Source organism: Palaemon carinicauda, chromosome 38, assembly GCF_036898095.1.
Source record: "Palaemon carinicauda isolate YSFRI2023 chromosome 38, ASM3689809v2, whole genome shotgun sequence".
NCBI classification, from domain to species: domain Eukaryota; kingdom Metazoa; phylum Arthropoda; class Malacostraca; order Decapoda; family Palaemonidae; genus Palaemon; species Palaemon carinicauda.
In genome coordinates this window covers 48,836,899-48,981,077 of record NC_090762.1, presented here as the reverse complement: position 1 = coordinate 48,981,077, position 144,179 = coordinate 48,836,899, and the positions used below count along the sequence as shown (strand labels likewise).

At 42.5% G+C, this 144,179-nt stretch overlaps 2 protein-coding genes across 5 annotated transcripts in view; one reads left to right on the top strand and one right to left on the bottom strand.

Moving 5' to 3' along the window:
• Nucleotides 1–3,886, top strand: part of LOC137630609 (cap-specific mRNA (nucleoside-2'-O-)-methyltransferase 2-like) — a 353,518-nt gene extending 349,632 nt beyond the window's left edge. For all 4 annotated transcript variants that reach the window (XM_068362204.1, XM_068362201.1, XM_068362202.1 and 1 more), the window contains one exon: nt 2,023–3,886. In XM_068362204.1, coding sequence (XP_068218305.1) covers nt 2,023–3,657 — 1,635 coding nt within the window. In that variant the 3' untranslated portion in view covers nt 3,658–3,886. The remainder of the gene's footprint in view (nt 1–2,022) is intronic.
• Nucleotides 3,887–36,216: 32,330 nt separating this feature from the next.
• LOC137630607 (DNA excision repair protein ERCC-6-like) lies at nt 36,217–126,360 on the bottom strand. Its single transcript, XM_068362199.1, has 14 exons — nt 126,173–126,360; nt 110,478–110,777; nt 80,844–80,973; nt 78,251–78,396; nt 70,258–70,598; nt 68,525–69,694; nt 67,899–68,074; nt 67,310–67,455; nt 58,176–58,292; nt 56,318–56,413; nt 54,124–54,222; nt 52,782–52,960; nt 52,208–52,429; nt 36,217–38,380 (listed from the first exon to the last, which is right to left on the bottom strand). Exons 2-14 carry the CDS (start codon nt 110,766–110,768, stop codon nt 36,358–36,360), a joined length of 5,136 nt encoding a protein of 1,711 aa, XP_068218300.1. The 5' UTR covers nt 110,769–110,777; nt 126,173–126,360; the 3' UTR covers nt 36,217–36,357.
• Nucleotides 126,361–144,179: the final 17,819 nt, after the last annotated feature.

The following is a 144,179-nucleotide window of genomic DNA, read 5'->3' as shown; positions in this document are numbered from 1 at the left end:
TTGGTCAGTACAACTTCTACCTTTATCTAAATCCTGCTTGTTCATCTCTCAGCTTTTCATCCATCTTTCTCTCTAGTCTCTTTAGAATAAACATACTAGATATTTTCATGACAACTGATGGAACTGTGATGCCTGTGTAATTATTGCAATCAGTCAGGTCTCCTTTTTTTTGCTATTTTCACCTACACTCCTAACTCCCATTCATCAGGCTTTTCCTCTTCATGCCACTTTCTACAAAATAATCTTGTAAATATTCTGGGAGTCTTGTCATTTTCGGCCAATATCACCTCAACATTTATTCCATTGTATCAAGGGGCTTTCCATCTCTTGAGATTTTAGCGATGGTTTCGATTTAAACACACAGAATTCATTCATGGGCACATCAAGGTCTTCCTCAGCTTCATGTATGTCAGTCCAATTATTCCCTTCATATTTCTTATTCATGACCTCACTAAAGTGTTCCATCCAATGTTGCCTTTCTTCATGTTCTGTTATAACTCATCTCTCTCTCTCTTTTTGATGGGTATATGCTTCTTCTTCTTTGCCCCTTTAGAGATTTCATTAATAATTCTATGAGCAATCCTTATACCATAGCCACTCCTAAATTCTTAGTTTTGTCAGCCTCTTCTGCTTTCCGGTCTAATTATTCTCTCCAGTCATTCCTGGTTTTTCTTTATACCTCACTATCATTACTGAAATACTTAACATGCTCTAGGTTGTAATTTTCATTACTTCCACAAAAACTTTCAACAATCAATTTACTGTGTCGTCTTTTTATAGAATCCCAAGCATCATTCAATATCTATGGCTTTCTCCTTGTAACTGCATAACCCAAAACCTCACTACCAACTGACTGATATATGTTCTTAATATCACACCATTCTTTATTAATTGTCTACAAATCGATTCCCACATTCAATAGCAAATGTTTCTCTATACTCGTCTTCTAGAAGCTTAGTTGTATCAAATCTAGGTATTTTATCTACATTTTTTGGGTACTTTCCGTTTTAATTTTATTGTGGCAATAAGGAGCTGGTGATCACTACCAATATCTGCACCTCTATAACTTCTTATATTTCTCAAAGTCCTCCTCCTCTCTTTATTAATGGCTATTTGATCTATCTGATTTTTGTAATTGCCACATGGTGAAGTCCATGTATTTTTTTGGGGGCATTTCCTCCACTCCCAAAGTTCCTGTTCCTTCACCTTCTTGCTCATTCTCTTATATAAATGTTGGCAAATATGGATTGCTAAGATGTACCGCCTAGCACGGTAAATGTTAATAAAAAATAAATATTGGGACTTGTACCATGCCGAGGTTGAATACTCCTAAACATGATTGAGACAAAATTCCTTAAAAATGGCCAAGAAATTTTAAACACACTAATTTGACCTCATATTGATTCAAACACCTCTTACATTAATTCAGCTTCTAAAAAAAATCATGAAATTGACTTCCAAGGACTTCAAAATCAGTCCATTAGTTCTTAACAAGTGCTACATAATGGTTATTCGAGGTATCTGCAGTGGCCATCTGGGCAATATACTAATAGAAATGCACAGCCTGATTTTGATATTATCACCCAGAAATCGTATCCACAGTTCATGTGGATCACAAAAATATATAAACTTCTATTATTTTGTTAAGGGGTTCAGCTGTAAGTTGGACTTTTCTTCATGACTAGAATCTTTCTTATTGCTTCTGTTCATAAGAATTCCTAAATGTTTTTTGCTTAGACTTTCCTTGGGGATTTTCATTGATCTTGGGAAGTCTCATTGAATTTACTGTACTATTTCATTTAAATAGCAGTAAATTGAGATTATATGAAATAGTTTGATGTTGGCTAATTATACTGGAAATATATTTCATCCTTCTGCTTTTTCTTTGATGGTTACAGCCCATTGGACTTTATTCTTCTCATAATCAAATGGCAGAAGTCCTTATGGGCTACATTAGTCTGCATTTTGTATAGCTTGTTTATTTTAATTATATTTAGTGTATTTTTTTTTTTTATATTTCAGTGGCAGTGGTTAGCCAGCACTGTCAACCCATATTACGAAGGATCCCCTTCCGAGCTGTGTGTGGTTGATGACAAATTAATTAATCTCACTATGCACAATTGGACATTTGGAGAAAACAACACAGGAGACTTGATGGAAAAGGAGAATTTGGAAGAGCTTATCCACCGTGCTAACTACATGGGCCCTATACAACTTGTTACTGCTGATGGTAGTGTAGATTGTCAAGCTTCGCCTGGAGAGCAAGAAAAAGATACTCATAACCTTCACCTTTGTGAAGTTGTAGCTGCTTTGTCATTATTAGTAGTTGGAGGGTCTTTTGTTATCAAGAAATTTACGATGTTTGAAAGCGAGACTGTGAATCTTATGTATTTCTTGTGCTGTACTTTCGAGGAAATTCATGTTTTTAAGCCAGGAACAAGCAAAGAAGGTAATTCTGAAGTGTACGTGGTGTGTCTAAAGTATTTGGGGAAAGATGTGTGTTGTGATCATTTACAAAGACTCCATGATTGTTATGGGAAGTTTGATGAAGAATTCAGTATGTTTGACATTAAAGACCTACCACAGGATTTTATGATGCAGCTGAAAAAATGCTCGGAATTATTTAAATTTCATCAGATTAAAACTATTACAAAGAATATTTCCATGTTTGAAAAATTGACTGAAAAAGATGAACAATATCTTAAATTGTTGAAGTTCAAAGCAAATGAAATTTTTTTTGAAAGGAATTACTGTGTGCGCATTAGTAAAGAACGATTGCTGACACAAAATAAAGTTGGCAAAGGAAGATACCTTTTGGAAACTGACTTGAAAAAATCAGTTACAAGTTGCTTTGTTAGGTCCAAGAATTCCCTTGAGAAGTTAAACTTTGCAAAGAAGTATATTGAAGAATACATTGATGAGTTTGCCACCAAAACGTGGGTTATGGAAATTACTCATGAAGATAGCTATAAGAAGTCAAAATTTCCAGAAGTTGACCTTGAAGATGTTGACATTGATGTTGTAAGAGGCAAACCTTATACAAGGATAAAGGCCTCCAAATTTTGCTCGCAGAAAGTTCTGGAGTGCTTCAGAGTCTCTTTTGATTTATGGGAGAACCTGGAAAGTAGACCTAATCTTATCATGGATGAATCTCTACTAGAGTTGGTCGCCAAAGAAAATCCAGATGCAATAGTCCTAAGAAGTGAAGTTTCACATGATCCAACTTATGATCTTGGAGCCCTGTTGGATGCCCTGCATTTGATAAGAGAGAGGAAACTAGTGGTAAAAAGTAGTGTCGTTCTGTTCAACGTGACACTACTTTCTCGTCTTCAGTGTGGACTCCTTTACCTTTTGAGGGGCGTTTTCAAAACTGTACTAGTGTACACTTCTCATAAATTTGGTGAAAAAGCTCCTGTTATCCTTCTAGATAACTTCAAGTCTCTGGAGCAGGGGGAAAAACTGATAAGTGTTTTAAGTAAAACTGGTTGGAATCCTTTTGATGGAGATAACCCACTTTCATCCAAGGTGTTACAAATTGTGTCTTATCCTCAGTTGTTGGTCAGCGTCCATTTGTGTAGCCTATTTTATTATAATCTTCATCATTGCCTTCATAGATCACTGAGACTTCTGAATGGTGTAGAAGGAAATTTGGAGTAATATTTTTTCTATATATACTTTTAAATATTTACAAGTGTTGAAATGAAAAATCAATTTAAAAGAAAATGTATTAGAATTAAAACTTATTTTTTCATTCAAACTGAGGATATAATTTTTAAGATTTTATTTGTTTTAATTTTTTTTTTTGATAAAATTGTTTATTATTTTGCTGTTCTACATTATGTTGTAAAGGATTTTATAGGAAAAGCCTCTATTTAATAAATTTGGATTTGAAATCTTCAGATTTACTTTAATCTTTATATGCAAAGTGCCAACTGACGATATAATACTAGTAGAACATTTTGTTCTTACATGAATACAAACCATCTTCCTTTAACAGGATTATTACTTGCAGAGAAATTGAAACGACCACTAAATCTTGAACACGATTACATACAGGTTGTGTAGGAGAAGTCCTACCCATTACCTGTCTGTTATCAAGACAACCAATTTTGACGTAGACTGCAAGCAGTATGGACAAAATCATGTGGCCTCTCTAATTTTTGGTTATTAATTCTTCCTTTTCTTTCTACCTCAGAATAAATGGAAAACTACAAGGATATGCAGTTATCTGATCAAAGCTAGTAAAAGTGCGGCAGGTTTGTCCTTACCTGCCCTTGATACTAGGCATCTCAGTGGTTTTTGAAAGGGGCAGTCATCTTCTTGTATGACGACAACGTGGACTGAGGGAAGTCGGCTGGAGAATTTGGCCCCCGCGAGAACAACTGAGGCTGCCCCTATAGTGACTACCTTGGCTCTTGAACCTGGAGAGATATTTGAGGGGGTCTCCTGTTGGTGTTATCATCTGTTTTTTTTTTTTTTTTTAAGAAGACCCTGTGCCAAGAAGAAAAAGCATACTCGATTCTCCTACTGTACTTCCAGTTCTTCCTCTGCCTATTTCTCATCTTAAAAATTCGTCTGAAGCTGTTGCTTTCGAGTAGAATTATAGTGCAGGAAGACAGATCGATTGTTCTTGTGAGACTCCAACCGACCTCTCTTCTTATACACGAGAGAAAGTCTGTGCTGTACAGAGAACCAACACGAAATTGTACAAGAGGGTACATTCCTGCCGCCGGTACTCTTGTCTTTTATAGGACAGAGCACTGTTAGTCAGGATGAAGGGCTTCACCCGTCTCCTTTTCCTGAAGACACCACAGATCGCAGAGTCAATTATGAGGCCCTGTGATCTCTCCATTTGCACATGAGAGAGACTTGGGTGCTAGGATCTTGAAATTGGATTATTTTTATTTATCATATGCTTAAATAATTTTTTGAGAAGAATTATTTAAATGAATAAAAATAAGGAAATTAGAATTTATATAAAATTTGATACTGTAATCGATAACATCCTTAATTAACAAAAAAAGAATATTTTTTTTCTGTTTTTCTTTTTAGAATTGCCATTATGTGATGATATGAAATATGTTTAACAATCGCAGTAAATATTTTAATTTGTTAATTTGAAGAGTCATGATCCCTACTCACAACCAGTCCAGTTACAGTAGTTCATAAATCATTTATGATTGAGGAATGAAAATTATAGCAAGACATATTTGCATACTTATATCTTGTGCTATGTTTAAAGAGATTAATTTTTAAAAAAATAAGAAATGAGGGATAGAGGTAAAACATTTCTTTATAAAACAAACAAATTGATGTCAGCTTGAAGGGAGGTAGCTGAAAAAAGTACAAGCTAGGTGCTTTTTTGGACTGAACTCTCGGAAAATATTACATAGTAAATTCCTGTAATAAGCTTAAAGTAGCATGGACTACATTCTTTTTAATTCTAGTTATTTAAAGTAAAATGTTTGTATTTATTAAACAGGAAAGAATAGACTATTCATAATCCTCATCATCTACGTGTATTGAGACAAAGGGACTCGGTTAGATTTTGCCAGTTTTCTCTATCTTGAGTTTTTAAATCTATACTTCTCCATTCATCATATCCTACTTCATGCTTCATAATCCTCGGCCATGTAGGCCTGGGTCTTCCAACTCTTCTGGTGCCTTGTGGAGCCCAGTTGAAAGTTTGGTGAACTAATCTCTCTTGGGGAGTGCAAAGAGCATGCCCAAACCATCTCCATCTACCCCTCACCATGATCTCATTCTCATATAGCACTCGAGTAATTCTCTTGCAGTTTCATTTCTAATCATGTGCTGCCATTTAACTCCCAATACTCTTCTGAGGGCTTTGTTCTCAAATCTACAAATTCTGCTTGGTATTGTTTCATTGTCATACCAAGACTCTTGTCCATACAGTAACACCGATCTCGTTAAACTGATATATAGCCTGATTTTTATATGCAATTTCAGGAGACTTGATTTCCAAATTTTACTTAACCTAGCCATTGTCTGATTTAATTTTTTCAATCTTTCATTGAACTTAAATTTTAAAGACCCTGTATTAGTGATCATACATACGTACATACATATACTGTACCAAGACACCTCCCCCAATTTTGGGGGGTAGCCGACATCAAACAAATTCCTCTCTACGTTCCTCCCAGCCTGACAAGGGACTCAACCGAGTTCGGCTGGTACTGCTAGGGTGCCACAGCCCACCCTCCCCCGTTATTCACCACAGATGAAGCTTCATAACGCTGAATCCCCTACTGCTGCTACCTCCGCGGTCACCCAAGGCACCGGAGAAAGCAGCAGGGCCTACCGGAACTGCGTCACAATTGCCCGCTACACATTCCTATTTCTAGCACGCTCTCTTGCCTCTCTCACATCTATCCTCCTATCACCCAGAGCTTTCTTCACTCCATCCATCCGCCCAAACCTTGACCTTCCTCTTGTACTTCTCCCATCAACTCGTGCATTCATCACCTTCTTTAGCAGACAGCCATTTTCCATTCTCTCAACATGGCTAAACCACCTCAACACATTCATATCCACTAGCTGCTAACTCCTTTCTTACACCCGTTCTCACCCTCATTACTTCGTTCCTAACCCTGTCTACTCGATATACACCAGCCATACTCCTTAAACACTTCATCTCAAACACATTCAATTTCTGTCTCTGTCACTTTCATTCCCCACAACTCTGATCCATACATCACAGTTGGTACAATCCCTTTCTCATATAGAACTCTCTTTACATTCATGCCCAACCCTCTATTTTTAACTACTCCCTTAACTGCCCCCAACACTTTGCATCCTTCATTCACTCTCTGACGTACATCTGCTTCCACTCCACCATTTGCTGCAACAACAGACCCCAAGTACTTAAACTGATCCATCTCCTCAAGTAACTCTCCATTCAACATGACATTCAACCTTACACCACCTTCCCTTCTCTTACATCTCGTAACCTTACTCTTACCCACATTAACTCTCAACTTCCTTCTCTCACACACCCTTCCAAATTCTGTCACTAATCGGCCAAGCTTCTCTTCCGCGTCTGCAACCAGTACAGTATCATTAGTGATCATAGTTCCTAAATATTTAAATGATTCCACCAAATTAATCCTCTCTCCTTCCAATGATATTTCATCTTCCCTTGCATATTGCGTTCTCATCATATCTGTCTTTTATTTATCTAAGAGTCCAGCCTCATGTGATATTTCATGCATTCTGGTAAGCAAGCTTTGCAAGTCTTGTGGCGTTTTGCTAATAGGGACAGCGTCATCGGAATATTCTAGGTCCGCTAATTTCCTGCTACCAATCCTCCACCATCCACAATTGTTCTATGCATTAGAAAATCCATGGAGGAGGATGGGTGATAACACATTCCTTTGCAATATTCCACTGTTCAGTGGGAATTCATTTGATAGGACTCCATTAACATTAACTTTGCACTTGCTATACTCATGAACAGATTTAATCAAATTTACATTTGTTCCAACACGAATACTTACCTCGAACTACTTTCTTAGGAGTTACCTGTAATCTCCTCTCTACCGACCAGAGTTTTGTGTAGGGTACCCTCAATCCCGTTTTCTATGGAGGCCTACCCCGGCATTAAAGAATGTGCCCCGAGGGTAGGCTTAGCGCTAGGTCGATGTCCGCTTGGGTCGATATCGCCAGTAAGTTCTCTGGTCGCGACGTGTCACCACGTCGCTCTCGTTCTCTATCGATCCTTTGTGTGCGTTGTGTGTGTCCCACGTGTTTCCCGCGTGGTAACTTGTGTTCCTGTGTACTGATCCCTGGTGTTCCTGTGTGTTCACCTTCCACCCTTGTGCTTCCCCAGTGTATTCCTTGATTCCCTACGTTCCTGTGTCTTGCGTTTGTGCATTATGGAGCAAATCCGCCGTTGTCCTGGGCCTAGAGCCGGTAAATCGCGTGGAGCGTTCCTCTCCAAGCCTGAAGTGGACCCTCACTCCCTTTGCTCCTCCTGTAGGGGAAAGGTTTGTTCGTCATCGGATACGTGCCCCGAGTGTGTAGGTTGGAGTGATATCCAGTGGGTACGTTACGGAACAAAGAAGAGAAAATCGTCGAAACGTTCACCAAGGAAGGCTAGTGTTAATTCGCCGCTACCGTCACCCAGTGAACGGTCCGACGGAGCCTCTGTTTCGCCGTCCCCTACCCAGAGTAGGGGCCGAGGTAAGTCCATCGTGGGGAAAGAACCGAGCGATCTTCCCCAAGAATCTAGTGAATGTGCAGTAGGGGTTGCGGGTCCTTCTCGGGCTAGTGAAGAGCCCAGCAGTGCGTCTGGAGACTCGGCCCTTGTGCTCGGGGGGCACGTGTCCTCCGATGACCCCTTGTGGGGTAGTAACGTTGTGTCTGTGTCTTCGCCCCCTTCGTGGGCCTGTGTTTCAGGGTCTTCAGCAGGCGGCGACAACCAGGGTAAGTTAGGTTCTGCAGGGAGTGATGCCTTCGGTTGGAAACTTCCTAAGACACCAGGTAGGTCCCCTTTGCGAATGGAAGAGGGCCTGGATCCCTGGTTTCCTGGCGTTGGGCGTCAAACCTCGTTCCCAACCCCGCTCACGGAAGTTCCCGAAGAATTCTTACAACCTTCTACCTCGGGCACTCAACGAGTCACGAAGTCCCCCGCGGTCCCCGCTCCCGCCCGCCGTACGGTAAGTGCAGTGTCGTCGGGCTCTTCAGAGGAGTATTACTCGTCGGGGGAAGACGCCAGGAGGAAACATCGCCGTCGGAGGGAGCGGTCCAGGAGCAGGCGGTCCAGGAGCAGGCGGTCCAGGAGCAGGCATTCCCGTTCAAGATCGCGCTCCAGATACAGCAGGAAACGCTCCCGCTCTCCAAGACGAAAATACAGGAGGAGTAGGTCACCGGATGGCGATTGGGTCTTCGTACCCTGTGAGGCAGAGGTACATTGTTCCCCGGACCGCCGGTCCAAGGAGCTCTCGCCAAGGAGACCTCCCTCCAAGCACGGTTTTGACCCTTGCAGGCAAGTTCGGGAGAAGGACTCTACAGGCAGGCATAAGACCGCGAAGCCTCCGGTTCACCCCGCCCAGCGGGGGGAACCGCGCTTCCTTTCGGGCAGCCTGGCCGAACCAGCCCAGCTGGTGCGGCCCTCGGGTCGGAAGGAACGGTTCCCGCTGTCGGGTCAGCCCACGGGAGCTGCGTCCTCGTCCCCCAGAGACCTTGAGCGGACGCTAGTCCTCGCTGGGTCGACGATGCCTGCGCTAACCCCCGCCCCTGGTGCGGAAGCCTCCGCCGAAGAAGTCCAGTACCTCGGTAGGGCAGCGCCCCTTGCATCAAGAACAAGGCGTCCGGTGGGTGACCCGGCTCCCCGGGCTCAAGCCGAGGCCTCGGCTGACGGTAGGGAGGGTTCCCCGACGGAGGACTCTGCCTATAGAAGGGTGATTGGCCTTATCAGGAGGCATCATAAAATTGAAGAACCTGCAGCTACCGGCGAGGACTACTGGAGGTCCAGCCTCATACGGTTAATGCAGGCCCCTACCCAGCCTAAGACCTCTCTGGCTCTCCCTCTAGCCCGGGATCTTGTCCTAAGGCAAGAATACGTAGACAAAGTGGTGGCTAGTAATGCCGAGGCCCCCAAAACTCAGTTCTTCAAAATTACTCCAGGGGCTCAAGACTCAGGGCAAGGTATATGTACTGGAAGGGCGTCGACCAGGCCCCTGCAAAGTAGAACCTTCCCTTGACATCCTAGGACAGGGCGTCTCGGAGGATAGAGCCTCTTCGGCACCAGTTTGTTTTTCTCCATCGGAGGCCGCCATGATGGAAGAAATGTCGAGGGACCTGGTGCACATCTCCTCTTGGCTGGACTGGTGGGCTTCCACCTTAGTAGGGGTGCAAGCCACGTTTGACCCCACGGACCTGGAACAGCAGAACCTCCTGAGGGAACTTATTACCTCCGGGGGCAAGACCCTAAAGTTCCTAACGTACCAGTCTCTCGCCTTGACAGCGAATTGGGTACTCCGCAAGAGAGACACCATCCTGGCTAAGGTGTCCCGAAAGGTCCCAGACAGGGAAGCGCGGGCCATGAGGAGCCTGCCCTTGTGGGGTGACTCCTTGTTCCCCTTAAAAGACTTAAGAGACCATTATGGAGATGGTGTCGAAGAGGAAGGATTTAAGCACCCCCAGGCCTACGCCTACAAGGAGACCACCCTACAAGAGGTCCGTCTCAGACAGTGCCGCGACGGCTCAGGCCTCCCCCAGCATGACGAGGAGAGAAGCTCCTTCTTCCTCCTGGTCCTCAGCGCCTCAGCCCCCCTGTAGGGGAGCCCCAGCATCTTCAGCCTCCTTTAGGACAGGTTATTCTGCCTCCAGGAGAGGCCGTTCAGGCCGCTCCTCCAGAAGGAGATAGAGTGAGAGGCCCCCTATCCCCGCCCAAGCCTCAGGTTGGGGGATGCCTCAGACTATTTTGGCAAGCATGGAAGGCTCACGGAGCGGAGCCCTGGACAGTGTCCGTACTGAAGGAGGGCTACAGGTTACCATTCTTAGCAGAACCACCCCCTCTAATCCCGGCCAGCCGGACGGAGTGGCTGGTCCCCAAGGACCCGTCGAAGAAGACCGCCCTTCAAGAGAAAGTGTCCTCCGTGTTGGAGAAGGGGGCCATGGAAGAAATTCTACACCCAGGCCCGGGTTTCTACAGTCGCCTGTTCCTGGTAGAAAAGGCGACGGGGGGGTGGAGGCCGGTTATAGATCTGTCGGCTCTCAACAAGTTCATAAAGAAGACAGACTTCAAAATGGACACTCCGAAGTCAGTCCTACTGTCCTTGAGGGAGAAAGATTACATGATGACCATAGACCTCAAGGACGCCTACTTCCAAATTCCGGCCCACCCCTCGAGTCGAAAGTTTCTCCGGGTGAAATGGGGTTCCCAGATCCTGCAATTCAAGACCCTTTGCTTCGGATTGTCAACAGCGCCCCAGGTGTTCACGAGAGTCTTCACGACTGTCTCAGTGTGGGCTCACGAACGAGGCATTCGCCTCGTCCGATACCTGGACGACTGGTTGCTTCTTTCCTCCTCGAAGGACCTCTTGGAGGAACAAGGGATGAAACTCCTCCAGTTTTGCAAGGATCTGGGCATCGTGATCAACCCGGAAAAATCAAACCTATCCCCATCCACCAGAATGACCTACTTGGGAATGACTCTAGATACCATTCTGGGAAAAGCCTTCCCTTCAGAAGACAGAATAAACAATCTCATGGAAATCATTCGCCCGTTCCTATCGGGGCGCCCCAGGAGAGCAAAGGACTGGCAAAGACTGATAGGGCACCTGGTGTCGTTGGAGAAACTGGTTCCCCAGGGGAGAATCAGACTCGGAGCCGTGCAATGAAACCTGAAGAACCTCTGGTGCCAACTGGACTCGCAACAAGTACTAATCCCAGTTCTACCAAACACGAGGCCCTCCCTGGAATGGTGGCATTGCCGGTCGAACTCACTCGAGGGGATGCCCTTCGCGAACGCCCCCCCGAGTTACTACTGTTCTCAGACGCCTCCAACCAGGGATGGGGAGCCCATCTCCTCGACGAGACAGCGCGAGGAACCTGGATAGACGGGGAAAAGGAACTCCACATCAATGTCCTAGAGTTGAAGGCAGTCCAGAAGGCTTGCCTACACTTCGCAGATCTACTAAGGGGAAACACCGTGGCGTTGATGTGCGACAACGCCACGGTAGTAGCATACATAAAGAAGCAAGGAGGTTTGAAGTCAAGGGAGTTGTGTGATCTCACCATAAAGATTCTAGATTGGGCAGAAGAGAACCAGGTTGTGTTGTTAGCAAGGTTCATTCCCGGGAAGAAAAACGTGCTGGCCGACGGTCTCAGCAGGGTGGGCCAAATAGTAGGGACAGAGTGGTCCCTCCTCCCAGAAGTAGCCAAGCTCATCATCCAACGTTGGGGTTCCCCGGTGATGGACCTCTTTGCAACCAAACTGAACGCCCAACTCCCCGTATATTGTTCTCCTGTACCAGATCCGAAGGCAGCCTTGGAGGACACCTTTCAGCACAGGTGGGACAACCTAGACGTGTACGCTTTTCCCCACTTCACGTTGATAAGGCAAGTGCTCAACAGAGTAAGGACGGCCCAAAACTTAAAGATGACTTTGGTAGCGCCCTGGTGGCCGGAGAGAGAGTGGTTCGCAGACCTAAAAGACCTGGCGAGTCAACCTCCGTGGCCTCTACCCGACAGGTCAGACCTTCTACATCGACCACATTTTCTCAGACTTCACGACAACCCACAGTCCCTACGTCTTCACGCCTGGAGACTATCGAGCGACTCCTGAAGAAGGAAGGGTATTCTTCAGCCACTGCTAAGAGAATGTCGCTATACCTGAGAAGGTCTTCAGCTGCGGTCTACCAAGCTAAGTGGGCCTCCTTCACGAAGTGGTGCGCTGCGAGGCACATAAAGCCCCTCAATGCTTCTGTCCCGGACATAGCGGATTTTCTGGTATATCTCAGAGACAAAATGGGAATGTCAATCCCAGCCATAAAAGGGGTACGGGCCGCCTTAGGCCAAGGCAGTCTTCTTGCTGGCCTTGGCGTCCGCTAAGAGAGTAGGTGAGATCCATGGGCTGTCGTATGACGTCTCTCATTTGAAGGGGTGGAAAGAAGTATCTTTCAAGTTCGTTCGTTCCTTTTGTGGCGAAGACCCAGAACCCAGCTGTCTGGGATCCTAAATTCGAAGGTTTCTCCATACCAGCCATCCCTAAGACGGGTAATACTGAGGATTTAAAATTATGCCCTGTCCGTACCATTAGAAAATACCTTGAAAGAACGGCTCATCTCCGGCCAGGCATCAAGAGCCTCTTCGTCTCCACGGGTGTTACTAAGAAACAAGTATCCAAGAACACCATTTCCTTCTGGTTGAGACAAGTTATTGCCAGGGCCTACAAGGAAGAAGGTCTGGCCGTGCCAGGCGCCCCCAGACCTCATGACATCAGAGGTCTGAGCACGTCCTTAGCCTCTGAGAAAAACATGGCAGTGGGTCAGATACTTCGGGCAGGTACTTGGTCTAACCAGTCGACCTTTACTGCCCATTACCTCAAGGACTACTCGAGGAAGTCCTTAGACGGGTTCTCCATTGGAACAGTCATCTCCGCCCTCCAAGTGGTTTAACGGTAAAAGCCCCCGGCTCAATCGCGGATAGCAACCGGGATACACAGGTGCGCTTCCTTTCATCCTACCCAGTTGTTCCCTATCCTCATCGGAGATTACCAACTTGTACCATTGGATAACACGTTCTTCACAACTACGTTACTGGATGCAACATCAGAAGAAGTTTTTCAAAGGGTGAGTACTTAGACACTAACGTGAGCTCTTTGTGTAGTTACCCTCTCGTCCGTTTTCTAGTATGTACCGTTATACCTAGGCCTCTTGGCCTCCGCTTACTGGGTCTGTAGGTCAGAATAGCACTCCCACCTCCTAAAGTGTAAGTCTCCTAAGAAAGTAGTTCGAGGTAAGTATTCGTGTTGGAACAAATCAAAAATTTTAAGTAATTTTTATTTTTCCTAACATACTTACCGAGAACTACTTTCGGGTAATGGCCCTCCCTTCCTTCCCCGAGTGCCTCTCTTCCCTTGCAAGTATTGTGCTACATCAATAGAACTTACTGGCAATATCGACCCAAGCGGACATCGACCTAGCGCTAAGCCTACCCTCGGAGCATATTCTTTAATGCCGGGGTAGGCCTCCATAGAAAACGGGATTGAGGGTACCCTACACAAAACTCTGGTCGGTAGAGAGGAGATTACTGTACAGGTAACTCCTAAGAAAGTAGTTCTCGGTAAGTATGTTAGGAAAAATAAAAATTACTTAAAATTTTTGATATTTAAGAAGCACTCCATAGTAACGCAGAACTCTCCATAAAATTGGCTGGTATACACTATCAAAAGCTTTTTCATAGTCCACAAATACCATCAAAAGTGGATTCCTATATTCTATACATTGTTGTACAGCATGTCTTAAAATGAAAAATTGGTCAATACAAGTTATACCTTTTCTAAATCCTGCTTGTTCATCTTTCAGCTTCTCATCAATCTTTCTCTTTAGTCACTTTAGAATGAGCACAGTAAATATTTTCGTGACAACTGATGTAAGTGTGATGCATCTGTAATTATTGCACTCGGTCAGATCTCCTTTTTTTGCCATTTTCACCAGCACTCCTACTTCCCATTCATCAGGCTTTGCCTCTTCATGCCACATTTTACAAAAGGAACTCAAGTATTCCAGTAGTTATTATTAAAAGGAAATAATAATCTGAAAATAATGAGATAAGAAAGATGAAAGGAAGGAAAATAAATTGAAGGTATAAAGATAAAAATTTAATGTAAAGAGAGGGTATTAAATTATGTAGTCAGCCCTCAATATTTGTTGGTTTCTCCTTCACAAATTTGGTCATTCGTGGTACTGAAAACTTTGTAACCTATAAAATAAAAATTCCTGCCTTCGCAGTTTTTTGATAAATATTCTTGTGGCCCTACTATTTCAAACAGATTGCTCTCCTTTGAACTCGGCCTGCTTCACGCTTTTACCCTCTCCTCACGGCATAAGACCCCTATTTCTCTTTGTGTGTGCATTTCATGCTTCAGTCCTCTTTGTGCTGAATAATTTTGTGATGTAAAAAAACACCTGTAAATAGACAGAATGTTTATAGTGATTTTAGTATAAGATGTGATACATGCATTTTGCTACCTCGTGCAACAAATAGTTGACAGCTCAAGAGTTGCATCATGCTTCAAACTTACTGGGTGGAACTTCATCCTTATAGTAAACGGCTAGTGGTGTTTTACCAATACTTTAACTTTTAATTTTTATTGTGTAAGTGTATGCATTGTGTATTAGTGTTATTGTTATATTTACTAATGTACAGTACTGTATACAAAATACTTTACTTACAGTAGTAATATAGATATAGGTTACGTATACAGGGTTAGAACAGTGCCAGTCGACCTGCCGAAAACAGAGATCAGTTATAAGTGTTATCTTAGCTAATGAAGCTGTACTGTAATGATAGAATGATAGTACTGTATATATATTACAGTAATATACACTACAGTATCAGCGAGTGGTGTTAGACAGAACAAGTGTTTTGTTGCAGTTTTTCTGTATGTGTGGTAATTGTTCTCTGGTCTTGGGTAGTGCCATAACCTCTGTACCATGGCCTTCAACTGTCTTGAATTAGAGTTCTCTTGCTTGGTGGTACACTAGAGCATGCTGTTCAATCTTACTCTTCTTCCTATTGTTTTTTAAAGTTTTTATAGTTTATATATGAAGGATCTAATTTAATGTTGTTACTGTTTTTGAAATATTTTATTTTGATTGTGTATTCTTCTCTTGTAGTTTATTTATTTCCTTTTTTTCCATTCCTCACTGGGTTATTTTTCCCTGTTGGAGCCCTTGGCCTTATAGCATCTTACATTTCCAACTAGGGTTATGGCCTAGCTTGTAATAATAATAATATTAATAGTGGAAAGGTTTCTTTCCTTGTGGCTCACTGGGAACTGACGTGTTTGCCACATGGCTAAACATATTTTGTTCCCCTATTCCAGACCCATAGGAAGAAATGCTTTTCAAAATCCATGGGCTCGCTGGGATACTTTCATCTTTTTGGCTTTCAGACTAGGATTTGCTGGGCTAAGTGTTAATCATGCCAGGGCTGAGGATCACCCTGGTGGCTCCCAGAGGGCCACAAGTTGAGTGGTATCCCAATTTGTAAGCCGTTTTAGCCTAGGTGCCGGAAGAACTACAAAAGGTCCTCAACTTAAAAACATTTGGAGATACAAGCGCATCCAACCAATTCCATAAATCTCTGATATGTATAACAAAAGTTAAAATTTTGAAATTCACGTCACGCTGTTGTAGTTCCCGATGCCAAGGCAGTTCACCTCTGACCTGCATTATTAAAAATTTGATACAGCTGGATCTGATGTCAGATGTAGGGGAACTTCATTACCTATAGTCCATTTCTTTTAGCGAGTCATATTTGCACCGACTCGCAGGGGTGCCCTTTTAGCTGGGAAAAGTTTCCTGATCACTGATTGGTTGGACAAGATAATTCTAACCAATCGGCGATCAGGAAACTTTTCCGAGCTAAAAGGGCACCCCTGCGAGTCGGTGCAAATATGCCTCGATAAAAGAAATGGACTGTAGTAAACTTTTTTTACAGAGAGGTTCTCTAAAGAAGTATTTCCACCATCCTCCTAGACGAGGGTGATGATGGCTAGAATGTATTGGATCTTATTTCCCCTTAATAGCTACGGGTACAATCCAGCAACATGCCCTATACACACATATATGATATCCTTTTACAGTTTTTCATATATTCTTGGTACTGGCATATCCTTATGCCTGTAGCATTCCTGTATACAAACTGTTGGTAGGTTGGCACACTATCTTTGCTGTTGTACAGGACCATCATTAGGCTGAATACTACACAGCATTCTAGAAATTTTATGCCGGCTGTGACCAAGTTGTGGAATGATCTTCCTCATCGGGTAGTTAAATCGGTAGAACTTCAAAAGTTCAAACTTACAGCAAATGGTTTTTATATTTTTATGTTGAGCAGACTGACATAAGTTTCTCTGTAGTTTATATATGAAAGATCTGTTTTAATGTTACTTTTCTTAAGATATTTTATTTTACTTGTTCATTACTTTTCATGTAATTTATTTCCTTTCCTCACTAGGCTATTTTCCCTGTTGGAGCCATTGTGCTTACAGCATCCTGCTTTTCCAACTAGGGTGACAGCTTGGCTAGTAATAATAATGTGCTCTCGCTAATTCTAGGGAAAGGTGAACCAGCCATAAATTTAGTTTCTAGGGACTTCCTCCCTCCTAATAACATGTCTCCTATTAAAGGACGATTGTTTGTGTTTTTTAAGAAACATTCAAAATTTTTAAAAGCAATTTGTAGGTTTCCTAACCACAAACCTTGGTCTTTAAGTATTTTACTTCCCAGCCTGAAAGGTCAAAAGTGCTAGTCTTAATGACTGATAGATAGGCAGGACTTCCACTGCACTACGTCTCGGTAGTTACGTATAAGAATCTTCTCTTAAAAGTGCCAAATAGTTTTAGGGAAGTTTTTGCCCTTTATTTTTTATTCTACATTTTTATACCAAAAGATTACAAAAGGCATCATTGCCAAACCCAATGTTATTCAAATCACACCTTGAATACACAAATAGTTATTGAATGAGAATAGATTTACTAATTGCCAATCTAAATAGGCGAGATGTAAATTAGTAACCTTTATATATGCAAATTGTCCATGGACATACGGCAGCTCCATTTTGTTTGATAGCCTGTAATATTTGTTTTGAAATCCATTACTGCAAACTTTGTCTAGTAATTCCAAGTTTCATTGTCTCATTTTTTATATCTTTGACAAGAAGTTTACATCAGTTGTGTCTAATTTGATATAATTGCTTTATATTTTCCGTCTCCACAGAATTGTTCTTAGAAGGTGAGAGGACTAAAAGTACTATTTGAGGTTTCAGCAAGGCAAAGGCCTTAATGATTGCCGAGTGGGTCAGTTTTATGGGACAGGCTTGGGAATGCATTCAAGAACCTTGAACATACCACAAGTGTGTAGAAACCCTTCATGTTAGGTAAAGTAAAAATTTTGTATGCACAGAATTATGCAAACCATAAATATTATGGTAGTGATGCTAAAATTTGCAACTAACTACCCCTTGAATTATTTGACAATGCACTTGCGAAAATATTATCATATATTTGTTACAGTTCTAAAGTACATCAGATTTATGAATAGCAAGATAGTATAGAAATAGCTTTGATTGTTTGAATTGCCTAATATCCAAGCAGAAATTACATAAGTAGTTACTATAGATGTTGCAGGTTGTTGTTTATTTTGTTTGGCTGAATGTTTGTATCAAAATACTTACATTGCATGCTGATATGCCCTAATGTATGATATCTTTACCCTTATTTTCTTGAAATATCATCTTCATAATGTGTGAGATTGTAATGAAGTTAGTTATTGCAGGTATCAGATCAATGGACATAAGGCAGGAAAGTAATTAGTTTTTATTCTTGTTTTTTTTAATCAACAATATTCTCCATTTCTGCCAGCAAATCTTTCTCGTCAAATAAGACATGTAACTCTTCGTCATGGTATAAAATATCGGATAATTTTGACTACTACTGTATAATAATTTCATAAAGCCAATCCTTTGACCATCATATTGATATTGTGAGCTTTTTAAATTAAAGTCAATGCTAAATACGATAAAGTAGATTTGGATGAATTTTCAACTGAAATTGGATGACATTTGGAAGGCTGTTTCTGTCTTGAAAAATTTAGTTTCCTTGTGGTTTGAAATCTGATTCTTTCTTACCAGTTTAACCATTTTAGCCAGACCAATGAGTTATCAAATTCAACTGATTGCTAAACTAATTTTTACAATGCAAACTTTACTATCTACTCTGCCTTATTTGTCGTTTTTTTTTTTCGGATTTCTCTTACTGTGGTACAAGTTATACTAGACAAAAGATTTTCATATACAGTACCCTCTATTGTAATAGGTCACCTGGGTTGGTAGTATTTCTATGAATCTCGCCCAAGGTTCATCTGGCTTCCTTCTTCAAGCTATCCTAAAATTTAAAATTTCCTGCTTTCTTTCACTTCAATAGCCATGTTTCTCAAGTCTCTTGTTGCACTTAATCATCTTTATTATTTTAGCAAAATTCTGTTTGTATGGATAATGCTGTGGTGTAGTGAGGAGGGTATTCTTAAATTTCTTCATAATCCCTCCAAGCTTCTTTGCTTTAAGAAAGTGTCCATTCTGTATGATTAGCCTTTGTCATGTAATGATTGTGGCCACGGGGCATAACAACGATTAAGAATAGCGCCAGTGTATCCCTGTGTGTCGTAAGAGGTGACTAAAAGGGACGGAACTGGGTATCCCCTCTCCTATATAGTTACTATTATACCTGTGAGATATCAACGAGGAGGAGTTGGGGGAGAGTGACTGTTCCCTGTACTTTAGTTTTGGGGTGTCTGAATGTGCGTTGATGTAGTATGAAAGAGAGCAAAATATGCAAAATTGTTTGGGAATAGAAGGATACATGTATTGACCTTGTGTTAGACTATGATTAAAGGGAAGGTTGAAGTGACAGGTAAAGTGTCTGGGATTGAAAGGGCAAGTGGGTTTAGCTTTATTGCTGAGTGAATGGATGACAGATAAAGTAGTAGAATGGAAGGTGGTGTTATCTAGGTTGATGTGGGTAAGGGTTAGGTTGTGTTGAGAATGTTGGGCTTTTGTTAGTGTGTATGGGTCAGGTTGTGAGAAACGGGAAGAAGAGTGGAATGAATTCTGGAATTAACCAACTAGGTGTGTAGCAGAAAGTATGTAGTTGTGATGGGTGACTTAAATGTCAGAATGGGAGCTGGAGAGGTAGGTGTCATTGGGAAGTATGGCATACTAGGTGAAAATGAGAGTGGCGAGAGACTGCTAGATATATGTTGAACAAGGGTTGGTGATAAGCTCTAGTTTTTTCAAGAAGGATATAAATAAGTACTGTATACAGTACATGGGCAAGACTGGCAAATGGAAGAGTGGTGGAAAGGGAATTAATGGATTGTGTGTTGATAACAAGAAGGATGTTTGGAAGATTGAAAAATGTGCATGTATTTATGGGTATGGTTGATAGTTTTTGGTTGAAGGAAAATTGACTGTAGCAAAAGGGTGGGGAAATGGAATGGGGGGTTGTAAAAGGAAGGTAGTGAAGGTTGAAGAAATTGATAAACCAGAGGTAAAAAGTGAAGGCAGTATAAAAAAATGTTAGAAGTGGCTTATGACAGGGTGAAAGTGATAGAAACTGGTGATCTAGAAGAGGAGTTGAAGATACTGTAGTAAAAGAAATTTTTTGACCCAGAAAGAAATTTTTTGCGCTTGCACATATGTGTGGTAAGAGGATTACAGTATTGGAGGAAGCATGAGGAAGTAGTGAGTGGTGGAATGAAGGAATCAAGATGAAAGTGGAAGAGGAAAAGAGGGTATTTGAATAATGGCTACAAAGTATAGTGTAGAGAGGTATGAAAGATATAGAGAGAGAGATGTGGAAGTTGAACATAAGGTAGCCGAGGCAAAGAGAGCAGCTGACTGGAGGTGGGGTCAGGGATTGGGTCGTTCGTATGAAGAGAATAGGAAGTTTGGAAATAAGTGAAGTGTAAAAAACGTTGGATCGAGGAATGAAGAGACAGTGAAAAATGATGGGAATCTGTTGAAAGATGAGGCAAGGAAAAGGTGGGCTGAATAATTTGAAAGGTTGCTGATGTTGAGGATAATAGGGAGGCAGAGATCATTTCTGTAACAAGTGTTGAGTTGCCAGTGATGGGAGATGAGACAGAGAGAGAGAGATTACGTGAGGAAGTGAAGAGAGCACTAGGTGAAACGGAGCAGGAAAAGCACTTTGTATGGATATTTTGAGGGCTGAGATGTGCTGAATAATTTGAAAGTTTGCTGATGTTGACGATAATAGGGAGGCAGATGTAATTGCTGTTGCAAGTGTTGAGATTCCAGTGATATGAGAGAGAGAGAGAGAGAGAGAAAAGTATGGATATTGTGAGGGTTGAGATGTTAAAGGAAGGGGATGTGATTGTACTGGAATGGCTAGGTTAAGTAAAATTTGGAAATCAAATCGCCTGAAATTACATGTAAAAATCAGGCTATATATCAGTTTAGTGAGATCGATGTTACTGTATGGACATGAGTCGTGATATGACAAAGAAACTGTATCTATCAGATTTTGTAGATTGGAGAAAAAAGCCCCCTGAAGAATATTGGGAGTTGAATGGCTGGACAGGATTACAAATGAAACTATAAGAGATTCCTCAAGTCCTGTATGTGGATGAGATCATGGTGTGGGGTAGATGGAGGTGGTTTGGGCATGCTCTTGTACTCCCCAGAAGAGACTAGTTCACCAAACTTTCAACTGGGCTCCACAAGGCACTAGAAGAGTTGGAAGACCCATGCCTACATGGCTGAGGAATATGAAGCATGAAGTAAATGAGGAATGGAGAAGTATTGATTTAAAAGCTCAAAATCGAGATAACTGGCAAAATCTAACCGAGACCCTTTGCGTCAATAGGTGTAAGAGGAGATTATTATTATTATTATTATTATTATTATTATTATTATTATTATAATTATTATTATCATAATTAACTCTACCAAGGAGGTATTGCAATCGAGTTTGTTTGTTTATTCGTCTGTGTCTGGACATTTGCCTGTGGACACGATTATGTCAAAACTACTAGTCAGATTTTGATGAAATGTTCAACGAAGATATACTTTTGGACATAGATCTGGATTCTATGTCCAGATTTGCTTTTTTCTTGTGTCTGTGGACAGGATTACGTCAAAACAACTTGACGGATTTTGACAATTTTCATCACAGATATATCATAGGTCATGGAAAACTCCATTAAATTTTGGGGATGACCCAGATTTGGATTCTAGATCCAGATTTGCTTTTTTCGTCATTTTAAAGATAACGTCAAAACTAAGCGGATTTTGATGAAATTTTCACTACAGATAGTTCTTAGGTCATGGACGACCCCATTAGATTTTGGAGATGAGCCGCATCCAGATTCTAGTTTATTTATTTGTCTGTGTGTCTGTGGACAGGATTACATCTAAACTACTGATGGACTTTCATGAAACTTTCACCACAGATAAATCTTAGGTCATGGACGACCCCATTGAAATTTGTAGGTGATCCGGATTTGCATTTTTCGCCATTTTAAAGGTACTGTAATGTCAAAACTACTTAACATATTTTAATGAAATTTTCACCACATGTAGATCTTATGTCATGGACGACTCCGATAAATTTTGGAGATGATCCGAAGCCGGATTTACACCGCCATTTTAAAGATAACTTCAATACAAATTTTCAGATTTTGACGAAATTTCCACTACAGATAGACCTTAGGCCATGGACGGTTCCATTAACCTTTAGCGGAGGTTAGAAATCCGATTGTTTTTGTTATTATTATTGTTATTAGCATTTATTATTATTATAATTATTATTATTAATATTATTATTATTACTATTATTATTATTCTAGTTGGAAAAGCAGGATTCTACAAGTTCAAGGGCACCAACAGTGAAAATTAGCCAAGTTTAGAAAGGAAGTAATGAATAAAGAATATAAAATATCATAAGATCAGTAACAATGTTAAAATAGATCTGTCATTTATAATAAGAGATTTGTCAGCCTTTTCAGCTTGAAATCATTCATTTTAAGTTCAAACTTTTGAAGTTCCACAGATTCAATTGTGTGTTTAGGAAGATCATTCCACAATCTGGTCAAGCTGGAATAAAACTTCTAGAATACTGCATAGAGTTAACTTTTCTGGTGAAGAAGCAAGACTTAGAATTAACTGCATACTACTACAAGATGGTACAGTTTAGGAAGAATGAATGCAAAGGATGGTAAAAATTATGAAATATATTATGCAACATGCATAAAGAACTAACTAAATTATTGTGCCAAAGATTAATATCAAGATCAGGAATGAGAAATTTAATAGACCCTAATTTTTTTTCCAACAAATTAAGGTTAGAGTTGGACAGGAGAACAGTACTTGAAATAAGATATAATTGATTATATTAAAACATTTCTTCGTGATAGATTGAACGACAAAAATTTCAAGATTAGTTAAGCCATTTTTTTGTGCAGTTCAAGATGAAACAGACCAAATGTGTTTTTCAGTTCAAGATGAAACAGACCAAATGTGTTTTTCAAAAGTAAATTTGCAATCCAGAATCCCATTTAGAATTTGAAAGTTGTAGATAGTTAAAGAAACCTTATCAATGCAGAGATTGAATGTCGAGGAGCTACTGTCGCCACCCTACTACAGTCATACATTTGAGTTTTGTTTGGGTTCAAATTTGTGTCCCATAATTTGCATCATTCACTAATTTTAGCTTGTTCTCTAATAAGAGATTCAGCAACCTAGGAACTACATTCAGGAGATGTAATTAAGGCAGAGAGTTACACCATCTCATATGCAATGAGCTTGAATTTTGTTTAGGTCAAACCACATGTATATATAGTATGAAAAGTAATGGGCCAAGAACACTACCCTGTGGAATACCATATATCACATTCCTATACTAACTATGGTGCCCATCAACAACAACTCTTTGTAATCTATTACAGCACTTAAAAATTCAATAATAATGCTAAAAATTACCCACCTACTTCCAACTGTTTAAGTTTGAAAACTAGTGTCTCATTATTATACACGATCAAAGGCAGCAACTCTTCTTGGAGAAGGACACACCAATGTAAAACCATTGGTCTATAGTTTTGCCATAACCCTAACCTCTGTACTAGCTCTTCCATTTTTTTTGCTTGAGGGTAGAGTTTGGCACACTATTCTATATGTTTCCTTATTTCCTTTCCTCACTGGGCTAATTTCTCTACTTGGAGGCCTAAAGCTTATAGCTGCCTACTTTTCCAGCTAGGGTTGTAGCTTAACTAATACAATAGTAATAATGATAATAATACTGTAGTAAAATAAATACCAATCATATGAACTGCCTGACAAAAATCAAGGGTTTTCTGTACAGCATCACAAATTGTTAAATGGCATCACATACTTGCAGAAGTCAAATTGCAAACTAGGGCCACTAATTAGCAGGGCTAGAGCTACCATAAACACATCTATCAAATAGAACAACATTATCAATTCTCTAACGAATGCAAAAAACCTCTTCTTGCAATGTTGAGGAAGAACAGTCTTGAAGTCGTTCAAGACTAATCTCAGGGCTTCTACAGTTTGCTCTTTCTGATGGAAAAGGGGAAGGGGGCTGGAGACTGACCATCAACCTCTCTCCATTTAACAAGTTTGTGCCAAACAAAGTTCAGGATGAAAACAGTGCGGTCTGTTTTGTTTTCCATCAGAGGGAGATGTGCTTTTGGTAGATCTGAAAGACCCATACTTTCAAGTGCCAGTTCATCAGACCTCTAGAAAGTACCTCTGGTCCTCCCTCTATGGTACAGTACGGTGTACCAGTTTTAAGACTCTGTACGTCTCCTCAGGTATAAACTTAGGTGTTCACTATGGAAGTTGCTTGGGCCCACTTGCAAGGAGACGTTTGTCGACGATTGATCCTGCCTCTTCGGAGATCCAGTTATTTCAGGATCAAAATTGGCTTCTTGCATTTTGCTATGACCTGGGTAGGGTATTGTGGTAAACGGGAGAAACTGAATCTCATACCCAAGCAGAGGTTGAAGTATATGGGCATGCTGATAGATTTGGCAACTGTAAAAGTCTTACCCGTTGATGATCGTATCGGCAAGCTCTGGGCGATTAGGGGACTTCCTATGTCTTAGACAGTTGTTCCAGCTTGGCAATGGAAACGTTTTCTCGGCCATCTGTCCTCGAAGAAGCTCATTCCCCACAGGCGATTCCACCAGAGATTGCTTCAGTGATGTCTGAAAAATCACTGGGTAGCCAACATGGATCGCCCATTCCATCCTGTGCCGGTGATGCAAGAGGTCTGGGATGATATGACCAGGTGTCTCGATGAGAACAACTTCACTCAACTTCCCACTTCCAGATTTACATTACTGTACATCTGTTCTTGGGCACATCGAAGGAGGGGTGGGGAGCACACCTGTACGACCTGGTCGCCTCGGTTGTGTGTTCCAAAGGAAAGAGGCATCTGCACATCAATATCCTTGAGATGCAAGCAACCTTCCTAGGCTTGAAACCATTCCAAGAACATTTGAGGAGGCACTCTGTAGTGCTGATGAGTGACACAGTGGCTTACATCAACAAGCTGAGGGGCACGGTTTAGCACCTCCCTCTGTGAACTGACAAAGCAGATGAACATATGGCTGCATCTCACAGTGTAGAGTTGTCAGCAGGGTACTTCTCAAGCAAGAGGAATGTACTAGCAGACACACTCGGCCATCAAGGACAGGATGTAGGAACAGAGTGGTTCCTAAATCCTCGAGTGGTGGAAAGGCTTCTTGCCCTGTGGGACTCTGGTGATTGACCTGTATACCACCAACTGAACAGGAAGCTTCCCCGGTCCGGACCCATGGGCGGTATTCAGAGATGCCTTGCCATACCCATGAGATCACTTAGATGTGTACAGCTTTCTCCTGTTTATCCTGATCTGCCCAATAATTGACTGTTGAATACGCCAGGAGTCCGCATGCTCTCCCGGTCAAGGTCCTGAAAGCTAACCCCTTGGCTCATTATTCTCTGTCAGCTGCACCTGAAGAGGTACCACCAGTCTGTAGAGTTGTTAGCTCTTCATGGCTGGAGACTATTCAGCATCTCCTCTGAGTGAAAGACTTTTAGTGAGGCGCTGCATAGATGTCCGGAGGTAGTCTACAGATGTCTACCAGGCTTAGTAGGCCATCTTCTGTGACTGTTGTTTGGTTTGAGCATCTTGAGCACAGATCATGTTGTCTTTAGTCGCCAAGAGAAGCATCTCTCAAACACAGCCGGTACCTCTCAGCCTTGAGTGAAGGAGACTTTTCGTTAGCACTGGGCACGTCCAAGAAAGAGGTGTCAAGGAACACTGTCTATTTCTGGCTTCGTGAGACGATCTGTTGAACTTATGCCTTGACTGAAGAGAGTCGAGGTGCCAGGCAGGAGCAAGGCTCATGAAGTCAGGGGTGTTGACCCCCACTCAATTTCAAAAGAAAACTGTCAGTGGGCCAAGTGTTGAAGGCTGGTGTCTGGAAAAGACAGACAACCTTCATGGCATTCTATCTGTGAAAATATACCCACAAATCCCTTGACACCTTTATGCTTGGACCTGTGGTGGCAACACAAGCCGTTGTGTAAGCAAGCTTAGCTCCCACATGGAACAGATTGCATCTCAGCTAGGGTATGTTTTGACTAAGTTTGGAATGAAAGGTAGGACAGTATAACTTGCCCTTCTTTATTATTCTGCCCCTCTCTTGTGGTCAGCGGTTGAGGCGTTCCAAGCGGGTCGGACCAACCAATTATTCATATACAGACAGTCTTCAACCAACAAACACAATGGGGACCGAGAGGCCATTCGTTGCTTGAATTTGTTCGTAAATCGTTATCATACAAGTAACCCTGGAGTTAAATTTTTGACTAGGGTATACGCAGCCAAACTCAAATGTATATGACTTTCAGAAGTCGACAAATAATCCCCTTTCATATAAAATTGGTATCAGGTTACTACAAATGATGTTTAACTGATTCTTATCACCTTACCTTATTGTATATAATACTGTAAAATATGTTGTTATCAATATAGAAAGGTACAAAGAGCTTTATACACAAAGTACGTTTGTGTAGATACTACCTTGTTTGTTTACAATACGCTTTAAATAAATGTACAGGTTGTTTTATGGCTTTGTTACTGAATTCAATTCTAGAAACTCAACTGTATTTATCTGCTTTATGAATCCTTGAGTATTGTTAAATAAAATGCAGATGATTATTTTAATCGTGAACTGAGAGGCTATCTTTTTTTTTTTTTTTCCTTTTATTGTCATGACTGACGAACTGCTGACCAGCTGCCAGCTGACCTGAGGCGCGCAACACTCTCTATCTCTCTCTCTCTCTCTCTCTCTCTCTCTCTCTCTCTCTCTCTCTCTCTCTCTCTCTCTCTCTCTCTCTCTCGTACATATAAATTACACAAAACAGTGCCGTATATTTAACTGTAAATATTAGATAAAGTAAAAGTAAAAGATACCCTACTGTAATCTACGTATTTAAACTATCTGATGCGGTCCATTTCTGATATAGTGTACAATGCTGGAATATTAGTTTATAAATAAATGCTTGTTAAAGTATATAGTAAGACAGTAAATAAATTTGATTTAGAATATGAAATGGTTTATTTTACTGTACATACAAAAAGACTACAGTATTTATCAGTATAAAGTATTGGGTCATCACATCAAGGACTTTGGATGTCCCAGAAACTTTTTAGTCCATCTGCATAGACTCCCGTTGCACTTTGGTGGAGTGATTTCTTTTAAGCATTTAGAGAGTTCTTATGATCTTGGCTAACTTATTCTTGGAGTCTTTTACCGTGTTACTGTTTCCTACATCCGCTGGAAGTCTGTTCCAATTATTTGCTATTTTGTATGCAAAGAAATTGCCATATTGAGTGGTGTTGTATCTTTACAATTCCAGTTTGTATTCGCTACCTCTGGACTGATTTGTGCTAAGCGTGAATAGGTTTTTGTAATCTACATTTGTTATTCCTTCAAGAATTTTGGATGCCTTTATTAACTGTCCCTGTCCCCTTAGTCGGAGAGAGAGAGAGAGAGAGAGAGAGAGAGAGAGAGAGAGAGAGAGAGAGAGAGAGAGAGACAGACAGACAGAGATATCGATTGATTTTGGATGTCTCAAAGACATTTTAGTCCATCTGCGGAGATTCTCTCTCTCTCTCCCCGTTACATAAGGCAGTAAAATATGTAGTACAGTGCATTGTATTGTAATATTAGATAAAAAATCCCATGTTCTTAAACCATTTTATTGTTACCCGACACTTGGAATAATTTTCCGCCATCGGATAACTCGTTGTTGTCTTATAAATCGTGCCAGTTATTGAATGATTTACCGGTATTTAATAGATACATGAAATATTTGCCTTCTCACTGCTATCTGATTTCTTGATAATGGCTACTTTAATTTTCACTGAAATGGCTTACTATTTCTTCACACTACTAGCACTATCGCCACTAATCTTGTGCTTCATTGCACTACCACTAGCAATCTGCTTATCAGCCCTAGTTAACATTAATGTAATTTACGATAAGGAAAAAATACGGCGGATGTAAAAAACACAAACAGCTACGATGATCACAATAGCAAACACAATAGATTTTGAATAAAGCAGGTCAGTAATGCCCACCTGGTGGTGATGGCTGGATCGGGACCCAGTCGGGAATGGTGCCAATTTCAAAATTGTAACTCCACAGAGTTTGAACATATATTTTACTTGCAAAATATATTTTCGTAACTTAAGGACTGTCAGTACTGGTATTTGATTCTTACTGACATCTCTTTGGGGGTAGGGTTTCTTTTTACATTGTATGGTATAATGTATTGTATGACCCAGTGTCTATCAGTTTCTCATCCTTATGATAAACAAATAGGGGGCAATAGTTTCCTCACTTCACTTCTCCACTAATTAAGCCTGGAATAGTTCCAGAGAAGTTACAAAACCTAACCGTTTTGGTTCCGAGGGGACGTCCAACCCTCCAAGCAGTGAGTCTCCCTAATTAAAGAACGAGGGTTTTTATGTTACATAGGAACAAATAACAAATTTCAAAAGTAATTTGTATTTTTCCTTACCATACAAACATGTTCTATTACTAACCTCCTCAAACCACCCCTGTAAGTCCTTGGACCAAAGTGTCAATGCGAGTGATGAGCCAAATGGAATAGGGGTTAGGGCTTCTTGCCCTGCATACCTACAGTTGGATAACTGCTCATTATCCATTTTAAACAGTTGATTACATCTCACACCGAAGCAATCTCCCTAATTAAAGGACTCAGGTTTGTATAGCTAGGAAAGATACAAATTACTTTTAAAATTTGTTTTATTTCAGAAACTTGACCCATATGGTATGGTTCTTGGCCAGGGAGGAAATTCAATGTTGTGGGTATGGGGACTATCATTAAGTAGGGCATGAGTAATAAGCTAACTTTACACCAAATTGTTCAGGTGTTAGCCTGTTTAATGTAGGGATGATGTAATCATGTTGTTCAAGACACTTATCAGCCTTGAAGGTTTCTCTATCTAGAAAGTAATTTGCTTATGGTGTTGTTGCCCAAATAATTTTTAGGATTTAATTATTTCTATTAGTGATGTACTTATTCAAGATATCCTTGCCAGTAATATAGTCTTTTAACCTTGGTGACACCCCTGTAGCACTGTAAAAAGTTAAGAATTAAAACCACCTTGTCATGCACCATGGTGTAAATTTTATACTAGGAAATTTGAAGCATAAAAACATTGTGGACTTCAGTTTAAGATAAGAGAAAAATATTGCAAATACAAATTACCACTAGGATAATTTCAATATTCATTAAAATATACTACTATATTGTCCATAACTTTAAAATTTTAGAAAATTTACTTAAAGCATTTAATATTAATAATAGAAACTTATAATTTTAAATATAAAACTTACCCGCTGGTTATATAATGGCTAAAGTCCCTGGACGCCCCGGCAGGAAATTCAAAATCTCTTGCGCAGCTTAGCGCAGATATGCCAGGTGTACCCCAGCGCCCTCGCGGTACAACAGGTAGAATTATACTCAACCAATTCAGATTTTTCTCTGCCGCCATAGCTGGCTGAACTATTGGAAATTCTCTCTTGTTTTCTTACTCTGTTTGGACGTTATTTGATGATGTATTAACGTTTTTGAGTTTTGGCTTTCGCATATTTGTTTTATTTGATCTGTGATCACATATTTATAACTTAAAAGGTAGGGTTAGAAGGTTTTTCAACCTATTTTTAAACCTCACGAAAGCATAGGGGCGAAATGTAAACATTTCGACCATTGATGACGTCACAGCCTCTTCCGTAAGCTAAAAGTCTGTCTTGCCTTTTACAAAGAATATAAGTGAATATGCTTTTAGAGTATTAAGTTATAAATTAAATTAAAAGAATTATTTTGAGAAAATTTTATCCTTTTAATTGTTTTCTTTAGATAATCTCGATCTGTTTACAAAGATTAACTAGCGTTCAGTTGATTTTTGTTACGCAGTAGTCATTATCGTTGCGATGTTACATATATCGTAGCGATTTTATGAATAGTACTTTCTTCTTACTTCTCAAGTTTTGAATTGTACTTTATAAAAGGAACATTTTATTTTGCAATTAATTGGTCCTTTCAGTATTTTTTCCTTAGTCAGAGATTAAAGGAAGTTACAGTTCAGTTTATTTTATACGATGCAGTATTCTTTACAATCGTCGTAGCGCACGATTCTATGTATCGTTGTTGCTTTGGTGGTTTTCGGAATACTAAATTGTTCGTATGTTATTTGTAGATGTTCCAATGATGCGAGTGATGATTCATATTTTATTGGAACCCCTTAATTTAAGGGTTTATTTTAATTTATAAATATTATATCTATTAAGGTAATATTTGATATTTAATATTTTGTTACATTTATATGGGATTCGGCACTTTTGCTTTCCCATTCAAACAATTGTCCAGTGACAAAATTATAAGTCTCTCCCTACAGAGTTCTTTTCTTTTGAGAGAGTGTATACTTTGGTTTTCAGGTAATTATGAAACTATCTTTGTGCCAAAGAGTAAAGTGCAAATTATTTAGTGATAACTTGTGCAGTGAATTTTATTCAGTGGAGAGTGCTTCTATTCGGACCTGTCGTTATCCTAGCCTTAGACTTCTGTCGAGCTCCCGTACCCAGGGGAGAAGTTAAGTCGAACGGTGAAAGGAATCGAGAGGGTAACCAGGCGTTAGTCTTTTAAGACCCGAACTGAAGTCCTCTCGAGCGTTTTCTGTCGATCACCAGAACGCTCACCTTCGCTATAGATAAAGCGAGGTATTAGTGTTTTCAAAGGCGCTAAGCTGAAAACAAAATTAGATACGTTCTGCGTGTGTTTCGTTTCACGCGGCGCAGACGCAGTGCCGCCACCCCCCACCTAATGGGTTTCGTCTCTCGACAGTGGCAAGCGCTATGGATCGACGAAGATAATGCTGAATACATTTCGCCTAAGGTTGATCCTTGATCTTTGTAGTTAGGCATGAAACAGCATCTATCTTCGTTTATGCAGTCTTTTCAGCCTGCCGTTAACAGTGCGGTTGGGTGTCTCGATTCCGGTCTTTGACACTGTCGAACAGGCGTCGTGTCTTTAACGGTGAGGACTCGTTGACGCACAGGCGGCCTACCAACCGCAATGTCCATGGTGGGGGAAACTGGATGCTTTACTTCGATTATCTGCTCAATGCAAACCGACTGCTCATAGCTCCTAGTATCAGTCTATATAGACGCGCCGACGTTCGCCAGGCAGCAGAGCCGGCGAAGCGTCATCGGAACGGTGCGGCAACGGAAACGGAACGTCGACGGAATGGAGCGAAGCGCCATGTCAGTGTGGACGCTTCAGCGTTGGTGTGGACGCTTCAGCGTCAGTGTGGACGCTTTCAGTGTCAGTGTGGACGCTTCAGTGTCAGTGTGGACGCTTCAGTGTCAGTGTGGACGCTTCAGTGTCAGTGTGGACACTTCAGCGCCAGTGTGGACGCTTCAGCGCTAGTGTGGGCGCTTCAGCATCGGTGTGGATGCTTCAGCGTCGGGGTGGATGCTTCAGCGTCGGGGTGGACGCTTCGCTACCTATGACAATAGACTTTGATGTCTACCGGACCATGAACGTCTAGTGTTACGTTATTGTTGCTCCAGGTATTATATTAAGAAACAAATCTTAACTAGAAAGATTTTATATTCTTGGACCAAGGCCTGCTGGGCTAACTCTTGGTTGTGAGAACTAAAATTAAAACCTCTAAGTATTGAGGCCTGAATTCAGAATCATAAGGAGTGGATTCCTAAGAATCAAGACTTCTCTTCCTAGGATAGAGATTGTAAAAGGAAGGAAATAACTTTCAGAAACTCAAGAGAATTTTTCTAAAGAGTTTCCCTCATATTTTTTACCTGCTGCTCCTCGTTTCGACTTCAGAGTTTTCGCTAGTTGAGTTGATGGTGTCGCTATTTATTTATTTTATTTTATTTGTATTACAAGCCAGCTACAACCCTAGTTGGGAAAGCAAGATGCTTTAACCCAAAGGGCTCCTTTAGGGAATGATGGCCTAGTAAATTAATGGTAAAATAAATTAATAAATTAACATTAAATCATTCTCAGGAAAATAACGAACCTTACTGTTGAGATTGATACAGCGCTTGCAGCTGCAACAACAGAAAGGCCTTTATGAGAATAGAACGTAAAAGTATATCTCCCACCACGGGCAGATCTTTTATGATTTAAGGTATTATGTTTTTTAAACCGCTCTTGTTAGTGACTCGTAAACATAGCGCAGTGCTCTGGAGGAGGTGTTTGTTCGTGTTCACCTTGCCCCTAGTCCTATATCTCTTCCTTACGTTCCAACCCTTGGGAGAAGGAAGGTCGGTAGGCTGGGGTTCTTCGCGGACCTTGTGCATTAAACGTCTGTTCCGCCGAGCAATATTGTTGATGCAGTCCAAGACGTTTTTTCTCCACTTAGGAATGATGAAGTAATGCTCTTTTCTTCGCCTATGATTGGCGAGCTATGACATCACAACCATGTGACATAGTATCTTGAAAAGAGCGAAGTTGGAGTGTTTTGAAGCGATCACTTCGTCATCGCTATGGTATCATGGATCTTGTAACTGTTTTCTGCATATTAGAATGCAGTTCCCTGACGAGAATGACATTCTACGTTTTCCCTGTCTTCCAGACTAGGAAGTTACTCGTCATGTATGCACGCGAACAGAACTTACCTTCGCAGCAAACGTGTTTTGATGCTTAAACAGGAAGCATCGAGTGTGTTTTTCTTCCGCGAGAGAAGCGGAAGTCAGACAAGTCACATACAATCCTAGCTCTTCCTCTGGATTCTGACTCACTTTCATGGAGGAAAGACTGTCCTCATCGAAGGACGCAAAACCTAGACTTGGTAGTCACCAATCAATTTGTCCTAGACCTTTCAGGAGTCGTATGTTTTCTATTAACTTATCCTGCAGTATCTAACGTTCGCCGGAAGTTTTTTCTTTTCGGAAGAAGGCGACGTGTCAGCACCAGAATCGTGTAAGACACTTAGTTCTTCGGGGGAAAAGGTGCTCAGTTTGCTTCTGTTTACACTTCTACCCCTCCCCCAGTTTGGAGAAAGGTCTATTACTTTCTTCCGAGGTCTAGCGACTACTGTTGACGGTATCTCACAGCATTGGATACGTTCAGTTCGCGCACAAGGCGCACTTGAAATGTCATAGGGACTCTCCCGGGTCGCTCACTGGACTGCGGTTGATGTTCTCTCCCGGCCTTCGCCCATGCTACCCCGCGAGTGTAGATTTGGTCTGAGCTAAAAGAGGTCTATTTCATCTGTGTTTAGCATTTATGATTCTCGGGGGGAGAAAATTTTCTCCTAAAGAGTCTAAGGACTACCAGAGATCAAAGAAATAGTTTTCCGATCAGTGTCAGAAGGCATAGTTCTCCTATGCTTAGTAACGCTCCCTCGCAGAGACATGCTCGTGTTACGAGAAGCGTTGGAGCGGGTGCTTGTAGAAGTCTGGTCTCTCTCTTACGGCAGACGTCACGCAGACACAGATGCAAGTTCTGGTCTCTCCCTCACGCAGTCACAGACACAGACGCGTCTGGTCGTATGTTGGACGCTGACAGTTAAAGTTTATCCTTTCAACAAGTTGTCCCTTTTTCGCAGTCTGCGGGACGCGTGACTCTCGCTCATGCGGACGCATCCTACACGCGGACAACTCTCGGCAATCAGTTCCGTCTTTCCGTCAATGACCGGACGCGATGCTGTCGCCTCCACGCAGCACGCTGTAGATTTACAACAAGCGGGGCACACACGCAGTGCTGTATCCGCACGACAAGGTGAACGCATACAGCACGCTGACACCTTACGGCAATGCAAACACATGCGACATTATGGTCGCATGCTAGACGCATACAGTCAAGTCTTTTTTTTCTCACAGCAGTATAAACAGACTATTGTCTCTCCTTCGCGTCTCTCTGGCCTCGCAGCTAACGCTCCCTCGTGTCAAGCTTTGGCTTTAAGTTTGTTGAACACTCGCTGATTACACACGATCAGGTCTTAACCTCACAGCATGAGGTTCACGTTGTTGATGCTTCTTTTCAACAAGCCTAGCTTTAATATCGGTTTCTTGCGACCGATATAGACGAGTTTTGGGAGGCGGTTTTAGATCCCGATTCTCTCTCACGACATGTCGAGTGTAGGCAGCATGCTGGAACCATACTGGACTCATGCTGGGACCATGCTGGGTGCATGCTGGAAGCATGTCTTTAGTCCTTTTCCCTGTGTCAGGATCACGAACGTTTTAGGTCTAGCTGCCTCCAGTATTTCGGAAAACCCCTAAGATCTACAGTAGAGGGTTGTTTGAAGTAGACAGCTGAGGCTTTCTCTTGTACAAAGGACATTTGCCTCAAGGTTTTTCAACCTAATTAGAGTGTTTTATGGAGTGGTGTAGAGCTAGAGCCGGCTCTTCATTAGGTAACTCTAACACAAATGGCATATTTTTTCTTAGACCTTAGAAGAAAACACATTTTCTTTCCTCCTCGACCATCAAAGGGTACAGGAGTATGCGGGCATCTGCCTTCAGACGCAGAAGATTGGATCTATCAAATAGAGACCTTATAGGTCTTCTCAGATCATTTGAGAGGACTTGGAGGCATCAGCAAGATGCGCCAGCCTGAAATTTAGGGTTCGTTTCTGGAGTTTTGCGGTAGTGACAGATCCGACCCTTTACACTTGGTTTCTTTTTAAGGCCTAACTTTGGAGACTTTCTGAGTAAGTCCACCATAGTTGAGTCAATGAAGTTCACTCTTTTAGCAAGAACACAGACTTCACATTGGTTAAGCCATAGGTTCCTTGCAACCTGGATTCTTGGTCATTAACAAAAATCTTTCTCATCCATAGCCTAAATCTTTCAGGATCACTATTCTCTCGGATTTGGTTTGGGATGGGCTGAGTAGAGTTTTTTGCCCGATTAAAACGATGAAGTTTTATTGGGACAAGAGCAAAGAAGTTAAGAGTCTATTTATAACTCTTGGGTGCACGGTCAAGAAGCCTGCGCTATCCATGTCTAAACATTCTGTCATCTCGTATAGACTTTGATTACAAAGGTTCTTCCACACGGTTGGGTGACAGATCATAAGACGTTGAAAGAGTAAAAGCTCACGAAGTTAGAGCTGTAGAAACTTATGTAATTTTTAAACTATACTGTTCTCTGCAAGCATCACTTTTACAGTCTTGTGAAGGGGTAATCCTGTATTCGTCTTGCTTTACTTTTACCGTGTCCAGTCTCTATGAAGACGTCTACGTTTTGGGATCACTTGCAACAACGAGTGCAGTAGTAGGTGAAACATTCTCCACTACATATCCCTAAATTCCTAGTACCCCTGTTCTTCTCTTGGAACTGTTATATATATTTTTATGATTGTATGTGAAGATTGCTCGGCAATCTTCCGCAATCTTTGACTTAGTAAGGTGGTCATTTTGTTCCTAGAGAGCGCCCGGAACAAGGGTATTAGTTGAGGTCCTGTCATGTTATAGGTGGTTGTACTGTTTGACAGCTCCTAGAGATCATCAGCCCCGAGTGGATCACTGGATCTCCTAAGGATAACAGACAAAATGAGGCAGAGCATTGCTGTCAGCTTCCTTATCAGGTTAGAACCGCTTAAGTTGTTCATGTAACTCTGTGAATTTCCAATTATGCAGCTGTCTCTGACCCGCCACCAATGGGTGTCAATCAGCCATTATATAACCAGCGGGTAAGTTTTATATTTAAAAATGATATTTTCATAATAAAATAAATTTTTGAATATACTTACCCGCTGGTTATATAAGTTTTAGACCCACCCTCCTCCCCTCTAGAGATCATGGGGCATGGAAAATCTGAATTGGTTGAGTATAGTTCTACCTGTTGTACCGCGAGGGCGCTGGGGTACACCTGGCATATCTGTGCTAAGCTGCGCAAGAGATTTTGAATTTCCTGCAGGGGCGTCCAAGGACTTTAGCCATTATATAACCAGCGGGTAAGTATATTCAAAAATTTATTTTATTATGAAAATATAATGGGAATAGTTGTACTGTTTCTCTGATGCATTTGATAGGTGTCCAAATTTTCTTATACAGTTTTAAGATTTACATCATTGCAATCTTTCAGGATAGCCCACTGATTATTTCACCATTAGACTTTCAACAAACTGAAAATGTCTACACTAGTAGTTTTTTTAATCTGTTAACAATGCTGTATCATGTCACTTTGTTCCTTTAACAAGAATAACATCACCCTGCCCTTAGTATGACAGCTAGGCATATATAAATACAGAGAATATAATATGCATCTTATTTTGATTGCTTTGTAGACTTTCTTTAATAATTGGTTTATATATTGCTACTGCAAATGGGTAACACTGAATATGGGAAAAATAAAAGACAGACTATATTAAAAACCTTTATGTAAATTTTGAATGAGATCTATGTATTTACAGATATTTATTTAGAAAAAATAGTATATACAGTTTAAATATAAAATTACAAATAATGTAATACTGTACAATAATTGGTAGACTATAAATTAATTGGCTTTATCTAAATTCTTCCTTTAAAGACCATATTCCCTCGCCTGTTGATTTTCTATGAAAATCACAAATTTTGTTTAGAAGAGCTTTGAAAAATGGACTTTGGGAGGGTGGTAATCTACTGCTGAATTTATCGAGGATCTCTTGAGTAGATGCACTACCATCTACCTCAGCCTGGAATGCAACAAAGTTACGAATGTCTGTTAACAAGTCTATATTTTCTTGAATTTCTTCTTCAACTTCTTCAGGTTCTGCTACTGCAGCAGTGGAAGGGTAATCTGGATCATAATCTTCATCTGGCTCATCATTAGTTATCTCTGTCGATGCGACGGTTTTATTTCTCTGATTAATACGAGAGAGTAATTGTGCAGATGATAGACCACCAGTTGTTTTATTTCCAATTTTCTTCTTGGGAATAAAATCCATCTCTGAAGGGCTGTCAGATTCTTCATCCTCCAGGCCTCCATTGAACATGTGTTGTATACTTTTCTTTGGTTTTAATTCATCTTTCTTTATTTCTCTATCAATGGAATTGGCGAACATTTTATTCTTCTTATTTCCAAACTTTGGTTTACTTTTCTTTTGCTCCAAAGTCTCGTTATGCGCTGACCATGGTCTACTACATCGAGCACGAGAAGCTCTTACAGCCTTTAGAGCCTCTTTGGCTACCCTCTCGGCTTCCCCCTCCACAAGGAGATAATCTGGATCGTTGTTGCTCAAAATAGAATCATGACTAAGGGCAGTGTGAACCCCTGATTTCTGGAATAGCTTTGTAAGAACATATTCGTCCTGAGATTTGGCATTTTCCTTTTCAGCTGCAGCTTCCTCTTCTGTTTTGCGATATACTCTCTTCTTAACAAGATAATCAATTCTTTCTCCATCAATCTTTCTTCCTTTCTTAGAGGAACTCTTTTTCTTGTCTCTATCTGTGCATTTTTCCTTTTCCCTGTGCTTAGATTTCTTTTTATGCTTTTTTCTATGCTTCTCTGAAGATTTTTCCTCTGATAGTCTGCAGTTTCTGTGGTCAGAATAATTTTCATTTCCTGATTCTTTATTAAGCTCAGAACTATCGACAGAACGGAGTTCTGAAACAGTAGGTATATTTACTTCAAATATATTTCCCATGTCTTTTTCCATAGGAGGCAAGTCATCAAGACTACTTTCTTCTTTGGTCATGGGAAGTAGAGTAAAAGGAACATTTCCACTAGTTGACTCTTCACTGACTAACAATTCATTTTTTATATCTATGCAGTCCTCCTCTATTTTTATATCCATGTAATTTTCATCTATTTCTGTTTTTATGTCCATGTATTCCTCATTTACTTCAGTTTTTAAATCTAAATTTTCTCCATCTGCTCCACTTTTTAAATCCAAAATATCCTTAGATATTATAGGGCCATTTTCTTCAGACTTGTCAATTTCTTCAGTTTTAAGTTCCTGATTAATGTTATTGCCCATTCTCTCTAAATCTTTGAGTTGCGAAAGATCTTTGAGACTTTCACACTTCAGAGGCGAAGTTACATTTTTGCTCTCGTGTAAATTTTTCTTGGCAATGTTCATACTAATTTTCTTAGCTAGGTTCCTCATTTTCTCTTTAAGATCTACATCTGCCTGTGATTTTAGATCTATTTGTGAAGTATTTAATTTCTTCTTTTCATGTCTAGTACCCTCTTTCCTGGGTTTCTCTTTCTTCGCTGCCCTACTGGATATAGCATTGTCTCCTTTACTCAGTGGTGAGTAACTCTTCTTTAAGTGTTTACTTGTTCCTTTGTAATTTCCTTTCGTCTCCTCATCGCTATCCTGGGTATCATTATTTACATTTACTTTAATTTCAGATTGTGTCCCTGCAAAAATGGCTGAAGATTCCGTTTTCTCTTTCTCACCTTCATTCAAAGTAAAAAGTTCATACAAGTCATTGGTTTTGAAAAAACGCTGCTGTTTTGGGTCTTTTAGCACACGATTTGTTAAAAACTGCTTGAAAATCTGTCTATGGTAAATTTTTTCTTCAATTGTTCCAGAAGTAAGTAATCTGAAAATGGAATGAAATGTAGTAAGACATGAATTTTTAAAAATTATCTACATGTAGTTTATTGATGTAACTAGATAAATTTTTCTAACTTGTGCATAGAAGGTGAAGTAGCAATATAAAACATTCCAATTGTAAACAGAAAATAATTGAACCAATTTGATACAATAAAAATGGGGAATCACTTTTCAGTTACCATATTTTTTTGTATCCTATACCCAACTCCCTTTTTTCAAATAAACATATATATATGTTATTTGCAGGAAGAATGTACCACACAGACACCTCCATGTGGATGTTCCAAGCTGCCAGCTCCAAAAGAATGTGCAAGGCAGGCAGCACCAAGGCTCTCAACGCAACAAGTAGCACCAAGGTACTGTACTCCTAAGCAGATAGCATCAAGGCCCCCTACCATGCAGGCAGCAGCACAAAGGCCTTCTTCCACACACAGCATGATATACCATGCAGGGAGCAGCACCAGGGCCCTCTACCAGTAGCATCAAGGCACTACCAAGCAGGCAGCTTTACCATGCAGGCAGAGCACAAATGCCTTCCACGCAGCATGATATACCAAGCAGGCAGCATCAACGCCCTCTACCACGTAGGCAGCGGCTCCAAAACCCCCTACAATACAGGCGGCAACACGAAGACCCTCTACTATGCAGGCAGTGGTGCCAAGACCCTCTACAATGCAGGCAGTGGTGCCTAGGCCTTCTACCACGCAGGCAGCGGCACCAAAGCCTTCTACCACGTAGGCAGCGGCACCAAGGCTTTCTACCACGCAGGCAGCGGCACCAAGCCCTTCTACTAAGAAGGCAATGGCACCAAGGCCTTCTACCAAGAAGGCAGCGACACAAAGGCCCTCTACCACGCAGCATGATATACCAAGCAGGCAACTCCAAGGGAACTTATCAACCAGGAAGGCAGCTCTGCTAAGTTCCAGCCCATAGTCTTGTCTCTGGGACTCCACTACGCAGTCGACAGCCAATTCCAAGGAATATACCAGGCAGAAACTTTCCATCCACAGGAATGTACTAGGCAAGCAATTCTGTGGCTATAGAGGTACTGGACTATAACCTCGATGCAGGTTCTACGGGAATTTAACAGGCAGGCAGTTCCACAGGAATTTATCTATTTAACACACACAGGTAGCTCCACGGGAATTTACCAAAGCAAGCAGCTTCACAATACTTTACCTTTTTAACAAGCAACCATGGGGATTTAGATAAACAGCCAGCCATCTTCTATGTAGCTTTTTTTCCCATGCCATCCTATACTGCCAGTAAGTGCTATCATGACCCCTACCATATGGTAGGAATCATTCTATATTATGAAGCCAACTTCCCTTGCTAACCTTCAAACAAGCCTTTCTGGTCTACTCCACAAAGACTACAGGCTCCAGTCATTCCAGCTTCCTGCTATGCAGCAGTCATTGTTAGTGCAGTTTTATTTAGAGCTTTGTATAATCCTCTTATGCAGCTGGATTGAGAAAACACTCTACTTAGCCAGCACCACAGGAATCTGCAATTTAGCTTGCTCTAGATGACAGCCTCCTATGCAGACAGGTTCAAGGTAGTAAACTGCTTTACAATAAATTCCTAATCAAGCAGCATCTTCAGCAGACTTTAGTATACTGCTCACCATCTCCTAGATGACCACTGGGGACTACATGGTGTTGTAAGTCAGTTCCAGTTGACTTAAAGGCATCCTCTGCCAATTCCAATCAACTCTAAGGCATTTCCTACTAATCCCAATCGCCCTAAGGGAATCCTCCATCAGCTCCAATCACCATGCATCTCCACAAGTTCGAGTCACCTCCAGGATATCCTCAGCCAGTTACATCCACCTCCAAGGGCTCCACGAAAGTGGCAGCACATAAGGGGTTCCCTGATGATGGCTGCACAGAGGGACTCCAAGAAGAGGCTGCACAGTAAGGGCTCTAGGCATAAAGCTGCGTAAGAAGCTCCACAAAGACGGCTTCTTAGGAGTGTTCTACTGTGATGGCTGCATAGGAGAGCTTCACTAATGCTGCAGAAGAGCACAACACTGAGAGTATTGCCGAAGAGGGCTCCACAGGAGGGCATCACTAAGAGAGTTGCGCAGGAGGGCGCCACTACGAGAGCTACCCAGGTGGGCGTATATACGAGAACTGTGCCGAGAGCTGCCCAGGAGGGTGCCATTACAGGAGCTGCGCAAGAGGGTGCCAATACGAAAGCTGCTCAGGAGAGCGCCACTACGAGAGGTGCGTAGGAGGGCTCGATTACGAGAGCTGCGCAGGCAGGCGGCACTACGAGAGCTGCGCAGGAGGGAGGCACTACGAGAGCTGCGCAGGAGGGAGGCACTACGAGAGCTGCTGTGCCAGAGACCGCCACAACGAGAGTTGTGCAGGAGAGCTGGTGCGCAGGAGGCCGCCACAACCAGAGCTGGTGCGCCGGAGCCCGCCACAACCAGAGCTGGTGCGCCGGAGCCCGCCACAACCAGAGCTGGTGCGCCGGAGGCCGCCACAACCAGAGCTGGTGCGCCGGAGGCCGCCACAACCAGAGCTGGTGCGCCGGAGGCCGCCACAACCAGAGCTGGTGCGCCGGAGGCCGCCACAACCAGAGCTGGTGCGCCGGAGGCCGCCACAACCAGAGCTGGTGCGCCGGAGGCCGCCACAACCAGAGCTGGTGCGCCGGAGGCCGCCACAACCAGAGCTGGTGCGCCGGAGCCCGCCACAACCAGAGCTGGTGCGCCGGAGCCCGCCACAACCAGAGCTGGTGCGCCGGAGCCCGCCACAACCAGAGCTGGTGCGCCGGAGCCCGCCACAACCAGAGCTGGTGCGCCGGAGCCCGCCACAACCAGAGCTGGTGCGCAGGAGCCCGCCACAACCAGAGCTGGTGCGCAGGAGCCCGCCACAACCAGAGCTGGTGCGCCAGAGGCCGCCACAACCAGAGCTGGTGCGCAGGAGGCCGCCACAACCAGAGCTGGTGCGCTGGAGGCCGCCACAACCAGAGCTGCTGGGAAGGAGGCCGCCACAACCAGAGCTGCTGCGTAGGAGGCCGCCACAACCAGAGCTGCTGCGCAGGTGGTGGAGGACGTCACTACGAGAGCTGCGCAGGAGGGCGGCACTACGAGAGCTGCGCAGGAGGGCGGCACTACGAGAGCTGCGCAGGAGCCCGCCACAACCAGAGCTGGTGCGCAGGAGCCCGCCACAACCAGAGCTGGTGCGCAGGAGCCCGCCACAACCAGAGCTGGTGCGCAGGAGGCCGCCACAACCAGAGCTGGTGCGCAGGAGGCCGCCACAACCAGAGCTGCTGCGCAGGAGGCCGCCACAACCAGAGCTGCTGCGCAGGAGGCCGCCACAACCAGAGCTGCTGCGCAGGAGGCCGCCACAACCAGAGCTGCTGCGCAGGAGGCCGCCACAACCAGAGCTGCTGCGCAGGAGGCCGCCACAACCAGAGCTGCTGCGCAGGAGGCCGCCACAACCAGAGCTGCTGCGCAGGAGGCCGCCACAACCAGAGCTGCTGCGCAGGAGGCCGCCACAACCAGAGCTGCTGCGCAGGAGGCCGCCACAACCAGAGCTGCTGCGCAGGAGGCCGCCACAACCAGAGCTGCTGCGCAGGAGGCCGCCACAACCAGAGCTGCTGCGCAGGAGGCCGCCACAACCAGAGCTGCTGCGCAGGAGGCCGCCACAACCAGAGCTGCTGCACAGAAGGCTGCCACAACAAGACCTACTGCACAGAAAGCCACCACAACGAGAGCTGCCCAGGAGTCCGCCACTACAAGAGCTGTGCAGGAGAGCACCACTATGAGAGCTGCGTAGGAAGGCGCCAATACGAGAGCTGCGCCGAGATCTGCCCAGGAAGAAGGTACTACAAGAGCTGTGCAAGAAGGCGGCACTGATAGTGCAGCGCTAAGAGCTGTCCAGTAGGGCGCCATTACAGGAGCCGGTCAGGTGGGGGGCACAACGGGATCCGTGCTGGAGGGCACAAATACGTGAGCTGCCAAGGATGGCGCTACAAAGAGAACTGCGCAGGAGGGTGGCACTGAGAGCGCTGCACAGAAGGGTCCTACAATGAGTAGCTGCGCATGACGGCTGCACTACGAGAGTTGCGCAGGAGAGCTGCACTACGAGAACTGCGCAGGAGGGGACCACTACAAGAGCTGCACAGGAGGGTGCCACTATGAGACCCTGGGCAGGAAGGCGCCACTACTAGACCTGCGCAGGAGGGTGCCACTACAAGACCTGCACAGGAGGGTGCCACTACGAGACCTGCACAGGAGGGTGCCAGTACAAGACCTGTGCAAGAGGGCTCCACTAAGAGACCTGCGCAGGAAGGCACCACTTTCAAGACCTGTACAGGAGGGCACCACTATAAGAGCTGCGTAGGAGGCTGGTATTAGGAGAGCTGCACAGAAGGGTGGCACTTTAGTCAATTTCTTTTAGTGATGCAGATTTGCACCGACTTGCAGAGGTGCCCTTTTAGCTCGGAAAAGTTTCCTGATCGCTGATTGGTTGGACGAGATAATTCTAACCAATCAGCGATCAGGAAACTTTTCCGAGCTAAAGGGGCACCGCTGCGAGTCGGTGCAAATCTGCCTCGATAAAAGAAATGGACTATAAGTATGCTCGCTGAGACCTGACAAGGAGGGTGCCATTACAGGAGCTGCGCAATAGGGCAGCACTGAGAGGTGAGCAGGAGGGTGACAATACAGTAGCTGTGCACGAGGGCGACTCTACGAGAGCAGCATAGAAGTCCGCACTATGAGACCTGCTCAGGGTGCATTACGAGAGCTGTGCACAGGACACCACTACGAGAGTTGCACAGGAGGCCAGCACTAAGAAAACTGCACAGGAGGGCGGCACTACGAGAGGTGTGCAGGAGGGTGGCACTACGCGAGCTGTGCAGGAGGTTGCTACTACAAGAGCTGCGCAGAAGGGCCACACCACGAGAGCTGCGTAGACGGTCATACTATGAGAGCTGCTCAGGGGATGCCACTGCGAAGGCAGCGTAGAAGGGTGCATTACGAGAGCTGCGCACAGGAGAACGCCACTACGACAGTTGCACAGGAGGGCGGCACTACGAGAACTGCGCAGGAGGTTGGTACTACGAAAGCTGCGTAGGAGGGTGTCACTACAAAAGCTGCGTAGGAGGGCGTCACTACGTGAGCTGTGCAGGAGGGCGCTACTACCAGAGCTGCGCAGGAGAGTGCACTACCAAAGCTGCGCAGGAGGGTGCACTACCAGAACTGCACAGGAGGGTGCACTACCAAAGCTGCGCAGGAGGGTGCACTACCAGTGCTGTACAGAAGAGCTGCTGTGCCGGAGGCCGCCACGACGAGAGCTGCTGTGCCGGAGGCCGCCACGACGAGAGCTGCTGTGCCGGAGGCCTCCACGACGAGAGCTGCTGTGCCGGAGGCCGCCACGACGAGAGCTGCTGTGCCGGAGGCCGCCACGACGAGAGCTGCTGTGCACGAGGCCGCCACGACGAGAGCTGCTGTGCCGGAGGCCGCCACGACGAGAGCTGCTGTGCCGGAGGCCGCCACGACGAGAGCTGCTGTGCACGAGGCCGCCACGACGAGAGCTGCTGTGCACGAGGCCGCCACGACGAGAGCTGCTGTGCCGGAGGCCGCCACGACCAGAGCTGCTGTGCACGAGGCCGCCACGACGAGAGCTGCTGTGCACGAGGCCGCCACGACCAGAGCTGCTGTGCACGAGGCCGCCACGACCAGAGCTGCTGTGCACGAGGCCGCCACGACCAGAGCTGCTGTGCACGAGGCCGCCACGACCAGAGCTGCTGTGCACGAGGCCGCCACGACCAGAGCTGCTGTGCACGAGGCCGCCACGACCAGAGCTGCTGTGCACGAGGCCGCCACGACCAGAGCTGCTGTGCAGGAGGCCGCCAAAACGAGAACTGCGCCGAGATCTACCCAGGAAGAAGGCACTACAAGAGCTGTGCAGGAAGGCGGCACTGATAGTGCAGCGCTAAGAGCTGTCCAGTAGGGCGCCATTACAGGAGCTGTGCAGGTGGGGGACACTACGGGATCCATGCTGGAGGGCACAAATACGTGAGCTGCCAAGGATGGCGCTGCAACTGGAACTGCGCAGGAGGGTGGTACTGAGAGCGCTGCACAGAAGAGCCCCACAATGAGTAGTTGCGCATGAAGGCTGCACTACAAGAGTTGCGCAGGAGAACCCCACTACGAGAGGCTGCACAGGAGGGCGGCACTACGAGAGCTGCGCAGGAGAGCGGCACTACGAGACCCTGCGCAGGAGGGCGCCACTACAAGACCCTGCACAGGAGGGTGCCACTTACGAGACCCTGTGCAGGTGGATGCTAGTACAAGATCAGTGCAGGAGGGCGCCACTTTCAAGACCTGCACAGGACGGCGCCACTGTAAGAGCTGCGCACGAGGGTGGTATTAGAAGAGCTGCACAGGAGGGCGGCACTAAGTATGCTGCGCCAAGACCTGACAAGGAGGGTGCCATTACAGGAGGCAATAGGGCGGCACTGAAAGGTGTGCAGGAGCAGGAGGGTGACAATACAGTAGTTGCGCAGGAGAGCAACACTACGAGAGCAGCATAGAGGTCTGCACTATGAGACCTGCTCAGGAGACGCCACTATGAGGGCCGCGTAGAAGGGTGCATTACGAGAGCTGTGCACGGAAGGACACCACTACGAGAGTTGCACAGGAGGCCGGCACTACGCTAGCTGCGCAGGAGGTTGCTACTACAAGAGCTGCGCAGGAGGGTGACACTACGAGAGCTGCTTAGAAGGCTGCACTATGAGAGCTGCTCAGGAGACGCCACTGCGAGGGCAGCGTAGAAGGGTGCATTACGAGAACTACGCAGGAGGTTGGTACTATGAAAGCTGCGCAGGAGGGCGTCACTACCAGAGCTGCGCAGGAGGGCGTCACTACCAGAGCTGCGCAGGAGGGTGCACTACCAGAGCTGCGCAGGAGGGTGCACTACCAGAGCTGCGCTGGAGGGTGCACTACCAGAGCTGCGCAGGAGAGCGTTGCTAGGAGAGCTGCGCTGGAGACAACCCCTACGAGAGCTGCGCAGGAGAGAGCCAATAGGAGTGCTGCCCAGGAGGGTGCTACTACGAGTGCAGTGCAGGAGCGTGCCACTACGAGAGCTGCGCAGGAGACACTCCCTAAAGATGGTTGCACAGGTGGTCTTCCTGAAGACAATTGCACAGGAGGGCTCCCTGGAGATGTTGGCCAGGATGCCGCTACTAAAAGAGCTGCGCAGGAGGCTGCCTCAACGAGAGTTGCACAGTAGGACACCACTAAGAAAGTTGCGTAGAAGGATGCATTACGAGAGCTGCGCAGGAAGGGGCCACTATGAGAGAGCACCAATAGGAGAGCTGCGTAGACGGGCGCCACTACGAGAGCTACGCAGGAAAGCGCCACTACAAAAGTTAAGCAGGAGAGTGCCGATACGAGCGCCAAGTAGAAGGGCACACTACTAGACCCTCGCAGGAGGGCGTCACTATGAGAGCTGCGCAGGAGAGCCGCACTTTGAGAGCTGCGTAAAAGGGTGCACTAAAAGAGCTCTGCAGAAGGGCGCGACTACGAGAGCTGCGCAGGAGGGCGGCCCCACGAGAGCTGCGCAGGAAGGCGCCCCCACGAGAGCTGCGCAGGAGAGCGCCCCCACGAGAGCTGCGCAGGAGAGCGCCCCCACGAGAGCTGCGCAGGAGAGCGCCCCCACGAGAGCTGCGCAGGAGAGCGCCCCCACGAGAGCTGCGCAGGAGAGCGCCCCCACGAGAGCTGCGCAGGAGAGCGCCCCCACGAGAGCTGCGCAGGAGAGCGCCCCCACGAGAGCTGCGCAGGAGAGCGCCCCCACGAGAGCTGCGCAGGAGCGCGCCCCCACGAGAGCTGCGCAGGAGAGCGCCCCCACGAGAGCTGCGCAGGAGGGCGCCCCCACGAGAGCTGCGCAGGAGGGCGCCCCCACGAGAGCTGCGCAGGAGGGCGCCCCCACGAGAGCTGCGCAGGAGGGCGCCCCCACGAGAGCTGCGCAGGAGGGCGCCCCCACGAGAGCTGCGCAGGAGGGCGCCCCCACGAGAGCTGCGCAGGAGGGCGCCCCCACGAGAGCTGCGCAGGAGGGCGCCCCCACGAGAGCTGCGCAGGAGGGCGCCACTACGAGAGCTGAACAGGAAGGCACCAAATTGAGAGTTGCGCCGAGAGCTGGCCAAGAGGGTGCTCCTACCAGAGCTGCGCTGGGGAAAACCCCTAAAAGAGCTGCCCAGGAGGGCACCACTACAAGAGCTGCACAGGTGGGCGCCACTACCCACTATGAGAGCTGCACAGGAGCGTGCCAGTACAAGAGCTGTGCAGAGACACTCCTTGAAGACGGATGCACAGGAGGGCTCCCTGAAGACTGTTGCCCAGGAGCCGCAACTATGAGAGCTGCGCAAGAGGGCGTCATTACGAGAGCCGCACAGGAGGGTACCACTAATACAGCTGCGCAAGAGGCCGGCACTATGAGAGCTGCGCACAAGTACACTACTACGAGAGCTGTGCAGGAGGGCGCCACTACGAAAGCAGCAAAGGAGGGCTCCACTAAGAGAGCTGCAAACAAGACATTTCGTGAAGAGGGTTGGAGGTATCCTTGAAAACGGTTGCACAAGGTCTTCCTGAAGACTGTTGCACAGGTGGTCTCCATGAAGATGGGTTGCCCAGGAGGTTTCCTCCATAAAGAGGGTTTGCACACGAGGGATGCCTGGAAACTGTTGCAAAGGAGAGCTCCCAGGAGACGGTTGAGCAGGAGGGTACCCTGTTGATGGTTACACAGGAGGGGCTCCCCAATGACAGCTGCATAGGAAGGCTACAATAAAGTGCTGCACATTATAGCTCATAGCTACACAGATGGCTTCTTAAAGTATTCCAATGTGACTGCTAAACAACAAGGCTTCACTATTGCTGCAGAAGAGGGCGCCACTACGAGAGCTGCGCAGGAGGGCGCCCCTACGAGAACTGCGCTGGAGGGTGACTGAAAATGGTTACACAGGAGGGCTCCCTGGAGACATTGGTCAGGAGGCTGCCACTACGAGAGCTGCGCAGGTGGCTGTCTCTACGAGAGCTGCGCAGTAGGGTGCCACTACGAGAATTGCACAGGAGAGCGCCAATCAAGCTGCACAGGTGGGTGTCACTGTGAGTTTCTCAGGTGGTGCCACTATGAGAGCTGCGCACTTTCTTGCGCAGGAGAGTGCCACGACGAGATTTGCGCAGAAGAGCGCCAATATGAGAGCTGAGTAGAAGGGCGTCACTACGAGAGCTGCGTAGTAGAGTGCCACTTCGAGAGCTGCAGAGTAGGGTCCCACTACGAGAGATGCGGAGGAGGGTGTCACCACGAGAGCTGAGCAGGAGTGGGCCACTAAAAGAGCTGCACAGGTGGCCTCCACTATGAGAGCTGCGCAGGTGGCCTCCACTATGAGAGCTGCGCAGGAGTGTGCCATTAAAAGAGCTGCGCAGGAGACATTCCTTGAAGATGGTTGCACAGGAGGGCTCCCTGGAGACAGTTCCCCAGGAGACCACCACTATGAGAGCTGCACAGGAGGGCGCCCTACACGAGAGCTGCGCAGGAGGGCGTCCTACACGAGATCTGCCCAGGAGGGCGCCCTACACGAGATCTGCCCAGGAGGGCGCCCCACACGAGATCTGCCCAGGAGGGCGCCCTACACAAGAGCTGCACAGGTAGGCGCCCTACACGAGAGCTGCGCAGGAGAGCGCCCTACACGAGAACTGTGCAGGAGGGCGCCCTACACGAGAGCTGCGCAGGAGGGCGCCCTACACGAGAGATGCGCAGGAGAGTGCCACTACACGAGATTTGCGCAGGAGAGCGCCACTACAAGAGTTGCGCAAAAGAGCGCCAATACGAGAGCCGAGTAGAAGAGCGTCACTACGAGAGCTGCGTAGAAAGGTGCACAGTGAGAGCTGCAAAGGAGGGTCCCACTACAAGAGCTGCGGAGGAGAGCGTCACCACGAGAGCTGTGCATGAGTGGGCCACTAAAAGAGCTGAGCAGAAGGGCACCATTACGAGAACTGTGCAAGATGGCGCCACTACGAGAGCTGCACAGAAAGGCGCCAAAATGAGAGTTGCGCCGAGAGCTGCCCAGGAGGGCACCACTACCAGAGCTGCCCAAGAGGGTGCCACTACTATAGCTGCCCAGGAGGGCACCACTACCAGAGCTGTGCAGGAGGGTGCTACTAGGGGAGCTGCGCAGGAGAAAACCCCTACAAGAACTGCTCAGGAGGGTGCTAATATGAGAGCTGCACCGAATGCTGCCCAGGAGTGCCGTTACAGGAGCTGCACAGGAGGCGGTACTACAAGAGCTGCGCAGGTGGGCGCAACTATGAGAGCTGCGCAGGAGGCCGCCACAACGAGAGCTGCGCAGGAGGCTGCCACAACGAGAGCTGCGCAGGAGGCTACCACAATGAGAGCTGCGCAGGAGGGCGCCACAACAAGAGTTGTGCAGGAGGCTGCCACTACGAGATGCGCGCAGGAGGGCACCACTACGAGAGGCGTGCAGGAGGGCGCCACTACGAGAGGCACGCAGGAGGGCGCCACTACGAGAGGCACGCAGGAGGGCGCCACTACGAGAGGCACGCAGGAGGGCGCCACTACGAGAGGCACGCAGGAGGGCGCCACTACGAGAGGCACGCAGGAGGGCGCCACTACGAGAGGCACGCAGGAGGGCGCCACTACGAGAGGCACGCAGGAGGGCGCCACTACGAGAGGCACGCAGGAGGGCGCCACTACTAGAGTTGCGCAGGAGGGTACCCCTGTAGATGCTTACACAGGAGGGGATCCCCGATGACGGCTGCATAGGAAGGCTAAAATAAAGTTCTGCACATGACAGCTCACAGCTACACAGAGATGGCTTCTTAGTGTTCTACTGTGATTGCTGAATAACAGGGGTTCACTAGTGCTGCAGAAGAGCGCGCCCCTACGAGCGCTGCGCAGGAGGGCACCCCTACGAGCCCTGCGCAGGAGGGCCACACTACAAGAGCTGCAAAGGAGAAACTCGGTGAAGAGGTTTGTACAGGAGGTCTCCCTTAAAACCGTCGCACAAGACTGTTGCATTGGAGGGCTCCCCGAAGACGGGAGCACTGGAGGGCAGGAGGTCTCCTCCCTGAAGATAGTTGCACAGGAGGGCTTTGTGAAGCTGGCTGCTTAGTAGACCTTCATAAGAGTGCTGCAAATGTGGGCTCCATGATGAAGACTGTTAATGGTGCTGTAAAAGTGACTGAAAATAGTGCTGCAAAGAGCTCCACTATGTGCGCTGCATGGGAGGGTCCTACTAAGAGCGCTATTTAGGTTACCATGAGGTGGCAACTCAAGGGCTTGACGAAGAGCGCAGCATTGAAGGGACTCCTAAGATTGCAGCACTGGAGAGACCACTAAAATTGCAACATTGGAGTCCCTCCACTAAGATTACTGCATTGCCTTAGAGTCCCTCAACTAAGATAGCTATAGAAAGGCTCTAATATGTCTGCAGAGGAGGGCCCCATTGAGAGTGGTGAACAGGAGGGACTTCCTTGGAGATAGCTCCATTGAGATTCCTGCTCAGGAGGGGCTTCATGAAGACAGTTGCACAGAATGATTCCAATAACAAGTCTCCTTAGGAGGATTCCATGAAGAATGTTGCAAGGAAGGGCTCAAATAAAGGTGCTGCATAGGAGAGCTCAACAAAGAATGATGCATAAGAAAGCTCCACAGATTGCTGCATTAGAAGGACTCCACTATGAGAGTTGCATAAGAGGGCTCCACGATGAAGGCTGCATAGGAGGGCTTTGTGAAGATGGCTACAAAGTAGGGCTTCAGTAAAAATTGCTACAAAGGAGGACTTCACTAAGAGTGATGTATGGGAGCATAAGAGGGCTCCACTAAAAGCACTGCACAGGAGGGCTCTGCGAAGTTTGCTGCAGCGGAATGACTACCAAAATTGCTGCAGTGGAATGACTCCACCTAAATTGCTGCAGTGGAATGACTACCAAAATTGCTGCAGTGGAATGACTCCACCTAAATTGCTGCAGCGGAATGACTACCAAAATTGCTGCAGTGGAATGACTCCACTTGAATTGCTACATTGGAGGGACTCCATAAAGACAGCAGTGGAGGAGGGCTCTATGAAGAACATTGCTTTGGATGTTCTAAGTAGATGGTTGCCTAGGAAGGCCACACAAAGCAGGTTTCATAGGAAGACTTCAAGATGTCTGCATTGGAGAGCTCCACTAAGAGTGCTGCACAGCATTGTTTTATCATTCTGTCCTAGACATCCCCCCAAAATGGGCGATAATACAATATTTGAAATCCCATAGTTAAAATGAAACATATGAAATGTACAGGTTGTATCTATAGAACACATGAAATGTACATGGATACAGGTAAGTAAAGGTTGTATCTATAGAACACACTCGGAAGTAGAAATTGCATAAAAAGTATTAGTCAAGTTAAATAATTAATTTTATTGTTAGAAACTGAAATGTAAACCTGGAAACTTTGCTAGAATTATTTTTACCAACCATGAACTGCAAACATCCTTGACAAATTTGTTTCTTTATTAATCAACATGAACAATTAATAATCCATAACCTGGTCTATAAAGCAAAACCGTTCTTGAGTTCAACTAAATATTTATGAAGGATAGGCCTTAAACCAGAGTAATGAAATGCTTTTATAAAGAAAATCACAAAATTTGTGTCAATTTCCATTAATCAACATATTTCAGGCCTGCTAAAACTGTCAACATTCTTCAACTATATGTTTTCATGAGACTTAGGATTGTGATAACCCATAAGATTCAATAAATTGGATAATCAAAATCTATTTTCTTATTGACCTAAATCTTTTGGACATCCCTCAACTTCATAACATGATAACTCTTAAGGGGACCGTACGCCATGGTGTTTTGACATACCAACTTTCAGAAATCAAAAATAGTTTTATTGCTTCTAAGTATGCAGAAATATATCGTACATACTGTATTTTTACAAATAATGAAGATATAGTGGTCTTTCAAGGATGACGTCATCCTTACTGCGTCGTCTGCATGACTGGGTTTGAGAGACTCGTCTTTGTGTGTGTATTTTTGCATATACAGTATATATAGCAATTTTTTTCACTAATGTTTTGAAATCTCGTACGTCTGGCAGAAATGGAAGGCATTGGTAAAGGGTAGGTGAACAAAACTACTAGCTACAAGAACAGCAGCCAGGATTTCCAAAGACATATAGAAGTTATAATGCACGTGTTTGTTTACTTGCAATTCGTATGTACATTGTGTTTTTACAACGTCCTCGGGAACTTTATAGCAAGGCCAATGTTGCCTAAGGTCATAGAAAGAACAAAAAGTAAGCAGAGAGCAAGAAAAAAGAACCAAGAAGAAAGGGAAACATGTATAAGAGTACAAAGCTGAGACATGCTAACAAAAACTCTGGCAATTCATGACACCCTTACGCCAAGTGGAATACACACAGAATCAGAATTATTCGATTTATAAAGAATTGATGGTACAATTGTTGTCATAGTGGAGAAAAATGTACCTAAAAATCATTATTTTTGCCAATATATCGAAAAGTTTTTGATCAAATGACTTGAAATTTTTATATGATGAAGGTATCATATATGTCCAAAACATATAGAAATTGTCTATTTTGAATAATTAGAAAAAAAAAATTCATGGCATGGCGGATGGTCCCCTTAAACATAAATTGAAAATAACTTCTCTTGATGTTATCAAGAAATTTCTTCTGTATGTATAATTAAATGAACTGAAACTGAATACAGTACTACCAAGAGCATTTTAATTTTTATATAGGGAGACAAACCAAACAAAACCTTACCTATAAATTGTAACGTGGCGTAACTGGCCAATTCTCCATGCACGTTCTCTTGCTTGAGAGTCTGTAGATGGATTCCAATCTGGATCAAAAATAACAACCCTGTCTGCTCCTGTCAAGTTCACACCCAAGCCTCCAACGCGTGTGGTCAGAAGGAAAACAAAGCATGAACTGTCTCCATTGAATTTGTCAATCAATGTCTGGCGTGAAGAGACAGCCGTGGTACTGAAATATTGAAAATTTAAACATTGAAATGTACAAAATAGTATCATTATACTGCACTGCACAGTACTATGTATAATTGAAATATGCTGAACAGTTATTAAATAAAATTTGCAATATAAATATTAAAAAGTAATTTAAATATAAAACCCACCAAAAATACGTAAAACAAATAATGCATTTTTATGTGAACTTACATGATGCAAAACAAAAGAAATAAATGAATCCTGACAACAGATAATAAGAGGGTGCAAATAAAAAGATTTACAATTCTTTCACAGGTTTCTTAAGTAATCAGTTACAACATTCTTTCATTACTGTATATTTTTAAAATTAACATGCTAAAAATACTTACCCATCCATTTTCAAATAAGAATGGCCTTCATCTACAAGAAACTTTTCTAGAATACACATCATCTGTCGGGACTGCGTGAAAAGGAGCACTCGATGACCTTGCTTAGACCATAGCCGTAATATTGATTGCAAAACGCGCATCTTGCCAGAACGTCCCCACCAGCCATACTTCAATTCAGGCTAAAAGAGCAAACTTAATTAAGACAAGTTGTGACATTATTTCTTTTATTGATAATGCACACAACCCACAAAAAAGCAATAAACTTATTCGGTCCTACCTCTCCCTCTCACTTCATGAAGACAGCTATGAAGTTTACCTGTGTTAACATGATAATTTAACTATTAATACAAAAATTGAAAATATTTCTCTGGAGTTACACAATGAATTATTGTAATCCTGTCCAATTTGTAACTAACTTTATGGAAAAAACCAAGTATATAATTCAACATACCATACTGAAATTAGAAATAATTTTAGATGGCAAGTAAACTACACAAAAACTATGAAACGTTTTATGCATGTTGTTTCATATCAAATGTAATTATTTCTACCAACAGAAATTGTTTATAAAACAAATGATAAAAAATACACTACACTACATTGTTACAATTAAAGCAAGGGGGTAAATAAAACCTCCCTTTAATGTTTGTATGAGGAATAGACATACTGTACCATACTAACAAATGTTTAAAACATCTAAAAATATGTGCTGCATCTTATGAACACAATCTTCCCATTTCCTTTTATAAATTTTAATCACAAAAAAAAAAAAAACTTTTGTACGGTATATTCTTACATTGAAAAAATATACATAAAAGCAATAGTATTTACACCGAAGCTCAAAATTTCCACTAATACCGTACCCTAAATTATAATTTAAATTAATTCAATGCCCTAATCTGTAAATGATTAACGAGCAAATGTTATGGGACAACAGTAATGCGGCATTAAATACATTTATGCATGAAAATGTAATAGACGGTTAAAAAGAGTACCAAATTCATTTTCTGGAACTCAAATTGTGAAATATACAATACAAAGCTTGAATAAAAACACTTATGCAGGAAAAAAAAATACTTCAGCTGGCCCACAGGAAAATAAATTACTTCAGGTGGCCCACAGATGGTCAACAGAAGTAAAGTAATCTGAATATGGTGCATGTGAAAGTAAAATGCACTGGATACCTTTTCATGTTCATAAATATCTTAATTGGTTTTTGCAAAATTTTTGATCAAGAAAAAAATTTATAACTGACTGCCAAAACTAATCATGCAGAGAAGAAGAGGTTAAAATATTTAAAAGTTGTTTAGGAAACCTAAACATTCTGTTGCAATTCACTCACCTGTAAACCCGATTCATAACCATCATAGGTGCGAGGTCCCCCAGTATACAAATCTGGATGGTTGCAAATCTTCCGAAGATTAATTAGTCCAGCAAAAACCTGAAATGAGAACACATTGATATACTGCTACTCTACTAAAATTACTTGCATAACTCCACTAAAGACATATTTTGTTGGATATTTTAGCAAAGATAACACTGATTTTGAAAGAAAACTTATTTCTTCACAATTTTGCTTTATACAAATGATGATGAAAATACTAATTAGCACAGAGAAAGCTGTTAAATGTGAACGACTACTATACTCAATTTATTTTAGCGAGTCAGATTTGCACCGTCTCGCAAGGGTGCCTTTTTAGCTCGGAAAATTTCCTAATATCTGATTGGTCAGAAGTTTTTGTCCGAATACCATCATTGTTTTAAATTAATTATCAAGTACAGTAATGTGAATCAAAACTTATTTACTAACCTAAATTTTTCCCTCAGATGTAGATTTGGTCGCTAAATAATGTTAACGATTAAATATACTGTACTGTAAATTAACGGGATGTTAAATCTAAATTTAATAACAACACACGCCGAAGTCAACAACAGGAGCTTGCTTTTGGATGTACGCTGCACAATTTTGTAACTTTTCACATATTTTAACACAGATTGGGATAAATTACACTAAGCATAAGAAAAACATATAAACTTTATTTGAATATCAGAATCCACTAAAAACATGGAATTAATAACACTCACTATTGATGAAAATAGCAGTTAGGTAAAAGCAGGACCCACTCAGAGTGGGTTGTGGGTAAAAGGAGCATTCTGCTGTCAAACACCAAAGAGGGAATGGAAGGGAGAAGGACTGGTATTGCGGTTGTAACTCGGCGATGAAATTAATTTATTCAACACTATAGTATCCTCGAACCGAAAATATTGCTATTAATAAAATCTAAACCTTTACAAAAAAAATAAACCCTTTCTATACAGACTTACATCATAGTCTATTCAAGTTCCCTCTCTTAGCCTTATGCTTACATCTGAATAATATGCTTTTACTATAACTATAGAAGAACACTAACCACAATACAATAACAAATGAAAAATGAGTCAATACACCAACAATAGCTGTTATCATGAGAGAAAGGCAAATGAAAGAAACACAAAAAGAGATGGAAAAAGAAGACCCTGAAATAAATGCATTCAAATCTAGGACCAAAAAGATGGTATGCCGGAATAAACTAAGTAGTAGATTTATTGTGTAATAAGTTTAAATCACTAGTTCACGATAGCCTTGAGAAAATAATCCTGTACGTAAATACGAAAATTGCCATCACCTATTCTTGTGAGATACATTTAACTTACAAAGATCATGTTCAAGAATAAGATGGTTCAGTCAACTTAGCCAAGGTTAAACAGAGGAATACGCAAATCTTTCATGGCATTCAATGAATAGCCACAAAATACTGTATCTTGTTTTATTGTAATACTGTACTGTAATTTAGTAATATGTTGATTAGTTTAAAGCTTAGCTGTGACATCACTTAAGTTTATAACCTTCATGAATATTTTGCGATGATTTGTCTAGGCAAGGCTAGGACCTCTTATTGTATACTGCAGTTTTGAACTCTTGAATTTTGAGGTTTTTCATAATACTGTACTGTAATACAAGGCACTCTTAAGCTATTGCATACAGTATATAATTTTCTTTCTCCATGTAAGGTCAAATGTTCAATAATTGACTAGGAGACATGGTAAATTACTTTAAATATTGGCTAGGCCAATTCTACAGCAATTAATTTTGCCTGCCTAAAATATTGTCTAGAAATCTTGGGTATGTGACCAATAAAAATATATTCTTAAAATGATGAGTGAAACAAACCCACTACATCTTATTCTCTGAGATAGGCTACTATATTCCTGATCATTCAGATTGCTCAGTTATCAACCCAATCTAGGATTCAAGACATCTGAAAAATATGACAAAATGTTTGGAAGCAATACACTGAAGCAGGTTTTGCTAACAAGCATTATTCATATTCACTCTTCATCAAAGGGAAAGTAGTGCAGGAAAGTAAGCAATACTTTAAGAACTACTGTCCTTTCATATTTGTATTGTGCTTGCTCCAATTTCACACCCCTATCTTCAAAATTAAATTTATTCAAGGTTAAATTTTATAAATTATCTAGTGATAGGAAAAACTGACCTTCATTCTTCCTCCCATGATCCATTTAACTTGATCTCCATTGAGGTACTCATGATAAGCACTCCTCTGCTCTTCTGTTAAACTGCAGAAGAGCACCTGCATTTATAGAAAAAAAACTGTAATTATCATTATTAAATTATAATCTTGAAAAAAAACTAATACCAAATACAAAATTAAAAACACCTTCAATATTTTCAGTAACAACCTTAAAGATGATGAGTGGTGATATCAGAATCTAAAAATAAAACAGTAAGGCTCTTATATTTTCCTCTACTACAGGTTATGTTAATAACAAATAGACAATGTTTTCAAGTGATATTTTAGGACTTATAAAAAGCATGTACTAAGGAACAATTTAGGATTTATAGAAAGATATATGCACCATACCCTTCTCCCCACTGTGGTTGATACTAAAGGTGACCATTTTTACCCAAAATTGCTTTGTTTTCAGCCTTTTACTTCCCTCTGTTCCCCAAGTTGCTTTAATTTTCCTTTTCCCTATCAAAACAAAGTACTAATCATGTAACCCCTATGAGTCTCGAAATGTGACTATGATCTCGAACTTCTATATAACGAGTAATTGGGCTTTCATTCTCATTTTTCCAAATTCTATTAATAGAAGACAGTTAAGAGGTATATCATATAATGAAGTAAAAAAGAATAATCCCATATCACCACCATCACACACTTTTCAATATCAGATACATCCTAAATGAGTTCTGTGAGATTTTTGCCTACATATATCAACTTTGTTTATTTAATCATTTTATTACCTTTTTTCAGTCTTCTGATTTTTCTTTGGCCTGTTACTTTCATACTTTGGTAAACGAATATTCCTAGTGTACAACCACTAAAAACTCCATATCTCTGCTTTTCATTCATTTGTAATATGATCTCCCTGGTATTCACAGTATAATAGTAAGTCAAATGTATGCACAATATCAAGAAGAGGAAAAAACCACATCAAATACTCTGTTCAAATTTATAAGTAAAAGTTATTCTAAAACTACGTGAAGTGAAATACAAAAGGCTACTATCAAGTCAACATTGCATAAAAACATAAAAGCTCTACTAACGAGAAATTCCTGTAACCAGATTTTGAAAAAAGCAAAATTGATAATAACTGTAATCAGTTTTTTCAAAATTTAAAATTAGTAATAGACAAATGAATATGAAAACTTTGGCCAATAAAGAATAATAGAATTTCTTATGGTACCCATTGGTATTCATCATTATTGTTTGATATTCATCAGTACTGTTTGATATTAACATCCAATGTTAATTGATATTTTTACATCTCTAGGAATTATCCATTGTTGGCTTACAAAATAACCTACATATAAAACTGCACAACCAATTCTTACAGTCATCAAGAACTTGGATACATCAATGAATTCCATTGTCATCCACATAACAATGACCACTTCCGTCTTTATGTCTTCCATTCTGTATACAGGTAACCTAGAATGTCTGATTAAAATACTAATCGTATTTTTTTCCAGGCAGAATATTAACATGAGTAGCCAATTATAATTAAACAATCACTTGAAAGATTGCTCTGGGAATTCTTAAATGGGAAATTAATAAAAAAATTATTTTACACAATCCATATTCATTAGGTGGCCTGGGGAATCAAAAAGTATACAGTGTTCATGTCCTAATCAATTTCCATCTAAATACTTCTCAAATATTATGCATTTTCTCACATATGTGACTAACCAAAAAAATATATGAACAAACCATGTTGTACAAATACTACTCTTTGAATATTAATTTTTTCCTGGAAAATTTAAGTTTGAAAACTTTACCAACAACTTCATTAATGAATAAATGCCAAAGTAAAAAAAGAGATTGTTACCTGTTCATTTTTATCTGGCAATGATAAGTGATTTCTCACATCATTCTTCATTCTCCTAAGTAAATAAGGGTTGATGGTATCTCTCAGAACAGATGCACATTTGAAAGCTGTTTGAACCTGGTGAAAAAAGGATGCAGGATATATATTATTCAGTAACTAACAGTTGCTAAATAATTACAGTAGACTACTGTGTATTAATAATAGATAAGCCACCACCAAAAAAAAAAAAATCCACAACCTATATTTTCCAACTAAATCATAACAAGACCTACAACCTACTATGAAAACATTCTATCTTGTTGACATTCAAATGCAGCTTCTAGAAGACTAATTTTGCAATCACAATCTAATACCAACTCTCAAATAAATTCTGTAAACAAATAGTAACTTCAGTAAACAAAAAGTCTAAGAATAAAACAGTAGTACTTTCAGATGTAGCAGAATTACTGTATATACAAATCTACAGTGATGGGACACAATCTACAAGGTTTTTACTAAAAAAAATTCAAACCTGCCTTTACAAGAGACTACAGTACTTGCTTCAAGAACAGCAATTCAACTAAATACACAACTGATACCATATAGTTTTAAAATAACCCTAAAGTTTAATTTCCTCCTTTGTTATGGTTATCAGGAAACTGCTTCACCATGTGGCAATTACAAAAATCAAATACATCACATAGCCAATGATAAAGAGAGGAGGAGGACTCTGAGAAATGTAAGAAGCTATAGAAGTGCAGACATTGCCACACTGAAATTAAAACTGAAAGCACCCAACAGAAATGTAGAAAGAAAACCTGGGTTTGATACAACTAAGCTTCTAGAAGATGAGCACAGAGAAACCTTTCCAATTGAACGTAGGAATCGATTTGCAGTCTTAGAGACTTTAAGATATGAAGAGCAGACAATTAATAAAGAATGGTGTGATATTAAGAACATTCAGTCAGTTGGTAGTGAAGATTTGGGACATGCAGTTACAAGGAGAAAACCATGGATATCAAATGATACTTGGGATACTATAAAAAGGAGAAGAATTAGACTGGATTGGTAACAGGAAATTACCTGACCTAGAGTATGCTGAGGAGACTGTCCTTACTGGCAGTAGCAGAACACCACAGGACTTGCTAAGCTTGCTTACCAGAATGCATAAAATATCACATAGGTTTGAGCTCAAGATGAATAGAAGAAAGACAGAGATGATGAGAATGGAATATGCAATGGGAAATTAAATATCACTAGAAGAGGAAAGGTTTAATGAGGTGGAAGCTTAGCAATTAATAATAAATATAATAAAAATTTAAATATTTAGGAACTATGTTCTCTAATACAGAATCTTTAGAATTTGAGTTTAATGGAAGATTGAAAAAAGCAAATCAGACAATGGCTATGTTAAGTAAAATTTGGAAATGAAATCACCTGAAATTGCAAAGAAAATCAGGCTATATATCAGTTTAGTGAGATCGGTGTTACTGTATGGAAATGAGTCGTGGTATGACAATGAAACAATATCCAACAGATTTTGTAGATTTGAGAACAAAGCCCTCAGAAGAATATTGGGAGTTAAATGGCATGACAGGATTAGAAATGAAACTTTAAGAAAGATTACTGAAGTGCCATATGTGGACGAGATTATGGTGACGGGTAGATGGAGATGATTTGGGCATGCTCTTCGCACTCCCCAAGAGAGATTAGTTCACCAAACGTCAAACTGGGCTCTACAAGGCACTATAAGAGTTGGAAAACCCAGGCTTACATGACTAAGGACTATGAAACTTGAAGCAGATGATGCTAAATGGAGAAGTATTGATTTAAAAGCTCAAGAAAGAGATGACTGGCAAAATCTAACCGAGGCCCTTTGCATCAATAGGCGTTGGGAGAAGATGATGATGATGATGATGATGATGACTATTACCTTTCACACTGAAGGTCATCACAACACCAATAAAAAATATTTTTCAATATTTAACTTAGCCGGTGATTATATAAGCTGCAGCTCTGCTGCTCGACAGAAAACTCTACGGAAAAAATCCGCCAGCGATCGCTATGCAGGTAGGGGGTGTACTTCAACAGCGCCATCTGTCGTGCAGGTACTCAGTACTCATTGTAAACAAAGAACTCAATTTTCTCTCTGTCGTGCTACCGGCAAGACCTACTAATTCGCTGTTGCTAACTGGATTTGTTTTCACAACTATTTGGTGAAGTACACTTTTCTAGTTTTGAGCTTTCGCTGTGCAGGCTTTCTCTTCAATAAATCCTTGCATTCTTTTTTTGATATCGGATTATTTGTTGATGACTTTGGATAGTTTTTGAATTCCCCTTTGACCAATTCAAAATGGCTGACCCTTCTCAAGTCCCAAAATTCAGGAAGTGTAATGCTAGGGACTGTTCAAGGCGTCTTCCGAAGGCCTCTATCGATCCTCACACCGTTTGTTCCAATTGTCGGGATAAAACCTGTCAATTGGAAGATCGATGTGAGGAATGCGTTGGGCTTTCGGAATTCGATTTTATCGAATTCCAAAAATATACACGTAGGCTAGAGAGAGATAGAGTCAGGAGAAGTTCATCTCGTTCTGTTGATTTTTCCTCTCCTCATGCCCCACAACCTATTCCTTCCCCTGTAGTGGTTGCTCCTAATCCCCCTTCTGGCACTCAGGAACCTTCGATGGCTGATATGATGCGTGCCATCCAAGCTCTGGGTGAGAGAGTTGAGTCCCTGGCTAGTGACCGTAACCAGCTCATGGCGGACGTCAAGGAGCTGAAGTGTAAGAGTGCAGTGGGAAGTGATAAAGTGAGTGATAGTGTTGTGGATAGTGTTGCGCTTGAGGGTTCGTCTGTTCGTGCCTGTCGTCCTCCTAGTCCGGGACCTCTTGCAAGCTCCCAAGTCCAGGGGAGAAGCAATGTCGTACGACCAATGGGTTCTAGAGGCTTTAATCAGCGAACAGACGTTCCCTCCGTGGTTTCGGGCGTATCTAACCAAGATCGCCCCACCCACACAAAGACGAGAGAGCCCATTTATTCCTCGTCTGCGGAAGAGGTTTCTCGCAAGAAACCATGGACCAAGGTCTCACGACCGCTTAAGCGCAAGTCGGTCCCTTCCGCGCAAGTCCAACGGCCCAGTTGTAGCCACTGGGTCAGTTCGGACTCGCTGCAGTCTTCCGATGACTGCTCACCTCCTAAGAGAGGCAAAGCGGTACCACCGCAGACAGTTACACCGTCTGTTGCCGCACCTGCTCCTGCAGACCCCAAGTGGTCTTTGCTGCAGACCATGCAGTCACAATTAACGTCTCTGATGCAGGACTTTCGTGCGGAGAAGGTTGCTGCTGCACCAGCCTCTTGCCTACAACCAACCACACACTCGGTTGTGCGTCCTGTGGACGCTGAGGCAACCTTCTTGCGCACTCCAGTTGAGAGAGTTCCGCCTCCCATGCGTTCCAGTGTACCCTGCCAGCCGCATGTTGACGTTCGGCGACGCACGGAGCCTTCCGTTGACGTTCGCGAGACACAACAACAGTCAGAGTTGTTTTGTTTTGACGCGGTGCGTCAACCTCCGCAACCCAGTGTGGTTGCCACTGCTCACCCGCATCAGGCTAGACAGTCTGGAGTAGACGCTGTGCGTCCCCGCGCTGCTATGGTTGTTGCCAGCTCACAGACTGGGCAACAGTTCCATGACGTTGCGTCCGGTTCAGTCACGCGTGCACCCCTGCGACCGGACTCGGCTAACCAGCCGTTACCTACTCCATTGCCGCTTCCTCCTCAATACTCGGATGATGGACTTTCGGATGATGATGGTGCCGCTCACGTTGATGAACCACATTCGGACCTATACGAGCCTAAGTCCACGCAACCCTCTTTGGACTTTAGAAAAGTTCTAGCTCTGTTCAAAGAGATGTTTCCGGACCAGTTTGTGTCTGTGGCTCCGCGCTCTCCTCCGTCAGAGTTTGTATTAGGTATGCCGTCATCCTCGCCTGCCTTTACTAGACTCGTCCTCGCACGCTCGTCCAAGAGAGCTTTACGAGTGATAGGAGATTGGATGCAGTCCAAAAAGAGTCTAGGGAAGACAGCCTTTATGTTTCCCCCTGCTAAACCCTCTTCTAAATCGAGCGTCTGGTATGCCACGGGAGAAGTTCTCGGCTTGGGAGTTCCTGCTTCTGCCCAGGGCGACTTCTCAAGTCTGGTAGACTCTCCCCGCAGGCTAGCCATGAGACGCTCAAAAATATGTTGGTCATCTTCGGACCTAGACCACCTTTTGAAAGGGTTATTTAGAGCCTTTGAGGTCTTCAACTTTTTAGACTGGTGTCTGGGAGCTTTAAGCAGGAAGATCTCTCCGTCAGAGAAGGAAACTTCCTTGCTCCTCATGTCCTGCATGGACAAGGCCATACGTGACGGGTCTAGTGAGCTTGCTGCATCGTTCGTATCCGGAGTCCTCAAGAAGCGTGAGAACCTTTGCTCTTTCCTGTCAGCTGGAGTGACACCTTGTCAAAGATCCGAACTTCTGTTTGCTCCTCTATCTAAGTGCCTTTTTCCAGAGGACTTGATTAAGGAGATTGCTGCTTCTTTGATACAGAAGGACACCCATGACCTGGTTGCGTCCTCTGCCCGCAAAGCCACCCCTTTGCCTACCTTGTCAGCTAGACCAAGGATGGACACTCCAGCGTCCCGATTTATTCCGCCCTTTCGTGGCAGAGCCTCCAGCAGAGGAGGTGCTCGTGCCGAAGGGAGACGTCGGAAGAAGAAAGGAACCAAGTCCTTTAAAGGCAGAGTCTGACTGCCAGCTTCTTCAGACAGCAGTGGGAGCCAGACTCAAGAACTTCTGGCAGACCTGGGAGAAGAGAGGCGCAGATGCACAATCTGTGAAGTTGCTCAGAGAGGGGTACAAGATCCCGTTTGTACGAAAACCCCCTCTAGCAACGTCTCCCATCGATCTCTCTCCCAGGTACAGAGAGGAAGACAAGAGACGAGCATTGAAACAGGAGGTGTCTCTCTTACTAGAAAAGGGAGCGGTAGTCAAAGTCCTGGACCATCAAACCCCGGGCTTCTACAACCGTCTCTTCTTAGTGGCAAAGAAGACAGGAGGGTGGAGGCCGGTGCTAGACGTCAGTGCGCTGAATGTCTTTGTCATAAAGCAGACGTTCGCCATGGAGACCACAAAGTCCGTTCTAGCAGCGGTCAGAAGGGAAGACTGGATGGTCTCTTTAGACCTAAGGGACGCATACTTTCACGTCCCCATCCACCCAGACTCCCAACCTTTTCTGAGATTCGTTTACGAAAAGGTTGTCTACCAGTTTCAAGCCCTGTGCTTTGGCCTAAGCACAGCTCCTCTTGTGTTTACGAGGCTGATGAGGAATGTAGCCAAATTCCTTCATTTAGCGGACATCAGAGCCTCCCTCTATTTGGACGACTGGCTTCTAAGAGCTTCTTCCAGTCGTCGCTGTCTGAAGGATCTAAAGTGGACTCTAGATCTGACCAAGGAATTGGGTCTCCTGGTCAATATGGAAAAGTCTCAAGTGGTCCCATCCCAAACTATTGTGTATTTAGGGATGGAGATTCACAGTCTAGCTTTTCGGGCTTTTCCGTCGGCCCCCAGAACAAGTCAAGCCCAGTTATGCATCCAGAACATGCTGAAGAAGGAACGATGTTCAGTCAGGCAGTGGATGAGTCTGATAGGGACACTATCATCCCTGGAACAGTTCGTATCGTTAGGAAGACTACACCTCCGTCCTCTTCAATATCACCTAGCTGTTTACTGGGAAAAGGACAAGACACTAGAAGCGGTCTCGATCACCATTTCCGAGAAGATGAAGTCTTCCCTGACTTGGTGGAAGGACAGTATCAGCCTCAGAGAGGGTCTGCCCCTGGCTGTTCAGACTCCCAACCACGTTCTCTTCTCGGACGCATCGGACACGGGCTGGGGCGCGACATTAGACGGTCGGGAATGCTTGGGAACTTGGAACTCGAGTCAAAGAACAATGCATATCAACTGCAAGGAGCTACTGGCAGTTCATCTGGCCTTGAAAAGCTTCAAGTCTCTCCTTCAAGGCAAAGTGGTGGAGGTGAACTCGGACAACACCACGGCTTTGGCGTACATCTCCAAGCAAGGAGGGACACACTCTATGACGTTGTACGAGATCGCAAGGGACCTCCTCACCTGGTCAAAAGATCTAAACATTTCACTAGTAACGAGGTTCATCCAAGGCAACTTGAATGTCATGGCAGATTGCCTCAGTCGGAAGGGACAAATCATTCCAACAGAATGGACCCTACACAAGGATGTGTGCAAGAGACTTTGGGCCACATGGGGCCAGCCTACCATAGATCTCTTCGCAACCTCGATGACCAAGAGGCTCCCAATATATTGCTCACCAATCCCGGACCCAGCAGCAGTTCATATAGATGCCTTTCTCCTAGATTGGTCACATCTAGACCTATATGCATTCCCCCCGTTCAAGATTGTCAACAAGGTACTGCAGAAGTTCGCCTCTCACGAAGGGACAAGGTTGACGTTAGTTGCTCCCCTCTGGCCCGCGAGAGAATGGTTCACCGAGGTACTTCGATGGCTAGTGGACGTTCCCAGAACTCTTCCTCTAAGGGTGGACCTTCTACGTCAGCCACACGTAAAGAAGGTACACCAAGGCCTCCACGCTCTTCGTCTGACTGCCTTCAGACTATCGAAAGACTCTCGAGAGCTAGAGGCTTTTCGAAGGAGGCAGCCAGGGCGATTGCTAGAGCAAGGAGGACATCCACCCTTAGAGTCTACCAATCGAAGTGGGAAGTCTTCCGAAACTGGTGCAAGTCAGTATCTGTATCCTCGACCAGTACCTCTGTAACTCAAATAGCTGACTTCCTTTTATACCTGAGGAAAGAACGATCTCTTTCAGCTCCCACTATCAAGGGTTACAGAAGCATGTTGGCATCAGTCTTCCGTCACAGAGGCTTAGATCTTTCCAACAACAAAGATCTACAGGACCTCCTTAAGTCTTTTGAGACCACGAAGGAGCGTCGTTTGGCTACACCTGGTTGGAATTTAGACGTGGTACTAAGATTCCTCATGTCAGAAAGGTTCGAGCCGCTACAATCAGCCTCCTTTAAAGATCTCACTTTAAAGACTCTTTTCCTGGTATGCTTAGCCACAGCTAAAAGAGTCAGTGAGATTCACGCCTTCAGCAGGAACATCGGATTTTCATCTGAAACGGCTACATGTTCTCTACAACTTAGTTTTCTAGCCAAAAACGAGCTACCTTCTCGTCCTTGGCCGAAATCGTTCGATATTCCAAGCCTATCGAATATGGTTGGAAATGAACTAGAAAGAGTCTTATGCCCTGTGAGAGCTCTTAAGTTCTATTTAAGACGAACTAAACCTTTACGAGGACAGTCAGAAGCTTTATGGTGTTCAGTTAAGAAACCATCTTTGCCTATGTCAAAGAATTCTTTATCCTATTTTATCAGACTGTTAATACGAGAAGCTCATTCCCATCTGAGTGAGGAAGACCAAGCTTTGCTGAAGGTAAGGACACATGAAGTTAGAGCTGTCGCAACTTCAGTGGCCTTTAAACAAAATAGATCTCTGCAAAGTATAATGGACGCAACCTATTGGAGAAGCAAGTCAGTGTTCGCGTCTTTTTATCTTAAAGATGTCCAGTCTCTTTACGAGAACTGCTACACCCTGGGACCATTCGTAGCAGCGAGTGCAGTAGTGGGTGAGGGCTCAACCACTACAATCCCCTAATTCCATAACCTTTTTAATCTTTCTCTTGAAATGTTTTTATTGTTGTTTTTGGGTTGTCCGGAAGGCTAAGAAGCCTTTCGCATCCTTGTTGATTTGGCGGGTGGTCAAATTCTTTTCTTGAGAAGCGCCTAGATTAGAGGTTTTGATGAGGTCCTGTGGTATGGGTTGCAACCCTTCATACTTCAGATCCTAGGGGTCGCTCAGCATCCTAAGAGGATCGCGAGGCTCCGTAAGGAAGACGTACTTAGAAAGGCAGAGTAATTGTTCAAGTCGACTTCCTTACCAGGTACTTATTTATTTTATTTTTGTTATTTTGATAACTTCTAAAATGAAATAAAAAATCCTTAGCTCATAATAATGTAAACATTTATTGCTGGTCTCTACCCACCCCCCTGGGTGTGAATCAGCTTATATAATCACCGGCTAAGTTAAATATTGAAAAATGTTATTTTGATAATAAAATAAATTTTTGAATATACTTACCCGGTGATTATATATTAAAGGACCCTCCCTTCCTCCCCAATAGAGACGCAGTGGACCGAGGAGAAAATTGAGTTCTTTGTTTACAATGAGTACTGAGTACCTGCACGACAGATGGCGCTGTTGAAGTACACCCCCTACCTGCATAGCGATCGCTGGCGGATTTTTTCCGTAGAGTTTTCTGTCGAGCAGCAGAGCTGCAGCTTATATAATCACCGGGTAAGTATATTAAAAAATTTATTTTATTATCAAAATAACATTTTTCCTACCTTAAGCCCTTTTGTATAACTTTCCTTCTTGTGACCCCTTGAGCAGTAAAGAAATGCTTACAAACAGTTTAAAATCTGGAATACTATATTAGGCTACAGTACAATTTTCTATAATCCTTGTAAAATTTCAAAACAAAGGGAGAAAACTATCAACTGTCAAAAAGACTCCATTTACTCAATAACTTCACTGTAATAAGCCTGTGTTTTATTTACATACTGTATTGTAATATTATGTACTGTACTATCACAATATCTTTACTGTCCCCCCAAAAAACAATATACTGGCTTTCTTCCTAAAACCCTAACATACAACCATAATACAGAAATATTAACACATGAAATCATCATCCACTCATCTCTAACATATCAGGCTACAATAAGAAAAACAAACTTGAACAGATATACAGACATCCCTGAATAGCACTGCAAAATATACAAAAATGGTGACAAAATCAATGCATGTTAATGGAATACACATTTAAATTACAAAACAAAATACACATAATACTGCAATAGAAAATGAAGATTGCTACAACAACAGTGAAATATGACAGGCAAAGGCCCCAGGAAGTTATAAGAAGCATGCAATTTCCCTATTTAAGGTAATGTCATAAAGAACTTATAACTTTTAAAGCTACAGTTCTCTAAACAAGATACTTTACCTCTAATTTAGAAGCATTGGCATACCCTCCCTGAGTAATCGGCACGGCAAATTCTGCAAGAAACACTGGCAGCGTGCCCAATTTGCCCGGAAACACAAAGTCAAACAGTGACCACAATTCCTTCAAGCTGTTCTGGATTGGTGACCCTAAAAAATATTTAGAACTTTATGATAGACCCACAGATTAAAAATACTGTATTCTAAATTCATACTATCCCAATTATATATACCAATCCCCTATACTAAATTTTAATCAGGCATAATACTGGATGCTACCATTTCTCCCACTTCAAAAATTGAAATACCATATTAAATTATGTCTGGGAGACAAAGTATTCATACATGCATGGCAATGTTTGTGTTACAGACAAATTTTAAAACATTTAGGAATCATAAATTATTGGATTTTGTTGACAAAGGGAAGTTTAATATTCACTCAACTTTGAGAGATTTTATAAAGAGAGGCTTGGTTGAATGAGCATATTAAATCAAGTATCGTACACTACACTATACTGTAGTACACTAATTCAAAAATTTAACCAACTTTTTTTCATTTAGAAAGCAATGTTTGGGATAAAATGAAAAATCACCTGAAAGAATAAGTCTATGTGGGGTCTGAAACCTCTTCAAAGCAATTGTGACTAGAGCCTCCGGATTCCGAATCTTGTGTCCTTCATCCAGAATAATATAGTGCCAATTATACTGCAACAATATTTCTACTTGACTGTACAAACCAGTGTAAGATGTAATAAGTATGCCATCGTACCTGAAAGTTATAGGAGTTTTAATCAACTATTGACAGATTCCACTAAAATATCTTGAAATTAAACATAAAAAAAGCTTTATCCACACAAACCTCAGAACAGTATCTTCGTTTTAGTATCTTGTACAAAAACAAAATGCTGTACTGTATAAGAATATTAACCTAAATTATGAGAGATGAAACAAACATTACATTGCCTAACAATACTGGAAAATCTATAATTCAATCGAAGAATTTACAAACACTACATCATTCATAATAGTAATCATGGAAGATAATATTTCATACTGTATACAATTTTTGAAGATGAACAAAAGGAAAATCTGCGAATGACATATATAGTTTAACTACTTCATAAGGTCATTCATGTATTTCGCACTAGAATTTTGGCATTTAGAAGCAAAAACATTACCAAAATTACACAACATAAATATGAAAAGAATTACAGCTTACTTATTAATGTTGTGGATAAGAGAGGCCCTTGTGCCAACAAAAGATCCTGATTCGTGGAGAATCGCAACTCTAAAAGGTGGCCACCACTTGTGAAATTCCTTAACCCACTGACGCAGCACAGTCGCAGGACACACAATTAGCACAGGACCTAAGCCTTTCCAACGCTGACGACGTTCACTTAACCGAGAATAAGAGAGGCCTACAAGAAAAGATATCACCTGAATTGTTTTTCCCAGGCCCATTTCATCTCCCAAAATCCCACCACAACCCTGAGAGTGTAGCTCCCAGAGCCACTTGACACAAGTGCGTTGGTACTTGTATAACTTATTCCAGATGCTGAGAGGTATTTTGTACCCTCCATCAAACTCTTCATAACCCTCCTCCTCCTCCTCAGAATCCAAGTCTTCACCTCTGAGGATTTTGGCGTGTTTCTGCTTCAACCTGTCTTCCTTCCATTTCTCTATTCTTGATACATAATCATCTATATTTCCATCATCTAGCTCTTTCAGAGACCTCCTTCCTTTACTCTTGGGTATTTCATCACCAGAAAATTCATCATCAGTCACAACTCTCTTCTTCTGTTTCCTTTTTGGCCTGTCTACATTGTCTCTCACCTGGTTCTTCCTATCTGTTAAGTTTCCATCATCATCTGAATAATCCTTATCAGATGGAATATATTCAGAACCGCTCTCATCAGTAGAATGGGATACTTCCAAATCTTCCCCTTCAAAACTAACCGTCTCAGATAAAACTCTCCTGGGAACTGCTTTGTACTGATCAACTTCTAGTTCACTTGTCACACTTCCCAGGTCAACTTTTCTATTCTTCTTTTGTTTTGTGTGCAATACTTTCATTCTTACAGGGTCTTTACTCAGAGTCTTCTTTTTAGAATCATTACATTTAGCTTTATAATTTGATTTTACTTTGCTCTTAATAGCTGAAAGAGAAGTACCTTCATCACTTGCTTCCCCACCATCCTTGTCAAAATCAATATTACCAATATATTCTTTAGGTTTTTTCTTCCTTTTAGGTATACCATAATTTGGGTCACCAGATGACTTCTTGCGCTTAGTACCTTGGCTTGTCTTACTGTGTTCTTTTTGACGATCGATTTGGTCTTGTAAGTATTTCTCAAAATCTGTCAATACTGCTCCTGTCTGTTTTTTCTCTCTGAAACAGAACATAGGCCAAATGAGAACTGTATTATTGATTATTTCTAAACTATCAACAGTAAATCATCATAAGAAAAAGCAAATAAACTATTGGATCAACTTTTGTATTTACAGTATTTGAAATTAAAAAAAAATTTACCAATGATCCATGGTACAAAATTATGAAATTATTTCCCATCCACTTTCTTTTCTCTTAGACTAATAATTTAAAAGACAAAAATTTTACTAAAGTTAAAAAGTGATAGTGCAACTCTATGATAAAGACTACTGTGGTAATTTTTACAAGCATACCAAAATTAGTTCATACAGCAGCTAAACTTCAAACTAAAGGAAAAATTCTTTACAACTTTTAAGGACACACATACCATGATAATCAAACAAAACATAGGAAAACTTGAGTTTGCCTCTTGTAATTTTACTTTGCTTTTTTCAAAGGTACTTGATGCTCTTAATGATAAAAAAAAAACAGACTTCTTGTACTATAGAAGAGAAGCTTTACAATTTATGCATAGTTTTACCTACATCAAAAAAATATAAAGTAACAATAAATTGAGAACATACTTGTTACTGGGTATCACAGTCTTAGTAGTTTTGACAACACTACCAAAAGGGGTCATTTCACCGGTGCTGATTAGGGATTCTTTTTCACTCTTCCTTTTCTGAGCAGCAGCCTGGATCTTACGCTTCTCAGACTTGGTTATTCCAGTGGGTCGTTCTACAGACACTGTTTTACTTGAGCTGGAAGTCATGACAGTACCAAATGGGGTCATTTTTCCCTCACGGATGAGTCGTTCTTTCTCACTTCCAGACATCTGAGATTTCTTCTCTTCCAAAGCAACTTCCAGTACAGAGACATCCTCTTCCTCTGCAATTTCTCCATCTTCTAATTCCAGGTCATCCAGCTTTTGAGAATATGAATAACTAAGTAAATTATTAATAAAAAAAAAAACTTCTTATTAATGTACCTGTACACTCCAAAGAAAGTTAATATACATGTACACTACAAGTATAGTAGTACTGTGACATGTATTCTTAAAATTCTTCTAAATCAAATCAAGGTCAATTAACAAAAGTTGACTTGGAACACAAGTTCCTTTATCTAAAGTCAATACCATAATTGATTCATCACCTCTTACATTAAAACTAGCTTGGGAATTTATCATAGTTACTGTTATCATACAATTACTTATTCAGACAGACAAAGCTCTGGTTCAAAAGATTCATCCTACCCCAGGGGAGAAAATTAGAGCTAAATTAGAAAAATGGTAAAGGAACAAATGCAGAGAGAGAGAGATTGGCAACAACGCAGCTGTGTCAGAAGAATCCTGTAGAGAATATACAATGGCTACATTAGACCCTACTCTGCATGCTCTAGGCAGTAACCACCACTGGGACTGAAAATGGAGTTTTTATGATAAAACAAAGTTTTATGAATGAAAAAACAAAGTTTTATGAATACTTACCTGGCAGTTATATATACATAGCTAATTATCTCTATTTCGGCAGAATTTTTCTAAAACTAGGCAACCGCCTTGTGGTGGTTGGGTGGTAACACCCGTTAAAGGGTGGTAGGAGGAATCATTCCCGTTTTCTGTTCTTCAGTTCATCTATGCTCGACCTGTCTCCTGAGGGGAGGTGGGTGGGCCTTCGAATGTATATATAACTGCCAGGTAAGTATTCATAAAACTTTGTTTTATCATAAAAACTCCATTTTTATGAATAAAACTTACCTGGCAGTTATATATACATAGCTGATTAACACACTTGGAGGAGGGTGATAGACAGTAACATCGTTGGGGAAACAACCAAAAAAGCTGTAGGATAAATAAACACCTTGATTCCTTACCTGCTAAGGTAGCTGACTTCAAAGGTTCCTGCCTCTTGAGTCGCTTTCCCTTAGGAGTGTCAGCCAGGATGTGACCTGCAGTGCTGAAAACACTCAATCGAGTCTGTCAACGGGGTGAGACAAACAATCTGACTAGACTTCAGGACTACCTATTGCCCAAAATAAAAAACCGCAACTTTACCAAACCAACCACTTAACATTTGCAAAGTAGATAAAAATTATCTAACTAGACTGAGGTGAACTGTACACAAGTCGAAGTCCTCAGACAACCAATAAAAAATACACCAACCTATGCACAAGTAAACAAAACTAAGGTTGAGGGGAGGTAGTAACTCCTTTGCCTAATACAGAAGCCGTAGCTACGTATGGTCCCAAGGTATAACATTTCTCATAATCCACCCTCACCTCTCTGAGGTAATGAGAGGCAAACACAGAGTTGCTCCTCCAGAATGTCGCATCCATAATTTGACGGAGCGACATGATCTTGCGGTAAGCAAGCGAGGTCGCAATGGCCCTCACTTCGTGAGCTTGCACTTTTAAACGTCCGAAGTGTTCCTCCTCACACAAGAGATGCGCTTCTCTTATCACTTCCCTCAGGAAAAAGGACAAAGCGTTCTTGGAAAGGGGCTTTTGAGGATCTTTCACAGAACACCACAGGGAGCTAGAAGAGCCTCTCACACTTTTCGTGCGAGACAAGTAGGTCTTGAGGGCTCGTACTGGACAGAGCAGCCTCTCTTGCTCTTGACCCACTAGGTTGGTCAAGTTAGGAACCTCAAAGGTCCTCGGCCAGGGCTTAGAAGGGTTCTCGTTCTTAGCGAGAAAGTCTAATCTCAAGGCACAAACTGCCCCATTCAGATTGAAGCCTACCCGTTTTTCAATGGCATGGACTTCACTAACTCTTTTAGCTGTTGCTAAGGCCAAAAGAAAGAGGGTCTTCTTGGTAACCTCCCTAAGGGGAGCCTGTGAGATGGGCTCAAATCTCTTGGTGCACAGAAATTTAAGAACCACATCAAGGTTCCAAGACGGGGGCTTTAACTGGGTCTGCTTGGTCGTCTCAAAAGACTTCAAGAGGTCATGTAAGTCCTTATCGCGAGACAAGTCCAAGCCTCTATGCCGACAGACAGAAGAGAGCATACTTTTGTACCCTTTGATAGTGGACACAGCTAGCTTAGCGTCCTGTCTGAGGTACAACAAGAAATCCGCAATCTGGCTCACAGAGGTAGTGGATGAGGAAATCTTGTGCTTCCTACACCAAGCCCTAAAAGTCTCCCACTTGGACTGGTAGACCCTCTGCGAAGAGACCCTCCTCGCTCTGGCGATAGCTTTCGCAGCTTGCGCTGAAAAGCCTCTCGATCTGACGAGCTTCTCGATAGTCTGAAGGTAGTCAGATTGAGAGCGAGGGGGTTTTGATGATATCTCTCGAAGTGGGGTTGTCTGAGCAGATTTGGACTTGCAGGGAGGCTTCTTGGAAAGTCCATCAACAAGTCCACCACCTCCGTGAACCATTCCCTCATCGGCCAGAACGGAGCTATCAGGATCATCCGTCCCGAATCGAGGAGGGCGAATTTCCTGACTACCAGATTGATGATCTTGAATGGGGGAAAGCATAAGTGTCCATCCCCGTCCAATCCATCAAAAAGGCGTCTACTGCTATTGCCTCTCTGTCCGGAACTAGGGAGCAATAGATGGGGATCCTCTTGGATAAGTTGGAAGCGAAAAGATCGATGAGGGGTCTCTCCCACAGCCTCCAGAGACTCTGACAGACCTGTTGGTTGAGGGTCCATTCTGTGGGAAGGACCTGCCCTTTCCTGCTGAGCATGTCCGCCCTCACATTCTTCTGTCCCTGAACAAACCTCGTCAGCAGGTTTATCCTGTTCTCCTTCGCCCAAAGAAGGAGCTCTCTTGCTGTCTCGAACAGAGACAGAGAGTGAGTCCCTCCTTGCTTCCTGATGTAAGCAAGAGCTGTGGTGTTGTCTGAGTTGACCTCCACAATCTTCCCAGACACCAAGTCCTTGAAGGCCTTTAGCCCCAGAAAAATGACCATCAGCTCCTTGTTGTTGATGTGCCATCCCAGCTGAATTCCTTCCCAATAGCCTGAGACCTCCTTGCTTCCTAGTGTTGCCCCCCAGCCTGACTCTGATGCGTCTGAAAACAACACTAGGTCTGGGTTCTTCTTGTGTAAGGAGATCCCTTCCCCTAACAAGGTTGGGTCCAGCCACCACTTCAGAAGAGTCTTGACTTCTATTGGAATGGGGAAGGAAAAGGAGTCTTCCTGCATCTTTCTGTTCCACGTCTTCGAAAGAAAGTGCTGAAGAGGCCTTAGGTGGAGTCTCCCCAGAGAGACAAACTGTTCGAGGGAGGATAGAGTCCCCAGCAAACTCATCCACTCCTTCACTGTGCATCTCTTCTTGTCCAGGAAAGTTCTGATTTTTACGAGACACTTGGTCTGTCTTTCCTGAGAGGGAGAAGCCCGAAAAAGAACTGAATTCAGAACTATCCCCAAATAGAGAATAGTCTGATTCGGTCTGATCTGAGACTTCTCCCTGTTGATGACCAGGCCTAGATCTTGAGCCATCATAAAAGTCTTCCGTAAATCCTCCAGACATTTCTCCCTCGATCGTGAACGAATCAGCCAATCGTCCAGATAGAAGGATATCCTTATCCCCTCCTGATGCAGCCAACCTGACACATTCGCCATTACCCTGGTGAAGACTTGAGGAGCCGTGCTGAGACCGAAGCAAAGAGCTCTGAATTGGAAGCACTTGCCCTGCATTACAAATCTCAGGTACTTCCTCGAAGTCGGATGGATGGGGACATGGAAATATGCGTCCTGCAAGTCGAGAGACACCATCCAGTCCCCTGGACGTACTGACGCCAGCACCGACTGAGTCGTCTCCATGGAGAACTTTGTCTTCTCCACAAATACGTTGAGAGCGCTGACATCCAGGACGGGTCTCCATCCGCCCGAGTTCTTGGGGACCAGAAACAGGCGATTGTAAAAGCCTGGGGAGGATAGATCCCGAACCGGTTCTATCGCCCCCTTGTCTAGCATTTGGTTGACAAGGTCTACTAGGGCCTTCTGTTTCCCCGGATCTGAGTACCGGGCTACTAAGGCCAGCGGAGCATCTGCGAGAGGAGGTTTTTTCAGAAAGGGGATCTTGTATCCTTCCTTGATGACTGAGAGGGACCAGGTGTCCGCCCCTCTCCTCTTCCAAGACTGCCAAAAACCTGACAGTCTTGCGCCTACTGTCTGGAGGAGACGAACTTCATTTTCTGGAGCGAGGTCTGAAAGAACCCCTGGTAGATCTTGGTCCTGATTCTTGCCTTCTCCCTCTAAAATCTGGTCTTGAAGTAGTCCTGCCCCGAAAGGGCTGCTGGAATCTCCTTTCCTCCCGTTTCAAAGAAGAAGGAGGGGCTGCCAAGGGCTTACGAGCAGAACGAGATAAAAGGTCTTGGGTGGCTTTTTGGGCCAGAGAACGCGTAATGTCATTAACCAGGGACTCGGGAAAAAGATGTTGAGAGAGGGGGGCGTAAAGAAGCTCAGACTTTTGTGCATTGGTAACAGACCTAGAAGCAAAAGAGCAAAGCAGAGCTCTCTTCTTTAGGACCCCAGCTGAGAACAGAGCAGCCAACTCATTCGCCCCATCTCTGAGGGCCTTATCCATACAGGACATAATACTGGTAAGGTCCCTAGATCCTTCCATCTGTTCAGTTTTCCTTGCGAGAGTCCCAAGCGACCAGTCTAGGAAACTAAAAACCTCAAAGGCTCTAAAAATACCTTTGACGAGATGATCCAGCTCCGACATCGACCACATGACTTTGGCTGAGTTGAGAGCATGCCTTCTAGCAGAGTCCACTAAACCAGAGAAGTCACCCTTGGAGGAGGAAGGAACTCCCAGACCCAAAGGTTCTCCAGTTGCATACCACATACCCGCTCTTGAAGCAAGACGAGCTGGTGGAAACGAGAAGGAAGTCTTAACTGTTTGTCTCCGCTCCATCATCCAGTCATCAATCTTCGTGAGAGCCTTCTTTGCGGAGATAGACAGCTTCATCTTGATGAAGGCCGACTGTTTCTTGGCCTTCTTTCTGTTAAATTGGGACTGAGGAGATTGAGGGGCAGCAGGTTGGAATTCCTCTCCAAAAAGTTCAAGAAGGGAGAGAGAGAGAACTTTGTAATCTCCCACAGCGTCGGCAGGATTATCATCGTCATCAGAAACATCCTCGAGGTCCTGATCCACATCTGCAATATCCTTCGAAAGAGAAGAAGGATCCTTAGAACCCGACAAGGGCAAATCAAAGGCATCATCCTGCAAAAGACGGGTTGCATCCTGGAGTCCCGCGCTAGAAGAATCCTTGGGACGAGAGGCAGTATCGTCCCGAAGAGGCAGGGTGGTATCGCCCTGGGACCGAGAACGAGAGGCAGAGTCGTTCTGACGTCGAGAGCGAGAGGCGGTATCGTCGTGGCGGCGAGAATGAGAGGCGGTATCGTCGTGGCGTCGTGAACGAGAGGCGGTATCGTCGTGGCGTCGAGAACTAGGGTCGGTATCGTTGTGGCGTCGTGAACGAGAGGAGGTATCGTCGTGGCGAAGCGAACGAGAGGAGGTATCGTCGTGGCGAAGCGAACGAGAGGAGGTATCGTCGTGGCGAAGCGAACGAGAGGAGGTATCGTGCTGGTAACGTGAACGGGAGGCGGTATCGTCTTGGCATCGAGAACGAGAAGCAGCATCGTTCGATAAGGTATCGTCCCGGTATCGAGAACGAGAAAACGTATCGCCCTGGTATCGCGAAGAAGTATCGCCTGGCGAAAGCACACATTCCTCATCCTGGCGTAGAGAGGGAGAAGTTTTCTTTAAAGAAGAACTCCGTTCTCTCTTAGAAGCAGACTTCTTAATCGGCAACGAGTCGTCTTTACGTCTGTCAGACTGGGCGTGAGGGCGGCTAAAGGCTTGTACTAAAGTCAAAAGTTGTTCCTGCATGACAGACATAAAGGATTTAGCAACATCAGCTGGGTTTTGAGGCCCCGAAGGGGGGGGCTGACGAATAACACTCGTAGAAGGGGGAGGATCTTCGGCAGCAGGCTTCGTCCTTTTCACAGGCACGGAGTCGAAATCATCCTCCGACGGACAAGGTTCATAACTGCTAGAACCGGGAGAGAAAGAACGAGACCGTTCGTCGCGGTTCCATCTCCTCTTAGTAGGTCTTGAAGCTTCAAACTTCCATTTACGTCTGGACGAATTCGGAGAAGAAAACAACACATACGACACGTCTTTCCCGTGACGGTCAAGAGCAGCCTGGGAATCGACAACAGGACTGTCTGAGGCGACGGCTGACCGAGGGTACGTACCTCTCACCCCCTTTCGGTCATCGACGTACCTTCTCCCTTGGTCCTGGGAGCTTGGTAGAGGTCTAGGCCTAGGGGTATGACAGATTCGGTCAGTCGCCACCTCCACTGCACTAACACAAGCACTTTCACTTTCCTTACCTTTAAAGGCCTCCAGTTGTTCTTTAATGGCCTTCAACTCGGCCGCCAGGCTAGCGTACCGAGGGTCATCCGTAGGTACGGAACCTGTAGGAGGTGCAGGAGTTACTACCTCAAGGGAAGGATCAACTTCCAAAGAGGAATCAATAATAGGATCAATAGATAAATCTACGCTAAGTTCGTCTTCCTTACCACTAACAGACTTAGACTTAGACCTAGAAGCTCTCCTAACTCTATCGAGCTCTAGCTTACGCACATAGCGCTTCATAATTCCAATCTTTCTCATCCAAAACCTTACATTCCCCGCACCTATTATCAAGGGCACAAACAAAACCCCTACAATTAGAACAAACGGTGTGAGGGTCTACCGCCATTTTCGGTAGTCTCACCTTACATTCCTCATTCGCACAGATACGGTAATGACTCTTTTCACTCATAATGAAAAACAGCAAAAAAGCTAAGAGAAAACAAAATACAACGATCGCCAAAACCCCAAATCAGAGTACTTCACCAAAAAAGCAGACTGGTACACCGAGCAGGGAAAGCGAAGAAAAACTCTTAATGACGGACCAACGTGTTGTCGATCCGGCCGGCAGAGATGAACTGAAGAACAGAAAACGGGAATGATTCCTCCTACCACCCTTTAACGGGTGTTACCACCCAACCACCACAAGGCGGTTGCCTAGTTTTAGAAAAATTCTGCCGAAATAGAGATAATTAGCTATGTATATATAACTGCCAGGTAAGTTCTATTCATAAAACAATGATGTAACTTTAAATTTAGCAGTGTATATTTTTTGCATCTGCAAACATTCTTGGCAAAAAACATTGCCATTTTAGTTTTATACTGTATTCTTGAATTCTTGCAAAATTTTTCACAACCTCAACATTCATTCTTATGGTTGAAAATTTTCTTTGACAAATTAACTTACTGACACCAATGTCATTTAAAAAGGATTCATTTTTAAATGGGACATAAGAATTTGATAAATATACAGTTGAAGTTTGGCAACTAAGTATGGGTAAACAATATGGAAAGGATGAGGGTAGAAGGTACAAAGCAATACAGCTGGGGCTCATGGGCTACTCCAAACAACCTTACGTACTAAGGTGTGAAGCGTAAAGAACCCTGTAAGTGGAATTACCCTTAGGGATAAGTTAATACTGCTTATGATAATTACAGTTTCTTGAAATACACACAGAAAAAACATTCAAAATTACTAAAATACCTCTGCCTCGTTGCTTTCTGCAGCCGACAACTTCTGCGTCAAATATTCCTCACGACTTTTTAGGACCTTGAGTTGCTCATCTTTACTTTTCATCTCTTTCTCTACACTGAAATACTGACGGGGATCAACAACCCTCCGTCTCATTCCTGAAACAAAAAAGTCAGAAACCACTAGTTACAAAACAAACTTAAGTAATGAAATAGAGTAAGACCACATTTAAGGATTGGATTTATGACTTTTGGCTATACCGCCAGGTGCTGGGCCAGTGCGGCCATTCATCAATGAAGTCCAAATAGGGAAAACCTTGAAGTTACACTAAGAAGCAAAAGTTAAAAGAGGAAGTACAGAAAGAAGGAAGAAAAAAAGCGGGAAAAGATGGTAAAGTAGAATAATATGAAGTAATGGCAGCTAGGAGCTGAAAAAAATGCTGAAAAGACCCTTTAGTAGTGCTTACAGTACAAGGTGTTGTTAGTAAAAGGTAAAGACAGATGCAGTAGCGATATAAAGTCTCATAAGATTTTATATTTTTCAATATAAACTCGTTTTAGAAATCTACAAGATTCAATCTTTGACTCCAGATCCTTTCCTTTTTCATTGTCAATTGTCTGTAAGAATAAATATTTCCTTATAACAAAATCTACTATGCTAATAATGAACGTTATTATATCAGGTAAGACATACCATAATAAACACTGCAGAAAAATAAGTATCTTACAATCATAGTGTAATCAATATAAACTAATGATAACAAACTAGAATTACAAACTTCAACACACCACACAAAATGTCTTATATAGCAGTGCTGTGGCTTTTCAAAATACTGTATCAAGCAGTACAGTAGTTACAATCAGTTTCATTAAATCTTAATGAAAGTTATGTACGAGATGAAACCAATGAAAAAAGTTTCCTGCAGTGCAAAGATGATAAAAATTCATGCTATCCAATATGAAACTTCATCAACTTACACATTGCAATCTAGATCAACTGTAATGATGAATGTATGAAATATAACAGAGATTACAGGGCTACTGTAAATCTTATAATGTTAATGTTTATTCACAACAGTTAGCAAACCCATAAAAGGGCAAGTATGAAGCGTCCAAATCTTGAGTAAGCTGTGCAACACAAGGTAACTTGTATGTTCAACAATATACCTAATTCAATTCTGAATGCTAATCATCTAAGTGATACTTATAGCCCTTATGCAGTTTCACCAAATGACAATGTGACTACTGACAAGACATGCTTATCAAGTTATATTTCATATAAAATTTTATAAGTGCAACTGTACACAAATTTAACTCCTTCTATAATCAGCACTGTACAGTATTTAATATAAGATGCAGAAACATATGATAGTAGTTTTACAATATAAAATATCCTTTTAATTTTAGTTACCCTCACACTGGAACAATTGTCAAATTGTAAGAAAAGACTGGACTCAAGTTACATTTAATCATAAATGATGATAAGTGCAGTAAAATGGATGATACCTTTATCTTTTCAAAAAATGGTAAACCCTCAAAGACATACCATTACAGCGTCATAACTTAGCCTACCCTATGCAAATACATAATAAAATCTATGAGACCAGAACATTATAGCACATTAGTATAAATAGTCTTTTGCTGGTTAATCATTTCAATTTACCCAATCATCATAAAACTTATACTAATGGCCAATATGCACAACACAAAAGCCAAGTTGACAAACCCCCGAGAAAGTATGGTAAAGTATAAGGAAAGCAATAAAAAATATGACATAGGCAAGACATTAGTGACAGGCACCTATAGGTTAAGTGGCACTTACAATTCACCCTTAATCTGCCTTAGTCACCCTGTGCCCTTCTTATTTTCAGTAGTAAAATATGCACCATTTTCTATTTAATGCACAAACTGTTTAAATCAATGAAACCCATAATAAAAAATTCTAACGCAAACATAACTTTCCTTAATGTTACAGAACTGCAAGTAACAAATTTTCAAGTCATGACAGTTGTCCTGTTTAACAAACATTAAAATAAAATATAATGGTAGCAAGTGCTGCAACTTACACAAGATTTACACAAACACTTGCGAAACAACCCTAAATCTTGCAAAAAAAAACTATATTTTAGGAAAATTTGTAAAACCCATTAAGAATTTATTTCAACAAGACTACAGACTACAGAAACATCTTGACTTGTAGGACTTGCCAAGTATCATGAGTTGTATACAGTTCTGCAACTCTAAATTACTCCATACAATTACACTACAAAACTGTATCATGCACAGAAAAATATTAGTCTTGAACATAAGACAAAATCAGCCAAACTAAGTCACTTCCCAACATCATATGGATCACTCAACCAATGAGCATCCAACTCAACACACTAAGAGGAAGTTTTCATAAAACCGAACTCTCTTCCAAAAAAAAACACTATCCTCCAGTCAACAATGTCCATAAAGCATTACATGGTCATTAGTCAGTATATATCAACATGGTCATTAGTCAGTATATATCAATCTGGAATAAGGGGGTTTATTTCAATTTAAATACAGCAAAAATTAGCTCATCTTATTATTGTGCTCGATAACAATTCACAATTTCTTACCAGATAGCCTTTCACTAAGGATATGCATCTTTAAATCTCCTTGCTTTATTTCTTTCTTCACATCTTGGATGTCCTTTTTCAACATCTGCATCCTTTGTTTACGTGCATGGACTGTCACAGCTTTATCCACCTGAAAACAATTAGTATTTCAAACATTTGAAATTATAAAAAGTAAATTTGTCCTGTACAGTTTATATAAAACTAAATAAAAATAAAAACATTTCAAGTCATTTGTATTTTTCTTAGCTATACAAATTTAAGTTTTTTAGGTAGTAGCGAGTATGTTTTCAGTGGGAAACTGGAAAGCTAGACAACTGCTGAATCATTTAACAAGCAGCTAAGCGAAAGGTGGGAGCAAGGGCAAGGAGCCCCATCCCCTTACCTGTCAAAGTCTCTTCACTTATAACCTTTCTGCTAAGGACTGAGGACACAGATTTGTAAAGCTAGGAAAAATACAAATTAATATTTTCCTACACAAATACAAACCACCATCCTTTAGGTAGAAAGACTTACTGCATGGTGAGTTAAAAGTACTCCTGGAACCAAATTGGTAGGTTTTTCCTTGGAAATATCAATCTACCTTGTCCCGGACAGGAACGAAGGAAATGACTCCAGTGACCTCCTATCTGTCTATCATTGGGATGAATAGATTAATAAGGCCTGGCCTGTCCAAGAAGATTGGTATGTGGTCTAAAGAGGGATCCCTTTCCCCAAGGAGATCACAGTTCAGAATAATTTACCTGACATGTGATGACCAAAGGGTTGGTAAATATTCCACCATCCTAGACTCTAGGTTCTAAAGAATAGAGCTCAGAAGTATAGTCTACCATCATCAAGTCAGATCCAGTGAGTAAAGCTTCGACCACTTTGTCCCCAAGATAGGGACAAAAAGAATTGAATAGCTAGTTATTCTGCCTCCTTTCCAGACTTACATCTATATGGTACCATAGATAAGATGTTTACCATCCCTTATGGGATTTGGGTGGGTTAGCTACAACACTACTCAAGCAGCCACCACAAGACCAAGCGCAAAGGCGTCAAGGGGCCATGAAGATAGTCTGGTGCATACACACCCCCAACCTTCACCCCAAGGTTGACTGCAAGATTCCTCTTGACGGCAAGGGTAGGGCGTAGCCCTCGACTTGGTAAGTTTTAGGTCCTAGCTGGAGCCTTGGCTCTCTCAGCAGTCGAGGTATATGCATTATGGATCAATTTCCAAAATTAGAAAGAGATCGTGTTCTACACACCTCATTTTTGGTTCTGGCCGTGCTAAGGAAGAGTTGCCGACATTCAGGTCTGAGGAGTCAAATCTTCTTCAGATAGCACTGCAGAGCCCTCTCGAGGCAAAAAGCCTCTTCTCTCTGTGCCACTCCACGCTTCACAAAGAGATGGGATTGAGAAGGGTTCGAACCTGGGGTCGTGCCACGACAGGGTCCAAGTTTGGAGCTCCTACATCTCTCAAAGTGGGAGACTAAGGTAGAGAGACCATGTCACTCCCCTAACTTTTTTACCAATTATAAAGCAATAGAGACAATCTTGAGAGTCAGAACCTTAACCAAGACTTTTTCAAAGGCTTCGATGAGGTACCAAGAACAAGAATGTTAGCAGCAACTCCTATGAGGAGAGATCCATCCCCGTCGATCATAAGACTAAAGTCTGGGCGGTGTAGCTTTGACAGCCACTACTAAGAGGAACTTCTCCAAACCAGGAATAAATGAAAATCTGCAATCTAGTCTAGAGATGACCCGACTCGAGAAGAATTCCTTCTATAATACAGTATACATCATAGAGAATAAACAACTTTCCCAGAGAGAGTGAGGGCCTAGGTAGTTCCTTCAAGATCTCGACAAAGGAAAACGGGAAACCATTCTGCATGAGGCTATCTTGGAGTCACACGAATTTACTAGAGTTCCGGCATAATCACACGTGGCAGATTAGCCAACATACAAGGGTTGAATAGAGATAGGACATAATCAGTGTTGGAAGGCAACTTCGAACATGGGGGGGTAGAGGCCCCGGGCATTTCCTATCTCGCCGTATAGCGAAAAGGTTGATCACCCGGAACCAGCCAGAAGCCTCTGTTATTCTGGGTTGTAGAGACCACTCTGACATCACATCCTTCCTTTGAAGACTAAGCGTGTCTGCAAGACAATCCTTTTCCTCGAAATGTGATTGGCTGATAACTCCCCGGGATGAAATGCCTTACTGAAATGCATCTGCTTCGTCAGTATGTAGAGCTAGACGTAAGCCAATATAGTGGTGATGTTGCAAAATCCCACGGGAGGTGTCCTCAAAGTTCTTGGAAGGCTTGTAATACTATAAAGGTTGCTAGTCCCAAGATGACCGTGTTGTTCAAGCATGCGCCTCTTCCCTATTTCAATGTGTGAGTACAGTTGCATGTCAGGACTCTCTTATGAGCGTTTCTTGTTAACCAACAGGTAAGATTGACCCAAGCCTTCTGTCCTGCCAGCACAAAGAAGGATGGCAATCCCAGAAAACTAACCAGTGATTCTTCAAACAGTACTGTACTTGAAGAGATCTTTGGCGAAGAAGCTAATTTTAGGTGCGAGCTTCTCCAGTCAGGAGAGGTGACTGAGAAAATTCTGCCCACACTGTGGGAGTTCCGTATGACAGAACAAATGTATTACCTCCTTAGGCTTGTTGATATTACTGTATTGTCTAACTGCTTGAATCTCGCTGTTACCAGCATGCCCGAGTGTTTCAACCTCAGCTTGGGTATGTGATTAAACTTTTCCTCGGTTATACAATCCCCAGCTTATGACAAAAGTGGAAAAGTTGAACTCGATACTATCGCTACTGCCACTCGAAGGAGGCTATTATCACCCTCTTTAGAGATACATCCACAGTTGTATATATCCCTTGCAGTGGCCCCAAGTTACTACTGAGGGAAACATCTGAATGAACATCTGAAGAGTGGCATTCAGTTCAGAGCGCAGAGACTTGAACTATACATCAAACTGTAGTGGGAGAAAAGAGGTACTAATAATGGACTGATGCATGAATATTTCAGATCCACACAAAACAAGAAGTTTTCCTCTCATGGAATTCTGTGAACGTGATCTACTCCAACATCCCTTCTACTTCTGTCTGAAAGGCCAGGGTTTTTGGGGATGTTGATAGAATGGATGAGTACTCTATAGGCAAATAGTGAAAGGCGGGCGCAAAGGTTTGAAGAAAGAAGAGCCTATCCTGAAGGACTCACAGTACCAAAAGTTTAGACCTATGCTTCTGATGGTTTGCCACAGGCATGACAAGCAATCCCCTACTCTCTGACGAACCCTCTTCTTCCCTTCTGCCATCCCACTACCTAGAAGAAACAGGTTTGTTGTCCTTTATCATTCTTTTGAGAGTTGCATGTGCCAATTCCTTTTGTAAAGTTGTGGGCAGTCCTGCCAGGGTCTAAGAAAGGCAAGAAGGCTTTCCTTGCAAATGCCGGACCAAAGAGTTTCGAAGTGACAGACACACTTCTGAGGTAACTTATTTGTGAATAATGTGCCCCACGCAGCCATAGGGATGGCCAGGGCCCTTGAGAGATACCTATGTACTGTACTGCTCAATGACTAAGGTGCCCACCCCGAAAAAAATGCATCCTGGCATCCTCTCTGCAACCGTTGTACTTCGATAGTGTCCACAGGCGTCAGTCAGAAATACTGATTCAAAATTGTCTGTCTCCAACACTGGTAGGGGTAGGGCACACGAATTCTGAGTACTGTACCTTCATACCCAGCCCGTAAAGAGGGTACAACCAATGTTGCCAAACTGGCGGGAATTCCGCTAGTTCTGGCGTATTCAGAAGTTGGTTTGCAGGTTTTGAGCCGCTGCTGTGGGCAGCAGGAAATCTGGTGTATTTCTAAAATAGTTCTCTATATTAAGCAGTTTTTGAATATTTAAGGACTTGTTACCCAATACTTAATTAGAAATTTACAATTATGAACCAAATTCAAGAATATGTATGACTTCAATATAATATAAAAAAAGATTTATAGAGGAATACGAGAATGAACAGTACAGAGCAATTATGACACTAAAATTCCATGCAGTTTCATGACATCTGAAAACTACCAGTTTTTGGACTGAAAATGCTGGTTGTGAAGGCTTGTCTAGTGGATTTCAGTCAGTTACATTTGGCAACGTGTTACTCGGATGAACCATTCCCCAATCAGAATATAATTGCGTAACCTGGGACTGAAGGCGGCAAGGGAAGGCCGCAACAGTGGGGAAAAGATTCCTGAAAATAATACAGCATGATAGTAGTCATACTCTTCCTCTGCTAGACCACAGCCCCATGTCTCACGGGCAGAAGATACCCCCAGCCCTCACTCATTGGTCTTACAATGCATGCCCATGCACAATGAAGGCTTCAAATGTTGTCATCTTTTCAATTTGCTGTACGGAAGTGTTGCAAGATGAAGGAGGAGAGGTAGGAGTCCAATGATCATTATCATTATTGCTTGCTAGGCTACAACCCTAGTTGGAAAAGCAGGATGCTATAAGCCCAAGTCTCCAACAGGGAAAAATAGCTCAGTGAGGAAAGGAAATATGTTATTTTCATTAGTAAAATAAATTTTTGAATATACTTACCCGATGATCATGTAGCTGTCAACTCCGTTGCCCGACAGAAATCTACGGTCGGGATACGCCAGCGATCGCTATCCAGGTGGGGGTGTACACAACAGCGCCATCTGTGAGTAGGTACTCAAGTACTTCTTGTCAACAAGAACTCAATTTTCTCCTCGGTCCACTGGTTCTCTATGGGGAGGAAGGGCGGGTCCTTAAATTCATGATCATCGGGTAAGTATATTCAAAAATTTATTTTACTAATGAAAATAACATTTTTCAATATTAATCTTACCCGATGATCATGTAGCTGATTCACACCCAGGGTGGTGGGTGGAGACCAGCATACATGTTAACAAAAGAAGCTAAGTATCCCGTATTTCATTTTATCAGTTATTCAAAATAACAAACATAAAATAAATAAGTACCTGGTAAGGAAGTCGACTTGAACTATTACTCTGCCTTTTTTAAGTACGTCTTCCTTACTGAGCCTAGCGGTCCTCTTAGGATGCTGAACGACTCCTAGGTGCTGAAGTATAAAGGGCTGCAACCCATACTAAAGGACCTCATCACAACCTCTAACCTAGGCGCTTCTCAAGAAAGAATTTGACCACCCGCCAAATCAACCAGGATGGGGAAGGCTTCTTAGCCTTCCGTACAACCCAAAAAACAACAATAAAAAGTATTCAAGAGAAAGATTAAAAAGGTTATGGGATTATGGGAATGTAGTGGCTGAGCCCTCACCTACTACTGCACTCGCTGCTACGAATGGTCCCAGGGTGTAGCAGTTCTCGTAAAGAGACTGGACATCTTTGAGATAGAATGATGCGAACACTGACTTGCTTCTCCAATAGGTTGCATCCATAACACTCTGCAGAGAACGGTTCTGTTTGAAGGCCACTGAAGTAGCAACAGCTCTCACTTCATGTGTCCTTACCTTCAGCAAAGCAAGGTCTTCTTCCTTCAGATGAGAATGTGCCTCTCTAATCAGAAGCCTGATGTAGTAAGAAACTGCGTTCTTAGACATCGGTAGAGTAGGCTTCTTGATAGCACACCATAAGGCTTCTGATTGTCCTCGTAATGGCTTTGACCTTCTTAAATAGTACCTAAGAGCTCTTACTGGGCAAAGTACTCTCTCTAGTTCGTTCCCCACCAAGTTGGAAAGGCTTGGGATCTCGAACGACTTAGGCCAAGGACGGGAAGGAAGCTCGTTTTTAGCCAAAAAACCGAGCTGCAAGGAACATGTAGCCGTTTCAGATGTAAAACCTATGTTCCTGCTGAAGGCGTGGATCTCACTGACTCTTTTAGCTGTTGCTAAGCACACGAGGAAAAGAGTTTTTAATGTGAGGTCCTTAAAAGAGGCTGATTGGAGCGGTTCAAATCTTGATGACATTAGGAACCTTAAAACCACGTCTAGATTCCAGCCTGGTGTGGACAACCGACGTTCCTTTGAGGTCTCAAAAGACCTAAGGAGGTCCTGTAGATCTTTGTTGGTGGAAAGATCCAAGCCTCTGTGGCGGAATACCGCTGCCAACATACTTCTGTAACCCTTAATCGTAGGAGCTGATAGGGATCTTACGTTCCTTAGATGTAACAGGAAGTCAGCAATCTGGGTTACAGTGGTACTGGTTGAGGAAACTGCATTCGCCTTGCACCAGCTTCGGAAGACTTCCCATTTAGACTGATAGACTCTGAGAGTGGATGTCCTCCTTGCTCTGGCAATCGCTCTGGCTGCCTCCTTCGAAAAGCCTCTAGCTCTTGAGAGTCTTTCGATAGTCTGAAGGCAGTCAGACGAAGAGCGTGGAGGTTTGGGTGTACCTTCTTTACGTGAGGTTGACGCAGAAGGTCCACTCTTAGAGGAAGAGTCCTGGGAACGTCGACTAGCCATTGCAGTACCTCGGTGAACCATTCTCTCGCGGGCCAGAGGGGAGCAACCAACGTCAGCCGTGTCCCTTTGTGAGAGGCGAACTTCTGAAGTACCCTGTTGACAATCTTGAACGGCGGGAACGCATACAGGTCGAGATGGGACCAATCCAGCAGAAAGGCATCCACGTGAACTGCTGCTGGGTCTGGAATCGGAGAACAATACATCGGGAGCCTCTTGGTCATCGAGGTAGCGAATAGATCTATGGTTGGCTGACCCCACAGGGCCCATAGTCTGCTGCAAACATTCTTGTGAAGGGTCCACTCTGTGGGGATGACCTGACCCTTCCGGCTGAGGCGATCTGCCATGACATTCATATTGCCCTGAATGAACCTCGTTACAAGCGAAAGCTTTCGATCTTTTGACCAAATGAGGAGGTCCCTTGCGATCTCGAACAACTTCCTCGAATGAGTCCCTCCCTGCTTGGAGATGTAAGCCAAGGCTGTGGTGTTGTCGGAGTTCACCTCCACCACCTTGTTTAGCTGGAGGGACTTGAAGTTTATCAAGGCCAGATGAACCGCCAACAACTCCTTGCAATTGATGTGAAGTGTCCTTTGCTCCTGATTCCATGTGCCCGAGCATTCCTGTCCGTCCAGTGTCGCACCCCAGCCCGTGTCCGATGCGTCCGAGAAGAGACGGTGGTCGGGGGTCTGAACAGCCAATGGTAGACCTTCCTTGAGAAGAATGCTGTTCTTCCACCACGTTAGAGTAGACCTCATCTCTTCGGAAACAGGCACTGAGACCGCCTCTAGCGTCATGTCCTTTATCCAGTGAGCAGCTAGATGATACTGAAGGGGGCGGAGGTGGAGTCTCCCTAACTCGATGAACTGGGCCAGCGATGAAAGTGTCCCTGTTAGACTCATCCACTGCCTGACTGAACATCGGTTCCTTCTCAGCATGCTCTGGATGCATTCTAGGGCTTGATTGATCCTTGGGGCCGACGGAAAAGCCCGAAAAGCTCGACTCTGAATCTCCATACCTAGATAGACAATGGTCTGGGATGGGACGAGCTGGGACTTCTCTATATTGACCAGGAGGCCCAGTTCCTTGGTCAGATCCATAGTCCATCTGAGATTCTCCAGACAGCGACGACTTGTTGGAGCTCTTAAAAGCCAGTCGTCCAAATAGAGGGAGGCTCTGATGTCTGCCAAGTGAAGGAATTTCGCAATATTCCTCATCAGTCTGGTAAACACAAGAGGTGCCGTGCTTAGGCCAAAGCACAGGGCTTGGAACTGGTACACAACCTTTCCAAAGACGAACCTTAGGAAAGGTTGGGAGTCTGGATGGATGGGGACGTGAAAGTACGCGTCTTTCAGGTCTAACGAGACCATCCAGTCCTCCTGCCTGACCGCTGCTAGGACCGACTTCGTCGTCTCCATCGTGAACGTCTGCTTGGTGACAAAAGCATTGAGAGCACTGACGTCCAGCACTGGTCTCCAACCTCCTGTCTTCTTCGCTACCAGGAAGAGACGGTTGTAGAAGCCCGGGGATTGATGGTCCCGGACTATGACTACCGCTTCCTTTTGTAGCAAGAGCGACACCTCTTGTTGCAACGCTAGCCTCTTGTCCTTCTCCTTGTAGTTGGGAGAGAGGTTGATGGGAGATGTAGCTAGAGGGGGACTGCGGCAGAACGGAATCCTGTATCCCTCCCTTAGCCACTTCACAGACTGAGCGTCTGCACCTCTGCTCTCCCAAGCTTGCCAGAAGGTCTTGAGTCTGGCTCCCACTGCTGTCTGGAGAGGAAGGCAGTCAGAACTTGCCTTTTGCGGACTTGGAACCCTTCTTGGATTTGCCACGGTGACTGTCGGCACGGGTACCTCCTCTGCTGGAGGTTCTGCCATGAAAGGGCGGGATGAACCTAGTTGCAGGAGTGTCTACTGCTGCAGGGTGGAAGGGTCTAGGCACGGAAGGTAAGGTTTTAGCCTTACGTGCAGAAGATGCCATCAGATCATGGGTATCCTTCTGGATAAGAGAGGCAGCCATCCCCTTAATCAGCTCCTCCGGAAACAGACACTTGGAGAGAGGAGCAAACAACAACTCTGACTTCTGGCAAGGAGTGATACCAGCCGATAAGAAGGAGCAAAGATGTTCTCTCTTCTTGAGCACTCCCGACACGTACGAAGCCGCAAGTTCACCAGACCCATCCCGAATGGCTTTGTCCATGCTAGACATGATCAGCATGGCAGAGTCCCTATCTGAAGGGGAAGTCTTCCTGCTTAAGGCTCCCAAACACCAATCGAGGAAGTTGAAGATCTCGAAGGCACGAAAGACTCCCTTCAACAGATGATCCATATCAGAAAAGGACCAGCAGATCTTCGATCGTCTCATAGCCAACCTGCGGGGAGAGTCAACCAGACTTGAGAAGTCGCCCTGGGCAGAGGCAGGAACTCCCAAGCCGGGTTCCTCTTCCGTGGCATACCAGACGCTCGACTTGGAAGCAAGCTTGGTAGGCGGAAAGATGAAAGCAGTCTTTCCCAGTTGCTTCTTGGAATGCAACCACTCTCCCATAACCCTCAAAGCTCTCTTAGATGATCGTGCGAGAACAAGCTTGGTGAAGGCAGGCGCAGCAGACTGCATGCCCAGAGCAAACTCGGAGGGAGGAGAGCGAGGGGTTGCAGACACAAACTGCTCAGGATACAAGTCCCTGAACAAGGCAAGGACTTTACGAACGTCTAAGGAGGGAGGCGTAGACTTGGGCCCTTCAAAGTCAGAGTGCGGTTCATCCAAATGTGCAGCTTCGTCATCCGATACTCCATCATCCGAAAGCTGAGTAGGAAGTGGCAAAGGCAGAGCAGAAAGCTGAACGGCTGAATCCGGCAGTACGGGAGCATGCGTAGCTGCGGATCCAACATCATGCCGCTGCTGGTCAGACTGCGAGCTGGCAACAACAAAAGCAGAGTGCTGGTGCGTGGGAGGGGCTGCGGTGGGTTGCGGAGCATGCTGTATGGTATGCGGAGCATGCTGTATGGTATGCGGAGCATGCCGCATGGGTTGCGGAGAATGCCGCATAGTGCTGGAACCCGGCAGCTCTACAGCACCTTCCCACTGCTGATGCGGTAGCTCACGCATGTCAACGGATGGTGCAGCAAGAATGTGCGTCTGGCAGGGTGGACTGCGCATCGGTGGTGGAGCTCTCACAGGTGGAGTGTGGGAGCAGGCAGCCGCAGTATCTGCTGAGCGCACAACCTCGGCGGGTTGTAGGTTAACAGGTGCAGTGTTAACCTTCTCAGCATGATACTCCTGCATGAATGCCGCAAGCTGAGACTGCATAGTCTGCAGCATGGACCACTTAGGGTCTACCGTGGTTGGAGCAACAACAGACGGAGCAGTAGCCTGTTGTGGAACCACTCTACCTCTCTTGGGAGGTGTGCAGTCATCAGATGACTGCAGCGAGTCCGAACTGACCCAGTGGCTACACCTGGGCCGTTGGACTCGCTCGGAAGGGACCTTACGTTTGAGCGGTCGTGAAACCTTGGTCCATCGTTTCCTCCTGGAAACTTCTTCCACAGACGAGGAATGTAAGGGCTCATTCGTCTGTTTGTGGATGGGACGATCTTTGACAGATACGTCCGCAACCACTGAGGATACATCCGTGCGCCGATCAAGGCCTGCCGAACCCTTTGGTCCTTCAACATTGCTTCTCCCCTGGGCTTGGGAGCTTGCAAGAGGTCCCGGACTGGGAGGACGACTGGCACGCACAGATGTACCCTCATGCGCAACACTGACACTGACACTTTTCACATCACTAGCACTGATAACACTTCCCACTGCACTTTTCGTTTTCAGCTCTCTGACATCTGCCAAGAGCTGATTACGGTCATTAGCCAATGACTCCACTCTGTCACCGAGAGCCTGAATGGCACGCAACATATCCGCCATGGATGGCTGAGCACTAGTAGCAGGTTCGGGGGTCACCACCACAGGGGAAGGAAAAGGTTGAGGGGCATGGGGAGAGGAAAAATCCACAGAGCGAGAAGAACTCCTCCTGATTCTCTCCTTCTCTAACCTACGTGCATTTTTAAGGAATTCGTTAAAATCGAATTCCGAAAGCCCAGCGCATTCCCCACATCGATCTTCCAATTGACAGGATTTACCCCTACAATTGGAACAAACGGTGTGAGGATCTATAGAGGCCTTCGGAAGACGCCTAGCACAAGTCCTAACGCTACACTGCCTGTACTTAGGGACTTGAGACTGGTCAGACATCTTGAATTTTAGAAGTAGTCAAGGGGGAATTCCAAAATCTAGCAAAGTTCGTTAACAATTAATCCAAATTAATTCCAAAAGCTTGCTAAGCTAATGATAAAGCTTCCTGAATAGCGAAGGCTAAACTCTAGAGTGAATACATCACCAAATCGTGAACAACAACTCCAGAATCAACAGCGTATCCAAGTAGGTCTTGCCGGCGGCACGACAGAGGAAAAATTGAGTTCTTGTTGACAAGAAGTACTTGAGTACCTACTCACAGATGGCGTTGTTGTGTACACCCCCACCTGGATAGCGATCGCTGGCGTATCCCGACCGTAGATTTCTGTCGGGCAACGGAGTTGACAGCTACATGATCATCGGGTAAGATTAATATTGAAAAAATCAAACTACAAGAGAAGTAATGAACAATGGAAATAAAATATTTCAGGAACAGTAACACCATTAAATAAATCTTTCATGTATAAACTATAAAAACTTCAAAAACAACAAGAGGAAGAGAGACAAGATAGAATAGTGTGCCAGAGTGTATCCTCAAGCAACAGAACTCTACCCAAAGACAGGGGAAGACCAATGGTACAGAGGTTAGGGCACTACCCAAGGCTAGAGAACAATGGTTTGATTTGGGATGTCCTTCTCTTAGAAGAGCTCCCTACAATGGTTGAATAATTTTTTCTATCCTTACCAAGAGGAAAGTACCACTGTATTTGTGTAAGAGGTAAGTAGCCACTGAACAACTACAGTGCAGTAAATAATCCTCTTGAATGAAGAATTGTTTGGTAATCTCAGTGTTGTTAGTTGTAAGAGAACAAGAGAATGTGGGAAGAACAGACCAGCCTATTTGGTGTATGTGTAGGCAAAGGGTCAACACGAGTCAACTTAGCCACCCGGGTAAGCAGGAACAAAACAAATGTCCCGCTTGGCTAATGGGGTAGGTCAAGGACGGTGGCTCCTCAACACCCGGATCTCAGTATTGATATTGTTCTTTAAATTTGTATGACTCTTTTAAAATTTTAGGTGTGATTCTCGACAGCAAATTTACTTTTGAGAAACACATTAGGTCTGTGTCTTCTTCAATTGCACAAAAAATTGGTTTATTAAGAAAGTCTTTTAAGATTTTCAGTGATCAATCTATTTTGAAGAAGTGTTTTAATTCTTTCATTCTACCTTGTTTTGAGTATTGCTCTCCTGTCTGGTGTTCAGCTGCTAATTCTCATCTTAATTTGTTGGACAGAAACTTACGGTCTATTAAATTTCTTATTCCTGATCTAGATATTAATCTTTGGCACCGTCGTTCAATTAGTTCATCATGCATGTTGCATAAGATTTTTCATAGCTCTGACCATCCTTTACATTCAGATCTTCCTGGACAATTTTATCCTGTTTTTAATACTGGGCAGGCAGTTAATTCTAATAGCCAGGCCTTCTCCATCTTCCGGCTCAATACTACACAGTATTCTAGAAGTTTTATTCCAGTTGTGACCAAGTTGTGGAATGATCATCCTAATTGGGTAGTTGAATCAGTAGACCTTCAAAAGTACAAATTTGCAGCAAATGTTTTTATTTTGACCAGACTGACATGAGTCTTTTTATAGTTTATATATAACATATCTGTTTTGACATTATTATTATTATTACAGTATTACTAGCCAAGCTACAACCCTAGTTGGAAAAGCAAGATGCTATGAGCCCAAGGGCTCCAATAGGGAAAAATAGCCCAGTGAGGAAAGGAAATAAGGAAATAAATAAATGATGAGAATCAATTAACAATATATCATTCTAAAAAACAGTAACAGCATCAAAACAGATATGTCCTATATAAACTATTAATATCAAAAACAGATATGTCATATATAAACAATAAAAAGACTCATGTCAGCCTGGTCAACATAAAAACATTTGCTCCAACTTTGAACTTTTGAAGTTCTACTGATTCAACTACCTGATTAGGAAGATCATTCCACAACTTGGTAACAGCTGGAATGAAGCTTCTAGAATACTGTGTAGTATTGAGTCTCATGATGGAGAAAGCCTGGCTATTAGAATTAATTGCCTGCCTAGTATTACGAACAGGATAGAATTGTCCAGGGAGATCTGAATATAAAGGATGGCCAGAGTTATAAAAAATCTTATACAACATGCATAATGAACTAATTGAACGGCAGTGCCAAAGATTAATATCTAGATCAGGAATAAGAAATTTAATAGACCGTAAGTTTCTGTCCAACAAATTAAGATGAGAATTAGCAGCTGAACACCAGACAGGAGAACAATACTCAAAACAAGGTAGAATGAAAGAATTAAAACACTTCTTCAAAATATGTTATTTTTATAATAAAATAAATTTTTGAATATACTTACCCGGTGATTATAATAGCTGCAACTCTGTTGCTCGACAGAAAACTCTAAGGTAAAACTCGCCAGCGATCGCTACACAGGTTGCGGGTGTGCCCAACAGCGCCATCTGTCGTCCAGATACCCAGTACTCAATGTAAACAAAGACTCAATTTTCTCCTCGTTCCACTGCGTCTCTATTGGGGAGGAAGGGAGGGTCCTTTAATTTATAATCACCGGGTAAGTATATTCAAAAATTTATTTTATTATAAAAATAACATTTTTCAATATTTAACTTAGCCGGTGATTATAATAGCTGATTCACACCCAGGGGGGTGGGTAGAGACCAGCAATATATGTTTACATTATTATGAGCTAAGAGTTTTTATTTCATTTTAGAAGTTATCAAAATAACAAAAATAAAATAAATAGGTACCTGGTAAGGAAGTCGACTTGAACAATTACTCTGCCTTTTTAAGTACGTCTTCCTTACGGAGCCTCGCGATCCTCTTAGGATGCTGATCGACCCCTAGGATCTGAAGTATCAAGGGTTGCAACCCATACAACAGGACCTCATCAAAACCCTTAATCTAGGCGCTTCTCAAGAAATGACTTTGACCACCCGCCAAATCGACCAGGATGCGAAAGGCTTCTTAGCCTTCCGGACAACCCAAAAACAACAATAATGTTATTTTCCTTAGTAAAATAAATTTTTGAATATACTTACCCGGTGATCATGTAGCTGCAACTCTGTTGCCCGACAGAAAAAACCTACGGTTGGGATACGCCAGCGATCGCTATACAGGTGGGGGTGTACAACAACAGCGCCATCTGTCGAGTAGGTACTCAGGTACTTCTTGTCAACAAGAACCAATTTTCTCCTCGGTCCACTGGGTCTCTATGGGGAGGAAGGGAGGGTCCTTAAATTCATGATCACCGGGTAAGTATATTCAAAAATTTATTTTACTAAGGAAAATAACATTTTTCAATATTAATCGTACCCGGTGATCATGTAGCTGATTCACACCCAGGGGGGTGGGTGGAGACCAGCATACATGTTAACATTAGAAGCTAAGTATCCCGTATTTCATTTTAGCAGTTATTCAAAATAACAAACATAAAATAAATAAGTACCTGGTAAGGAAGTCGACTTGAACCATTACTCTGCCTTTTAAGTACGTCTTCCTTACTGAGCCTCGCGATCCTCTTAGGATGCTGAGCGGACTCCTAGGTGCTGAAGTATGAAGGGCTGCAACCCATACTAAAGGACCTCATCACAACCTCTAATCTAGGCGCTTCTCAAGAAAGAATTTGACCACCCGCCAAATCAACCAGGATGCGAAAGGCTTCTTAGCCTTCCGTACAACCCAAAAACAACAATAAAAAGCATTTCAAGAGAAAGATTAAAAAAGGTTATGGGATTATGGGAATGTAGTGGTTGAGCCCTCACCTACTACTGCACTCGCTGCTACGAATGGTCCCAGGGTGTAGCAGTTCTCGTAAAGAGACTGGACATCTTTAAGGTAAAATGATGCGAACACTGACTTGCTTCTCCAATAGGTTGCATCCATTACACTCTGCAGAGAACGGTTCTGTTTGAAGGCCACTGAAGTAGCGACAGCTCTAACTTCATGTGTCCTTACCTTCAGCAAAGCATGGTCTTCCTCATTCAGATGAGAATGGGCTTCTCTAATAAAAAGTCTGATGTAATAAGAAACTGCGTTCTTCGACATCGGTAAAGAAGGTTTCTTAATAGAACACCATAAAGCTTCTGATTGTCCTCGTAATGGCTTTGTACGTCTTAAATAGTACTTAAGAGCTCTTACTGGGCATAGTACTCTCTCTTGTTCGTTTCCAACCAAACTGGACAGGCTTGGAATCTCGAACGATTTGGGCCAAGGACGAGAAGGGAGCTCGTTTTTAGCTAAAAAACCAAGCTGTAAGGAACATGTAGCCGTTTCAGATGTAAAACCTATGTTCCTGCTGAAGGCGTGTATCTCACTGACTCTTTTAGCTGTTGCTAAGCAAACGAGGAAAAGAGTCTTCAAAGTGAGATCTTTAAAAGAGGCTGATTGAAGCGGTTCGAACCTTGCTGACATCAGGAACCTTAAAACCACGTCTAAGTTCCAACCTGGTGTGGCTAACCGACGCTCCTTTGAGGTCTCAAAAGACTTAAGGAGGTCCTGTAGATCTTTGTTGGTGGAAAGATCTAAGCCTCTGTGGCGGAAGACTGCTGCCAACATGCTTCTGTAACCTTTGATCGTAGGAGCTGATAGGGATCTTACATTCCTTAGGTGTAAAAGGAAGTCAGCTATCTGCGTTACAGAGGTACTGGTTGAGGAAACTGAATTCGCCTTGCACCAGCTTCGGAAGACTTCCCATTTCGACTGGTAGACCTTGAGAGTGGATGTCCTCCTTGCTCTGGCAATCGCTCTGGCTGCCTCCTTCGAAAAGCCTCTAGCTCTTGAGAGTCTTTCGATAGTCTGAAGGCAGTCAGACGAAGAGCATGGAGGCTTGGGTGTACCTTCTTTACGTGCGGCTGACGCAGAAGGTCCACTCTTAGAGGAAGAGTCCTGGGAACGTCTACTAGCCATTGCAGTACCTCGGTGAACCATTCTCTCGCGGGCCAGAGGGGAGCAACCAACGTCAACCGTGTCCCTTCGTGAGAGGCGAACTTCTGCAGTACCTTGTTGACAATCTTGAACGGGGGAACGCATACAGGTCTAGATAGGACCAATCCAGAAGAAAGGCATCTACGTGAACTGCTGCTGGGTCCGGAATCGGTGAGCAATAATTTGGGAGCCTCTTGGTCATCGAGGTAGCGAACAGATCTATGGTGGGCTGACCCCACAGGGCCCATAGTCTGCTGCAAACATTCTTGTGAAGGGTCCACTCTGTAGGGATGACCTGACCCTTCCGGCTGAGGCGGTCTGCCATGACATTCATGTCGCCTTGAATGAACCTCGTTACAAGCGATATCTTTCGATCTCTTGACCAGGTGAGGAGGTCCCTTGCGATCTCGAACAACTTCCTCGAATGAGTCCCTCCTTGCTTGGAGATGTACGCCAAGGCTGTAGTGTGTCGGAGTTCACCTCCACCACCTTGCCTAGAAGGAGGGACTTGAAGCTTCTCAAGGCCAGATGAACTGCCAGTAGCTCCTTGCAGTTGATGTGAAGTGCTCTTTGATCCGGATTCCACGTGCCCGAGCATTCCCGACCGTCCAGTGTCGCACCCCAGCCCGTGTCCGATGCGTCCGAGAAGAGAAGGTGGTCGGGGGTCTGAACAGCCAGTGGTAGACCTTCCTTGAGAAGAATGCTGTTCTTCCACCAAGTCAGTGCAGACTTCATCTCTTCGGATATAGGAACTGAGACCGCTTCTAGCGTCATGTCCTTTCTCCAGTGAGCAGCTAGGTGATACTGAAGGGGTCGGAGGTGGAGTCTCCCTAACGCGATGAACTGGTCCAGCGATGAAAGCGTCCCTATTAGACTCATCCACTGTCTGACTGAACATCGGTTCCTTTTCAGCATGCTCTGGATGCATTCTTGGGCTTGACTGATTCAGGGGGCCGACGGAAAAGCCCGAAAAGCTCGACTCTGAATCTCCATACCTAGATAGACTATAGTTTGGGATGGGACGAGTTGGGACTTTTCTATATTGACCAGGAGACCCAATTCCTTGGTCAGATCCATAGTCCATTTGAGATTCTCCAGACAGCGACGACTTGACGGAGCTCTTAAAAGCCAGTCGTCCAAATAGAGGGAGGCTCTGATGTCTGCCAAATGCAGGAATTTGGCAATATTCCTCATCAGTTTGGTAAACACTAGAGGTGCCGTGCTTAGGCCAAAGCACAGGGCTTGGAACTGGTAAACGACCTTTCCAAAGACGAACCTTAGGAAAGGTTGGGAGTCTGGATGGACGGGGACGTGAAAGTACGAGACCATCCAGTCTTCCTTCCTGACCGATGCTAGCACCGACTTCGTCGTCTCCATGGTGAACGTCTGCTTGGTGACAAAGACATTTAGAGCACTGACATCCAGCACCGGTCTCCACCCTCCTGTCTTCTTCGCTACTAAGAAGAGACGGTTGTAGAAGCCCGGGGATTGATGGTCCCGGACTATGACTACCGCTCCCTTTTGTAGCAAGAGAGACACCTCTTGCTGTAAAGCTAGCCTCTTGTCCTCCTCTCTGTACCTGGGAGAGAGGTCGATGGGAGTAGTTGCTAGAGGGGGCTTGCGCAAGAATGGAATCCTGTACCCCTCTCTGAGCAACTTCACAGACTGTGCGTCTGCACCCCTGTTCTCCCAGGCCTGCCAGTAGTTCTTGAGCCTGGCTCCCACTGCTGTCTGGAGAGGTTGGCAGTCAGACTCTGCCTTTTGAGGACTTGGAACCCTTCTTCTTTTTGCCACGTTGACTATCGGCACGGGTACCTCCTCTGCTGGAGGTTCTGCCACGAAAGGGCGGAATGAACCTAGACGCTGGTGTGTCCATCCTAGGTCTAGGCACGGAAGGTAAAGCTGTGACTTTACGTGCGGATGACGCCACCAGGTCATGGGTATCCTTCTGGATCAACGAGGCGGCAATCCCCTTGATCAGCTCTTCAGGAAAGAGACACTTGGAAAGCGGAGCAAACATCAACTCTGACTTCTGACAAGGTGTGATCCCCGCCGACAAGAAGGAGCAAAGGTGATCTCGCTTCTTAAGAACTCCAGACACGTACGAAGCCGCAAGCTCGCCAGACCCATCCCGAATGGCTTTGTCCATGCATGACATGATGAGCATGGCAGAGTCCTTATCCGAAGGGGAGGTCTTTCTGCTTAACGCTCCCAAACACCAGTCCAGGAAGTTGAAGATCTCAAAAGCACGAAAAACTCCCTTCAAAAGATGGTCCATGTCCGAAAAGGTCCAGCAAATCTTGGAGCGTCTCATAGCCAGTCTGCGGGGAGAGTCTACCAGACTTGAGAAGTCGCCCTGGGCAGAGGCAGGAACTCCCAAGCCGAGATCTTCTCCCGTGGCATACCAGACGCTAGATTTGGAAGCAAGCTTGGTCGGTGGAAAGATGAAGGATGTCTTCCCAAGTTGCTTCTTGGACTGCAACCACTCTCCCAGTACCCTTAAAGCTCTCTTGGATGAGCGCGCGAGTACGAGCTTCGTAAAGGCAGGAGCTGCTGACTGCATGCCTAAAGCGAACTCAGAGGGAGGTGAGCGCGGGGTTGCAGACACAAACTGGTCCGGATACAACTCCTTAAACAGGGCAAGGACTTTCCTAAAGTCTAAGGAGGGAGGCGTAGTCTTGGGTTCCTCTATGTCGGAGTGTTGATCGTCCAAATGCGCAGCTTCGTCGTCATCAGAGACTCCTTCAACCGAATGCTGAGGAGGAAGCGGCAAAGGAGGAGAAGAAAGCTGAACGGCTGAATCCGGCAGCACGGGTGCATGCGTAGCTGCACTGGATCCAACATCATGCCGCTGCTGGTCAGTCTGAGAGCTGGCAACAACAAAAGCGGAGTGATGGTGCGTGGTGGGGACTGCCGTGGGTTGCGGAGACTGCCGCATTGCGTCAAAACACGGCAGCTTGACAGCACCTTCCCACTGCTGATGCGATAGCTCACGCATGTCAACGGAGGGTGCCGCACGTCGGCTAACGTCAACATGCGTCTGGCAGGGTCGACTGCGCATCGGTGGTGGAGCTCTCACAGCCGGAGTGTGGGAGCAGGCAGCCGCAGTGTCTGCTGAGCGCACAACCGTGGCAGGTTGTAGGTTAACAGGTGCAGTGTCAACCTTCTCAGCACGATACTCCTGCATGAAGGAAGCTAGCTGAGTCTGCATAGACTGCAGCATAGACCACTTAGGGTCTACAGCGGTTGGTGCGGCAACAGACGGAGTGATTGCCTGCTGCGGAACCACTCTACCTCTCTTGGGAGGTGTGCAGTCTTCGGAAGACTGCGGCGAGTCCGAACTGACCCAGTGGCTACACCTGGGCCGTTGGACTCGCTCGGAAGGGACCTTGCGCTTGAGAGGTCGTGAGACCTTGGTCCAGCGTTTCTGACGAGAAACTTCTTCCACAGACGAGGAATGAATGGGCTCACTCGTCTGTTTGTGGATGGGACGATCTCTGCAAGATACGTCCGCAACCACTGAGGGTACATCTGTACGCTGATCAAGGCCTGTCGAACCCTTTGGTCCTTCGACATTGCTTCTCCCCTGGGCTTGGGAGCTTGCAAGAGGTCCCGGACTGGGAGGACGACTGGCACGAACAGATGCACCCTCATGCGTAACACTGACACTGACACTTTTCACCGCACTTGCACTCACTACACTTCCCACTGCACTTTTCTCCTTCAACTCTTTGACATCGGCCAAGAGTTGATTGCGGTCATTAGCTAATGACTCCACTCTGTCACCAAGAGCCTGAATGGCACGCATCATGTCCGCCATCGAGGGTTGCTGAGAGCTAGTAGAAGGGTCGGGAGTCACCACTACAGGGGAAGGAAAAGGTTGAGGGGCATGGGGAGAGGAAAAATCAAAAGAGCGAGACGAACTCCTCCTGATCCTATCCTTCTCTAGCCTACGTGCATTCTTAAGGAATTCATTAAAATCGAATTCCGAAAGCCCAGCGCATTCCTCACATCGATCTTCCAATTGACAGGATTTACCCCTACAATTGGAACAAACGGTGTGAGGATCTATAGAGGCCTTCGGAAGACGCCTAGAACAGTCCCTAGCGCTACACTGCCTGTACTTGGGGACTTGAGTATGGTCAGACATCTTGAATTAGTCAAAGGGGGGAATCCAAAATCTATCCAAGTCGTCAACAAATAATCCAAATCTAATCAAAAAAGCTTGATAAGGTAATGATAATAACTCCTGTACAGCGAAAGCTAATATCTAGAGAGAATACATCACCAAATAGCGTGAAAATCAACTCCAGAAACAACAGCGTATCAAGTAGGTCTTGCCGGTGGCACGACAGAGGAAAAATTGGTTCTTGTTGACAAGAAGTACCTGAGTACCTACTCGACAGATGGCGCTGTTGTTGTACACCCCCACCTGTATAGCGATCGCTGGCGTATCCCGACCGTAGGTTTTTTCTGTCGGGCAACAGAGTTGCAGCTACATGATCACCGGGTAAGATTAATATTGAAAAAAAACATTTCAAGAGAAAGATTAAAAAGGTTATGGAATTAGGGAATTGTAGTGGTTGAGCCCTCACCCACTACTGCACTCGCTGCTACGAATGGTCCCAGAGTGTAGCAGTCCTCGTAAAGAGACTGGACATCCTTAAGATAAAAAGACGCGAACACTGACTTGCTTCTCCAATAGGTTGCGTCCATTATACTTCGCAGAGATCTATTTTGTTTAAAGGCCACGGAAGTTGCGACAGCTCTAACTTCGTGTGTCCTTACCTTCAGCAAAGCTTGGTCTTCCTCACTTAGATGGGAATGAGCTTCTCGTATTAACAGTCTGATAAAATAGGATAAAGCATTCTTTGACATAGGCAAAGATGGTTTCTTAACTGAACACCATAAAGCTTCAGACAGGCCTCGTAAAGGTTTAGTTCGTTTTAAATAGAACTTAAGAGCTCTCACAGGGCATAAGACTCTTTCTAGTTCATTTCCAACCATATTCGATAAGCTTGGAATATCGAACGATTTCGGCCAAGGTCGAGAAGGCAGCTCGTTTTTGGCTAGAAAACCAAGTTGTAGAGAACATGTAGCCCGTTTCAGATGAAAATCCGATGTTCTTGCTGAAGGCATGAATCTCACTGACTCTTTTAGCTGTGGCTAAGCATACCAGGAAAAGAGTTTTTAAGGTGAGATCTTTCAGGGAGGCTGATTGTAACGGCTCGAACCTGTCTGACATGAGGAATCTTAGTACCACGTCTAAATTCCAACCAGGTGTAACCAAACGACGCTCCTTCGTGGTCTCAAAAGACTTAAGGAGGTCCTGTAGATCTTTATTGTTAGAAAGATCTAAGCCTCTGTGATGGAAGACTGCTGCCAACATGCTTCTGTAACCCTTGATAGTGGGAGCTGAAAGAGATCGTTCTTTCCTCAGGTATAAGAGGAAGTCAGCTATTTGAGTTACAGAGGTACTGGTCGAGGATACAGATACTGACTTGCACCAGTTTCGGAAGACTTCCCACTTCGATTGGTAGACTCTAAGGGTGGATGTTCTCCTTGCTCTAGCAATCGCTCTGGCTGCCTCCTTCGAAAAGCCTCTAGCTCTCGAGAGTCTTTCGATAGTCTGAAGGCAGTCAGACGAAGAGCGTGGAGGCCTTGGTGTACCTTCTTTACGTGTGGCTGACGAAGAAGGTCCACCCTTAGAGGAAGAGTTCTGGGAACGTCTACTAGCCATCGAAGTACCTCGGTGAACCATTCTCTAGCGGGCCAGAGGGGAGCAACTAGCGTCAACCTTGTCCCTTCGTGAGAGGCGAACTTCTGCAGTACCTTGTTGACAATCTTGAACGGAGGGAATGCATATAGATCTAGATGTGACCAATCGAGGAGAAAGGCATCTATATGAACTGCTGCTGGGTCCGGGATTGGTGAGCAATATATTGGGAGCCTCTTGGTCATCGAGGTTGCGAAGAGATCTATGGTCGGCTGGCCCCAGGTGGCCCAAAGTCTCTTGCATACATCCTTGTGGAGGGTCCATTCTGTTGGAATTATTTGTCCCTTCCGACTGAGACAATCTGCCATGACATTCAAGTTGCCTTGGATGAACCTCGTTACTAGCGAAATGTTTAGACCTTTTGACCAGGTGAGGAGATCCCTTGCGATCTCGTACAACGTCAGTGAGTGGGTCCCTCCTTGCTTGGAGATGTACGCCAAAGCCGTGGTGTTGTCCGAGTTCACCTCCACCACTTTGCCTTGAAGGAGAGACCTGAAGCTTTTCAAGGCCAGATGTACTGCCAGTAGCTCCTTGCAGTTGATATGCATTGTCCTTTGACTCGAGTTCCATATTCCCGAGCATTCCCGACCGTCTAATGTCGCGCCCCAGCCTACGTCCGATGCGTCCGAGAAGAGAACGTGGTTGGGAGTCTGAACAGCCAGGGGCAGGCCCTCTCTGAGGCTGATACTGTCCTTCCACCATGTCAGGCAAGACTTCATCTTCTCGGAAATGGGGATCGAGACCGCTTCTAGCGTCTTGTCCTTTTTCCAGTGAAATGCTAGGTGATATTGAAGAGGACGGAGGTGTAGTCTTCCTAATGATACGAACTGTTCCAGGGATGATAGCGTCCCTATCAGACTCATCCACTTCCTGACTGAACATCGTTCCTTCTTCAGCATGTTCTGGATGCATAACTGGGCTTGGCTTGTTCTGGGGGCCGACGGAAAAGCCCGAAAAGCTAGACTGTGAATCTCCATCCCTAAATACACAATAGTTTGGGATGGGACCACTTGTGACTTTTCCATATTGACAAGGAGACCCAATTCCTTGGTCAGATCTAGAGTCCACTTTAGATCCTTCAGACAGCGACGACTGGAAGAAGCTCTGAGAAGCCAGTCGTCCAAATAGAGGGAGGCTCGGATGTCCGCTAAATGAAGGAATTTGGCTACATTCCTCATCAGCCTCGTAAACACAAGAGGAGCTGAGCTTAGGCCAAAGCACAGGGCTTGAAACTGGTAGACAACCTTTTCGAAAACGAATCTCAGAAAAGGTTGGGAGTCCGGGTGGATGGGGACGTGGAAGTAGGCGTCCCTTAGGTCTAACGAGACCATCCAGTCTTCCCTTCTGACCGCTGCTAGAACCGACTTTGTGGTCTCCATGGAGAACGTCTGCTTTGTGACAAAGACATTCAGCGCACTGACGTCTAGCACCGGCCTCCACCCTCCTGTCTTCTTGGACACCAAGAAGAGACGGTTGTAGAATCCCGGGGTTTGATGGTCCAGGACTTTGACTACCGCTCCCTTCTCTAGTAAGAGAGACACTTCCTGTTTCAATGCTCGTCTCTTGTCTTCCTCTCTGTACCTGGGAGAGAGATCGATGGGAGACGTTGCTAGAGGGGGTTTTCGTACAAAAGGGATCTTGTACCCCTCTCTGAGCAACTTCACAGATTGTGCATCTGCGCCTCTCTTTTCCCAGGTCTGCCAGAAGTTCTTGAGTCTGGCTCCCACTGCTGTCTGAAGAAGTTGGCAGTCAGACTCTGCCCTTAAAGGACTTGGTTCCTTTCTTCTTACCACGTCTCCCTTCGGCACGAGCACCTCCTCTGCTGGAGGCTCTGCCACGAAAGGGCGGAATAAAACGGGACGCTGGAGTGTCCATCCTTGGTCTAGCTGACAAGGTAGGCAAAGGGGTGGCTTTGCGAGCAGAGGACGCAACAAGATCGTGAGTATCCTTCTGTATCAAAGAAGCGGCAATTTCCTTAATCAGGTCCTCTGGAAAAAGGCACTTAGAAAGAGGAGCAAACAGAAGTTCGGATCTCTGGCATGGTGTAACTCCAGCTGAAAGGAATGAACACAGGTTTTCACGCTTCTTAAGGACTCCGGACACAAAAGATGCAGCAAGCTCATTAGACCCATCACGTACGGCCTTGTCCATGCAGGACATAATGAGCAAGGAAGTCTCCTTCTCCGTCGGAGATATCTTTCTGCTTAGAGCTCCTAGACACCAGTCTAAGAAGTTAAAAACCTCGAAGGCTCTAAATATCCCTTTCAAAAGGTGGTCCAGGTCCGAAGATGACCAACATATCTTTGAGCGTCTCATGGCTAGGCGGCGGGGAGAGTCTACAAGACTTGAGAAGTCGCCCTGGGCAGAGGCAGGAACTCCCAAGCCGAGAACTTCTCCCGTGGCATACCAGACGCTCGATCTAGAAGAGAGTCTAGCAGGGGGAAACGTAAAAGCTGTCTTCCCTAAACTCTTTTTGGACTGCAGCCATTCTCCTATCACCCGCAAAGCTCTCTTGGACGAGCGTGCGAGGACGAGTCTAGTAAAGGCAGGAGTGGTTGACGGCATGCCTAACACAAACTCTGACGGAGGCGAACGCGGAGCCACAGACACAAACTGGTCCGGAAACATCTCTTTGAACAGGGCCAAAACTTTCCTAAAGTCCAAAGAGGGTTGCGTAGACTTAGGCTCGTCCAGTTCTGAATGCGGTTCATCTACGTGTGCAGCACCATCATCATCAGAAAGTCCCTCATCCGATAACTGATGAGGGAACGGCAACGGAGTGGGTAACGGCTGGTTGGCTGAGTCCGGTCGCACGGGTGCATGCGTGACTGAGCCGGACGCAACGTCATGGAACTGCTGCCCAGTCTGTGAGCTGGCAACAACCATAGCAGCGCGGGGACGCACAGCGTCTACTCCAGACTGTCTAGACTGATGTGGGTGAGCAGTGTCAACCACACTGGGTTGCGGAGGTTGACGCACCGCGTCAAAACAAAACAACTCTGACGGTTGTTGAACCTCACGAACGTCAACGGATACCTCCGTGCGTCGCTGAACGTCAACATGCGGCTCGCAGATCACACTGGAACGCATGGGTGGCGGAACTCTCTCAACTGAAGTGCGTGAGAAGGTTACCTCAGCGTCCCAAGGACACACAACCGATCGTGTGGGTGGTTGTAGGCAAGGAGCTGCACTAGCTGGTGCGGCAGCAACCTTCTCCGCACGAAAGTCCTGCATAAGCGACGTTAGTTGAGACTGCATGTCTTGCAGTAAAGACCACTTAGGGTCTACAGGAGCAGGTGCGGCGACAGACGGTGTAACTGTCTGAAGCGGTACCGCTTTGCCTCTCTTAGGAGGTGAGCAGTCATCGGATGACTGCAGCGAGTCCGAACTGACCCAGTGGCTACAGCTGGGCCGTTGGACTTGTGCAGAAGGGACCGACTTGCGCTTCACCGGTCGTGAGACCTTGGTCCATGGTTTCTTGCGAGAAACAGCTTCCGAAGACGAGGTATAAATGGGCTCTCTCGTCTTTGTTAGGCAGGGGCGATCTTGGGTAGATACGCCCGATACCACGGAGGGAACGTCTGTTCGCTGATTAAAGCCTCTCGAACCCATTTGTCGTACGACATTGCTTCTCCCCTGGACTTGGGAGCTTGCAAGAGGTCCCGGACTAGGAGGACGACAGGCACGAACAGACGAACCCTCAAGCGCAACACTATCCACAACACTATCACTCACTTTAACACTTCCCACTGCACTTTTACACTTCAGCTCCTTCACATCCGCCATGAGCTGATTACGGTCACTAGCCAGGGACTCAACTCTCTCACCCAGAGCTTGGATGGCACGCATCATATCAGCCATCAAAGGTTCCTGAGTGCCAGAAGGGGGATTAGGAGCAACCACTACAGGGGAAGGAATAGGTTGTGGGGCATGAGGAGAGGAAATGTCAATAGAACGAGAGGAACTTCTCCTAACTCTATCTCTCTCTAGCCTACGTGTATACTTTTGGAATTCGATAAAATCGAATTCCGAAAGCCCAACGCACTCCTCACATCGATCTTCCAATTGACAGGTTTTATCCCGACAATTGGAACAAACAGTGTGAGGGTCGATAGAGGCCTTCGGAAGACGCCTTGAACAGTCCCTAGCATTGCACTTCCTAAATTTTGGGACTTGTGAAGGGTCAGCCATTTTGAATTGGTCAAAGGGGAATTCAAAAACAATCAAAAAGTCATCAACAAAGAATCCGTAATCAAAAAGAGTTCAAGGATTTGTGAAGAGAAAGCCTGCACAGCGAAAGCTCAAAACTAGAATAATGTACTTCACCAATTAGTTGTGAAAACAAATCCAGTTTAGCAACAGCGAGTAAGTACGTCTTGTCGGTAGCACGACAGAGAGAAAATTGAGTCTTTGTTTACATTGAGTACTGGGTATCTGGACGACAGATGGCGCTGTTGGGCACACCCGCAACCTGTGTAGCGATCGCTGGCGAGTTTTACCTTAGAGTTTTCTGTCGAGCAACAGAGTTGCAGCTATTATAATCACCGGCTAAGTTAAATATTGAAAAAGATTGATCACTGAAAATCTTAAAAGACTTTCTCAATAAGCCAATTTTTTGTGCAATTGAAGAAGACACAGACCTAATGTGTTTCTCAAAAGGAAATTTGCTGTCGAGAATCACACCTAAAATTTTAAAAGAGTCATACAAATTTAAAGAAACATTATCAATACCGAGATCCGGATGTTGAGGAGCCACCATCCTTGACCTACTTACAATCATACTTTGAGTTTTGTTAGGATTCAACTTCATACCCCATAATTTGCACTATGCACTAATTCTAGCTAAATCTCTATTAAGGGATTCACCAACCCCAGATCTACATTCAGGGGATGGAATTGATGCAAAGAGAGTAGCATCATCTGCATATGCAACAAGCTTGTTTTCTAGGCCAAACCACATGTCATGTGTATATAGTATGAAAAGTAATGGGCCAAGAACACTACCCAGTGGAACACCGAATATCACATTCCTATACCCACTATGGTGTCCATCAACAACAACTCTTTGAGATCTATTACTTAAAAAATCAATAATAATGCTAAGAAACGACCCACCCACTCCCAACTGTTTCAGTTTGAAAACAAGGGCCTCATGATTAACATGGTCAAAGGCAGCACTAAAATCAAGGCCAATCATACGAACTTCCTGACCACAATCAAGGGATTTCTGAACAGCATTGGAGATTGTAAGAAGGGCATCACATGCTCCAAGGCCTTTACGAAAACCAAATTGCAAACTAGGGAGTAGGTGATTACCTTCAGCAAACCTATTAAGACGTTTTGCCAGAAGACGTTCAAAAACTTTAGATAATATGGGAGTTATGGAAATTGGGCGGTAATCAGTGGGACTTGAGCTACCACAAACACATTTACATAGAGGAGTAACATTACCAATTCTCCAACAAGTGCTAAAAGCTCCTCTTCTTGCTAACTTGCGCAAAATAGCAGATAACTTTGGAGCTAAGAAATCTGCTGTCTTTATAAAAAACAAAGGAAAAATACCATTTGGGTCTACACCTCCGTAAGCATCAAGGTCCATCAACAGAGCGTTTTGCCTCAGGAAAACAGGAATGAGGAAGTTCAAGTTTTTCATTACTCTGTTTACTGTCAAAAACATCAGCCAAAAGGGTTGCCTTTTCCTTTGGACAGTGAGTGACTGAGCCATCAGGTTTAAGTAAAGAAGGAACTGTTGCATCTACACCAAAGAGTGCAGATTTAAGGGTAGACCACCATTTATGTTCTTGAGTTGTACCAGAAAGGGTTTCTTTTATGGTTAAATTGTATTCCTTTTCAGTTGAGGCATAAACTCTCTGAACAAAAGCTCGAAGCTGAGTATAGTTGTTCCAGGTCAAATCTGATCTGTTACCCTTCCAAAGGTGATAGGCCTCCTGCTTCTCCAAATAAGCACGTCTGCAATCATCATTGAACCACGGTTTGTCATTCACTCGGTACCTTAGCACACGAGAAGGGATACGCCTATCAATTATGTTGACGAGATTCTCATTCAAAGGGACAACAGGATCTACACTACTATATAATTGTGACCATTTCAAGCACAAAAGATCATGCAAAATCCCATTCCAGTCTGCTTGGGATTTCATATAAATTTTACAAGAGTATGATATATCAGGGACAGGCTGCTCAGTCTTCACTACTAATGAGATCAAGGCATGATCAGATGTCCCGACTGGAGAACCAACCTCACTAGTTATAACGCCAGGGGAGTCAGTGTATACGAGGTCTAAGCAATTACCAGACCTGTGAGTAGCTTCATTCATGATTTGCTCATATTGTTAATAGTTTATACATGACATATCTGTTTTGACGTTGTTTCTGTTTTTAGAATGATTTTTTGTTAATTTGTTCTCATCATTTATCTATTTCCTTATTTCTTTCCTAACTGGGCTATTTTTCCCTATTGGAGCCCTTGGGCTTGTAGCATCTTGCTTTTCCAACTAGGGTTGTAGCTTGGCTAGTAATAATAATAATAAAAAGGAGAAAAAAAACCCCAATGTAAACTTTACCGTCTCTAAATCAAGTCTTGCTTCACACTAACAATCAACAGCCAGCATTTGCTTCCTGAGGGAAAAAGAAAGTTAAAAGTTTGCTTAAGGGCTCATCAGTACATCCATGCTTGATGCGGCCAAAAAGCATAAGAAAGATAGCTTTGACAGGGAAGGCGGCGGAACTCCTCACCCTCACTCTCACCTGTCATTTAACTGCTTGTTAAAAGATTCAACAACTGTCCAGTTTTGCACTGTAAACTTACTCCCTACCTAAAGGACAATGGTTTACATTCGCATAGGAACAAGTAAACATTTAAAACCTTCCTTTCAGAATACCGTGTGACCAATAAATAACATCACTGACTTGGGTGCAAAACTTAAAAAATACATTAATCCTTCTCTATTGTAAGTCACTTTGGTATACTTTGACTAAAACTTTATTAATACTAATGACTTTCTTCAACCATGAGGGACTAATATCCTCAACAAGATGGACCTCAACTGGACATCTGCAGATGTATGGATTTATGAAACTTGGGCACATGACCCTGCAATGAGGTCAGGGAAGCCAGTCGGTGCCCAACTGCAATTGGGATAAAACCCTGACAGAGTAGCTATGATTTCAAGTACAGGGAATAGAGGTTTGAGAGAAAGATGGAAGATATGAAGCAGTAATGGAGATAAGGGAGATGATTAAAATATTGGTGCAGCTAAAGACTGAAGATATTCAGTAAAGTCCCTTCAGTAATAACTTATTCAGCCTAATCATAATGTCTGTCCAACTATCTTCTCACCTTCATCATTATGGTTTTTTCTCAAACTTTTATTTCTAAATTATTTCTAGAAGACAAAGAGGATATTAATCTACCATCAATTTACAGAAGTGAAGGTTCTGACAGCACAAGATGCTATTGCCTCATGCTCCATTTAAACAAAACAAAAAAATGTTCTTACTACCTCTTTAAGCCTGAGGAACTAGCATATTAGTCTCTTTTTATAAAGTTCCTACATCAAAGTTTCTAAAGCAACGATACAAGTGGAAGGGCAAGTTGGTGCCTTGTTTCAATTATCCTTTTTCAAAATTACTTCTATTATCTATTACAAGCAAAAATTGGAATATCTTACTCCAAAGTTGTATCTATTCTTAATGCCTCTCTAAAGGTTCTGTCAGCTTTCCACATTAATAGATGTTGTGCCTTATAACAGGAACAGAACATGGATTAGCTCTGTTTCTACAGGATTTTCTATCTAAATCCAACTTGGGTAAATTGACATTGTTGTTTAAGCTGTCAGTTCTCCAACCATGATAATTTTCTTGATTTTTTTAATTGTAAAAATTTGCCTACATAAAGTAAAGATTCTCCACCACTTTGACATGAAGGTATTCCCTATCTAGAGCAGAAGAAATTGCTATTGGTCTTAACCCTTTTGTAAAGTCAACACCTTTTGAAGAATCTAAAAGAATATTTGGTTTAGAGTAATTTGTCAGTCAACTGACACATCACTCACTCTAGAATGAACTAATCTACAAATAAAATTTAGAAATATTATACAGTATTTACTATAAAAAATTAATGATACAAAAAATTCATAAAAAAAAATAATAGCACTATAATTTTGAAAAAACTAAATACTTACAGCAGCCTCAACATCACGTTCCAATGAGAGCTGGTCAACAACCGATATACCTAATGCTCGTAACTCCTCATCTTGATCTTTTAAATCTTGGTCAACTTCTTTGGATCCCTCTCCACTTTTTGCTTCTTTCAGCATGCTTTCAAGTATACTGGTTTGGTTCCATTTTGCAACATTACAATCACTATTTATGCCTCCAGCATCACTGCTATTTTCATCTCTCTCGGATGATAATGCCTCCGGTGGGTCAGTGGAGTGTGTCAAGCTCCTGTCCTCAACCAGGAGAGTATCCATTTTGCAATTCTGTGGAAGTGCAAGAAAATTGTTAGCATTTTACATACTAAAACCCAAACTTAAATTATCCTAACCTTTCAAATATAGGCTCAATTAGGAATTTAAATAGCTGTACTTCTTAGTACTGAAGTATAAATAATCAGTTAAAATGATATTTTGATTATAAAATAAATTTTTGAATATACTTACCCGGTGAATATATAATAGCTGACGTCTCCGGCGGCTCGACAGAAAAACACAAAAACTCGCGAGCGATCGCTATGAAGGTTGCGGGTGTGCCCACCAGCACCAACTATAGGCCAGATACCGCATATACATGTAAACAGCTCCAGTTCTTCTCATCCCGCTGGGTCTCTATCGGGGAGGAAGGGGGGCCTTTAATTTATATATTCACCGGGTAAGTATATTCAAAAATTTATTTTATAATCAAAATATCATTTTTAAATATTTAACTTAGCCGGTGAATATATAATAGCTGATTCACACCCATGGTGGTGGGTAGAGACCAGAATTAATAAAGTTTACAGCGTATATGCTTAGAGTTTTTGACAGTTGTATCATAACAAAACCCAAATATATATAGGTACCTGGTAAGGAAGTTGACTTAGACGATTACTCTGCCTTGTTAGTCTGTCTTCCTCACGAAGCCCAGCGATCCTCTTAGGATGCTGAAAGACTCCCAGGAGCTGAAGTATCAAGGGCTGCAACCCATACAACAGGACCTCATCAAACCCCTAATCTGGGCGCTCTCAAGAAATGACATTTGACCACCCGCCAAATCAACCAGGATGCGAAAGGCTTCTTAGCCTTCCGTACAACCCAAAAACAAGATTAAAAACATTTCAAGAGACAGATTAAAAGGATATTGGAATTAAGGGAATGTAGTGGTAGAACCCTCACCCACTACTGCACTCGCTGCAACGAATGGACCCAGTGTGTAGCAGTCCTCGTAAAGAGTCTGGACATCTTTTAAGTAAAATGACGCAAATACCGACTTGCTTCTCTAAAAGGTAGCGTCCATAATACTTTGCAGAGATCTATTTTGCTTAAAGGCCACGGAAGTTGCTATAGCTCTTACTTCGTGCGTCTTCACCTTAAGCAAGCATCGGTCTTTTTCATTCAAGTGAGAATGAGCCTCTCGTATTAAAAATCTGATAAAATCTGACAAAGCATTCTTTGACATAGGCAATGATGGTTTCTTAACTGAGCACCATAAGGCCTCAGATCCACCTCGTAAGGACTTAGTACGAGCTAAGTAGAACTTAAGAGCTCTAACTGGACACAGCACTCTTTCAAGTTCGTTGCCTACGATTTCTGACAGGCAAGGTATATTAAAAGACTTAGGCCAAGGACGAGAAGGCAGTTCATTTTTGGCCAGGAAACCAAGTTGAAGTGAACATGTGGCTTTTTCTGTAGAAAAGCCGATGTTCTTACTGAAGGCATGAATTTCACTGACCCTTTTCGCCGAAGCCAAGCACACTAGGAAAAGAGTCTTGAGGGTGAGATCCTTCAGGGAGGCTAAATGTAATGGCTCAAACCTGTCTGACATGAGGAACCTTAGGACCACGTCTAAGTTCCATCCAGGAGTTGCCATACGACGTTCCTTAGAGGTCTCGAAAGACTTAAGGAGATCTTGGAGATCTTTATTGTTGGAAAGATCTAAGCCTCTATGACGAAAGACCGAAGCCAACATGCTCCTGTAGCCCTTAATCGTGGGAGCTGAGAGGGAGCGAACATTTCTCAGATGTAAAAGAAAATCTGCGATTTGGGCTACAGAGGTACTGGAAGAGGACACAGATGCTGACTTGCACCAGTCTCGAAAGACTTCCCACTTCGACTGGTATACTCTGATGGTAGAAGCTCTCCTAGCTCTCGCAATCGCACTGGCTGCCTCCTTCGAAAAGCCTCGAGCTCTTGAGAGTGTCTCGATAGTCTGAAGGCAGTCAGATGAAGCGCGGGGAGACTTTGATGAACATTCTTTACGTGGGGCTGACGTAAGAGATCTACCCTTAGAGGAAGACTTCTTGGAATGTCTACCAGCCATTGAAGTACCTCGGTGAACCACCCTCTCGCGGGCCAGAGGGGAGCAACCAACGTCAACCTTGTCCCTTCGTGAGAGGCGAACTTCTGCAGTACCTTGTTGACTATCTTGAATGGTGGGAATGCATATAAGTCCAGATGAGACCAATCCAGTAGAAACGCGTCTATGTGGATCGCCTCTGGATCTGGGACTGGTGAGCAATAGATCGGTAACCTTTTGGTCAACGAGGTGGCAAATAGGTCTATGGTGGGTTGACCCCAAGTCGCCCAAAGACTCTTGCACACGTCCTTGAGGAGGGTCCATTCCGTGGGTATCACCTGACCCCTCCGACTGAGACAGTCTGCCAAGACGTTCAAGTCCCCCTGGATGAATCTCGTCAACAGGGAGATGCCTCAATTTCTTGACCATATGAGAAGGTCCCTTGCGATCTCGTACAGCGTGTGGGAGTGTGTGCCTCCTTGCTTGGAGATGTACGCCAAAGCTGTGGTGTTGTCTGAGTTGACCTCTACCACTTTGTTTCGAAGAATGCTTTCGAATTTTATCAAGGCCAAGTGGACTGCTAATAGCTCCTTGCCGTTGATGTGCATGCTCTTCTGACTTGAGGTCCACAGACCCGAGCATTCCCGACCGTCCAGGGTCGCACCCCAACCCAAATCCGACGCGTCTGAGAACAACACGTGGTTTGGGTTCTTGACTGCTAGGGATAGTCCCTCTCTCAGACTGATATTGCTGTCCCGCCATTTCAGGCATGCCTTTACTGGTTCGGAGACTGGGATTGATACTGTCTCTAACGTCTTGTCCTTGTTCCAGTGAGAGGCTAGATGGAATTGGAGAGGCCGAAGGTGTAGTCTCCCTAGCGAGACAAACTGCTCCAGGGATGAGAGAGTCCCTACGAGACTCATCCAACTCCTGACTGAACAACGTTCTCTTTTCAGCATTAGTTGGACTTTGAGCAGGGCTTGTTCTATTCGGGTGGCAGACGGAAAAGCCCGAAAAACTGGACTGCGAATCTCCATCCCCAAATATAGAATAGTCTGGGATGGGATCAGTTGGGACTTTTCTAGGTTGACCAAAAGTCCCAACTCCTTGGCCAGATCCAACGTCCAATGTAGATCCTGCAGACAGCGATGACTGGACGATGCTCTGAGAAGCCAGTCGTCCAAGTACAGGGAGGCTCGGATTCCCGATAGATAGAGGAATTTTGCCACATTCCTCATGAGCCTCGTAAACACGAGAGGAGCAGGACTGAGGCCAAAGCACAGGGCTCGAAACTGGTACACCACATTCCTGTAAACAAACCTCAGAAACGGTTGGGAATCCGGGTGTATAGGAATGTGGAAGTACGCATCTCGTAGGTCGAGAGAGACCATCCAGTCTCCCTCTCTGACCGCTGCTAAGACGGACTTCGTGGTCTCCATCGTGAATTTTGTTTTTGTAACAAAAACGTTGAGCGCACTGACGTCTAGCACCGGCCTCCAACCTCCTGTATGCTTTGGGACTAGGAAGAGACGGTTGTAAAACCCCGGTGATTGAAGGTCCGAGACTTTCACCACTGCTCCCTTCTCTAGCAACAGAGACACTTCTTGATTTAGGGCTTGTCTCTTTGACTCCTCTCGGTACCTGGGAGAGAGGTCTATGGGAGTTGTTACTAGAGGAGGTTTGCGTACAAACGGTATTTTGTACCCCTCTCTGAGCAACAGAACAGACTCTTGGTCTGCACCCCTCTTCTCCCAGGCCTGCCAGAAGCTCTTCAATCTGGCACCTACCGCTGTCTGAGGCTGTGGGCAGTCAGACTCTGCCACGGGAGGACTTGGCTCCTCTCTTCTTACCTCTCTTTCCCTCGGCACGAGAGCTTCCCCTGCTGGGAGCTCTGCCACGAAAGGGCGGGATAAATCTAGACGCAGGAGTCTCGATCCTGGGTCTCACAGCAAAGGATGAAGAAGGAGCCCCTTTGCGAGCAGAGGACGCCATCAGGTCATGGGTATCCTTCTGCACAAGCGAAGCAGCTATACTGTATCCTTAACCAGCTGTTGTGGAAACAAGGCCGCTGATAAGGGAGCATAGAGCAGTTCCGATCTCTGACAGGGAGTAACTCCTGCCGAAAGGAAAGAGCAAAGGGTTTCTCTCTTCTTTAAGACTCCCGACGTAAAGGTGGAGGCGAGCTCATTGGAGCCATCGCGGATGGCTTTATCCATACAGGACATGATAAGTAAGGAAACATCTTGGTCGGCAGACGAGATCTTCCTACTTAAAGCTCCTAATGACCAGTCAAGAAAGTTAAACACTTCAAAGGCTCTGTATACGCCTTTAAGCAGATGGTCAAGGTCCGAGGAGGACCAACAAATCTTCGAGCGTCTCATGGCCAGGCGACGGGGAGAGTCTACGAGGCTTGAGAAGTCACCCTGGGCAGAGGCAGGGACTCCCAAGCCGAGAACTTCTCCCGTGTTATACCAGACGCTCGATCTAGAAGCAAGCTTAGAAGGAGGGAAGGCAAAGGCCGTCTTCCCCAAACTCCTCCTGGTGTCCAACCAGTCGCCTAGAAGACGTAAAGCCCTCTTAGAAGAGCGAGAAAGCACTAGCTTAGTAAAGGCTGGCTTGGTAGCAGCTAAGCCTAGAGCAAACTCAGACGGAGGCGAACGAGGAGCAACAGCAACAAAGTGATCTGGAAAAAGATCCTTGAAAATCATCATGATCTTCTTGAAATCCATCGAAGGAGGAACAGCCTTAGGTTCATCTACATCTGAAGGATTATCATCAGGATGAGGATCAGCAACGTCCTCATCTGAAGGAGCTTCGTCCGATAACTGCTGAGTCTCAAGCAAGGGAGAGACCTGCCTTGGTGGCAATGCTTGACAAGCAGAGTCCACACGCACCGGAGCATCAGTAGCAGTCCAGGACGCTACGTCATGTAACTGCTTAACAGACTGACTAGCAACAACAACAGGAGCGGGAGGACGCTCGACGTCAACTCGAGACTGCCTTGACTGCCTAGACTGAGCAGTCAAAACAACTCTTGACTGCGGTGCTTGACGCTCAACGTCAAAACAAGTCAACTTCGCTGGTTGGCGAACGTCCTGAACGTCAACAAGAGCATGCGGCAGCGGCTGAACGTCCACAAGCGGCTGAAAGTCAACACGGGACTGCATCGAGTGAGGCTCTACAAAACGTGACTGACGTGACTTAGTAACATCAACGTCAACAGGACGAGCAAAGGCTCGTTTGGGCGGCTGACGGCCAGGATCTCGATCAGCTAAGCGGCGAGGATCATCGTGAACCTTCTCAGCAGAATAGTCCTCCATAAGAGAGGCAAGCTTATTCTGCATGTCTTGCAGTACAACCCATTTAGGATCAACGGGAATGGGTGCGGTAAGCGACGAGGGTAACGTCTGTGACTGCAAAACATTGCCTACACTAAGACTCTCGGAGCCTGTGTTACGCTTCTGTTTAGGCGGCGAGCAGTCTTCCGATGACTGCACAGGGTCAGAGCTGTCCCAATGGCTACAACCAGGACGCTGGACCTGTCCTGAAGGGACTGACTTTCGCTTTAAGGGTCTCGAAACCTTGCTCCACGGTTTCTTACGCGATAAGCCTTCGGATGACGAGGAGAAAACCGTCTCGCTCGTCTTATGGTAGGGGCGGTCTTGAGGAGACACGCCTGAAACCATAGAGGGAACGTCTGTTCGTTGGTTAAAGCCTCTCGAACCCATAAGTCCTACGAATTTACTTCTCCCTGGGGCTTGGGAGCTTGCAAGAGGTCTCGGACTAGGCGAACGACAGGCACGAACAGACGAACCCTCGGTCGCAACACTGATAACACTTTGCGCACTAATCACTTTCCCACGATTTTCTGATGTGGCACTCTGACACTTTAACTCTTTTACGTCCGCCATGAGTTGATTACGGTCCGTAGCTAACGACTCAACTCTCTCGCCCAAAGCATGAATGGCACGTAACATATCCCGCATTGATGGTTCCTGAGTGCTAGTAGAGGGTTCAGGCACAACTACTACTGGGGAAGGATTAGGTTCAGGGGCATGGGAGGAGGAAAATTCTAACGATCTAGAGGAACTTCTCCTCACCCTATCTCTCTCTAGCTTACGAGAATACTTGTCAAACTCAAGCCAATCGAATTCCGAAAGGCCCACGCACTCATCACACCGATCTCCTAATTGACAGGTTTTACCCCGACAATTAGAACACACAGTATGTGGGTCGAGAGAGGCCTTTGGAAGACGCTTATTGCAATCCCTAGCATTACATTTACGAAATCTAGGAATTGGAGAAGGGTCAGCCATTTTGAAAAGTCAAAGAAAGTCCAAAAAACAATCCAAAGTCATCAACAATTAAATCTATCCAAAAAAGAGTTCAAGAGTTTAAGTTGAAGATAAAACACCTGCACTGCGAAAGCTCAAACCAAAAAGAAGTACTTCACCAAGACTGTTGAAAAACTCCAGGTTAACAGCGAGTAATGGAACACCTTGTCGATCAGACCGACAGAGAAGAACTGGAGCTGTTTACATGTATATGCGGTATCTGGCCGATAGTTGGCGCTGGTGGGCACACCCGCAACCTTCATAGCGATCGCTCGCGAGTTTTTGTGTTTTTCTGTCGAGCCGCCGGAGACGTCAGCTATTATATATTCACCGGCTAAGTTAAATATTTAAAATTAAAATATTAATAGACTGTCTGATTTAATAAGGAGATACACAGGTGATTGCATAAAAAACATGGCTTGAATAAATAATAAAACTTTCACCAATGTTTTACGAATACCCACATTACAAAATTCAAGATAAAAAGATATACAAGTAAAACAAATAGTATACTACAGGTCATCATGAATGACAAATATAACCATAAAAATTTTATAGTTGTAAAGAAAATAAGTATTCAGTACTAATCTAAAAATTGTCCAGTATTCTATAAATTGATGGGTTGATCAAAGATTACTCCTTCAAACTAAACAATTGTGACACACATGAGACTTACTCCATTTAAACTAATACTGTCCCTATTACTGTACCAATAAAAGACTCTTGTTTTAATTGTAGTTACTTATCTTGTAGTTTCCTTATTCCCTTTCCTCACTAGGCTATTTTCCCTGTCGGAGCCCTTGGGCTTATAGCATCCTGCTTTTCCAACTAGAGTTATGGCTCAGCAAGTAATAATAATAATAATAATAGGCGATGATGGGCCAAATTTGTAAAAAGAGCTCAAGGTTTATATCATTAGGAAAAATACAAATTATTTTAAATTTGTCATTTGTTAAGCCACTAAATACAAACCCTTTCGCTCTTTAACCAACTGGCTGGTTTTTGACCCGGGGTTCCCTACTGTGCTATGCACGCCTAAAAAAGGAAACCCTGATACCTCACTAAAATCCGTGCAATAGCACGTTTTAGCGGCCTGAGCAATCCGTGTAATTGTGTGATACTAGCAATGTGACTCGCCTAAGTAAGAAGTCTCATAAGTCGTAGGATTCTTTGAACCAGCCATAGACATTACCCATATCCCATCTAGCAAAAGGGAATGGGGATGCAACAAGTATATACTGTATTTCTATACCAGGTTACAAAAGGGAAATGGTTATTACCTGCAGACAGTGGAGGCAAGCTTGCAGAGTACCATAGGTGCTGTTCCCCAAGAGAGGGGAAGATAAAAGAATGAAAGAGCCAGTCATTCTTACCACTAATACCAGACTTAATCCCACATAACATCTGCCCTTTACCATCAAGAAGCTTGAAGCATTAAAACCACTTGTTGTGTAGCCCCCACAGGACCGATGGAGAATGTCTGCATGTTCCTGTGGGTCACATCTGGCAGATACTGGGCAGTGAAGGTTGTTTGATGCTTCCACATACCCGCTTGAAGGACCTGTGCCACAGAGTAGTTCTTGAATTCTAATGGACATACCAATGCCCTTAACATCATGAGCTCTAGTTCTGGTCTGTGGAGAAGGATCAGGATTCACGGCCCGTGTCTATGACCTTACGAATCCACGCCGAGATAATGTTCTTGGTGATCCTTCTCTTGACCTTCCCTCAGCTGACGAAGTGTGCTTTTATTCAGGGGCCAACTCCTGTAGTTCTTTTGAGGTAACACCTCAAGGCTCTCACTGGTCAGAGACACTTAATCCGGAAGGCCCTGTATCTAGGATCCCCTACTTCTGGATTTTGAGTTGGCGATGAACTCGGGGAGTCATAGAGACTTCTGTTAACAGCAGAAGAAGGTCCGGAAACCATACCATATGATGACATAGCAGAGCTATAAGGATCATAGCCAAGTTGGAGGATGATCTTGCCTTCTTGAGCATCCTTCTCATCCAGGCAAAACAGGGGGAAAGGCGTAGACAATGTCATTGTCCCCCCATTGGAATGCATCTTGCCAGAGAGCCTGGGGATTCGGCCCTGAGGAATAGTACAATGGGAGCTTGTTGTTCCGCAACGTTCCAAACAGGTCTACCATCAGGAACCCCATAAAGTCAGTATTTTGTTGGCTACTAGATGATTTAAAGACCACTCAGAGCTTACTATCTTAGTCGCTCCTTTTGCCTAGAATGAAGCGAGCCGAAAGGGACACCGAGTTGTCTTCTGCCCATCTTAGCATCTCCATTGCTAAATGGCAAAGTTGCTGTGAAAAGGTACAACCCTGCTTGTTTACGTGAGCTACTACCGTGGTGTTGTCGCGCATCAACACCAGAGAGTGACCCACCAGGAACTGATTAAACTGTTCCAGGGCTCAGAAGGCTTCCCTGATCTCTAGGAGGTTAATGTGCCAAGATCTTTCGGACTCGGTCCAGAGCCCGGAGGACATGTGATGATGCAGGTAGGGTCCCTACCCTCCTTTTGATGTACTGTATCTGAAAAGAGCATAAATTCCGGGGAAGGGGAGAGTATGTCGACTCCTCTACAGAGATTTTCATCTGTCACCCACAATGTCAGGGCCGCCTTCTGCTCGGGTCCCATGGGAACCAGAGAATCCAGCGACTCCTCATGTTGAACCCAACTGGACTTCAGCCGCCACTGAAGTGATTGTATTTATAGCCGCTCGTTGCACACCAGACATTCCAGGGATGATAGGTGACCTACGAGACGTAACCGCTGCTGCATCGGGAGAGCGTCTCGTTGTAAGAAGGGACTTACTCCTTTCATCAGTCTCTGGATCATGTCATCGAATGGGAAAACCTTTAGCAGGTTGGTATCTATGATCATTCCCAGTTATACCAGTCTCTGTGATGGTAGCAGGAAGGAAGACTTCTCAAGAATTATCACAATCCACAGATCGAGACATAACTTGAGAAGTCTGCCTCGGCTCTGAAAAGGGTTGCCACCGAGTCTGCTAGAGTTAGCTAGTCATCAACAGACAAATGCTAATCCTGTAGGCCCAGGTTGACACTAGGGAAAAAACCCTCACGAAAACCTGAGGTGCTGTGACAGGCCAAAGCACAGCACCTTGAACTGGTACCGTCTATTGTCGAAGATGATCGTTAAGTACTTCCGTGATGACGAATGGACTGGAATCTGGAAACGTGCGTTCTTTAGGTCCAGCGTGCACATGAAGTCCTGCAATATTACTGCCTCCTGTCTGACCGTGTCTGCCATCTCCATCCTGCACAAACTTGTTCAGGGAGGAAAGGCCAATGACAGGTCTCCAGCCTCCAGACACCTTTACAAGTAATAGCCCGGGGACTCATCTAGATCCTCTAGGAGAGCACCGTTCTCCAACATGGTTTGGACTTCGGCCCGTAGGGCTAGCTCCTTTACAGAACCCTTCACGTAAGAGCTAGATGGAACTGGACGTTGAGTCAATGGAGGGAGAGAGTACATGAATGGGAAGCGATACCCCAACCGAATCACGGAAATAGTCCAGGGCTCGGCCCAGTGCTGCAGCCACCTCTGCCACCGGCATTGCAGGCATCCCCCCCGGTAGACAAGTGGGAAGATTGCTCTCCTTAGCAGGAGTGGTCTCGGCTGCTACGTCTTCCTCCCTTACCTCCTTAGGTATTTATGCTTCCCATAGACTGTTCTTGGGCAGGAAAGGGCTTCTTCGAAGATGACTTGGAAGTGCCTAAACTCCTGCTGTTCCCCTGTGGTCTGGATGGTGGAGATTTCCTGGGCAGTGGAGCCGTATCGTATGACCTTGAGGTCATCACCTCTGAAGGAGAGAGTCCTGACTTGTCTTCCTCCAGCGGTCTGCTGCCCTTTCGACGTCTTCTGCATAGACCAGCAATGGGCCCTACATAGTCGAATTCTGTAGTCTCGTAACTTCAGTCCTGGGAACCTGCCTGTGGAACCTCTCTATTATCGAGTCCAGTCGTCTCAGGATCAGATTTGCCTACAAGTTGACCACTTGGTGGGCAAGGAACTGGACAGTCCTGTTCACTGATAATAAAGGTCAACATGGACTTACTGATCTGCTCCTGCAACCAATCCTCCATCTTGATCAGGGGGCCCATAGACCCTTGTCACAGATCCAGCCACGAAGTTGCCTGCATGGCAAACTTTGAGACCTTCTCCATGTTTAGGGCGTCGTTAGCTGAGAAAGTGATAGGAAGTCCTGCAAGCTTCTGACACAAGACGCCTTACGTCAGAGCTTCGATAGCTGGGTCGAGAGGAAAGGCTGAAAGTTTCTCCTTCATCACTTCATAATACCTCTTCTACTGGATGAAGGAGGGAGGTAAAAGCTATGAGGAGTCGCTAGCTCTAAGGGAGTTTGAACCTATGGAGATCTAGGAGAAGGCCTTCTTCCTGGCACCCTTCAACCACCTAGACCAGGGCAAAGCTGCACTGGTCTTGCAGAGTCTCTGAGTGCCATACAGATGGTCCAGCACAGTGCCCTTCCTTTCTGGTGGAGCTGTTGAAGGGTTGCGAAGGCCACTGATGGTTCTCATGCAGGCCAAGGACAGCCAAATTATATTATATTACAGTACTTGCTAAGCTACAACCATAGTTGGAAAAGCAGGATGCTATAAGCTCAGGGGCCCCAACACGGAAAATAGCCCAGTAAGGAAAGGAAACAAGGAAAAATAAAATATTTCAAGAACAGTAGCAATATTATAAAAAATCTTTCCTATATATACTATAAAAACTTTAACAAAACAAGAGGAAGAGAAAGTAGATAGCATAGTGTGCCCGAGTGTAACCTCAAGCAAGAGAACTCTAACCCAAGACAGTGAAAGACCATAGTACAGAGGCTATGGCACTACCCAAGACTAGAGAACAATGGTTTAATTTTGGAGTGTCCTCCTAATAGAGCTGCTTACCATAGCTAAAAAGTCTATTCTACCATTCCAAGAGGAAAGCAGCAACTGGACAATTACAGTCAGTAGTTAACCCCTTGGGTGAAGACGAATGATTTGGTAATCTCAGTGTTGTCAGGTGTATGAGGACAGAGGAGAATCTGTAAAGAATAGGCCAGACTATTTAGCAAATGTGTAGACAAAGGGAAAGTGAACTGTAACCAGAGAGAAGTATCCAATGTAGTACTGTCTGGCCAGTCAAATGACCCCATAACTCACTAGCGGTAGTATCCCAACGGGTGACTGGTGCCCTGGCCAGCCTACTACCTAAAACGCATGGTCGGTTTCTTTCCTCTACGCCTATTAAAATCGTGGGCTGGCTAATCTGGGAAAGAATCGTCTCATTTTTCGTCATAACGGTCGTCATCCACCCACAAACTCTCACCCATAGGAACCCGGGGTGGGTTGTAGTTGTTGCCATAATGGCTAGAGGAGGCCCTCATGGTTGCTGTAGAGCTCGTAACTTTCTCAGGAGCCTGAGTCGTCTAGGAGGAGGGGTTCTTCGGAACTGTCTTTGAATCTTTCATCTCCCTAGGAGGGGGAAGAAACTCTGCCAGCAGGAAAGGTCTTGCATTTTCCCTGCGCCTGGAAGTTTCGGACGTCGTCTTGGACGGAGGATCGTACATAGGCTGCTCTACCACTGTTAACGAAGCAGGATGGTTGGATGTGGCGATCTCGATCGGAGACAACCAGTAAGTCTCAGTCCGAGGGGAAATCTCGAACGTAAGCTTGTAGGGGGTGAAGGGTATCGCCTGGAGTAGGGGTAAGCTGTCTCTATCTTCTCTTCTTCGACAGCATCATTGGCGTCATCTCCAGTCTGGAAAAATTCTGTTGCTATGTCCCCCAGACTTGTTGGAGGGTTACGTACCTTTGATCTTATAGGTGAAACCATCGTCAGGCCAGAATCAGAAATGTATAGCGGGATCTGAAGTGCGCTGGTTGACACCGCTGCTGCGTAGTGTATACCTACGGGAGGATGAGATGAGCGGATAACTGCCAGACTGACTGCCTCCACTAAGGCACTGAACCAAGGCAAGTCTTTATTTCAGGCCAGGATCCCGGAAGGAGGCTCACCAGAAGGATCATAAACCGGAGACCGCCTGACAGGAGTCCGTGGTCAAGCATCTGCTGAGGAGAGAGACGCTTACCTGTTTGTATGCGCACTGGCATACTCTCATGCTCTGTCTTGGTAGCGCGGGCAGGAGATCGTGAACACTCTGCCTTTAAAGGAGGAGGTCTTGAGATTGCTTGTCGAGATCTCAGCCTGCTGCATTCCTGTGTTCTGCTGCGTAGTTGCACGCTGCTGGGTGGCCACATGAAGAGATGTACTAACGGGGCAGAGGGTTGCTAGAAACTGCTGCGTTACTGAACCATTATGAGTCGATGTGCTTTCTCGAGCGGTGACAGGATGGCGTAAAGAGGTAAAAACATAAACTGAAGAACTATCACGATCATGAGTGGAAGGGCGATAGCGAGCTGAAGGAAACCACACGGGAGTAGATGGTAACGAGTTGAACTGGCAGAGTGGCTGGAGTGTCACTACGAGCTGGCATGCAGTCGCAAGCTGTCTAGACATCTACTAGAACTCGCTGGCAAATGGAATTTGTTCGCGCGCTGGAACTGGATGATAAATAGGAGCCCAAGTAGGGTGGAGAGCGCTGGCCGATGGTAAGGTGCCTCTGGTCACGCGCAGTGTGCTCTCGAAAAGGTGAAACTGCAGCATCGCTCGTCAGGACTCCCTCGGGAGTGTGACAAGAGCTCCTAGGAGATCACAAGGTGGGAAATGGGCAATGGACGTGTTGAACTCGCTGGGGGCGAGCAACCTCCTCCTCACAATCCGACGAGCCATGCACGGAGGGGTTAGAGAAAGGCATGGTCAAAATTAGATGCCTTCTCGTGGTACCAAGAGGCAGAAACCACTCAGGGGAGGCCTAACCCACAATCGGGAAGAGGCCTCGGACTTTGCAACCCCTCCGCCAGCTGAGCAAACTCAGAACAAGGGGGAGCTCCGTCATAGGCACGCTGAGCTGGAACAACGGCAGGACATCTACTCTCGGAAATCAGAGTCAAAACGAGGGAGTCTGAGACGGGCACAGATGCTAGAAACTCCTTAGGTACGAAACCTTCGGAGTCCTTAGGAGGATCATGGTCAACCTCTGAGGAACCGGTGTGCGCTTCCTCTTACCTCCCGACTGCAACAATTCCAACAGATCTTCTTTCGACAGGGCCAGTAGTACCAAAGGAAGGTCAAAGCCGTAAAAGATCGTCAACAGAAATAGACTCCCTGGCGGAGAAGGCTGGTGTCGCTTTGCTAGACGAAGAGGTGGTGTTCTTCAAACCTATGGGTTGTCCCGGAATTAAAGGAGTTAAATTAATCTGACTTCTAAGATTACAGTATCCATGTGTCCTTCTGTAAGTAGAATCCCAATTGAAAGTACTGTACCTTAAAAGTAAGGCTAATAACTATGCTGAAGTAAAAACGCTATGACTACACTCTGTTTATGATTGCAGCTACTGTTCCATAGGGGAAATACTTCTTTATCCTTGTCTCTCATTATTAGACTTTGTAAACAACTTGCCCTAAATTAGAGCTTATCCCAGGATGTTTGCAGAGTCTAATTCAAACTTAGTAGAATTGAGTCTTGTGGCTTAGCTACCTCATTAAATGCAGTTTAATGCAGTACAGTAATTACAATTCTGGAGATAAGGGAATACAGCAGAAAAAAAAGTTTGTGACTGCATACAGATGTCTCAAGATTGTCTTGCTACAAAGATGGTTCACCCTCCTTAATACTGAATACTGTACTGAAAATTACCATGAACCTCAAATTAACTTCTGAAAACAAGAATTGTCAAAAGAATGAGAGAGGGATAACAATCAACATTTTCTGTCTCAGCAATGTGAAAATTACAATATCTCGTTAGGCGAGTCAGCAAGGGTATACAGTACAGAACCGATGCTAAGTTAGAGATACGGCACTTCAGGGAGTATGATATTGAGAAAAAATTCTTAATATCTTCATTCAAGAGCTCATTTCTTACACAAGGTACGATAATCTAAAATAAATTGCCAAAACCTTATTTCTCTTTGAGTTTCCTCCTAATTTAATATACTGTACATGGAGAAGGTTTATAGATCAACAGCCATATCGGCTCTGAAATAAAAACTGGGAATCTCAATCCCATTTTGTATGCAGTATTTATGGCCATGTCCATTGATCTGGATGCTCCAGCTCATGTTCTACAAAATCAAAAATTTATGTCCTTTTCTAAGGTAGCCTCCTAACCTTACCTACGGCAGCAAGTCCTTCCACGGTGACCTAAAATTCCCTGGAGACCCCACTTACCTCTACCAAGATCTCAAATAACATAGCCTATCTGCCATTGTACATCATTTGACATAAGTTAGAGGTGTCCATACTTAAAGTGACGGCCCCTTATACAAGTTGGTGGTTATGTCCACCGTTTAACAAATAACTTATACACTACTGTATATAGGATTAAAGAATGCTGTCAGATGTCACAGCTGGAATGAAAAGAACTTGAAATCTGACACCGACATGGTATTCTGTATTGGTACAACGGCTATAAGCCGAAAAAATACCGATAAATATATACAGTATTCTCATTCATCTTACAATACTGTTTTCAATGGTCACTGACTGGCAAAGTATTAACCAAAGTTTTAAGGGTAGTTTGTAGAATGGAGGACAAACCTAAGAACAAATTCAAGTAGAGATAACTTAGGATATGCCGATGTAAATAAGGTTAAGTGGAAGTATATGAGGGAGCTCATCAAATATGAATATCTTCTTCACCCTCCAGTAACCTCAAAAAGCCCTAGAAATAGCATCATTTTTTTTCTTAAATAACTATATTTTGTATTTTTTTGGGTTGGGGATGGCAACCCTACCTACAAGGTTAAGACAAGTAACATGCTGGAACTCAGTACAACTATCAGCGGATCTAAAACTAACCTAACCCTACTTACAACAGACTGTTTAAGATATACTTAAGGAATTGATAACACAATGAAGTACTGTACTCTCAAAGATATTCGCTTACCTCGAGTAGAAAATTCACCACCAAAGGAAATTACTGAAAACCCACGAAGACAAATATAAAGTCATCAGTGATAGCAGACTTTAAAACGCCCATTTCACATACACCACTGACATGTAGAGTATAAACGTAGGTGTGTATTTTGCGTAACCTCAATAATAACTACTAACGTTACTTAAGAGCGCGTTTCGTTAAACCAAGGTCACTGACACAAAATGTAAACATTAGTTTCCTAAAGGTGTTGTTCTATACATTACAATAAACATTTTAATGTGTTTTACCTTATATCAGTTAGGAAAAAGAAAGGTTAAAATAAAAAATATAACATAAAATAATTAAATAAAAATAGATCAATTAATTTGATTGTAATAAATTATAAATACAAATTTTTCATTCACCTACGAATGTAACCTAATGTGCTGAACTATATTATCTAACCATTTGCTTATTAGATAATCAAGTAATGTGTTTGTCAATATATATTCTTACTACACATTTCAGAATATCTGTAGCATCAAATTAACAGATCACATTAAAGTTAGGGAACTTGTATAGAATATTTTCAAAATTATGATACAATTCTTCGATGCTTGCATGAAGTGGATACGTTATATTGCACAAGGTTGTGTAACATGGCGGTCTTACATAAGACTGAAATTTTCATGAAATCGAGAACCAGTGTAAATAGATGTTCCATAATGCAACGAAATTATGAATGATTTGTCAACTGAGGTAGTGATCTCTCTCTCTCTCTCTCTCTCTCTCTCTCTCTCTCTCTCTCTCTCTCTCTCTCTCTCTCTCTCTCTCTCTCTCTCTCTCTCTCCATGAATAAATTCATTACCAAAGAAACGTGAAAAATTACTTCAACAACAGACCAGTGATATCATGAGGTCATGATTATTAATTACTATTCACTACATTCGTTTAATGGAGTTCCTAACTGAAAAGGGCAAACTGAAAAGAAGTTAATATCGCTTATAGTTTATATTTGATCAAAATATGCCGATATTTTCATAACATTTTTTTTTATTTCTATTTTTTTTTTTTTTTTTTTTTTTTTTTACTATCCTCGAAGCAGCTCATAGGACTAACTACGTGGAGGGACGGTGTAAGCTACCAATAAAACACTAGCTACACAAAATTGTTGTTTTACATCGAATATTGAAACAAATTATTCATTGCGCGGAACAATATAATGTAATATTTGCAGAATATATTATGAATGAAATCATTTATATTGACGAACAATGCTGTACTTACAAACAATATACTTTTGTTGTGGCTACTCGCTAGGCAATGAATTGGGATTTTTTATTTTAAATAAGAGAAACAAAACCCAATAAGCCATTGCATACCAATTTATTTCATTTTTACCAATAATAAAAAATAAAACCAGATACTTGATTATGATCAGCTCACCCCCACTAGTGGAGATGAAAAAAAAGTATTATTTCATTCTGACAATTCAGTGATTTTTCTGATGCACTATTAACAGTCGTAATTGATTTTATATAAATCTGTAGTATTATCCAGCAAGGAGTGCTTATTTGTTGATTCTTTATAACACTTATATTTTGTTTACCAGTATATATTATCCTACAACGCTATTACACAATGTTGCGCTAAGTTAACTGCACACGAACAAGCCTGGCATCAGACTGCATGTGAACTAAGCATGAGGAACTAAATATATATATATATATATATATATATATATATATATATATATATATATATATATATATATATATATATATATATAATTTTACTCAATATTAGGCTTACTACACACGTCACTTATTTGTAAAACCCACTAAACCATGAGGTTATTTGATCAATTCACCTTTTTTAGTTAAATGACACCATGTGTCTCAATATTGCTTCATCTATGTTTATTTACCTTTCTATATTTTCTTCACACACAAGTATCGATGATATACAATTATTGTAAATATAAATAATCCCTTTATTCACTTTGTCAATATCCATCGATTTTTTTCTGTCTTCTTCACACATAAGTATCGATATGATATATAAATTGTTGTAAATATATACAAATTATTTATTTACTCACTAACCAAATAATTCTTTAAATTTTAACAGCAAACCATAAAAGACTAGCAACGTAAGTAAGAGTAGCAAATGCTATGTGACTAGGCACGATTGTTCATTGGCTAGTGGCGACATCATCGTTGCTATTTCCTTGGCTTTTATTAGTGCCCATTCACATTCGGTGACAACTTCATTTACTTTTTTTTTTTTTTGAAAGAAATACTAACCCATAGACGATGATTACCTTATTTTGCACAAACAACTACTTATCTATTTTAAATAAGAATGAATTGGCATATATATATATATATATATATATATATATATATATATATATATATATATATATATATATATATATATATATATATATATATATATACCGAAGGCTCATATTCAGGATTTATTAGTAAAAAATACCAGTTTCCCATTTTCTCTGGTTGGAGTACTATCTATAGACGATATAAGAACCGCAGTATAACCAAGTAAATTGCAGTAACTTAGTATTGAATTTTATTTTTCACATCTTATTAGAGGAAAATGTGCTATTAATTTGGTTTATAATAAATGATTAAATTCAGTGCAAACACTGACTTCTACTTTCAAATTTATCGTGTTAATATGCTATGTATGGATATTAAGACTTTTATTTGAATATTGTAAACAAATAGTTTCCATGGCAACTATTTCACGTGGCCATAATAAAAAGATATTTTGCTACGGAATTATTGCAAGTTTAACTTGAAAAAAAAAATTTAGGTTATGTATTGTGAAATTCTCCATTCTTATGTCTGACTATTTATTTTCCAAAACTGGCTAATAATTCATGAGCCTAATATACATAATCAAAATTAATTTTACTTTACTTGAATGGAAGTTTTTGTGATCTTATTCTACCACACAGGGAAAACTTACGCACTACAGGACCTACAAGATAAGTCAGTCGTGTACATAATTAGGTATAGACCTATGGAGTATCATATAGAGTACCCACGTTAATTGTCAAATGCACATCATCGAAGCACTTAGAAAATGAGAACGTTAGCATGTCTAATTAAACCTTAATTTTCTATTTCTGACACATTATCTAAAACAATGTAAATTGTTTTAGCTGTTCACTCAATGCCATGGTAACAGAGTTTTAAGGACATTCACACACAAATGCCTTGTATAATGTATATGCGAATAAAACCTTGCTAATCCAAAGAGCATTTTAATTAGAAGACAATTTTTTTTTCTGAAAATAAATGTCCACCTAACAAGAAGTCGGTTTCGAAAATAAAATAAAAAAGAAAAAAACGTATTTTTCCCGTCTTACCATTGGCTCTTGATGACATCATCGCTTGGAAATGACATAATCGTTCTCTATTGTGATTGGTTGAGGTTTGTATTTATTTCTTGCGGTAAGCTTTCATGGTTATTTGGATAAACATAACTTGTAAAAATCGAAATTCTTTCTAATAGCTATCTAAATCCAGATGGATGCAAATAAAAGAGGTGAACTTGCTGGGGACTAAGTAGATAAGACCTTGTCATAATATGCCATACGAGAGTTGGAATATTCTAGAAGTTATAGATGATATAAGTATTACAATATAGCCATATGGCAGGGAGAAAAAATCTCTTATAAACCTGTCTATAAGTGTTTAATTTTATTTATGAGGATATCTACTAAATTAATATTATACTTATAACTTTATTCAACTAATTTTGTAAAGAAAAAAATTTATGGTATAAAAGAATTTTATTCGCACGAAAACTGTTCAGTTTTAACAGTAACTAAACGATATTTAGAGATCCATGGTCAGTTAGTTTTTATTTCTAGTTATTATTTTTTTTAAAATAATGTTCTATGTAAATTCATATACTTTCCTTTAATCTATCAGGTATTAAAACTACTAAGCTAAAAAAAAAAAGAAAAAAAAACATACTAATTTTCTCCAGTCGAAGTAACAGTACAAAAAATAGTCAAGCTTTGTGGTAACAGAGTTGCCAGGTTTTATTTTAGCTGCACCAAACATCGCATATCCTTGCCGTGTCAAAAATAAACGTTTTCTTTCTCAGCTTGTCCGAGATAGATTTATTTAATATCATGAATTTCAGAATCAAGGAAATGTTGATAAGATTATATTTTATTTTCTCGTAAATAATATCAAGTAAGAAGAAAAATTAATTGAAACATTTCTCTGGCATTTTACGTGCACTAATTTGACGTCATATATTTAATTGGAAGACAATTGAATTACGGAGTTTTCAATCCTTGTATGATTTTTACTTTATAATTTTAAGACACAAGACAGATTCGTTTAACATGAAACTTGAAAGTTTATTAGCTTTTTTTAAATAATCTTATCGATGTTCTTTTAAATTAATAATCAATATAAATGGACTCCTCTCCTCTAGCTAGCGTTTACCTGGGATTCACCAGTAAACACAGTTACTGACAGATATTTATGGTTATTGAAGCCCAGGAGTCGAAATAAAAAAAAAAAATAACATTTGGTCTTTATGGTTTTAAAGTCTTTAAAGTGTCACAATTGGCAAGTATATAAAAACTATCTTTACCGCCTTAAAAAATGGGATAAGATAGTAAATAACAAATGGCATTCTCACAATGAATTATATCAGTAACATCAATTTAAACTAAGGTGTCGGAGACCTACAATAATGTCAAATAAAACACTTTTCAGTGTTTGACTCCCTGCGAATTTAAACGACCCAGCTAAATAAGCCTAAAACAATGCTAACACATAGCCCCGTCTATCCTCTGCCTGCATCCCCTCACCCCCTTAGTCACAGGCTTTTGTCTACATGCATTTGATTCAATTTCCTATGTCCTGGACCATCAGACGTAGGTGGGCCAAAGTTAACAGGATTAAAGGACTGCTTTAGGCCCTTTGCATTCCACTCGTTCTGGAAGTGATGGATTCTGGGGAAATTTCAGGAGCCTCCTTTGAAAAAAAAATGACTTTGCTCTACGGTGCTGTTATCTTTATTCTAAATCCTGGTCTCTTTTATATGGACGTGGCTAATAATAATTTCTATCTAATTACCTCAGATTGCATTTTTTAGGGATTCTTGAAATAAAAAACTGGCCTACTAGAAGAGAAGGGTATACGAATATGCCAGAACAATATTCAATTAAATGATGGAGAGCAACAGTTGTGCTTGCCAATAGTCCACTAATTGGTTTTCACAATCACAGGACTCTTATAGTATCTGGTCATTTAGAACACGCGAGAAGGCGGTGGAAAGGTGAAAATAAGAATGTGAGCAGGAATATTATGAGAGTATGAATATTGCAACCATAATGCAATATATCACAAATCTATTTGCACAAAGTTAATACCAGACATTATTCGAATTACCCTCTCGAGAAACTTTACCTTCGCGTAGCAGACAGAAAAAGCGTGTAGACAAACTCCATACATAGTTATTGTTTGGTCGAGGAAAAAGTTAACACGTCGAAGATCGGTAAACATTAATGATGGCAACTATCAACTGCATAAATGTATTTCAACAACAAGCACAACAACAACAAATGCAATATTTTTTAATTCACTATAGGGCAAAGGCTTCAGACATGGTGATGGGGGGAGACTTTAGTCTGATCCTTCGCAACAAACCAACCAAGTATGGGTGACCCTGATTATAGCTTTGCCGATCATGGCGATACATAAACCCTTTCACCACGTTAAGGTATCCAAGTAAAGAAAGTGTAAAAGTCGATGAGAGCACTCGCACAAAAAAAAAAAAAAAAAACTACGAACATTCAAATAAGAATTGTTATCTTAGAAGAGACTTTATCGTTACCAAACTGATAAAGAAACTTTGCTTTATTCAACTTTCATAACACAGTTTTGGTCAAAATTCCAAATTAAGAATACAGAAGGATGTTGCTCTATAAATTTCGGTAAACAATTCCTACGTGAAGTTAGAAGCGGTTCATGACGTAACCAGATATAAAGCATCTCAGAAGAAAGGTTATCTTAAGAAAATTAGAGAGAGAGAGAGAGAGAGAGAGAGAGAGAGAGAGAGAGAGAGAGAGAGAGAGAGAGAGAGAGAGAGAGAGTTATTGTTTTAGCCCGTATGTGATACTTTTAAAGGTACCGGCATGCTTAAAAGCTTCGATGATAAAGGATCAAAGACCTATTCTCGTTCACGTTCTAGTAATTAGGGTTTTATGTATGAGGAAAAAGATAAGGTAAAGACGTTAACAGAGAGAGAGAGAGAGAGAGAGAGAGAGAGAGAGAGAGAGAGAGAGAGAGAGAGAGAGAGAGATCAAACATGTTTTACCATTTTTAATGTTTTTTTTAAGATAAAAGAAAAATAGAAATTTTTAAAACCAGTCCATTGGCCCTTTAATACTATATTATATCTAATACATTTGTAATTCTAAGTAGATTTCATACGAACGTACTTTTCGCAAATTAAGTCATGTCGTTATTATCAATTTATGAAAGATAACTGAAATGTCATCTTAATAAAAAGTACAAGTTCAAGATGCTACAGCTGTATTGAGATAAAGTTGACCGACCTGGTAAGGTAGTATGTTAGCCAGCACAAGCCACCCGTTCTGATACTACCGCTAGAGCGTTATTGGGTCCTTTGATTGGCCAGACAGTACTATAGTGGATCCCTCTCTCTGGTTACGGCTCAATTTGTCTCTGCCTACACATAACCCGAATAGTCTAGCCTATTCTTACCACATTTTCCTGTGTCCTCATACACCTGACACCACTGAGATTACCAAAAAAAAAAAATCTTCTTCGCTCATGAGGTTAACTACTGCAATGTTACTGTTCAGTGGCTAATTTTCTCTTGGCAAGGATAGAAGAGACTTAAGGTATGGTAAGCAGCTCTTCTAGGAGAAGGACACTCCAATATCAAACCACTGTTCTCTAGTCTTGGGTAGTGCCATAGCCTCTTTACCATGGCCTTCATACTATGGCCTTCTTCAGTCTTGGATTAGAGTTCTCTTGCTTAAGGGTATACTTGGGCATGCTGTTCTATCCTATTTCTCTTCCTCTTGTTTTTTTTTTCAAGTTTTTATAGTTTATATGTGAAAGATCTATTTTAATGTCGTTACTGTCCTAGAAAGGTTTAATTTGATTGTTTATTCTTATCTTGTATTTCATTTATTTCCTTTCCTCATTGGGCTATTTTTCCCTGTTGGAGCCCTTGGGCTTATAACATCTTGCTTTTCCAACTAGGGTTATAGCCTAGCTTGTAATAATAATAATAATAATAATAATAATAATAATAATAATAATAATAATAATACTTTATTGATAATAGGAAGTAATCAAGATACTTTCCATATATTACTTGAAAGACTCTGTTAGGAAATTGGGGAACGGAATTCTCTGTCCATAGATCTCTCTGCTTATCTTCCCTTTTATCAGATGATGCTGGATGCTCTTGTCCTTTGACTCTACCAAAGGAAATGCAAAGCTTCTTCACTAGGCTTCCATCTCTCTTTCATCAGCCCCCTACCACACACACACACACTCATATATATATATATATATATATATATATGTATATATATATATATATATATATACACACACACAAAAAATACTTCCTATTCCCATTCACATTATGTATATTCCTCTTTGAGAGAGAGAGAGAGAGAGAGAGAGAGAGAGAGAGAGAGAGAGAGAGGGTCCAGGTAATGTGCTTTCGGTTGTCACAAGTTAATAGTGATCACTCCCTGATGGTGTTACAAGAATTGAGTAAAACCAAAGTTCTGCGTATAAAAGCAATTGCATGCATGGCTCTTCTCCTTTTATGACTTCTGAAGTTGAGTGGATAGTGTTGGTGGATAGCAGTTCCAATTATAAGGAGAAGTTTATTTATAATATTCAGTGCTGATGGATATATACGTCGCCTTGGACCCGTTAAGGAAGGTGGGGGACTTTTATGCAACTAAAGAGGCCCGATAAAGAAATGGTGCTTTAGGGGTGATTTGTTTAGTAACCATATAACCAAATATAACTGTGCCTTAGGCCTAGCTCTCTCCCTGATGCGATAGGTATCATAGGCCGAAACAAACGGTATTAGGCATTACCACCCTAACATAATCTGATCTCCACAAAAAAAAAAAAAAAAAAAAAAAAAAACCTGCCCTAGTTCTTTAGGCAATTGCCTGATGATTGTGAAATGGAACTTTATAAAAATAATGATAATGATAATAAAAGATTTCGGTACAAATAGAAGTCAAAACGACTAATTAATTTTCTCCTGACTTGTAAATGAATAAATTCAATAGGATCTCTTTTTAATAGTTGATGTCAAATGTTCATTCATGGCTTGAAAATAATGACGGGCCATTTTTTCTAAATAAACCCAATTAAGAGCTAGAATAATACAGCAGTTTCATAACACAAAAGAGCATTTCAAAATAAATATTTGTCAAGAATATGAAATGTAATATTCCGACTTTTCTCTTTGCTCCTTTATTTTAAACTTCTCTCGGTTTCCGCAGCTGTTGTTATCTTTTTTTATTCTTTTTCCCTCTTTTTAGTTTTCTTATACTGTTGTCTTTTATGTTTGCTTGATGCTATACATAAGCACCGCTTCTTTTATTTCCCTCCCACTTGATCGTTTTATGTTTTACTTGAATCAATAAGCTGTAATTGTATGTTCATAAATATATACAGGGGTGTAGTAGGGGGGGGGGGGCTGGGGGATACAGCCCCCTTTTTTGCCGAACATTTACTCTTCTATATTATAAAAAAGATTAAAAGATAATAAAATGCATCAATATAGTAACTCAGAAAAGATTCAAGAGATATTGAATTACATGAATTTATTATTCAAAATTAATCTCGAATAAAAGGATTTTGTAAACATGCATTTCCATGTTAGAGTAAAGAATTATTCTAATCATATAATACACACACACACACACACACACACACACACACACACATATATATATATATATATATATATATAAATATGTGTGACAGGTATGAATTATATTCAGCTCCAATTAAGTAGGCTATATTATACAATTTTCAAAATGTCATCCTGGTAGGTTCCAGAATGCAAGGATTAAAGAGCTCTATACATCGTTTATTTTCATGGTCAATAGATGGAGTTAACAGTAGAGTACCAAATTGCTAATCATCCCCATCATCCACTAATTATAATTTTTATTACTTCATTTCTGTTGCTATTTGGGTGAACTCGATGTTCTTAGTTGTCTGCCAACAGCTTGATTCTTAGAAAATTACAAATTTCAAAACAAACTTCACAGAAATATTTCCTTAGCAAACAATTGTTAGTTCATTTACTTTTGGGGGTAGGGGGGGGGGGGGTCACCTGGTGCCACATGTACTGAAATCGGTGGGGGTTGAAGTAATTACACAGTTATTTCATCTAATTTTCAATTTCCTTTTTTTATGAAACCAAACTATAGTTAATAAATTTCAAGGTATGACATGTATTATTAGTAAAGATTACGTAGAATAACAATATTGTTACATTCCGAAAGGCAACATTACGCAGACCCCCATCATAACACCCTCCCATATATCGTAACGAGTCTTACTTTACCGCCAATAGATGGCATCAAAAGCCCCTTGTCCCAACTAATATAGTCAATTATTTGAAGACCACGTGTGTCAAAAAAGTGTGGTAGACAGGTAGAGGCTAGAGAATTGGTAGTTGGTAAATTGTCCAACGATCGTTTCCTTATTAAGAATGAACATTTTGATAAGAAAATAGTGTGAATTTTTCATATGCTATCGGAAGCAACCTGTGTATACTTAAAAAAGTGTTTAGTACTTCCTTTCTTCATCAGAACACATGGATGGTAGGTCATGTCCCTGTACAAGTGACCAAGGTAACAATCATCAGCATAGTTAAGGTTGGTGGGACGGGTTTGGAACAGCGCTGCCAAATCAATTTCCTTGACTGGAAATTATCAATATTCGTTACAGATTCAAATCATTTAAGGAGTAATAGTTATATGCCAGAAGTTGCATGGCTATGATGTAATTCGATGTTATGATTAGCGTAATCAGCACAGAAAAATCGAATACTGAAAAAGAAAATTGTCACATTCTGTGTTTTCACCACGCCTGACTGTGTTGCGTCATCCACCTGCGAAATTGTGTTTGTTAATAAGGGCGTTATGTAGGGTAAATCTGCTATAAAATAAACCTTATCATCATGGTTCAATATATGTTACAAGATTCCATTAAGTATATATATATATATATATATATATATATATATATATATATATATATATATATATATATATATATATATATATCAGGGGCAATTTCATAAGGCATGCAATGCATGCATTGTATAAGTAAGATTTCTTTTTTTCAAATATCGTTTTGAAAGTCTCTAAAGTGAGAAAATAATATAAAATCTAACCTTAATTTAGATTGAGAAAGACTTCCTCAAGAAGCTCATTGAAAATGCAGAAAAAAATTTGATAAGGTCATCGACGAATTTTGCAAAAATACGAGGATAAAATTTGTATATATCACATTTAGGTACACTTTAATTAGTATTTTCCCCCATTTTTTTTAAATGCTTTATCGACATCGTTGAACCAACCCCTGAATAAACTCTTATTCAAAAACTCATAAAAGTTTGTAAGACTTCCTTATCTTATTATGCAACAATTAGAAAAAATGAGTATGCGGGTTAGAAGGGTATGCATACATACATATATACAGTATATATATATATATATATATATATATATATATATATATATATATATATACGTATATATAATTATTTATCTATATCACATTAATGTTTTCCCTTACCAGTAACGGCTTCCTTAGTCAATGATAGGTCAATCGTGTATATATATATATATATATATATATATATATATATATATATATATATATATATATATATATATATATATATATATATAACAACTGATTCTGAAAGACGTTGAGAGAGAGAGAGAGAGAGAGAGAGAGAGAGAGAGAGAGAGAGAGAGAGAGAGAGAGAGAGAGAGAGAGAGGACATGGAAGCTGATGATCTTTCTAAATGAATTGGAAGAGAAGGCGTATAACTATATAACAAGACGAGCCACTGTGCATTTATATAGGTGAAGTGTGAAAGTTGGATTAAGCTATTAAGGATGTATAACAACTATCTGTCAACATTTATTTTCCTTAGTGCGAATATTGATCGAGATGTTTTGAAGAAATTTGGTGCTGGGGATAGAGTTGAAGATGATAGTTTGAAGAGACGTCAATGTAAGTATACATGTTTCTAATGTCGCTGGGATTAACGAGAATATAAGCAAAGTTTTGCTCTATACTAAAGTTTGTTTATCAAAGTTAGTTCAAATCATTGCCAATAAATCACAAGAAGGTTTATTTTTTCAATTTTTGATTCGATGGAAAGGTTAACAAAGATGATAGATTGATGGATGTCAAGAAAGGTTAATCGAGATTTTTTTTTCAAAGTATTAAAAACATTTTTAACATAATTTACAAATATCCTATGATCGATATAGATGGGAATAAATGTTAGGCTGGTCTAAACAGTCAAATGTTTATCCTTATTATAACCCATCTCCACCATGATAGCTGATAAGCAAGTTAGCAACAAGTGGTTATTTATGATGAATATGTATTCCTAACATTCGTGATTTTAATCGATGTAAATATCAACCACAATGGTATTTGATATCGAAATTTACCTTTAGGAATGTATATCCAGTGGAAATTCATTTATGATAAAAACATCTGGCCAGGCAAGGATTCAAACCTATGCCATGAGTCGAAACAATGCCTGCAAGGACGACTTTACCAATCGAGCTATCAAGAGAGATATAAGCTAATTTCAAGTCCACTGTGCATATACCTGCCGAATTAAGGAATCTGTTCTTAGACTTGAAATCAACCCATCAGACTCCCCACCGTCAGAGCCTTTTCAAACTTTAGCCCCCTCCCCCACCCGAAAAACGCTCTACGCCCCTGATATATCTTTATCAGTTTACAGTATACTGATAATTTAGACCTTAAAGGGACACAGTATCATAAGTACGAAGAATTCTTTCATTTTTAGAGCTATAACGTCAACATACATCTCTTTCTCTGTTTATTTTTCGAATATTAACAAACAATCTATTACAAAATATAAAAAATCGATGTCAGGATGACAGAAAACTTCAAATCAATCAATCAGAGTTTAAAATTTTATCTATTTAATAAAAAAAATAATCTAATGGGATGAAAAAAAACATTATGTTTTTATTTCCGTCCTAACTTATTACGCAGTAAATACGAATATCTCATTCCCACTCACAGTCATACACAAACACACTCACGATTTTCATAACTCCCATATCATTTAAGGTTTTTGAACGTCATTTTGCAAAACGTCTAAATAATAACGCTAGAAGTTTGGCGTTCACATGGGATGTCCCTCTAACATTATCCAATGTTTTACAGAACTCTCTTGATTGTGGTCAGCACATTCGTATGGTTGGCCTTGATTTTAGTGCTGCCTTTAACCGTGTTATTCATTAGGCCCCCGTTTTCATACTCGAACAAATGTAATGGGAGTAGGTGGATCTTTGCTTAACCTCATTATTGAATTCTTATGTAATAGATTTCAAAGAGTAGTTATTGATAAGCACCATAGTGACTATAGGAATGCATATCTAAATTTATATACGCATATGTGGTTTGGCCTTGAAAACACGCTTGTTGCATATACAGATGATATTATTATTATTATTATTATTATTATTATTATTATTATTATTATTAGCTAAGCTACAACCCTAGTTGGAAAAGAAAGGTGCTATAAGCCCAAAGGCTCCAACAGGGAAAATAGTCCAGTGAGGAAAGGTAATAAGGAAATAAACAAACGAAATGAGAAATAATGAACAACTAAAATAAAACATTTAAAAAAAAAAGAAACATCAAAACTGATATTTCATGTATAAACTATGAAAAGACTTATATCAGCCTGTTCAACATAAAAGCATTTGCTACAAGTTTGAAATTTTGAAGTTCTACCGATTCAACTACCCGATTAGGAAGATCCTTCCTCAAAATGATATACAAAAGGTAAACAGTTAATTCTAACACTTATGCGTTCTCAATCATAATATCAAATTCTACACAGTATTCTATTAGGTTTATTCCACCTGTGACCGGATTGTGGAATGACCTTCCTAATCTGACTGTTGATTCGGTGGACCTTCAGAAGTTCAAACTTGTTGCTAATGCTATTCTGTTGAGTAAGTTCAAAAAATGTCTTCTTATAGTTTATATATGAAAGGTCTATTTTAACGTTGTTACTGATCTTAATCTATATAATATTTTTTATCATTTTTCATATATAGTTTATTCGTTATTTCTCTATTTCCTTTCCGCACGGAGAGGGTTTCCCCGTTGGAGTGCTTGAACTTGTAGAATTAATGTCTTCCAACTAGGATTGTAGCTTGGCTAGACATGTTGGGTTATCTAAATATCAAAAACACGTCTAAATGTGCAAAATTTATCATTAATGGAATGCCAAGTACAAACATACCAATTGGTTACGATGGTGAAGATGGGTTGATTTCAATTCAGAGTGGTAAGTCACTGTCGTTACAAGTTTCCTGGACCAGGGTTCGGTTCCCGGCCGGTCTGAAGCAATTTTTTTAAGTGGTTCCACCTGGGGCTCTGATTCAGACATTAATGTATGAAAGTATATGGCTTATTAGAATATATATATATATATATATATATATATATATATATATACATATATATATATGCATATATATGTGTATATATATATATATATATATATATATATATATATATATATATATATATATATATATATATATATATATATATATATATCATCATCATCTCCTCCTACGCCTATTGACACAAAGGGCCTCGGTTAGATTTCACCAGTCGTCTCTATCTTGAGCTTTTAATTGAATACTTCTCCATTCATCATCTCCTATTTCGCCCTTCATAGTCATCAGTCATGTAGGCATGGCCCTTCCAACTCTTCTAGTGCCTTGTGGAGACCAGCTGAACGTTTGGTGAACTAATCTCTCTTGGGGAGTGCGAAGAGCATGCATAAACCTTCTCCATCTACCCCTCATCATGATCTCATCAGCATATGGCACTCGAGTAATCTCTTATAGTTTCATTTCTAATCCTGTCCTGGCATTTAACTCAAAATATCCTTCTGAGGGCTTTGTTCTCAAATCTACTAAATCTATTGGAGATTGTTTCATTGGCATACCATGCCTCATGTCCATAGAGTAACACCGATCTCACTAAACTGATATATAGTCTGGTTTTTATATGTAATTTCAGGCGATTTGATTTTCAAATTTTACTTAACCTAGCCATTGTCTGATTTGCTTATTCCAATCTTTCACTAAACTCTAATTTTAAAGACCTTGTATTGGAGATCATAGTTCCTAAATACTTAATGATTTTACCCCATTAATCCTTTCTCCTTCCAAAGATATTTCATCTTCCATTGCATACTCCGTTCTCATCATCTCTTCATGGAGATATATATATATATATATATATATATATATATATATATATATATATATTTGTATATTTATATATATATTACATATATTTATATATATATATATATATATATATATTTATATATATATATGTATGTATATATATATATTCATATATATATATACATCTATTTATATATATATATATATATATATATATATTTATATATTTATATACATATATGTATGTATATATATACATATATATATATATATATATATATATATATATATATATATATATATATATATATATATATATATATATTCGTGAGTAATTAAACACGAAACATCAACAAGTAATGTTAATTCAATTTCTGTATCATCTTGCAAGACATGATATCAACAAAAAATATATTTCCTACATCTCCACGAATCTTGGGTTACAAACTTTGTAAAGACAGAATCCATCTTTAACTGTTTAAAATGAAAAGAAAAACGTCAGCAGTATTTCTGAACTTTAATCTCATTTTAATTCGTCTCTCCTCCTCGTATAATGTCTTGACTGTTTTATGATAACCCCGTTTATAATTTCATTCAACTTTTCTTTAATTATACCTTCCTTTCCCATTGCTCTCTCTCTCTCTCTCTCTCTCTCTTGCAAAACGATGCGAGGCACATACACGCTTGAACGACGCTATAGAGGTAGGGAAATTGTTGTATATAGCACAGTGAACATATTTACAACAATCGGAGAAGTTGATAGTCAACAACAACAACAACTACTACTACTACTAATACTACTACTACTACTACTACTACTAATACTACTTACGGCATCATCCTTATCTTCAAATAACGACACACGATTAAAATTTTAAATGAAGAAAATGAAGACGATTTTGAACCCAAGAGAAGGTAAAGCCAGAAGTTAATTGAATAGCCATGGATAAGATTGGCCGACAAAAAAACCTAATCACAAGAAATTTGCATCGTAACGAATCCTCCCATTGAGCTGTTACTTAACAAAACTCCTCCCTGAAAGCGGGGGACGTCACATGTCATGAGAGGTTTCTCGGAAGGGGGTTCACCACCTAATTAGGTTTCTGGGGGTTAAAAACAGGGTTCGACCTTAGGTTCATCCACATACCGCAGAGGTGATGTCGAATCTCTCATTTCGATGTGGGATTAAAATCTCGGGTCTTGTGTTCAGGTACAGTTTAATTTAAGTTTTCTTCTTTTTTTCTTTCTTTTTTTGCTTCAAAAATTACTTTCAAGTTTCAATCTTTTTTATTTGTATTCGAATATTCTCTAATATTAGTATTTTAGAATTTAAATTTTTTCTCCTTGAAGAAAATGTTAAAATTTTTAAATTCAATTCATCTATAAAGAAATATATTTGTTACAATTTTAACTTTTACTCTATCTTCCACAGGAGAAGTATTGATTTAAGAGCCCAAGATAGAGACGACTAGCCAAATCTAACTGAGGCCCATTGCGTCAATAGGCGTCGGAGATGATGATGACATTAATATATTGTTTTCTATTTCAACTTTTGTTCATTTACGGGAAGACTCGTAGCTCTCAAGTCTCGAATTTCATTATTATTATTATTATTATTATTATTATTATTATTATTATTATTATTATCCAAGCTTCATTGGTAATTGGAAAAAGCAAATGCTACAAGCCTAGGGCTCCAACAGGGAGAACAGCTAGGAAATGAAAGGAAAAAAGAGAAGTAACGAACAAAATATAATAAAAAATATTAGATAATAAAGACCAGCAACATCTTTAAATATATAAGCCATATACAAACTATGTAAAGAGACATGTAATCCTGTTCACAGCAAACCATTTGCAACAAGTTTATGATATAAGTCAAGAGAGGCGTTTAAACTTTAAATAGATAAATCATATACAAACTATGTAAAGAGACATGTAAACCTGTTCAACAACAACCTATTTGCAACAAATTTATGAGAGACGTTTAAAATGATATTCAGTTTGCAAGGTACTCGTTTCATGGAGAAAATGACCGCGCTTTGCAACAGCAAATATCCGCTTGGGCGGAAATCTCGGTTTGCCGCTGAGATTGGAACGAGGATTAGGGGCCGATTATCGCGCTCTTTGTAAATTGATACACAAAACACGTTTTTTATTTTGGGTCTGGTTAGCGTAGAGCTATTTATGCAACATAAATTATTTTTTACTGCTTGAAAAAATTTATGCCAACACATACAGTGCATATATATATATATATATATATATATATATATATATATATATATATATATATATATATATATATATATATATATATATATATATATAGATATATATATATATATATATATATATATATATTTATATATATATATATACATACAGTATATATATATATATATATATATATATATATATATATATATATATATATATATACCTAATGTTTATCTCTCTCTCTCTCTCTCTCTCTCTCTCTCTCTCTCTCTCTATATATATATATATATATATATATATATATATATATATATATATATATATATATATATATATATATATTTATATATATATATATTTATATATACATATATATATAGTATATATATACATATATATATATATATACATATATATATATATATATATATATATATATAGAGAGAGAGAGAGAGAGAGAGAGAGAGAGAGAGAGAGAGAGAGAGAGAGAGAGAGAGAGAGATTAGGTGTGTATACATATATATATATATATATATATATATATATATATATATATATATATATATATATATATATATATATATATATATACATATATATACCATACGCCTGTTTCCCCTTCGAAGGGTGGCTCCAGAAAACCAGTACCGGTTAAGTCAAGGTTTCAGCAAATGCTTAGGGTTAGTTACCTAACCTCACGCTCTTTTTTTTCGTTCTAGCAAACGCTGTTACCTCTTCACAGATGGTCAACTTGTGGTCGGTAGTTATGGAGTAATCCAAATACCAGCAACATGACCTGACCATCGCAACACTTGGCTATGGTGCCACACCCAGAGTGTCCCACCCTTTACTTTTGTCTATAAAATTCCATACATCCTTCGATCCCCATTACTAGAGACAATACTTTTGTAATGCAGCTTTACTTTTGGTTAATTAATGTATGCAATTTTTTTTTTCCTTTGTCGTTGTTGGATTTTGAAACAATTATGTTTACTATTTTCTTTATCAGAATGTTTGAGAAAACGTAATTTCTTAGTTTGAGACAGAGCGAATCAAGATATCTGGTAACGTTCCCTTTGTAAATTAATTTCAATAAATAATCTATCGTTACTTTTGTTGTTTGATAAAGCTGGCCTTATACCATTACAGCTTCCTTTCCCTAGAGTACATCTCATGTAGATTAAACAATATTTAAAAATAATTAACAACTACAGCTTGTTACCTCTCCCT

Bases quoted from the DNA above. Each gene is read 5' to 3' on its own strand.
- LOC137630607 (XM_068362199.1), bottom strand. From the start codon at position 110,768: ATGGATACTCTCCTGGTTGAGGACAGGAGCTTGACACACTCCACTGAC. The intron at 58,293-67,309 runs GTAAAGTATCTT...TTTTTTCACCAG, and splicing joins CCAATGCTTCTAAATTAGAG to GTTCAAACAGCTTTCAAATG. The intron at 38,381-52,207 runs GTAAGGTTTTGT...TTCCATTTTCAG, and splicing joins CGCCACGTTACAATTTATAG to ATTACTTACTTCTGGAACAA.